Below are 132,315 nucleotides of genomic sequence, written 5' to 3'. Positions count from 1 at the left end.
ACTTGATAAGGCTCTGTTCCTTCAATAATCTCTGATTATCAAGCCATGGAGCAGAGGGGATCCGGTGTCAACAGCATGTGGGATTGATCTCTGAAACTGTCAAACACTGCAGATTAGCCGTGCTCATGCTGGGTTCAGTTCCCTAGGTTAGGCACGTAGCAGAGATAGGAAAATATACCCTGCGGAACAACAGGGACCACATGCAGCAGAGCCTGCGTAATGAGTGGACAACACCGCCACCAAGAGGTTGTAATAAGGAACAGCTCCCGTAAGAAATGTATTTAATTGTTTATATAGTTTCTCTGCAGCCATTTTGTGATGCGTTGTTTCTTTTACACTAAACCAGATCCACCTGAAATGTTTATCTCAGCCCTGAGGAAAAACAGAGTTCTAGGATGAGCCATACCAACGGCCGTGAGAGCTAGTCCTCAGGATTCAGACCTTTCAGAGCAGAGCGGAGTACCATAATGCCAGGGGGGAGTGTTTCATATCGTTAACTGTGGGGCGGAGTGGCCCTGTGGCTGCCCGCGTTTTCATAGTGGTGAAAAAAAGCACTCCCGGACGTGCTTAGGGTGAAAAAGAGCACTCCCAGATGTGCTTAGCAGAGATGGAACTAGCTAAACTTTCTTAATGCCAGAGTCAGAGGAAGCTACAGGTCAGGCTTGGGTCCATTTCACTGCACATCTTAATGTGAGTCCCACAACCCACTGTGACCAGTTACAAAGCTCCCTCTCTCTGAGGTGGTCTAATAAAAGACTGTATGACTGCAAATGTTTCCCAGAAAAGCAAATAAATGATTAAATGAACTGCTGAAATGGATCAGCACATGAAACAAGGGTAACATACTGTATGTGGTAACAGCTGAAGGGCAGGGCCTTATACATTTCAATGCCTGACGTGGAGGTAGTAAATTGCCCAGGCAAAGGGCATTCAAAATGATTAATGCCCAGCCCCATGGTCATTATCTTGTTTATACAATGGCTTGGCAACAAAAAGCTGAATTATAATCAAAACATCAAAATATGCAATTCTGTTGCAGTGGAAACATTACTTAAGTATTCGAGCAAATATCCTAAACACTACCACTTAGCAACAAATACATCTTTCTAGTCCCTCTCTTAACTAGATAGCAAGCTAAATTTATGCTAGGTTTGTCATGACTCATGTTTCCAAATAGTAAAATTCAGTTTGGTTTTCAATCAGAATGGTCACACAGTATGTTTGTAATCATGGATAGTTAGCTAGCCAGCTGTTGAATTATATTCAAAACTGAGGCTACAAATGTAATGTATTTTACAGGGCAGTTGGCAACCCTATGGATTAAATCAATATTTGTATTTATATACAAATAAATGTGTTTTTTTTCCCCTCTTGAACACAGTTGTGCAACTACATGTTGATGGGTGCTGAACACTGCACCAGCTATCGTTAGAACAGACCTGCATTCAATGTGTGACACCTTAGGCCACAGACTGAAGACGTCAATGAGAGACCTGACAGAAACTTTACATTAGTGGCACCGTTGTCATACATACCTACATGGCAATGCATTCATTTTCAGAATTCAACCAAAAATAAAAATGCAATGAACTTTCATCATATTTTTATGCTTATCTCATAGGTGAAGCACAACCCAATCGTCTGCGATGTGCTTCCGTCAAACCAAATACGAGAGACATTGTAATTTATCTATGCATGTTAGATCTACTGATATGTATATTCAAACATCTGTTTCATGAAATTAGGGCACATGCACCAATCCATGTATTTGATTTCTGGTAAGTACTGTGATCCTGAAGGTAAGACCATTTTGTTTGGCACTTTAGTGAGTGAATTTCCTTTCCTCTTCCAATATGACATGTGAATGCTAACTTGAAAATCTTCCAATAATCACAAAACTTTCCTTCAAGGCAAGGGATCATCAATAAAAATCTCTCTGACTCTCTGCTGGCATGTGTTCTGGAAGGATCAGACACAGGTTTCCCTCTGCATTATGAAGGGACCTGGCACTGAGGCAGCGTTTCCGGGGTCCTGGTCAATGTTAGTTTCCATGGGGCTGGTAATTGTCACACAACCCCATGCCCATCCCTCATAAATGCCACTGAAACTCCTGTGACAAGCCAGTGAGGCATTCCAGAAAGCTTTCGTCCGGAAACTGAGCCACTGATTACCCACAATCCTTTGGGAACATCTCACACAAGCGTACCGGCTCCATTGCTCCCACTTCACTCTCTCTGCAGGGGGATGGAGCAAAGGTGAGGTGGAGAGGTGTTACCTGGCATGGCACCAAAGAACATCTCTGGTGAGAAACAACAAGGTGCTAATGACTGCTCTTTGGCTGCCAGGGCATGAAACGCCATGCAGTGAGGTCGATAGCCCAAGAATGAGGCTGCTTCCTGCATTTCCAATGCTGCCGTCTGTCTTCCACCACACAGGAGACTGCAGAGGCCACTGGACAACAACTAAGGATTTTTACCAGCTTGTCCAGTCATGATCATGTGATTAAGATTAAGATTGTGATGTTAAATCAATATTAAATAATCTTGCATTCTTGCCTTGCTGCCTTCTTGAGTTTGAAACGCACTTGATCACATGACCATTTTACTTCTGCACCTGCTATACGCTCTAGATGCAGACTTCTGACAAATTAAAGGAAAAACCTGAATAAATGAGTGGAGAAGCATAATGAATGCATATGCTTCCACACAGGTGTACTGCATGATACAATTAAGCAATGAACATTCAATCATGCTCTATGGCATGTATAAAAATGCTGAGCTGGCCCATTTGACCTCAATTTTGGATCAAGAAGGATAAAGGAAAAGATCCAAGTGATTTTGAAAGAAGGTTCATTATTGGGGCACAGATGGCAGGAGCTTCAGTCACGAAGACTGCACAACTGGCTAGAATCTATCCCAAGGTGCATTGAAGCTGTTCTGGCATCTCCTGGTTGCCCAACACCTTACAAAGACACTTTATGTTGGTTTTTCCTTTAATTTGTCACCTGTCTGTGGAACACAAGTACAAGCTTTGGAACACAGCCAGGTTAACAGTATACTGTAGCTCCCACACCATGTAATTGCATGATTCCTTCTTTTATTGCTATTTCCCGACTTAGGCTACTCTTGTGGGCCACCTGTCCTTTCAATAAACTGTAGATGGTTCTATTGTATGGACGTTTATATGAAACATGCATTATTCAGGCTGGGGGTTGAAAAACACATCGGTTGCCCAAGGTGGCACAGAGGAGGTGTTTTGTATTGTTATGCTAAGCGTACTGTATGTGTGTGTGTGTGTGTGTGTGTGTGTGTTGGTACATGTGTTTGCTAATCCCTCTAACATTTAGTGAAATCTTATTTTAATTACCTCTGGAACGGCTTAGACAAAATGAAGAAAAAAAATACTTTTCAGCAAACTTAACAGAAATGCAGTCAAAATACAATATTGTTTACTGCTGAGCCAGGGTTTCAGGCGCAAGGCCACAAATGTTCACTCGGCTGCAAGAGGAGCTATCGGCAGATACAGGCTCTTCTGGACGGCAAAACTGCAGAGCAAACAGTTTTGTGGCAATTAGGGCCAGCCATGCAGAAAATCTGGAATTTTTCAGTCCGTGCTTTAAAATTTAGGCAGGCTCTAAATTAGCAACATGACAGTGGAGCATGCTATGGGAAATATCCTCCTCTGTTCATGAGAGGTCTAGTCTGGTATGTAATTTAACCTGAAGAAAATGAACTGGCTCGATACATTATCTTGCATCTGTAGCTCATTCTTTCTGGGGTATAGTAAAACTGAAACAGAGTATGTGAATTGGACATGCAGAAGTATAGATAAAGTTCTGCACATGTAGATATGACTGGAGCATATTTACATATAACAGACCACATTTATTCTTGTTTTTGCAGAGATAACAACACTTTATACTGACATGGCATATGGTATGGTATGACACGGCATACCACACTGTACAGCAGTTTATTTAGTTTTTATTCATTTGTTGTACTTATTTTAGACAATGCTGTGATTGTATTATTAATTGTAATAACTAAATAGCACCTTTGACTTCTGTAATTTTCTTCTCCATATGTATTGCTGTGTCCTTATATGATTGCATGTCTGTCTTAGCATCTTTAGATAAGTATCATTTTGCTGGTTCTATAACAGTACATTTGGCTATGTATGTTTATTTGATAATCTGTACCTTTATTAGACAACAAAATCATTACAGTATCAATGAGTAAACCCAAATTTCTTGAGAGACGCATTGGCATACCATTCATTAAGTTGTTTCTGCTTAGTTTTCAATTGAGGAAGCATTTTGCTGAATGCACCTTGTGATAATTTAACATTATACATCTGTTGTCCATGTTAGTTCTCTGTATATTTATCTTTTGTTTTTCAAGGCTTCATAATGAACAATCAGGTTAAAGTGACATGGGTTCTACATGCTTCAATTTGTTATCATACAGTATTCATTTAGAAACACATTTCCCTGTTGAGTAAGAACATGCTTATCATAAAAAATAGAGAAGACAATCTTAATGTGGCTTGAGAAGACAAATTGTTGCTTAGCAACAGAAACAAATTTTTACCTCTCCATCCAGCAAAACAGTCAGAAACATCAATATGTTTTTCTATATTTAAGAACTTCTACTACTTTCGGTGGCGGTGTGTTGAAATAATGCTCCCTATCCTATAGTCATTTGTCAACATGCTGCATTAAATTGAGAGAACACACACACACACACACACACACACACACACACACAAACATGCTATTCGAGGAGGAAATGAGAGAACATTTTGTCTGGGGTTTATTTTTTCAATGTCTGTTTTGTGTTGGACTTTGCACTGTGTGCTGGTTTCTCAACTAATGACCATTTGCAGTTGTATTTACATAAGAAGGGGAGTCTCTTGAATTAAACAACATCACTCTCTCAGCATAGAAAGATAATGTGAAATTATTACACCCATCAGCAGGCTACACCACATTAATGTAGTAAGTACCGCAAGCACTGTACTACTACTACTACTACTACTACTACTGCTGCTGCTGCTGCTATTACTACTAGTACTACTACTACTACTACTACTACTGCTACTATTACTACTACTACTACTACTGCAACTATTACTACTACTACTACTACTACTACTTCTACTACTACTACTAACAATAATAATAATACATGTTAGTAGCATTAGTATTATTAGTTTGTATTATTCATCCTATAATAACTGTAATTGTAGGTGGCTAGAAATTCTGGTCAGTATCACATTTTAATCTGAATTTGCTTAGCAGATGGATTGACAGATGCCGCACATACAGAAATGACTCGAAGTGGTCAAGTTATGTCAGAATTGAGTCTTTTGCTTATTTATTATTATTATTATTATTATTATTATTATTTATTTTTTTCAAAAAATAAGGTAGGCCCTATAATCTAATAATTTTCTTATAAATTTATAGTGCACTTATCCACACACAATGCCGTTTTGGCATACCAAGTAGTCCGTAATGAGTTAGTAAGGATGTGTTGTGGGTTTGTCTTCAATTCCAACAGTAAGTTTGTGGTGGTTTCAGATTTACACACCCTTATGTTTCAAAGCTTTATTCAAAGGGCTGATTTTGGCAGCCCCTAGGGAGGTTCTTTTTCAGCACAAACAATCTCATGGTACAGCTGGAACTTTGACATGAAACGTGGCTTGTTTGGGTGTTTATAAACATTCACCTGAAGCTGCTTCTGAGAACAATTGATGACAGTTGTCAATCAAATGGTAGATTTCTTATCTGTTACTTCCTAATGAATTACCAAATCTAACGATCACCAACAAGAAAAGATAGATTGAACAACAGTCCTTGAAGAAGACACCGCTTCTGGAAAGTGAATAAACTTTAAAAAGTGTGGTACCAAGAAAAAAGACCAAGGCACTCAGTCTCCAAGTGAAACAAATTGATTCAAAGCCTTTATTGAATAGGCTAGAACAAGGCAATGAAACAGACTAGTGAGTATTGACAATAGGTCTTCATCAGGGTCATAAAAACAATAGGTGACACACAACATATATATATAATTCATAGACCTAAGCAGTACTTCTTTATCTGTTGTTTGAAAAAACGATAGATACAAGATATATATATATATCTTATATATATCTATATTGAACCTTGTGGGGTAATTTTTCCTCTGCATTTGACCCATTCTGGCTACTTGGGAGCAGTGGGCAGCCACAGTGCTGCACCTGGGGACCAACTCCAGTTCTGAGGCCAGTGCCTTGGTCAAGGGAAATGGCAAGAGTATACCTACAGCAACCAGACGTGCATGTCTTTCACAACTATCCATAGATGTGTAGTAGTCAATGTTCAAATAAATTTCGTATTTTAGGTTCTTGCCAGAATAGTAGCTGGTTCTTATTGGCCCATATTTGAATTTCTTCTAGAGCTGAAACTCTGTTTGGCCAGATATGGTTTTAATGTGTGCATTGCATTCCTGGCATAGCATTCAGATTAGTTCATTATGAATTAATTGGAGTCTGCAATTGTTGTATCCTATACTGTTCTTGCTTTTTCCCCATGCATAATGGGCCTCATTTACGAAACATGTACAATCTCATTTGATTGTAAACTGCAGTAAGAACGTTTCTGAGAATATTTCGACATTCTTTCATTTTTTTAAATCTGTATTTGTTCATGGCTGTATCCTTATGCAAATCATATGAACAGGATTGTGCATAAAATTTATAAACAGTCAGCATTCATCATCTCATACACCTAGGATATGCACAAAAACAAAGGTCTGCACATGTCTCATAAATCTCATAGTTTTTTCGTGGGAACATTTTTAATAACAAAAGTAACAATAATTTTTTTTAAAAATCTTGCGAACGAGGCCCAATGACTGCTGACTTATTGGAGTCTGCAGATGGCAGCATTGCACCAACAGTAAAAATGATAACACTGACCCAGCATTTTTTAATGTTTCGTAAAAGGCGGAGACTAGGCACCTTATCTGAGAAGACTAGTTCCCCCTGGTTTTCAACCTAGGTCTGAGTAATCTTTGAGAGCTGTAAGAAAGTAACTTTAACTAAACTTTATTTATATAGCACTTTTCAAGGACAAGGGCCACAAAGTACTTCACAAAGTGCAAATAAAAACAGCAAATGTATACACACACATACACACACATCTGTAAAAACAACAGCATAAAACAATTTGGGCATCAATTAAAAGCCTGTCTGAACAAGTCTGTCTGAGTCTTTAGACACTGCTTAAAAGTGTCCACAGTGTTCGCATATCTGATATCAATGGGAAGGCTGTTCCATAACCTAGGCGCCACAGTGGCAAAAGCACGATCACCCTTCGTCTTCCGTTTAGACCGAGTGATAGCCAGCAGTCCTTGGTCCAGCAGTCCTGTAAGGTAATACAAGCTCATATGCTTGGGTATATAAAATCTCAAAATCAAATGTAGATATGATAAAATTGAAGTAATATGTGATCTAGGATTTGCTCTGGTCAGTAGTCTGGAAACAGAACCATCAAAAACAACATTGAGATGATCAGAAATAAAAAATTTCCCCATCACATTAAAACAAACCAAAAAATCAAAAACAAGTTCAAACTTTAAGATGGATGACGTGATTGTAAGTTTGGGCCAGACACCTGCTCCAATAGATTAGAGGATTTGTGAGGCTTAAAAACTCTGAGACATGAACATTTGAGGAAATGTCAATATGGAGAAGAAAATCCCCTGTAATGACTTTATTATGTTTTAGCACAATCAAGAAAAACAGTTCAGTTCTGACATGCAGCCAAGAATTGATTTTAGGGGGGTAATTAACCACACAAATATGTTATGATCAATTGACTTGAAGTTAGCAAATTTTAAAACTCAGAGATTTATCATGAATCCCATTCTCTGAGTCTACTCTGGATGCACAGGTTACTCACACTACTATTTAACCAACCTTGTTTGTTTACACTCAGGGAAATCCCACTCTTTCCACTGGATGTGTTGGCAGTATGATTAGATCAAATGTACGAGAGAGGTACTGTGGTCACAGAGGCAGGACTATTGGTTCCAGCAGTGAATGGGTAAGCCCAGATGAGCAGTTGCAGAGGGGTGAAGTTAATAGTGAAAGAAATTTAACAGCACAAAAGCACATATTAGTAGATAGAAAATGGCTTTTTGATGGAGACAATGGGACATTGATGGGTCTTTGATGACTACTAAGTCAGAGAGGTTAGTATATTAAAGGTCATAGGCAGAAAAACAAGGTCTAAAAGTTAATGTTCGGTCAACAAAAAGAGTCATTAATCTCTAATGTGTTTTTGTGCATTAGACACCACCCGCCCCATACAAATGACTTTAGTACAGGACCTGAATATCAAGCCAACTCCTGCTTTATAGCAAATATGCAAATCAGGCCCTCAAGGCCAGTATACACAGGCTTTCTTTCATACCTGATAGATAACTGATTAATTTATGCCACTGATTGGCCAGAGATTTAACTCACCTGGTATCCCAGGTTTAAATAAGTAATTCATGTGCACAATTTTAATCACAAGCTCATCCATTCCGGAAACCCCAATCAAATGACGCTCTTGGGTATGACCTCTAATCATATTTAACTGAAAAATGACCACCTTTGGTCTAACCCCAGAAAAGATACATGTTTTTGAAAGATAAAAACTCTGAAATGCCAGACCATTCTGACAACAGACATATTCTACTTACAGGAGCCAATAAAAACTGGGACTGATATAGCAAAGTGGGCATAAACTTCTCAATTATTTTATTTTGTTTTGGCCATTGAACTGCAGTTCTATGGAGTTCTCACTGTTTTGATGTGTCCTATGACCTATATTTAAATGAATTTTTCTCTATTGGAATACATGAAGATGTCAAATTTTCAACGGGATATTTAGACTTTTGGACATTTGGATTTTGGACCACAGAAACAACAGTTCACTTCCAATTTCTGCAAATTTGCTTAGCATACGTCCTTAACCCATCATGCTTGCAATTCCATATGTGCTTTCTGCAAACAGTTCATGCTGCTGGGTCTTGTTGAGCAATAGCATGTTGGTCAAGGATACTGCTGCAGAGTTCCTTTTGCCATTTGAAACCGTGGACCTCAGGTACAAGCTCCTATAGAAATGCATTTACTGCATGACATTTTTTTATAGAAATAAAATATGGAGATGCACATATAGTGGTGATACCTCAGTAGACTAATGAGCTAAAGTTTTGGTGAAGTGCATTGGTCAATAATGACAGTTTCCATTTAGTTCCATGGGACTCAAGAGCGTTGTTATCTTCCTGGGTTGCCAGAGTTCACTCACCTTTGGATGGATGCGTGGTTGAAACAGGCAAAGCACTGCATGTTTTTTTAAGCAAGAGCACACAATTGTGTGACAATTGTGACAATTGTGTCAACAACTTTAATATGAATGAGAAAATGGTACTGTTATAATGATAATTAATGTTATGATGATGATGATGGTGATGGTGATGAGGATGGCAGTGACTATTCTTATTCTTCTTCGTGTTCTTTTTATTATCCATCCATTATCTATACCTGCTTATCCGAGACAGGGTCATGGAGGTTCTGGAGCACAGTGTGCATTGAGCAAGAGGCAGGAATACACCCTGGACAGGTCGCCAATATATCGCAATATTATTATGATTATTATTATGATTATGATGATGATGATGATGATGGTGATGATGATGATGATGACGATGATGATGATGATTATTATTATTATTATTAATAATAATAATAATAATAATAATAATAATAATAATAATAATAATAATAATAATTTTGTTACAGTATTATTATTGAATTATGAATGCATTATTAGTATCAACAATATTAATATCAGTATTGATTATGATAAAAAACATTCTGCACTCATATTTTGTTTATTTGTCCATTATTGGCATCTTCATTTTGTAAAGGACAGTTTGTTTCAAAAAAAAAAAGTCTTCGCAACTGCCAAATGTGTATATCTTGAGTCACCAATCTGCTTCTGCCATCTGTGCAGGAATAGCAATATGGCTACAGCTGAGGCAAGTGTACTCGTCTACCTGCAAGCCAGTGGCTATTTCACACCCTGCAGGTCACACAGTACAACAGGGGAGCTAGTGCAGCTCAAAAGACATGAATCTCTCAATGCTGACTTTTAGTCTGTGGGCATCAGGGGGACATAGTTGAGATATATCACTGATATATCACTCATGTTCAGCAGGCCCCAGGCTGTACATGTGATGAATGGCTGGGTCAAGTAACCCACTCTGAAGTCTCAGTAGGATCGGCTCTGATAGGCACACTTAGTGAATGAGGGGTCATTTTGGGCACGTGCCAAATTCAAGCCCCGTGACCATGATACGCCTCCCCCACAAATTTTGATCCGGCCCACATATCAATCCAGATAATCAATAAAATTAGGCACGGCAAATAGAGTGGACAGCACACTATGCAGCACTGGCAAAGGGAAGGGGATAGCCTTCGCTGTTAGAGGGGAAAAATCAGTAAAGGTCCTATAGATAAAAATGATCCTTTAAACTTGTTGTACCCGTATGAGAAATTTTGTGCTTGCATCATAAAATACACAATTTCAGTCAAGATCTCATATTTGCTCCACTATAATACAGATATTGTAATATATGTGCAATTCAGCATTGTCCATATGTAGGACATGGTATGAGGAAATGGATAGAATTCACTAGAAACATTTTATTTATACAAGTTTTGCGGTATAAATCCTGTAAATACATGGATGCAATTATCCAGAATATACTGAAAATAGATTGTTTACATTTTACAGTTAAATACAGATATAATACATATATTACACTGCACCATATGTGGATAGTTATTTCAAAACAGAGGATGAACCGGACAATTATATTTACAAATTACCATATGTACATTTAGTGAAAGTCTAAACCCAGATTATGATTTAAATAATACTCATATAAATATAAAATATATAAATATGTATGTATGAGTTGTGAGTTGTGAAGCCTTCAGTCTTCAGACTCAATCACAATTAAAAAGTCACCAGTCTCTGCATAACATCACAATTACAATGTAGACCCTTTGCTATTAAGCAGGTGCTGTTATATGCCCTGTCTTACTGTAAATCAGTAATCTGCCAGGTTTGTTGTCTTGTTTGTGAATATAATACATTTTCGCCACCCCAGTGCTATACTCCCATATTACAAAATCTTTCAGATAACATGAATACCCTCTGCCCCCACCGCTTGCTTATCCCTATCAGCTGAACCCTTTTGTCCTTTTATTTTCCAGACCTATGTACAGCACATCAAACAACATCAAATATTTGATTAACATTTTCTCCCCAAAACTGACTGCCTCTGCATTTGGATGGGGTCTTCTCTTTCCCTTGCCGGTGATTGGCCAGGCCTCCTTACCCATGTCCTAGTCTGAGTCCTCACTGCTAGAGTAGGAGCTGTCGTAGCACTCCGCAGTGTAGGGGAACTTGTGGATGCTGGGGTTCAGTTTGGGCAGCCAGGTGCGTGGAACCAGGAAGGTGGCCAGGTTGAACAAATCAACAAAAACCTTGTACCGGTCACTAAAAACAAACAAGCAGAACACTGGTAAACCTCTTATGAGACATCTGTTTCCGCTGAGGACAAACATGCACATGCATTACATGACTAATCTACAGCTTGTGCAATTTAGGCTGAGTCATTTCATTCCATGGCTATTCTAGTGAATAGCTTCGCCCAGTTACAAGTGTTGCGAACAAAGAACTGCAATTAGCGTGTCAAACAAGGCCACAAGTTACCAGTTAACCATTATGTGGTGAATGATATTTGTACAGAGTAGAGAAAAAATCATATAGTAAATACTACATCATGATACCTGATAATATGAAAAAATTTACAGAAGATTTGTGGTACAGATAAATATATATATAGACATATATTTTACAGTATATATCACCAGAGAAAGTCCAGCATACCTGACTGTGGAGCGCAGATAGTGATAACCAGATGAACCACCAGTTCCAGCTTTGCTGCCAATCATTCGATGCACCATGCAAACGTGATTGTCTGGAACAGAAAAATTCAACTTTGTCCCAACACTTCTTAGCTCTTTGGCGACAGGGGCAAGATGGGGGAATCACGAGAACAGGGTTGGGGTCAATTCCATTACAGTTCAGGAAATTGAAATTTATTAAAAAATAAGGCATTATGGGTATTTTTCAAACAGTTAATGTTCTGATTTGACCGCATTGCAATGAAACGAACTCCAGACTTGCACAGGAGTACGTGTATCACATAATGTCAATTGATCTGAGGCTTACATCTCCACTTCGTCATGAGGGTGTCAATATCCATGAGGGAACTCAGGAGCTGAAATGGGACCTGGAACCGGGGCTCCTCTCTGAGGTACAAGACAAGATGGGTGTGAAACTGAGTCCACTTTCAGTTCAGGATGAAAAACAGCATGTAAACAAATAAAAATCAGACCTACCTGTAGAAGTAAATCATCAGTGCTCCTTGCAAAGCCTTGTACGAGAGCCTCCTTTCACCTGTGGAATGATTGTTATTCAAACTGTCATTCATTTTTTATTTTTAAAAAAATGATGATGGAATAAGTTGTGTGCAGTCAGGTCTATAAGTATTTGGACAGTGACACAATTTTCATCATTTTGGCTCTGTACGCCACCACAATGGATTTGATATGAAACAATCAAGATGTGATTTAAGTGTAGACTCTCAGCTTTAATTTAAGGGTCTTGTCAAAAATATTGTATGAACAATGTAGGAATGACAACCATTTTTATACATAGCCGCCCCCCCCCCCCAATTTTAGGGGCTCAAAAGTAATTGGACAAATTAACATAATCATAAATTAAATTGCCATTTTTAATACTTGGTTGCAAATCCTTTGCAGTCACTGACTGCCTGATGTCTTGAACCCATTGACATAACCAGACATGGGGTTTCTTCCCTGGTGATGCTCAGCCAGGTCGCTACTGCAGCTGTCTTCAGTTCCTGCTTGTTCTTGGGTGTTTTGCCTTCAGTTTTGCCTTCAGGAAGTGAAATGCATGCTCAATTGGATTCAGGTCAGGTGATTGACTTGGCCATTGCAGAACATTCCACTTCTTTGCCTTAAAAAAGTCTTGGGTTGCTTTTGCTGTATGCTTCGGGTCATTGTCCATCTGCACTGTGAAGCGCCGTCCAATGAGTTTATACACTTCAAAATTTATCCTGCTGCTTTTGTCAGCAGTCACATCATCAATAAATACAAGGGAACCAGTTCCAGTGGCAGCCATACATGCCCACGCCATAACACTACTTCCACCATGCTTCACAGATGAGGTGGTATGCTTTGGATAATGAGCAGTTCCTTCTCTTCACCATACTCTTCACTTCCCTTCATTCTGGTACAAATTGACTGTTGTCTCATCTGTCCATAGGATGTTGTTCCATTACTGTACAACATTTTTAGATGTTTTTTTGGCAAACTCTAATCTGGTCTTCCTGTTTTTGAGGCTTACCAATGATTTACATCCTGTGGTAAACCCTCTGTATTTACTCTGGTGAAGACTTCTCTTGATTGTTGACTTTGACACAGATACGCCTACCTCCTGGAGGGTGTTCTTGATCTGGCCAACTGTTGTGAAGGGGTTTTTCTTCACCAGGGAAAGTAGTCTTCTGTTATCCGTGGTCTTCCGGGCCTTTTGATGTTCCTGAGCTCACCAGTGCGTTCTTTCTTTTTAAGAATGTACCAAATAGTTGATTTGGCCACACCTAATGTTTTTGCTATCTCTCTGATGTGTTTTTTGTTTTTTTCAGCCCAATGATGGCTTGTTTCACCGACAGTGACAGCTCTTCGGAGTTCATATTGAGAGTTAACAGCATCAGATTCCAAATGAAAACGCCACACTTGAAATCAATTCTAGACCTTTTATCTGCTTACTTGTAAATTAAATAATGAGGGAATAACACACGCCTGGCCATGGAACAGCTGAGCAGCCAATTGTCCAATAAGGGGGGGACCACATATAAAAAGTGCTGTCCTACACCGTTCACCCGATTTGGATGTAAATATCTTCAAATTAAAGCTGAAGGCCTGCACTTTGAGCTCATATTCATTGTTTAATTTCAACTCCAATACGCTGCGGTAGACAGCTAAAATAACAATAACTTTGTCAATGTCCAAATATTTATAGTCCTGACTGTATATGTTACAGACAGTATCTGTACAGTAGTGATATTACACTTATCTTGTGTCATTTCGTTGGCTTATATGTTAGCCATTGTTGATTCACTGCATCTATAGATTAATATTTACTGGTGCAATTTTGGTATCAGGGTGCAGCCATGGCCAACCTCACATGCAAACTCACAATTTACTGGTAAATTACAAACCCCTGACCACAGTGCCACTGAATAACAATAGCAATAATAATAATAATAATAATAATAATAATAATAATAATGATAATACTAATCATCATCATCATCATCATCACTGATGAACTCATTTCTGTTTCTGCCTTGTTTAACCTGCCCTCATATTGTGACCATATGGGTATCAGACTAATGACTTGACTGCTGAGGAGATGCTCACCTTTGCTTAAGAGATGATCGTGCCGTTTTTCATCAAACAGGGATGCAAAAACCTCTTTTTGCTTATTTAGATCATCCATCATATCTTGCTTTGTCTCAGACTCTGGTTTTTGCTGTCAACAATCCCAGGTATACAGCTCATTAATTTGCAGTTCGTACTGTATGATTGAACAATCATGTAAAAAAGGATGTAATTAAGGAGTAATAAATCTGCATTGATTTGTATGACACAAAACAGTACGTACCTCAATTTTCTCTGTTTCAATCATAAATCCTGCTTCAATATTTTCTTTCAGTTTACCCCAGAAGTTGAAACCATCTGTTTCAAGTCCAGGAGTTCTCTCCAGCCATTTCTGGAATACAAAAATATGAATAAAGTGAATGTCTTAGATATGTCTAAGTAAGTTGCATAATTTGAATAACTTGAATAAAATACACTGGATCTGCTGAGTGACAAAATATTGTCATTTATGTCTTTTATCCTTCTTTTCTTTTTGCCAAAATGACACAACCATTTTTGCTGCTAAATTGCCTTTTATACTGTGTATCAGATAGGCATGTTCTGGAACCTTCTTGAAAGAGGTTAATAATTGAAAACAAATCAAAGTACTCTCAAAACTGAAAGTTCTTTGTTGTACACAGGCAATATACCTTTATGCATTCAAACAGTTCCCCTAGATTTTTCATTCTTATAGAACAGGGAAGTCAAACTGGTTCTAGAGTGATGCATCTTTTCAATCAGACAGTTTAGGCTTTGGAAACAAGAAGCATTGATTTTTGCCAATCAGTGACTTTACTCAGTCACCTAAGTGCAGAATACTAGCAGACACTTGAGCTACCATAGGTATAGCACAGAAACCGGAGGGAGGGTATCTGATTGGACACTCCAGTGGGTTAGCCTTAAAGGAGATGAGTCTAGCGGAAGAGGTGTACCTCCACCAGCTGCAGTAGAGTCGGCTCCTTCTCAGACCTCAGCAGGATCTCATTCTCATGGCCCCGGAAGTTATCCCTGTAATGTTTGCGATTGTAGGGAACCCTCAGACTGTCTGCAACCCCCAATTTGTTCTCCAGCAGGCGAAACTGAAGGCTCTGGAACCCGGAGGCCGGGGTAAGGTAACTTCTGTCCAATCACAACATGTAGGCTCCATCAAAACAGTGCCACAACCACCACATCATAGTCATTTCTGCTGAAAAGACACAGTCTAACGTCAACTCTGACAGAACATTTTTACTCAGGTATAATACATTTGGTCCCTACTGGACTTCTAAAAACCCTACAGTAGAGTTGATTTAACACTGAGAATTTGTCCATGTAATTTCTTTTACTTCACTTTCATAAAGTCTATTTTCCAGACACTGTTAACCTCACAATTACTATTCAACATGTACATGTGGTTCTACTTTGAAATATACTGTATTTAGGATACCATTTTTAAAGTTACTATTTAGTTTATGAGGCCCAGGTCCAGTCTGGTGCTAGTGTTGCCAAATCTGCTTATAATATATGATTTTAGGCTGTTTTTTTTTTTTTTTTGAAGTTGCTTGAAATAATTTTCACGCACATGTTTAACAAAGAAGGTGCTGGGCACAGATAAAGTAAGATAAAGTAAGTGGAATAGTACCTCAATTTAATATTCAAACTTTCAAGTGCCAACAATTTCCAATTTGAGGCCTGATAAGCCTTTGCCTGAAATTGGCACTTTAACTAGACATGTTAATACTCATATATGGAATTCCATAAGACTTTACCTGAAGTCAAAAAAGTCCAATGCAGACATGGTCTCAAGGACTGCAAACTGCTCAACGAGGAGCCTGAAGATCATGGTGATTCTGTGGATTCTGCTCACCACTTTGAGCATGTTTCTTTCATCTCGAACCTGAAGGGACATTATTAGCTATTTCTTGATATTTTGCTTTTGCTACTTTTGTTTTTCAGGAAAAAAAATACACTTTTCAGAAACAACACAAATAAGAACCCTCCTATAGTAAAACTCTTTTAGTATAGGATGGTTTTTCTGCATGTCAACACTATGTAAAAGGTAAGAGTTTTATGAAAATTCTTAGAACATATTTATTATAATGATCTGAAATAAGGTTGAACCTGAAATATTATTATTTGCATGTAATATTTGCAGAGCAAATTTGAAATAGTTTAGGGTACTTACTTGTTCATTTCTGAAAATGTCTCTCACTGAATCCAGTTCCCACAATATCTGCTTAAACCACAGTTCATAAGCTGAAATAAATAAAAAAAATATTCTTTATAGAACCTATAGGCATGAATCTATGTTACACACATATAACCACAAACACACACACACAAATGTACTAATATTTTCAATATAACATCATACATAGACATTTCTAGGGTCCCATAGCCCACAGAAAAAAAATTATACATTTCTTTGAATTTTACAAGTGTGCACTTGAAGTACACATGGGCCCTTGTACTATTGTAAACCAATGATTGGATCATGGTGGCATCTGACTTACCTTGATGGGTGACAATGAACAAGTGTTCATCGTGAATCTTGTCTCCCTTCAACTCACTCTGGAGTACCTGCGCGCTCATCACCTTGTCCAACTGTAGATAAAAGTGGTTTGCTTTCATCTCCATACTCAATCTCAGAACAATTCCTCATTTCCTGTGTGCATCAAAAGCTGCTACTGAGCTACAATGTTGCCAAGCAAAGAACACTGAATTCTTCACAGACCACTATGGCCTTTGTGTAACAGGCATTGATATCTTAGCTAACTGCTGTGAAATTCTTCTGGCTGTTTGTGCTGAAATAAAAAGTATTTACTTGTAGGTACTCGCCGTAGATAATGCCTCCTTTACTGGCCTTGTTGATTCCCCTCTGCGATTCATCCTCATCTTCCTTCAGAAGGAGCATGTTTTTGAACAATCTGTATTTTACAGCAAAAAATCAGACATGTCAAACCAGAATGCATAAAGCTTAATAGGACGTCAAATTGCTCTTACCCTAAAGAGTATGCAATATGGCAAATTATGTTTCACTTTACAATTGTGTGCGTAATCATCTGAAGCAAAGCTACATCCTACATAATGCCATTTTCAGGAAGTGATACGTACTTATGCTTCTGTCCAAGAAAGGGACATCCACTCATAGCTCAAATAATTTACTGCTACTGTATCAGACTGTGGTTTTTCACTGCTGTGCTTGTATGGTGACTGACGTATTTGCTGAATGCTAATTATTTAAAGGTTCCCTCATCCAATCAAATACTGTTTCATGGCCCAGCCTCCATCCGTGTGCCTAAATGCAGTGTAATGTGCTGTATGTGTACCTTTCTCTAGAAGCGGGTTTTTTTTTGGGGGGGGGGGGGGGGGGGGGGGGGGGGGGGCTGGGGGGGAGGATTGTACTTTGATCTTATCAGAGGACTGTGCACTGTAAAATTGATGTGCAAAAAATAATAATAATAATAAAACTAAAAAAAACAAGAAAGCAAGGAAATGCCAACTATTGGATGTCTCGCTTGCATGCACACCTAAGTTGTGTACGTTGCATTGTGCAGTTCCTGTCCTCAACTATGGATGCTCTTACTGAGGTTACGGTAAATACTTCCTAAGATTCACGCATATCCAAAGGTGAATACATTACAAGTGAGATTACAAATTCTCTCATGATTGTTTTTCTGGGATTTATCTATATTTCTTTTTGTACTTTCGAATGCCAGTACATTTACTTTTACTCTAGTACATGTCAAGTGCATTTACATCTAATATATCCTTCATTGCATGTAGAAAACTATCAGGGTCCATCTAAAACATGCAGTAAATTTAAACCCTGGGGATCCACATCTTTGAGTCCACAGCAGGTAAAGAACACACAGGAAGTCCCAATTCCTACACTCTTATAACAAAGGTATCTAACCATTAAGGATTCTTTACAATCAAACCCTTTCTTATTTATGGTTTTGCATGGAGTTGTTTAATCTTCTAAAGATCTTACGTAGAACTATACGTTTCTACCACGAAACCTGTTATATTCTAATATTCTATCTAGAACGATCTATAAAGGGTGTAGCCTAGAACTTTGTATGCTGTAACGGGTCGGTCTGGAGCGATGTTGTAGGTCATAGTGAGCATAGGAACAGTGGAATTAGCAACATACAGTAACTCAGATGGTACAAACCAGGCATGTCAGGCGGTCCTTAGCAGGTGACACCTTGTAACCTCCAGCAATGGAGGCACAGCAGGGAGAGATAAACATTGGTTAGCGGCAGCATGCCAAAGTCCACCCAGTTGACCAGGTGAGGTAGTCAGACCTCGTGCCATTGTGGAGGGTCCGCGTGATGAGAGTTAAATAGACTGAACGGCATCAAAACAAACAGAATTACGTCGTTGCTGCACTTCATGCCATTCCACCATAGCTATCAAAATAAAATGATGCTCCACCATTTGGACTAATTCTCCCCCACCTGAGCTTTTTTTAAACCTTTTTCCTATGATGTTTCATAACTACTGTGGTTTTTTCAATTCACCTAGTCACATTCTCCAATTTTTGACTCTTATCCCTTAACTGGCTCCTCCGTTCTCCTATTCTCCATTCCTCATGACTTTAAAACCATTGAGACTGTTGTATAGAACATAAATTCTCTCATCAGGTTTGTAATGACTCAATGCTTCTGCATGTACGAGAAGGAGTGAACAAATCTGTAATCAAGATAATCTGTATTCTGTTATCGCTGTTGACATGGCACACCTGCAGCGTGGATGGGGGAGCATAATGACCTGAATATTGTTCTCAGAAAGGTTGCCTGTCAGAGTGGATTTTTAGCTTAGCAGTTGAAATACAAACATCCGGACCTGTGCAGTTAGTCCTGGTTTGAAGTGGGGTTGGTTTGGTTTACAGTATGGTTCCATTTCAGCAACCACCCCAGGGCAGAAGAACAACACCTTTAGGAACCTGTCCTTAGTCTTTTATCCTGTCAGGTATGCCCCGCCCATTAGATAGGAGTGGCCCAGGTACATGATAGTATCGTCAGAAACCAATAGCAACTGTTTCTGTCAACGTTTTTTTAATGAGAAAATATAAAGGTTTGTTTGCGTAAGGAACTGGGTTTAACCTATCTTACAGTACCCCAGGGAAAATTTTATATAAAAGGTTAGGGTCTGCTAAATGCTCTGTCCAAATTTTCCGTTAGTGAGGCACTAGACTTCCTTTTCCTAGAAGCATCACAGGATGTGATTTCCGAGCATTTCTGGGTAAACAAGAAATGCAAATACTATCTCAGGGTCAATAGTAACATATGAGCCATTTCCCACATTCAGCTGTTTACCAACAACACACAGACATCGGTTGGCACAAAAGCGGGGTTTATTACACTGAAAAAGGACAAAAATAGTAACGATGAGGAGGTGGAGCCACAGATGTGGAAAGTTGAGTTGAGTCCCAAAACCGATGAGAGTCTTAATCACAACTTTTTCACACACTGCTGCCCATTAATACTTGGATGGAAGACCTGGTTGGAAGTAAATGGATTCTAGAGAGTGGTCTTCCATCAGGATCAAATAAACATCAGTGCCTCAGTACAATAATACCTTCCTTTGGTCCTTACTCACGAAGTCCCTAAAGATCCCATAGCCCTTCACTGTAAAGAGTACTGTAAATGGTTCCCTGGTGTCAAATTCTCAACCTGGACACCTAATCATCCCCCAGCTTAAAACTGGCTCAAAACTGCCCTCCCTCTCCACTTCAGCTGATGGGTGATGACCTTTCTGGTATGAAATGGCTTGCATGCATTTCACAGGTGCACGCACATTGGTAGCGGTTGAGGGCTTTGAGATCACAAAATAAAAAGTATTATTTTTGTGAGAATGTTTCATACATATTTGATAAGCATATATAGCATCCACCACAAGCAATTACTGCTAATTTCATGAATTTAACAGTATAGAAATATAGACACATAATAACCTGAGTTCTTGGAGACAGACAGAGGAAAGAGAAACAGGCCAGCTGATAAGAGGTCTGTAAGCTGCTCAAAACCCTACACATTCAATGCATTATCTATAAAGAACCCATTTTTATCCATGTCGACTAGTTTAGTAAATAAGTAATGCAGTATTAAACACAATTTTAACATGAAGACAATAATGTAATAATGCACGTTATGTGACATTGGTCATTGTCGAGTTTAATATTGATAAAAATGCTAGTTCCCTGTCAATTAAGTTATAGTTTTGAATGTAGTTTCCTCTAAAACAAATAAGATCTCATTTTTTTGTTTTGGTTTACACTTGTCACTACACTTGTAGTGCTGATGGAGGAGCTCAGCTAGTGTGAATTTCCTAGAAAGTTCCCTGGTTGTTGGCTTTGGGAAGAATCCAATTCCGATCCCTGCACGTCAGACTTGACTGGCTGTATTACGGTGTCAGGATGAGCGATTATGTCTTCAACAGACTCATCCGAGTCATCTGAGTCACAAATAACACCCTTTGATTCAGAATCAAATATTTAAATGCTGTCCATTTTTGTCATCTTTTAAACCAAATGCTGTCATGCGTCACAAATAAGACAAGTAATTTTCATGTGTTTTGGTCAGGAGTGATCAATTTGTCAAACTTGAAGTCATGCTAACAACGATTTCAGCTTAATTTCATGAAAACCTCGTACAAATCCAATATCTTCGGGGGATGCCGTTATATGCTTACCCTTCAAGTTAGCTTGCTAACCCCATAATCTCGCTTCGTAGTACCTCTGGGTTAACAATTAAACCTATATCCAAACACAACTGAAAACAAACTGTGTGTACTGAAATAAACTGAGAATGGCGACATTGGGCAGAAGAATTGCACTTTTGCAATCTGACCTTGACATGAGTCAGTACCTCGTGGTAGGCTATGCGTGATGTGTGCACAGTACAGTCACATTATTAAATAGCAGACGAGTGGACATGTGTGATACTGTAAAGTGTCCCTTCATATTCAGTGTTCAATTGCATTCCAATAATATTGGTTCAGCCTTTATAATTGCCCAAATCTGAAACTAAAACCAGTGAACAATAACACAAAAAAATCCACTGTATACATTTTGCTGGTAAACTGTATCAAAAATATGTGTTTTGAGCTCCTTATTTAAAGGTTTCTTTGCGTTAATGTTAAAATTGGTTACCAGCTTCTGGCAAAGACTTGCAGTGACTGTCATAGTTTTGAAGAAAATAAAACATCCTTTGATTTTGAGCGTAGTTATGTCACAAAGTTTTTAAACAAGGGTACTTTCCTCTCAATATTACAGTATTTGTGAACTCCTATTTGCTGATACTGTTGACATCAGAAAAACAGTAAAACAACTGTTTTAAATAATTTTTTTTCAACACAACTTGGGACTTATCTACCATTATTAAAGCCATAATATACTCTGCATAACAAACCATAATCATTGTTATGCGCATATTTGCATAGCACTGTGGGAGAAAATCGGAGTACCCGAAGGAAATCCACATGGACATGGAGAGAGCAAGCAACCTCCACCCAGCCACTGCTGGATGTGAGGCGTCAGTGCTGTTCACTACACCACCGTGCTGCCCCCATGTGACTTCTGCGGTTATGTAATTCCATTCTTCTTAACCTTACTCCTTATGCAAATTGTTACGTGCTGATTGTAATATTCTTTCACAAATTAATTCTTATTTGAAACAAAAAGACATTCAACTAGACAAACTAATAGAAATGGTTGATTTTAACTGTGTAATTCATGACCTGGCGAATGAAGTATGCTCCCTGCTGTTAACTGTTAAGTACTTTTTTAGGGGGAAAAAAATAAATTAAAAGTAAAAGTAGTCTACTTCTTTCAGTGTCACAAAATCTCAATGCCATTCTGAAAACATTTGTCGTGTGCACTTGAGAATAACAAGCAGGTTGACTGAACCCTCTGATTTAGCAATAACAGATTCAGTGCTTTCATTCAGCCACCAGAGAGAGACAAAACTGCACTGCGGACTTCAGCAGACATCGATGCAGAGGCAAGAACGGACTGAAAAAAGGATTTTATGCCTACAGAGAGTCATTCTTCCATGTGCAGGGAAACCAGTACTTCTTGCACGTATATTCACGGAAAATATTTAATATTAAAAAATGGAATGAACAAATAAATGACTGACATTTGAGAAGCATTATAAAACATTTCCCTTTTATTCATGATTCTCATCAACACTGTGAGTGGGAATCCGTGTTTATGGTTGCAGTACTGAGTCTTTTTTATACACAGTAGTGTAGAGTGATCCTGAAATAGACTCGCTCTGCCTTAATGATAGTGACAGCACAGCTGGCTCAGCATCACACATCTCACTGGGCGTGATGGCTCTGCCATTGAGATCCTGGGATAGGAAACACATTGTACTTCTGTGAATGGAATAAAATCTACATGTAAGCCAGAGGTATAAAGGGAAGGTCTTTCAAGGGTACTCAGAGGCCCTGGGAAACCTTAACAAGTACACTGAGTATGTAACACATTTAGATAATTACTGCATTAATGGTACCATCTCATTTCAGTTTTTAAGATACTAATGGTGTAAAGAGGGCTAAAGGGTTGTGACTCTCCAACACTTATCGTACAACCCTGTTTACACATAAGGCATCTCAAGGGAAAAGACATCTCAGTGTTTTGGAAACCTGTTTTTTTAAGAAAATTAAATATTCACCTATGTAAATTCATGCTACAGTTATCTGCCTTCAACATTAAAAGATATGCTGAGTATTTTGGCCGTATGAAAAGTTATTTTTGCCATTCTAAATATCACATAGGAATATCTGTGTAAATTGATTTAAATGAACTTTAAGCCCAGTGATTATTTTAGCACGACTGTAATTTATGTTCACCTATTAAATAAAACCGGTTTCCAGGGGTAAGGGATCCTTTTCCTGTGGACGGCTGTATCTGTTTCAGGATTTCATGCCAACATCTGCAGTTAATTAATCATACACTGATGTCGGCTCACTGTGTAGATTATACAGATTAGACCGGTTTGGCTTCTTAGTAAGCAATTATAGCATAAGTAAAATCCATATTAGAGGACAAAAGTGAGACACCAAGGGTTAAATTCTGGACTTTGTACTCGTGAGGTTAGTGACTTGTGTCCTAGATGACAAACAGCTGCTGTACATTAGAGCTAATGCCCAACTGTTTTGAGGGGTTTTTAACTTAACTAAATGAGTCGGAGTATAAGCTAAACTCGAAGAATCATACTGATGTCAAAATGAAGGTGATTTAATGGAAGTGGAGAGACAGTAGTCATCAATCTGTCGGATTCCACTGCACCCACTCTAAATGAATGAAAACCACATGCTAGACGGACCTACCAGAGTTCAATGTTTGTCTACCCCTGCTCTGTATTCAGTAGCACAAATATTCTGTTCCAAGAAATGTTCCTGTATATGGACTTTTCCCTTCTTGCTATGTTCTGCCGTAGAGTCAGTAAAGAAGATTCCAGAATGGGAACATTCTGGCACTGTCATCTTTTCTAAATCAAGCATAATTGCAGGGAAAACTTCCAGTTGTTTAATGCATTGCAATAACACACTCGACACAATCAAGCAATCTGATCTAAGATACCATTCATTTTATCTGGTGCTTTTGACAGCCAGACTGAATATTATGGCGTAGTCACCTACCAATGCGGTTTAATCATGTTGTCCTGTCCAAACATGCATTTTCTGTGTAATCAGAATTAATCTTGAAGAAAATGCCCAGGTAATGAGTCACTGAGTAAAAAAAATAAATGAATAAAAAATAAAAAATATTGATTTTGTAATCAGAGTTGGATCCTTTTCCACACCACGTCTGCAGACACTACAAGCCAGAGACATATTGTACTTAAAAACAAATCCAACAGAAATACCACGTTTGATTATGTTACAAGTGAGTTTTCGAGTGGCGGCTTAGGGCAGGGGTGAAAATAGCTGGGTGATTTCACGAATCTCCCTTTCAGCCTCACTCCATCACTGCTTTGTTTTTGGCATTGCCCAGTATCTGTGCTGTTCTGCAACTGGCTCCTGTTAGAACTCCTTTCTCAACCTTCATCTTCGACATGCATGGCCTGCAGCTCTCCTTCATCTGTCCTGAATATTAAATTGGCGATACGTTTCTTTAGCTCTGCGCAAAGTCGCCGTGGTTGTACTGCACACAGCTTCAAGCACTTGTAAAAAATTTGAATGTTAGTATTTGTTGTTGTGTATAATGTTTTCATGTGTTGAATACCATGAGTGTCTTGTGTTAAAAAAAGCACGTGCTTCTTTGCTTTGTGTGTGTGTGTATGTGCAGGAAAGAGAGAGACAGGCAGACAGACTGACAGAAAGTCAGATATTTTCATAAATACCTCCAGATGGGCAAATGATATGGAGTAGTACTTTGACATTTTGGACTAGTACATTGACACATTTTTAACTTTTGGATTTGTCTCCCAGAAGCAGTATTCAAATAAAGGGCCAACTTAGAGGAAGCAATTCTCACACAGAAAAATTAGCATACAATAATTGCATGCGATGTAGCCACGTGCAAATTTACCCTCACACAATACAGTTTCTGGGTGGTTCAAATGCAATTTAAACAGCAAAGAATTAAAGCAATTGCAAATCATAATTGAGACACCACATCATAAATTCTATTACAGGGATGAAGTATGAAACTATTTTCTCCTCTAGTTTCTCAGACTCCTCTCAATCTTAACATTTTCCTTTTTTGTCCAAAATCCCACACAGACACACTGCAGGGTTATGTGAGGATGTTTTTCAAAGCCAGATGTTTTCTTTCTGAGGATTTCTGCACTTCTGCAGGCAATGGGGGTTGAGTATATTTTAAGCCTTGAGGACACATGCGTGGTGTTTATTATTTCAAATAAACATACATTACACAATACTCTCAGACATTAAGCAAATGGTCTCATCCAGAGCAATTCAGGTTAATTACCTTGCTCAAGGGCACAATGGCAGGCCCTATCTAGCTAACAAATCCGCAACCTCTGCATTACAAGCCCAGTTCCCAAGCTATTAGGCTACAGTACATTGCCAGCAAAAAAATGACTGATTACTTGAGCTTCAAAGTCTTGCAGAGAAGCAAAAAAAAAAAAAAAAAGACTCCTGTGCCTTATGTGTTATTTTTGAGGAGTCTGTCGGCTTTTGAATACAACAATACAAAACTACATGATATTTTCCATATTTTGTAGGCACTTGTGTGCAGTGATGCTAATGATGGACTGACACTAATGACAAATGACAGCAATAAACTGTTCATCAAAGTCCATCATTATCAGTAAAGATAGTATGACAAACACACACACACACACACACACATAAATACACACATACAAACATACATACTTACATACATATATACACACATACATACTTACATACATATACACCCAACCACACAAATATAAATCATTACTGGAACTAGATACAACATGGTACATCATAAACAGTATGGACTGTATTATCCTTCACAAGTGAGATTACGGCAGCAAAAATATGGTAATAACATTGCATAATCCTCAAAAGAAATTATTTGAAAACCTAAATGCATAATATGTTGAATTACAATGTAATTGACAGTTATAGCAGTATGTTTTTTTGTGTTTGCATTTCATACAAATACAGAATACAGAAATAGACAATATAAATAGCATGAAAGTTTTTTTAATGTTTTGAGGTTTATAAAATGTAATTTATAATTATATTTCATTATAGTACTTTGCTTATGTTTCACAACAATACAACCTCCATTTTCATAGTGTACTTGCAGACATGGTGTGCTATGCGTGAATCGATTGTCCATCAGGTGAGAAGTAGTGGTTCATAAATATGGATTTATACACAACAAAAAACAGTACATACAAATTTAAATTTGACACTGTCAATATACTGCCATACTTATAAAATATGTTACATTATTTCTAATATTTTAGGTGGCTAATTCATTTATACATACAGTACAAGCCATTTAATATCTTAGTGGCAGCTCTTATATAAAACCACTTATATATAAATATGTGTGTGAGTGCATATACAGTGAATGCCACAATGTTTGGGACAAAGCCATATTTTTTTCTTGATTGGCCCTTTGCGATTACTGAGCTTCTTCTTATTGATGCTCCAAATGATCGATTTTGGTAAACCTATGACCTATGTCTCTGACAACTTGACTTTCATTGGCGCAACTCTGGTCCTTATGCTGACAGATGCCAATCAAAACTCCAAAGGCAATCAAAACTAGAAACTGAAAGCTCTCTTATACTTGCAGTAAAGAACTAAAGCCATTTGTCCCAAACATTATGGCACCCTGACATGAAGGGATGGGCTATATAAAAAGTGCAGTAATTTCTACATGAAACCAAATAGTATTAAAATATCCTTTAATACAATCTGAGAATATGCACTTTAACCATATGAATTGTTTGATTACAAATCTAAAATTATGGAGTACAGAGCTAAATCAAGAAAAAAATAGGGCTTTGTCCAAAACATTATGCTGCTCACTGTGTGTGTGTGTGTGTGTGTATATATATATATATATATATATATATATATATATATATATATATATATATATATATATATATATACACGGTGAAAGTAGTCCCTTTAAAGGGGTGATTTTTAAATATTTACTAATAGAATGTGTGTTGTCTTGCATATTTACCATAAAGTAAATGCTACTAATAAGTGCTGCAGAGCCCATGAATGGAGAACAGCTTCAAATGAACATTCACAGTTCGGACACTACTGGTCACATGTCACCTTCCGCCATTTTCCTTGACAGAAACCACACTTTCATTGGCTCCTTTTTGCCCTTCATTGCGACAGGCCCCCGGTATTCCAGGTGGAACTGTGGGTCTGCATTTTCAGCTGATTGCAAACACCTGCAAAGCAAAGGCATATTTGCACATTTTATAGCCATATGTGAGCCGCTTCGAAACTTCTATTTATTACCTATATGTGGAAATAAACTAAACTTTCCTTAAAATGACCTGCCATTGTTTCACTAAATGTTTAGGACCAAGCTTGAGATTTTCATGAATAAAAGCATAAAATAACCTCTCCTCACCTGTACGTGTATTCAGACATGTTAATCCTTCCCTTTTCTCCTGTGGTTTCTGTCCGACTCGTCAGGTTTACTGTGTTTCCAAACAGGCAGTAGCGAGGCATCCTCTGACCTATGACCCCTGTGACAACCTCTCCAGTGTGGATCCCAATGGTTATCTAGGAAAGATAAAAATTGACTTGCAAGATATTCAGAAGGCCTGTGCTTTTTATGAGAACTTGTTTTTTGAAAGATTCAAGATTCCAACTATTTGTACTTTATGATGGTTGAAGTGGTCAAAAACATGATATACAAGAATATTGGAAAAATATGTAATTATTTCAGTGATGTCTGGACAGTTTGTTTTTGTTTTCCATAAGTTTATAAACTAGATACTGAAAATGTCCTTTCAAAAATTAATTTAATTTCTGTGTTAAAGAAAAATACAGAGATGGCAACACATCTCTGAGACTACATCTCCCACAGTACTTGGGTCAGACATGCCAAGGTCAGACTCCATTGACCACAATCACGGAAATTGGCCACCTGATCATACATGACAAAGCGAAACATATAATGAACAATTTGTGAACACATCTGTGGAAAAAAAAACTGGAATAAGACTGCATATTAATTTCAAAGGACAAAAATCTATTGTTTTGCTGCCATGTCAGTACAGTTTTAAAATTAATAAAATGTTGGATAAGGACTGTATTTCTCAAGTAAAAGTGAGAAAAATGTAAAGTGCCATAGATACTGTCATGGCTACAAGACTGGCCCTGTCCAACAGCAATTGTGTGTCAATCATTTCCACTGATGGAAAAGGAATAGAAAGGGAAAATATTGTGGTCCAGGAGACATCTCTTTCTCAATCCTTCTATCTATACACTGCAGCACAGAGAAATGTCCTAACTCCCATACCTTTCTAAAGCAAAAAAGGCCAAAGCAGAAATAGAATTTTGTTGCATAAATAAGCACTTTGCAGAATCATGGGAAGCAGTTCGTTCAAGCTGGAATTTTCCATTTTAAACTCAAAATCAGGAACGTCCATACCTTTCATAGACTAGGGCCACGTGTCTATATTTAATAATTTTTCATTTAACCAAACCATCAGAATATACAAATGACCCATAGTAGCGCCAATGTACTTGGCCAAAACAACAGAGGCACAATTCCAGTTCAAAATGTTTCATTTATTTACTTCTTAAAAAAACTGGTAGATTTTATTTGCAAACTTGAAAACATTTGGATAACTATAATATATTTACATGAATAATTGATAAAATATATGTGATGAAAACATCTGTGATGGCTATATTTCAAAAAGGCATAGGTGAGTGGTCTGAATTCCAGTAAAGAGTAAACATGGAAGAAATTAACCAGTATGTTCTTCCAATAAAAAAACGGAGCAATATTTCGCTGCTGGTTTAAAATTACAGCTCAGAGTAATACTGGAGAGTGACTTTGTGATGAAATTTCTAGAAAACCAAACCTGTTTTTTTCTTGAAGCACACACTATTTCAGGGCCCCTTTGGAGTGTCCACTGGCTACCCACTGAAACTGAGCCAGGGAACATACACTGGATGAAAAATGATTAATCTACTCTGAAAGAAGTAGGTTACTCAGGTCCTGCAACAGTTCAACATGTCCGCTGCAGCCAATGAGAATTACCGACATTGCTTACAATCTCACGTAACCAGACATCCACGTGACTCCAAGTAAGAGACAGAAATGTTCTCTTTTTAAAAATAATTATCCATTAAAATTCAATATTCATTATATTATGGTACCTTCTTAATATCCATGAATTCACTCCATCAATAGGGGCTGAAATCATTTGTATCTCATTTAGTCCCAATCTGCCCTCTCAAGAATACAATTCAGCCATTTCATTCATTCATTTCACCGACTGTAAAACATTATCTTTTTCTGTTTTTCTAGAGAAAAACAGCGTGCGTGTGTGGGTGAGAGAGTGCAATACAAAGAGATACAAGATACAAAGAGAAAGAGAGTATGTGTGTGTAAGAGAAAACAGAGCGAGGGACAGAGAAATACAAAAAAAAAACAGTATATGTGTGTGTGTGGGTGAGAGAGAGAGAGAGAGAGAGAGAGAGAGAGAAAGAGAGCAAAAGTTAAATGCGGATGTATTTTTAAATGCTGGACAGTAAGATGATTTGAAGTTGCTTCCACTGCCAAGCTGTGTTCCAGTGCTGGCCATGCCATCTGCCTAATAAACACGCCTTCATTACACAGACGTGATTTTCCAAAGCTTTGTCTCCGGCAGTCTCTGACACAATAACAAACTCCTGCCTTCAGTTTAAACAAAAGCACACTGTTTAAGATCAGCTTTAAAACCGCTTATCCTCACAAGCAGGGATTCTGCATCTATTTTCAGCCAATTAAAAGGTGATGAATCACTTCTGCTTTTCACATACCGCTGGTTTATGGTGGCATACTGAAATGGCTGGATTAAAAGGACCAATCAGTAGGCAAACATTTTTACATCAATATATATATATATATATATATATATATATATATATATATAATATATATATATATGCACACTGTATATATAGAGAGTAATACCACGTATAACTCCGATAAACCAAGTAATACCCAGCCATATTACTTATATATATGCTATGCACAAATGTTTAGAATGCTGCCCTATACTGTTATCTCTTATATTGTAAAAAAATAAAAAAATAAAAAATAAATTTTAAAAAAGGCTAAGCGGTGTAATAATGTTATGTAACAACATAAAAGCATTAGTTGGTGCACAATAAAATGTTCAGTGCTAAATCAACTGTAATAGTGTACATCTGATCCCCACTGAACTCATATAAACTTTCGCAAACTCTTTGAGTTGAATTCCCACTGAACCTTTTACAGTGTAGCTTTATATATTATAGAGTATCATGTACTGCTGATAGATGAAGATGCTTGATTTCACATCAATTATCAATGGTTATGTGCAAGTATGCTTTTTATTTGCTTTTCCTCAACAGTGCGCTGTCCATAGCTTCTTAGTGACTGTTTGCAGGAAGCTGTCAGTTGTCGGAAGAAAGGAAATTACTGCAGGATTCTAATCACGGATAATAATGTTCTAATCAGCAAGTGCACAGATTGAAATTTGATTGCATTGTTGGGCTGTGTCAAAATGCAACATTTGGTTAACGGATGACCAGTAGCAAAAATGGTCTAAAAAATGGTTTCGTTCGTGTGCTTCTACATTATTTAAATTCAAATGTACCTGTCTGGCTTAATTTAATTTAGCATCATTTTGAATTAGCATGTGACATTTCGGCGAGAGATTTCTGCCCATCCTCCGAATATAGGATTCCATGCATCTGCAATGGTGGCCTGAAGACCCAAGTTAATGACATCATCATTTCCTCACCTGTACTGGCTCCTCGTCCACTTTGACTTGGCCGGCTATCTCCATCATGTCCAGAGCCAGGTGGCAGATGGACTGGGCATGGTGGGTGCAAGGCTCCGGGAGGCCGCTGACCGTCATGTACTTGTCCCCAACCGTCTCCACCTGCCAGGGGCCAAGTGCAAGGGGGTAAGGGTACTTTTCTAGTTTGAATCTAACACAGTGGCCAGGCTTCAATCAGCTTTCGTCCTTAACTCAATAAATCCAAGAGCGACTCTTCTCAGCATAAACAGCTTAGTGACTTGATTTGGGTGATCTGTGAATCCTTGCATTTAAATCAACCTTTTGATTGAATCCATGTCAATCGCTGCCAGGGATTCTTTGAGTTAGCTGGCTTGACAAATCTGGCTTAACCAGTATTATAAAGGTGGTTATCAACTTGTTAAGTGAACACTGGCTTTGCTAATCAAGCTCTGTGCGTGTTCTCATGAAACTGGAGGTGCCTGCAAAAATGAGCCAATAGCAGTATAGATGGACCGTAGATTACTGCGTATTTCTCACCCGAGGAAAAAAGACTGATATGGAAGGATATAATGGACAGATATAAAACAAAGAATATAAACCAATCATACTGGCAAAAGGTGACACCACATCTGTCAACACAGCCAGGGATGAGGGTTGACAAAAAAAAAAAAATTGCCAATAGTGTAAATATGTTAATTTAAAAAATTTAATTTCTTATTTACCTTACCCCTCCTAACAAATAAATCTACTCTCACTAATTGTCTTACAGTTTCTAATGTGTAAACTGCTCCTTCTGGAGCTCCTAATCCATAAACTTGAAAATATTTAAAATACTGCCTGAAGCAATCACACCAGATCTTATTCATGCACAAGAATTATGCACTTCTTGGTACACCTCTTTGGATTTTTGAATAGGGGGTCTGTAGGTACTGTACGGCCTCGATAGTACTCTCAGCATGAGATATATACAAATACAGTATGTATACAGTCTCGTAATTATACCCTTTAAAATGGAGATACCATTAGACTTTAGAAGGTCAGTATAATACTAGCGTTTGAAAAGGAAATGGCCTCTTTGAACCTGTGGAGAATTCTAAAGCCAGCTGATAAATTACTCCTTTGATATCACTGGGAGAAAATCCCTGATAAGCCAGTAAGTGCATAAAATGAACGGTCCAGTGGGAACATGGAAACATTTTCCTTGCTGGACCTTTCAGAGAACTAGTGCACTTGGATGATGGATTACCTTTCTTTATTTAGATAGGGATTGGCAGTGTGATTAAGGAAGAGCTATACAACCCCTGCCCTGGAGAGCTGCTGTGTCTGCAAGACAACCTAAACCTCATTATGAAGTTCAGCAGACCCAGCAAGGCAACCCAACCCTTATTCTGGAAGGCTGAAGTGCCTGGAAGTAACCCAGCCCTGGTCTTGGAGGGCCACACTATCTGCAGTGCTACTCAACCCTTTTCCTGAGAGCTGGTGTATTTCCAGCCTTTTGTTCCAGCTGGACACTTAACAATCTGAATCTTCCAATTAATTGTGATTGTGATTGTAGCTCTCTTCCTTGTTTTAGCAAGCATAGAGAGATGAAAAAATCTTCCCTGTCACAGCCCTCCAACACCCCCTCCTTTTCAGACTTTTTCATCAACGATGAAATAACTTCCAAATGACCAAAACGGTCCATCAAATTGACGCTGACACAGTCATGTACAGTAGGCGAGCAAGAAAGGACCACAAATCATGTTTTGAGCCATGCACAGCTTTCAGATGCAGACAACTTGGATCATCTGAAACACCATTCTCTTCTGATGGTTAACTGAAGATCCAGTTCACGCAGGGTCTCCTGCCCTGAGCTGCAGGGCTGTCTCACACAAACAACCAAGTCATTTCAGGGAGAGAGAGAGAGAGCTATAGACCACCCACTTGTTGGAGACATAAGATAAATTTTACCTCTGCCGTGATGCTTTGTTGAAATTCATGGGATTTAGTGAGGCGTGTCTGACTGCTTAAAAGTGCATTTCTGTTTGAAAGCCTGCTGTGTAAATCTTGCTGTAGAACCACAGTAAAACATCAACAGCGTGGAGCGCTCGGCCTGGTTATCTGCACTGAATAAACGAGCTAAAGCAAAAGCTACAAACGTGAAACCACGCAATTCACCTCTGGATCTCACTGTCATGGATCATAAATTCATGCAACCAGCACCACCCACACCCACAGATAATAAGATAGGCACGAGACAGTATTGATGTCACCTTTCTGGTAGAAAGAGGAACACAGAGGAACTTGTCACAGTAACACCAGGGCAGTGAAACATTTTTTGGATTTATGGCCCTTCATACAGTAAATTAACTGTTATGGCCCTTCATATGGAGTCAATGAACTCATGGCTCTCTATATGGATTTAAGGATTCTTCTTGATGATCTTTGTGATGATGATTTTTATAACACATATGCTCATAGTTTTGTCATAACTGTATATATTGATCTATAAAATGTGGACATAATGTGTCATCACAATTGATGTATACATACAGGTATGTGATTTTTGAGTAGACCACCCCCTGAAGTAGGCTTTGGCTGACACATTTGGTGTTTTATTGTACTGTTCCGATTATACTGAATAACGTATAAACGGAACAGTATAGTATTTTTATTTTATATAACACAGAGAGGAGCTCCCCCAGTCACATAGTACATTGCTAAAACCAAGAGAGCAATGCCGATAGTGACTACAGGATGATTTCTAGTTATACTTTGTGGATCCCTGAGTGAATTACCAGGTAGTACCCAGAGAGTATCCACCAAGCACCACTATTGTTCTATTGTTTGTAACCAAGGTACTTCATGATTGGCAGACCTCAAATGACTAATGTGATATCAGCACTGTTTCTGCCCCTGCCACCCAATCCGGGATGTCTTATAGGACAGGTCTGAGGATAGAGGTGAAAACACAGGACACAGGTGGCCTCTCTCACCTTGTACACATAGGGGTTCCTGCGGGTGTCGGTCAGGATGTCGAACCTGGTGTACACGTCGTTGAGCAGGTTGACGATCTTTATGGCGCCCTCGGCAGAGGCGTGCTTGCTGCAGAAGGCGTTGAAGCCAACGATTCCGCTGAAGAGGATGGTCACGTTGTCATAGCGCTTAGCCGGGACCGGTCGCTTGTGCCGCAGCTCGTTAGCGACGGACGGCGGAAGAACTGAGTACAGCAACCTAGAGTTTGGGGGTGGGGGGGGTAATGGAGGGAAGCAAATGGTGTGTGTTAGTTCTCAGTGCCACAGTAAAATTTTACTTCCACATATAATGTGTTTTTTTATAACACAAGGTTTGCTACACTGGCACTGTCACGCAGCTCCGATGCTGTTCAGTGACACATTCACATTTGACTTTTCTGTTTTCATGTCGTGACTGATGTCATGGCTTACGCACAACAAAGGCTATCCTCTGTGCTGACAGATAAGATATTCGGATACGCAGACAGAGCAGTCCGTCTGGAGCTGATGTGAAACAGGCTCAGCGTGGCTGTGCCTTTAGAGATTCAAGCCTCAAATGCGGAAGGTGCTGTTGTCATAGCAACAGACTTGGAAGTATGACTTTATGCCAAATGTGAAATGCTCTAAATAATGTATCGGCAGTACAGGACGAAGAGGATTTGGATTTACCCATCTTAATCTCGGCATCAATTAGTATGCAACTCAAAAAAAAGAACAAGACATCCAGAATTTTCCATCAAGCCAGTGCATTTCACAGTGTAATGCATTCAAAACAAAGATAATTTGGAGATATCTGTCAAATGTTCCAATTTCAAGGGTAGGTCGAATATGCACATATAGTATGCATGACACCAATGTCATTTATCTCACCCTGGTTTTGTAAAGTAGTTTAAACGCATATCATTCATTTCTGTAACTAGTCTTAGCATCATCATAATTACACATGCCACAATATACCAGCTATAGAATTTTGGATGGCATGCATAAAACCACCAGATTAATAACAATAAAATAGGCTTATCCTCCTGAGAAAATCCTCCAGGAAAAAAAGGTTTTAAGTATTTAAATTTGACACAATACAAGTGTCTCGGATGACAAAACCTGTTGCAGCAAAATGCAATGAAATGTGGCAGTCAAAATGTTTTCAAAAATATAATCAATTTTATTTTTATTGAATGTGCCTTATAGTGTAGATTTCAGAAAAGTAGAAAATATGGTTCTTACGGTTAAGGCAGGGGACTCATGTCCCCCACAGGGGACAACAATTAATTGCTGGGTCTTAGGAGGATACCACAGCACTTGCTTTTGTTTATTCTTCATGAAATTTTTTATAAAATGAAGCACAGGATCTAACATACTAACCAGCCTGTAGTTTAAAAATGACACTTTGAGGTTGCCTCAAACCCTTTGAAAAGGTTTATATATAATACCCTCAGGTCCTTGGCTATACCTGTCCTGTACTCTAGGATACACGACATGCATGCCTGCTGCCTTGTTTGTCCTAGACTTTTGTCAGTTACCCAGTATCTTGCATTCCTTATCTCAAAATCTACAAAAATGTCCGGGGTATTGGATGTTCTTGTGCCATATTTGGAACCTCTTCTCTGATGAAAATATTTATGTTTTAAAAAAGACTATAAAATCAGACAAACCATCACATGTTCTTTCACAAATGTAATTTATGAAGTCATGCGTCCATGGAATTTACAATACACCAGAAAAACAAACAGACAATTCTGCAGTGTGAGGGTGTTTTGCCACAGAACGAGTCATTTCTACTAGCCTAAGCACCTGCCTACACCATCTCTCACAAGGCGAGTCTTAGCAGTTTGAAGCACACTGAAGCATGCCTGCTATGGGCCCAGGCCCCTCCACTAAGAAAAACCAATTTAACCGGAGAGCTAAGCGGTAATTACACAGCTGCCTTCATGCATTGCTTGAACCTCGCTAAGGCCAGAGGGAGGAACAGCATGGTGCTGACAAACAGTTGACTGAGGGGGTGAGGGCCGGGGTGGGCAAAATCCAGCATGGTCACTTTCACTGAAACATGGAAGATTTATGGAGTTGGACGTGTGTGTGAGAGATGTCTGTTTCATGCCTTTTGCGTGAAACTTAAGGTGTAATTTTTCATCAGTCAAAAAAAAAAAAAATCTTTCAGCCTAGACTGCTGACTAGGTTTAGTAGTTGCAAGGCCCACTGGATGAATGTGAACATGCCCAAATTGGGCATGTCCAACCACATGACCACACCAAGAAAAAAGTAATTATATCTTCCAGAGACATTGAACCATAGACGTTCCAGCGTATAATACTCTGAGACTAGTGAGGGACGCACCTGTCTGTCTTCTTCTTCTCATCTTCCAGGGCGCGCAGCGTGTGCTGCAGCCGGTCGGTGAGGATCTCCAGCTCCTGCGTCAGCTTGTACTCCTCGCGAAACTGCTCTCCCAGCAGCACCAGGTCCCGCGTGGCGTCGTGCAGCGGGATGTCGCTCAGGTACAGCCCGCGCCGAGTCAGGTCATCCAGGTTCATCACACTGCCGCGCACAACACACGCAGACACGTTCGCACACACACACACACACACACACACGCACACACACACACTCACTCACACACACACACACACACACACACATGCACACACACACGCACACACACACACACACACACACACACGCAAACACACACACGCACATGCACACACACACATGCACGCGCACGCACACACACACAAGCACACAAACACACACATGCACACACACAGAGGTGAGATACAACCCCACCGTTAAACATACAGTGAGTGGCCCACTAGTGGCCTATTGTCCGCACAGCTAGTCTTCTAGTGTTTTTCAAACTGGCAGACCACAGCCCTGTCTGAGCGGGATTAGTTTCAGGTAATGTCACTGTCGCCAACATAATTAAGTAATTTTTATTAACATCCTGAATGACCATGTCAGTGATTTTTATCTGGCACGAGAATAATAATTCTGGCTGAAAAAACCTACTGTTTTTCAGCTAACTCCAAGATTACTGATAATTCTACTACCATCCGGATTAGTGTCAGTATTTGATGTGAATTACAACTATTTTCGGCAGTACATTTCTGTAATACTTCCCATTTCCGGCTTTGTATATTTGTATAGTTCATATATTTAGCTTTTTTGCCATATATTTTTTGGCATGTTGTAAAAATATAACAAAACATCTTTCTTTCAGCTGTATTACGTTACACGAGTGTTTTTTTTATTTATTTTCCGGGTAGACAGAAATGTCTGACAAATACATCCAGGAAAAGCTAAACTGACAGGCCCCCTCAGTAATTTTGGGGTACAATAAAGGAAAAAGCTTTTTCCGTTAAGATTGGCCATTGAAATCACTGATGCGCAATGTTAAAAAAAATACATTACTGATGTTGTCCTGAAATACTAATCCTATCCAGGCAGGGCTTAACAGTTACAATGATCTGCTAGAGGACAGTTGAGGCCAAACATTTGAAATGAGCATCAGCTGTAAAAAGAAGGTAAATCAGCTGGTGGACGGCCTGCTACCAGGAAGCCATCCATTAACTATCCGACCGAAAGTGGCACAATAAGTGCTCGCTTGCTAAGGAGCTACTGGTTTTAAAGCAGCAAAGACACACAGGTGAGACATGACATACTGCACAACGGAGAATGGATGACAGCAGCTATATGAAATGAAAGAATATTTAGACTCTGCTTGGTGCCAGATGTCCATTCACTAGAGGCGGGGTCACTCACCGAGTATTTTTCATTCTTGTTCCAACTGATCCTCATCTCCACTACCTCACCGCAGCTGTCTGCCAGCAAACCGCTTCGCTGCCAGTTTGCGAAACGCCGGCGGCCAACCGACTGCTGTGCCGACGCCGGGCCGCCGGCGGGCAGGGAGGGGGCGCAGTGCGCGCGCACCGCACGGGGCTGCGGGCGAAGGCGAGCGGACGCTGCGCGGCTCTCACCTGGGGGAGCAGAGGAACAGGACGTTCTCGGCCTCGGGCAGGTAGATCATCTGACCCTTCAGCCTCAGGCAGCTGATCTCGGCCCCCGTCAGCTCGTCCTCGCTCTCCAGCGTTTCCACATTCAGGAGGCCCTCCTAAACGCGGAGCCAGCCGAAGGGACACAGAAACGGGGTCACAGTACTGTGCATCTGCTGCACCACTACAGTGACGAACAAACAAGCCTAGAGGGCCATCAGGGAGGGGCCTGAGAATCATATTTTACATGACAGAAATCACCTTAGCTTTCCTGTACAAAGCTCTCCAAACCCGTTTTCACTAATAATGTATATACCAAGAAGTGGGCTTTGCCACAAGTCATGATATATAGAGCCACACTGCAAAGGTTTTAGTGTGGTTCAGGAACAATATTTTGCAGTTCAATACGCATTTAAAAAAAAAAATGTTTGCAAAATGGTTGGATAGATATTTATGAATAATAATAATAATAATAATTGGAAAGATAATGCCATAATTTGTAGTGCCATTGTGGGTAGTGCAAAGGGTCGTCGTATCAACAGTACCACAAAAGGACAATGTTTAGGGGTTGGCTTTTTTCCATTACCTTGCTCCTAAGCACAAAGACAGTGTTGATGTGCGAGAGGATTCCGTGGAAGCTAAAATCGATGTGGGGGCGCACCAGAGAGAACACCGAGGGCAAACTGCAGGCCCCAGGCTGAAGCTGAAATGGACAAGGAGCAGCAATCAGTTAACACAATGCCTTGCCTTCACTCGGATCGATACCTTCAAATTGGACTTCCCGTGCTAGAGATTTTGGATTAGTTTACAGGTTAGCTCTGTGTTCCTGTGAAATCAGTTAAGGTGAGTCACGTGTTAAAAGGAGTCTTGACTTTCAGTACAGTGAGTTTTATCTTTTGGTGGTATACAATCACAGACACTCACAGACACTCACAGACACACACACACACAAATGCACACACAGACACACACACACACACACACACACACACACACACACACACACACACACACACTTGAGGTCTGCAACCCGATCCGAGCCTGACGGGACCCAACAAAGGTTCAGGTTTGTTTTCTAGTAAGTGAAAATGAATTATTATTTTATGTTTTGTATATGTTTTTATTTGATGAAATAAACATATTGTAATCCACTTTACGCATGAACACTCCCTCTTTCTAGTGCATGTGTGTGAGCCTCTAACTTCACAGTGGTTGAAAGTAAATGACAATTTGCAAAGGGAGAACTTAAAATTCCAAATGAGTCAGGAACAGTTTCATGGGAATATTATGACCTTGTTGTGACAACAGATAAAAAGCTCACTGGTCACATACACGTAGGGCACGCAATGCTATTTTGAAATATAGCAAGAAGACAGATCCCACCGAATTTAGAGATATCGTCCAAGAAATAGCAGAAACATTGCTGGCAGTTAAGGCACAAGGAGATATGTAAAGCAAACAGGTCTGGTAAGCCAGCTGGCAAAAACTGGATGTGTACAGCGCTTGATCGCTACTAACCAGTAAGACAAGTGGTTTGTTAGCCTATCACACTGCTCTACTGATGGGCCACCATGCCTTAGTAAGCTGTGTAGCCTAGCTACTGTTTACTATCCCATATGAAAATAAAATATAGCCAATTGCAGTATGATAATTATTGCTATAACTCAAGTGCACAGCAGCCGAGCAAAGCATTGTAAAACCGTGTCTGAGAGTGATTTCAGTTTCGGGTCAGCTTCAAATTTGACCAGTCGGGCTTGGTTGGGTATCAAGGTCTCGGGTAAATTTCATGCCAGTGCAGACTTCTAATACACACACACACCTGCACATACACAGATGCGCAAGCACACACACACACACACACACACAGTGGCCTGACCTCACCTGGGGCAGAACACGGAAGATGGCGTTCCCGCACTGTGTGAGCACCAGGTCACGGTCGAACATCAGGTGAAAGGGGAAGGCCTTGCAGAAGGTGTAAGGGCTGATCCTGGTCTCCTGGGTCCCGTTCTCCTCGAACCCGTCCAGGTCCTCGTAAAACGCCTCCTCCTCCGAGTCCTTCTCCTCGATGAGAAACTTGATGTGATCGCACTCTTCACTCTTCTGCTGAATGACCTGTGGTGGCAAGAAGCCAGCAAAGAGGCGTGAGGAATCCTCAGGAGCCTTAAGGTTAACTCTGACACAATGGCACTGCCCAGTCCATTACACTTTTACAGGGGCACAGTGTTGCACTTAGTTGGTGTAAAAAAAAAAAAAGGCTAACAATAAACAAGATGTACTGCAGACTGTTTGTCATACCCTATGCACCCATTTGGGCTTCATACTTTGTTTTTATCATCACTCAAGTGATTATTGGTCTCATCTGTCCATAATACCTTCTTCCAGAACACTGCAGGCTCTTTCAGGAACATCTCAGCAAACTGTAACCTGGCCATCCTGTTTTTCTGCGGCTAACTAATGGTTTGCATCTTGCAGTGTAGCCTCTGCAGTTCTGTTTGTTAAGTCCTCTGCAGACAGTAGTCACTGAGTCATCCACACGTGCCTCCTGAAGAGTGTTTCTGATCTACCAGACAGGCATTTCTGTATTATGGTGAGAATTCTTCAGTCACAAACTGTAGAGTTCTTCTGTAGCCTACCAGGACTTTTGTGATTACTGAGCTCACCAGTTCTCTTGATCTTCTTGATGTTCCAAATGGTTGATTTTGGTAAGCAGTCTCTGATTGTTTCGTTCATATTTCGCAGCCTCATCATGACTTCTTTGACTTTCATTGGCACAACACCGGTCCTTATGCTGACAAATACCAATAATAGACTCCAAAGGCAATCAAAATTCTGGAATCAAGACTAGATACTGAAAACTTTCTTATACTAGTAATAAAGAAGCAACAGAACACACCTGGCTAATGAGAAACACCTGTAAACCATTTGTTCCAAAGATTATGGCACCCTGAAGGGGGGGGGGGGGTGGAGGGGGTGGGCTGGTATGTATAAAAAGAGCAGTTATTTCTACTCGGAGAAACCAAAATGTATTAAAATACCCTTTAATAAAAGCTGAGAATCTGCACTTTAACCGCATGTGCATTGTTTTATTGCAAATTGCGGCGTCCAGAGCCAAATCAAGAAAAAAAAATCTGTGTTCCAAACATTATGGAGCTTACTATATAGACAGATAAACAGATATACTGCATTTTATTCCTCAGACAGGCAATCAGGTTTTTCTTATAAAACAAAACTTCCCAATATAAATTCTGTTTTAAAAACGTACTACAGCAATTATTTTGTGGCAGCACACCCTCCAATCCACATACTTTACATGATGTGGTCTGCTAACATGGAATCACAACTGCTGAGCACCAAACGAGCTAAAAAAGATGCTGGACAAGAGACAGAACCGGGGAGCTGAGAAAAACAGAGATGCCCTCCTGCGAGCCAATGAGCAGGGGCCTCCCGGCACTGACGTCAAACTGCTGTCTCTTCTCACAGTCTCCATGGCAACGCTGGATACATGTGGATAAATCATGTGTCACATTTGGAAAGTCAATCCCGGCCTTTCATGTCATGCTTACTCAGAGAAACACGTCGCATTTCAAAGAGAAATGACACTTTCAGGGAGGGGCAGCCTCAGAAGCAACATGAGAAAATAATAAAAACTAAATATAGCACACAGCCTTGGGATTACACACAACATGGCTTTTTTAAAATAGCCAAATTTTGCCAAAACAGCACAGCACAACTTTTTTTTGCACTCTTTCCTTACTTATTAATACAGGTTTAAATCTAGAACACCCCTGGCTTTTCCATAATTATTCTGTCGGTCATTACATAACAAAAGCAACAAAGAAAAAACCATATTTATGTATTATTCTATAAAGGCTGACCGTATGACAGAGATGAAAATGGGGAAGAAAACACTGGATTTATCTTGGGTAGGTGGCGGCATGGAAATGCTGGCAAAGCTTCGCTTTTACTGCATGCAATTCAGGTCAGTCTGAAGTAAAAAGTAGTGCATTTGAAGCATGGCCATAAATTAGCATTGCTTTGTGCTAAAAATAGCATTAGCAAGGCATCTTTGTACAGAGAGACAGTGTTTGAGGCAACATAGCTATTAGAATGGGAAGGGGCATGGTCATACAGTGAGGCATACAATATATATAAGGAACAAGGGTACAGAATAGGGTAGGCTACTATAGCATGTTAGAAAGAAAACACCACCCCCACCCCATACAAAAGAATATTTCACTGATCTCCACGGTTCTAGGTAAGGCGTAAAACACAAGAATACATGCATTTGGAACGAAACAGAAATAAATATCTGATTAGGGAATAACAAGTTAAAATATGGCAACTTTTAGCATCAATATTTTCATCTTTTGTGTCCAGGAGTAGTAGTGAAAAATGCTATGTAGCTATTTTTTTAACCACAAAAAAAATGTAACGTAAGAATACATACAACACTGTCAACATCTATGTGTCTTAAATGGAGATGCTGTTTTTTTATTCACTAGAATGAATTACAAGATGGTAAACACCAAAAATCATCAATACTGTACTATAAAGTCTGAGAAGGTCATTAATGTGAGAAGAGTGATTTAAATACTCAATTGTGAACACCAATCATGTGAAGGCACAGACTACAAACCCTGCATGCTTAAAGATTTTTTGCAATTCATGGCAATACAACATGCCTTCATATTTTTGAAAGCCACACTTTTAACTAAACTTGTTCTTTTTTAAAATTGCAGCTTGTTCTTTGTTTTGAGAAACTTTTTTAACAGTCACAGCAAGAGTTAATCTGTGTATCAGCCATTGGACGTTAAAATGTGATGCACTAAAAAATATCTACTGTAGAGAATTCTAGCACCACACTCAAGTATTTCCTCGTCGCAGGGCACCTCAAAGGCATCTTTGCGTGGCGATTCATTTAATAACATCATTCAAGGTTCCGGTGTGCAGGCAAGAGACCCATAAATCAATCCCATGACAGGTTACGCATGTACATTACAACAACAACGACAAAAAAAAAATCTAAAGCAAGCTAAAGGAGACACACCTTCATTTCTATTTCGGTCCCATGGATCTGCTGTGCCACAGTTTTGATGATTCCGATTACGATGTCTTGCAGGCCCTCTCGCTCAGAGTAGTAGTGCAGGATGAGGTTGTTGCCCTTCTCAGCGTCCGTGCATCTGAAAGACGGCGCCCGCATGCCGGGGTAAATGGTGCCCAGGTGGTCATGCAGAGCGTCTAGGTTCTGAAAATAAAGGAAGGCCCAACCAAAAAAATGTCCCAGTGTGAACTCTGGTCATCAAATCTAAACATAAATCTCCTAAATTCAGTGAGTTGCAAACATCGGATATACTTGCAGACACTGGATATACTAAAGGTACAAGAAGTTATGCATGAACAAATAAGAAGAATACTCAGCCAAAGACACCAAAAAGATGCTAAGAGGCTCTAAGGGTTAATTTGCGTTTCTAACAGTATGTGAAGATGCTTTCTAATAATTTTCACACATGATGACAAGTTGGCCAGGTGGTCTGTCTAGGCTCTAATTAGGCAAGGAGTCCAAACCAAAAATTCTGTTCATTAAATACACCAAAGTGCCTAAATTCCTGCTCCCTTTGGAAATTTGCTTTTTATTCATTTTCCCACATTTCTGACACATTAATGTCATAAAATGTGACAAATTACAAAAATAATTTCACAAAAGAAACATGAATAAATCACTGACTAATATTTAACACCTCCCCTTAGCACCTATGTGAAAAATATTTGACGAGATGTTACCCCTGGAAAAAATATTTAAGGATGTGACCAGTGGCAAGACATACTTGCAGGAACTCTCGAACATTGGATCCAAGCACCCGCAGGATGGTATCATAGCCGGATTCCTGGCAGAACTCAAAGAACATTTTCCCAAACATTTGCAGGATGTCACCCGCATCAATCTCTGTCGACCAAATCATAAAAAATGGTTAGTCTGAAAAGCAGTCTTCAAACATTGAAGACATAGAAGGATGAATACCCAAATTTGCCATCAAATTCATGTATTTGCATACTAATTGGCAATATTATTCCATGTGAACATTAGGAACTGCTGTTTCAATACACAATGGTACAACTTGTACACAAGGGGCCTTAAACCTTGGTTGTGGAGAGCCACAGGGTCTGCTGGATATTTGGTTTCACAAATGAACATCAGCAATCGGACCCCAGAAACTATGCAAGCTGAGTCAACAGTGTAAACAACTACAGTGCTTGTGTAATCAATTAATTGATCAATGAAATGCTCACTAACAACAACATGGAACTAGGTTGAAGAGCCCTGGCGTGCACGAGAGACAGAGTTTCACAAAAGGATGCATTTATGCCTTTGATTATTTATTATACACCATAGAATTTTTTGCTTACTTAGCACTTTACTGGCAGCTGCGACAAGGTCATACGTTTTAGCATCCTCGTATATGATTCTGACGAGGAACTGGCCCTCCACATCCAGCTGAGCCTCCTTCCTGGAAACAAAAATGGCAACACTCAACTAATCATTTTCAGACCCTACTCACACTTCAACCTGTCCCTTCACAAGTTCTTATACATGAATACAGATCCCAAGTCCTGTTTTCAATGGGTAATAACCGAATATAACCAAAAAACATTTTACAATTTACAACACATGATGTTATCCATAACATGAAATAGCACAAATCTCAATGGAACAATATCCAATCTGATACATACCCTGAATGTAATTGCTTTATTTTATGCATTACCGATTAAATAGCTGTTGTATGTACAACAGGCTACAGTTGAGCATCCTGTACAGTCAGATGATTTATGAGAGAGAGCACAGGAGTATACAAGAAGGACACCTGATAAAATAAAAAAATTTTATCACATGGCTTATTTCAGATCATTATACTGCATATGTAACTATATTTAAGTGTATGTTTGATCACTGAAAAGGAATTAAGATAAGGATATATCATGCTAATGCCAACCCATCGCATTAAACTAAATGAAAGGAGAAAATGTAAATAGTGGGACACGTTTAAGTCAGTAGAATAAAATGATTGTACAACGGCAACTTGTAAATGCCAGTGGAATTATGAGAAACTTAAGTTTACAGAAGCACATGGAACTCAAATGCTCTTACAGGTGCTTGGAAACAACAACAAAAAATCAGAAAAGAATGATATACAGACAAAAGTAGCAGACTCCCATTAAGAGTTCACTAAATTCATTTCTGGGAGCTCCATACAGTTATGCTGATATCATTCTTCACTGCATTGTGGAAATACTTCTGTGGTTCCAGATTCACCTAGTTAGTTCCAAGTACATAATTAATAATAGGCTTCTGAATTACAAATCACCATGTGTGCACAGCAATGTGAATGATAAGAATCTAAAAAGAGCAGCAGAAAAAAGAGATCAAATTTTTTCCAGCTAATGAACGTCACGGTGGCCAGTGTGACGTTTGATCTGTCTGACCCAATGACTGGGTTGAACTACAAAAACAATATTGATTTTCTGGCCTGGCTAGCAACAGCATTCCACTGGCAGGGGGATAGCACCTGAGTAAATGAAACTGGCTAAAAGTAAACACGTAGTATTCATTTTTCAATTGCATGTACCCCCTCCGAGAGCCAGGAACACTGCAACTAAAAGAGAGAATGAGCTATAATGCCATTACTCACGCCGGTTACATCAGCCGAGATAACATTTAAGCACCAGTGTTTCTCACGAGGTGAGGCTGCACAGACTACTCAAAACATGTTTATGTAAAATGGGCTTGTGACTCTGGTCTTAAAAGCACTAGGTGAAGTCAAGTCTGGGACGCGAAAAGATGGAAGAAAACGTCAAATAAACTTGACTCTTGGCGAATGTCGGCACACATTTACGAGATACCGGCCTTGTTTAAACAACTCTAAAGCACAATGGCCCTCTTCTCGAATTCTGTAGCAAGACTGTCCTTTCAGCATCTCTCTCCGCGGGACATTTTTGGGTCATCAACAGAGTCAGAGCAGGGGTGTTTACAGTAGCGCTGACTCAGCTATACCTCAAAGAGGCCTGGGTTACAGGCATGTTTACATACGCGCCAGCCCCATCTCTGTTTAGCTATGGCCAGGATTAGTCTCTCTTGCCTCACTTTATCATTAAATCACACTGAATGTGTCCAAAGTAGGCATGTTTATCGTGAGGTGGAATGTGGATCTTTGAAATAATTATGAATTTGTTTATTCCTTCCATGTGCATTGCGACTAAGAAAGCCTCTTGCTTTTTTATTTTCTGCATTATTATGAGAAGCATGACAGAAGGGAAAAATGGCCAGTCGAAGTGGCCGGGTTCGTTGGGAAATGGCAGCAAGAGCAGCTGTACAATCATTATTTCTCCTTCGGTTTTCTAACTTCCCTAATTTTTACGCTAGACAGCAGATCGACTGTAAAAAGCTTTCATTTTAAACTTTAAAGCCCTATCTGCACTGCTTTATTATTACCTGACAGATTCTGATGCTGAGTGACAGGTAGTAGGCCACTGATTTTGCCGGAGGAGATAAGGCATCGGGAATATGTTCAAAAAATCAATAATAGCAAACCACCATCTTGGGTCAGCCCTAAACCACAATCCACTGCACCTACCTATCCAAATGTGACCAGTGAAAAAAAAAGTAGCCACTGGTTTGTACTGAATTGCTTTTTGAACAAAAATAAATACTTTCATTTGTTTAAGTTTTTTTTCTGCTTCAGTTGAACATGAAAACTGGTCAAATATTGAGTCATAATATCCACATTATGTCCAGATAAATGTCAGAATGTGTGATGTGTCCATCGCACCAGTGAGTATACTCCTTGAATGATCTTACATGATGCATCATACTATTTTATTTTTCTCACCTAAAACCAATCAAAACAGTAGGAAATTTTAACATTAAACAAAGCATTTTTATTTCGTTTTATTTTTTAGTGAATTAGGAAGACAAAGCTTCAAGCTGGTTATCAAGTTATCAAACCATTCCCTGAAACGTGTGCAAAGTACACCAAACTTTACAAACTGTGCAGGTTTATCATGAAGGTGTAACATTACCTGTTATTAATAAACTAATTTGTCACAAATATTACAAAAGCCCAATTATAAAAGTAATTAAAATGTTATTCTGTTTAATTTATAATATTATTACTGTACGTAGTGACTTTATACAGGGTTCTGAAACTCACTTGATGTCTTCCCAGACTTCAGGCCCATAATTTCTGAGTACCAGAAGTTCCAAGGCGTGATTGACAAAACCATACTGCAAAATTAATGACAGAAAAGAAGGATAAATATATGATAATACATTTGGGAGCTAAATCGTTTTTTTTTTTTTTTGTTTTAAATCTATGACCGTGTGTTGCCTACGTGAGAGAAGGGGGGTGATGGTGGAGGGATGCGATCGCATCCAGCCTAGTAGCCTACATGCACTATAAACATAGACATTTAATGTACCTTAAACAGAAGACACAGCTCAAACAAAGTGTTGTTTGATTAACAGTGATCTGTTTACTCATATTAATCCGTTAATATGAATCAGTAGAAACCTACGGCGAGAGGAGATTTTCAGATCAAACGGATTCGCTGATAATCTACCATTGCGGGATTGGATTGCAGAACAAACACTGGTGCGCGTTTTTGATACTAGCTAAAATTCCTAATGAGCTGTGCTGCGAAATGCAATTCGAGGATCTTACATACCATGTTTAAAACGAATTATTCTTCTGGATTCCCTTTTGCCGCAAGACGCCACAGCTTGTCCCTTCTAGGAGGGGTACCACTCTCCGTGCAAATATTTCTGTAATGATTGGCGTGCGCCGCCTACAATGGTTGCTCAAGGAAGACCATAATGCTGCTTCGGTGACCAATGAGAGATGAGGAGGAGGAGCTTGCGGCGCAAGATAACGCTGTAAACATTTCGGTCAATGTCGGCCTTTTTCACATTATATTGCTCACATGGGAAGGGAGTATACACGTCAAGGAAGTACCATAAAAGTATTAGTTCGTCAAACATTAATTTCAGAGCACAAACTATGCCGATGAACGCCAACGGCTAACACAACGTGGCTGCATGGCTGCTATCTTAGTCTTATTGAGAAATTCTATTTAATTCTACTTGCTTTTTCAGTAGTGTTTAGCCTATATTTTCTAACGTATACCTTTGGTGGTAATAAGTTGTTTTAAAATATTTACATACTAGGCTTACAAATATTTGCGCCTTAATATAATATTAGAAGGAAAACTGCCTCCACGATTACGAACTTCCTCTTTGCATTGCTGAATGTAGGCGGTGTAAAGTTGGCAGAGGGTAACTTATTAGATAAAACAGCAAAGAAAAATATTTGTGCTGTGGTCATGTGCCTCAGAGGGAACACAGCTCAGATCAGTTACAGGTGAGAGTGTTCTTTGATTTATCTTTGATTTCCTTTTGGAAATACAAAGAGCAGTCACAGTGTGCTGTTGTTCCAGTTCAACTTTTTTTCACAGGAAGTTTGGCTGAACGACTTTCATATACACTCACCGGCCACTTCATTAGGTGGCAGGAGTGGCACCCAGTGTGGTCTTCTGCTGCTGTAGCCCATCTGCTTGTAGGTTTGACGTGGTTTGCGTTCAGAGATGCTCTTCTGCATACCTCGGTTGTAACGAGTGGTTATTTGAGTTACTGTTGCCCTTCTATCAGCTCGAACCAGTCTGGCCATTCCCCTCTGACCTCTGCCATCAACAAGGCATTTTCGCCCAGAGAACTGCCACTCACTGGATATTTTCTCTTTTTCGGACTATTCTCTGTAAACCCTAGGATGGTTTGCGTGAAAATCCCAGTAGATCAGCTGTTTCTGAAATACTCAAACAAGCCTGTCTGGTACCAACAGCCATGCCACGTTCAAAGTCACTTAAATCACCTTTCTTCCCCATTCTGATGTTTGGTTTGAACAGTTTGCAGTTGAACAGGTGTACCTAATGAAGTGGCCGGTGAGTGTATGTGACGTGGTTATAAAACAATTTAAGCATGCGGTCCTGTTACGTTTGATGATATATCAACAAAATAAGTCAATCAAAAGCAACTGAAAAAAACCCGGGCCCAGTTTAAGCTTGTGAATGATACAGTACAACATGGACATCTGTGAAACTTCAACATGTACAATTATGGGTCCTAGGTAGGACAGATGAAATACTTTCTGTAATATTTTATGTAAATAAATTGTCTTTCATAAGCTGCACCCTCATCCAATTGCTGGCCTTCTTTGCATCACCTGGGATGGTCCCATTAGAGTTATTCTCATTTCCCATATTATGACTTACAAACTGAGGCTCAATGTTCTTAAAATATAGTAATTGTGAACAGGACGATTTCCAGCTCAATAAAACACAGATACAAAGGAAAGTGTTCTATTAATTTCACAGTGGTTTGTTGACGATATCCTTTCCAAATTAAAGATGAAAAGACACAGGATGAGATCAATCTCTCAAACTTAATTGTCTGGTAAAAAAAAAGTGAATACATCAGAGCATGTTTAACAATATACCTTATTCTCATAAGACACTATTGCAATTTAATGTTATTCTTTTTATTTATAAGTTCCCTGGTGACAGTCGGCAGAAACACTTACCCTGTACATCGAGCACCTTTGTGAGTTCTGAGAAATACAGCAATGGCAAACGTAACATCAATGCCTCTTAACAAAGAATCCATCTCTTTCAGTATAAACACTGGCACCAGTGCACGACTGCTTTGCACATAAGTCCCCTAAGCTCATTTTCATTCTCAGGGATTCCTCACTTCGCTAAAGCTAAATTACAAATGGTTTACTCTAAATACAGGATATTCTCGGTCTGTTTCCCTGAAGCCTGTTGCCATTGCTGTTAGGAATCACTGTCCCTTTGATGCGCTGTATGGACCCACTGCTACAAAAGCTCAATCATTTTTAAAGCGGCTCGGAGCTCTGCGATTTAAAAAAAGGAGCAAATCACCACTGGAAATGTGACAATTACAGCGTGATTATACTGTGTTTCTTCTCGTCTGTAGGAATACTATGTGGCATGGCAGTGTAGCGAAATTGTTGGGCAACCCCATGTTTGGATTCCCAGGTGGGAATGCTGTTGTGCCCTCAAGTGAAGTATTCAACCGGAATTGCTTTAGTAAATATCCAGCTGTGTAAATGGATTGAAAAGCCTCTCCTAAATGGATATATATGTATATATATATATATATATATATATATATATATATATATACACACACGCACACACACACACACACATATATGAATATTTTTATACACACACATGCACGCACACATACATAAGCCTATCAATTTTCAATTTTGTAAATCTAAGGGTGATTTTATTGTTTTTATCATACCCACACAGTTTCTCTGCAAACCTGTGGTTTCTGCTAAAGTCTGATATATCTGCTACAAATAACTGATTGCAGAGCCTCTGCAGCCTGATTACTCTGAAAATGAATAAAATATTTTCAGTGTGTGGAATCAAAGCTTGGCAGTGATATACAATGGTTTCACAACAATGTTTTCCACTGAAAACCAAGTCAGAGCATCACTATGGACTAAATTATTTGTTTTCCTAATCCCTGAATGGATTTTTGTTGGTAAAATGTTCAGAGTGACCGTATATTGTCACATTTTTCAGAAGCCTCACAGTATATGAACCATTTGACTTTAACAAATAGCCATGTCTAGTATAGACACAATAAAAAAGGATTGTGTGCCACATATAATTTAACTCACTGTCATTTTCCAAGATAATTCATGCTAAATAATTCTAGATAACAAATAAAATAAAGCAATGATATTGCAGCACATCGTCAAAGTAATGACTAGTGTCACTGTAAAGGAGCACGAAATAAGAAGTCTTTCCTCATGTAACACTCCACTGTGTTATATTGCAAATATTGTTTAATGCTGCCTTTGATATGCACATACTCCATACTGTCTATTTTCATGGGACTGATTACCAAAGTAAACACTGGTGGGTTTATTTCTGTATTCTTACCTGCTGTGAAACCAGGTAGACATTTTTAAAGGAATGAAAAGCAAGGATTAGGCACTATGCAGCCTTTTCAACTGCACTGTAAAACATAAATGCCAGTCTTACTAATTGAATTGAGCAGTCCAAAAAAGCTGTTATAATGCAACTAAAAAGTATATAAAAATGCTAGTGAACATTTGAACAGGATGAAAATTGTTCACCTTCTAGTTTTCAAATGAGTCAAGGCAATCGGGTTCCTCAAAACAACCAAAGGTTTTACAAGGTAGCTTCTGACATTTAATTTAATTTAATTTGTTGTTCCCAATATCAATGTAAAATTACAGAACAAAAGTTATTTTTTGCCTGTCCCTGAAAACTGGGATATATCTTATGAAAGAGAGAAAAGTTTATTGTTGGCGAGTGGTGAGTGGTGTGGCCTGCTGGAGCACTGGTTTCGCTGGTAGTGACGCGCTCTATGGCCTGGTGAATGCCAATGCTATCTGTGGCTGGCAGCTCCAGAGTTGGCCCTGTCTCGTGTAAAAGCAGCCCTTCTAGTTTGCCTGTCCCAGTTGTGCCTGAAGCACTACTCCAAAACAATGCCCGCGCTGGTCAGCTGGACTACATACTGTAGTGAGAAGGGGTACCTGGCAGAATGTGGCTCTGAGAAGCAGTTAGTACTTGCCTGAACAGAACACTGCGAATACATTTGTGTATTCAAACCTCAAAGAAAAAGAAAGTGATGAAAATCTAGAAAACAAGAGTATTACTTTAGATATTCTAAATGACAGTCATACCTGTTTTCCACCTCTGCATGATTCAGAAATATTCAAAAATGTTCTGCACTTGGAAATAGCTTATCAAGTGTTTAAGCTTTCACTGAACTTGCACAGGGTTGTCATTCAGGACAGGCACTTGAGTAACCCACTCACATTTAATCAAAAGTTTATTGCAGCTTTGTTATAATGCAAAAATAATAATTTTAATAATAAATGATTGCTGGGAATATTCATTCCTTGTGATCTAGCTAAGCGTTGACATCACAGTCAAAGGGCATTCTGCAAAAATCCACTGTGCGATATTAAAACTACGGCATGGGTGATCGTGTGGATTCAATAGTACGCAGCAGCAAATTAAGAATAGTTAATTTCTCATTTAGCAACTTCACATCGGCGTTATGAAGATGTCAATATCACCTCAACAGATATACATATAATTCTGTAGCCCACTGCTTTGTATGTTAACACTGTTTTTATTTGTCTCCCCTGTCGTGAAGTTAGCATCTCATTAGCGACGTCCTTCTCTTTCAGTCTTTCACAGCCTCGCTGGTCTGTTGATCAAAAGCTTCCAAGAAATAACAAACACCAGGGATGTCTGAAGGGAAGTTCGGAGGCAGATCCTGTCTGGTCCTGGGAATGAAGCTGAACTCTGGATGACCTTTCAGCAGTCTGAAATAAAATAAGTTTTTTTTAATACTTATTTCTTATTTTTTAAAAAGCATGTCTCATGGGAATTGACAGCACAATAATAACCAGCCCTGTCCTCTACTGTGGCATTTTTCACTTCATGACTAAAGCAACGGAGCAGCCATGTAAAAGCCCAGTAGCCATTTAAAAGTCACGTATTGACATACGTGTGCATTATTGGGCCTGATTATTCATTTGAAGCTCTCTCTGTACCGAGACAGATTCCTGGATGTTAAAGCCAAAGAAAACTGAACTGATAACATGGGAGAATATAACAGAACTCCAGAATAAGACAGGCAGATTCTGAAGTGTATATCCATCAAGCCTGCTAATTGAGTGCAGTATATATTGTAGAAACTGATTTTCTTTTTTTTTCAGTTTTTTATGAAAGCTTTTTTCCCAGAAGTAAACTGCTGTCTAACCTGTGCGTGGTTGGGCTAATATTGATTTTTCCTGGAATGCTGCAGGACTCAAACTTGTTAGCCAGGGTGACGTTGTTCCCAAAGAGGCAGTAACGAGGCATTTTGACCCCTACCACACCAGCAAGGACGGAGCCAGAATGGAGTCCAATTCGCATCTGAAAATAAAAGCATAAAGCCACTCATTTATGATTTGTTCTAATCATCCCAATAACTCACAGTTGGGTTTTGCTTCATGACAGTAAACATTGGAAAAATACTGCAGCACTGCCACAGCATGGACTATCACCTGCAGAATCCTGGTAATATGTTTCTTATTTAGAGCCACACACTTATACTCTCATATGCTATTGGGGTGATAATATGCTTCAGGCAATTTGACCATTCTGTTGTATGCGGTATAAGCCAAGCATTGAAGCAAGAAGTATTCAAACATAGCCACCACAACAAAATGATGCCATGGATCTTGTTGCAAACGATAGAGGCATATATTAATTTTATATTTTTACATGTGGAGAGTCATCAGCAGGAAAATGCGATTTGCTAATTCATGTTGATATATTCATAGCTTGGATATGCCCTACTCAGACCATGAGGGCTGTATGATAAGCTCCTACTGTCCCTATTATTATGACAGGGGCATTGCAAGGTGCAGTTGTAGGTGGTTTGCTCCCATGTTTGTATTGTTTGATTGTAGAAGCACAGCCACATAAAATGCCAGTTGAATAAGAGCAATTTCAGCATCAGCACCTGCCATTATTGGGCTTAACAAAAATTACCACTCCCATTGCATACAGTATAAATTAAACTCAGCGTACATTTTCAGCAAAACATTGTCAAAGCCACCTTTCTCTGTAATTGCTTAGAGAAAAATCTCAGTAAAAGCTTTCATTAAATGTTTTTCATTGTCATACACAGTAAAATGTCCAGTGGTAATTCAACTCTAACAGTGTTAATTCAACTCCACCGGATAACGTTTGGTCCCAATGGGACCAAAATGGACCAATTTTACTGTGTACTAGTGCATTACCCTGCTGTATTAAGAGCATAATGGACAATCAGGTTAGTGGTCGACGGTGGAAACAAACGCAGCAAAATAAGGATGTGTGATGCAACTGCTCATTTAAAGGGAATGTGGAAAGCATGCTGATTGGCCAGAACACAGTCAGACTACTACAATTACTGAGGTATTTCTTGCTCAATTATGATTGTCAGCATGTGTGTGAGCATCATTAAAATACCTCAATACATGCCTTTATTTTATCTGAGCATTTTTGAGTTTTCCAATCGCAATTCTATATGAAACCTTTGTCTCATATGATATAAAGTATAACAAATGATGTGCAAGATAGGGATTTAAAACAAAAAAATCAATTTGCCTCAACCGGGTCTACATTAACTAAAAATGATATTGCAACCAAAAATGGAATATGCTTCTTTGTGCTGTTATTTCATAATCTCAACAAAAAACATTTTCATTGCATAAAAACGCCTAGTTACTCAGGCATAGAAAGCGCTGTCAATAAGTAATTAATTAAATTGATTGCGAATTAACAGCAAAATCTAGACCTGCCATTAAAAGTATTGATTAAAAAAACGAGGCCACGTTACAACAAAAAAACCTAAATTATTTAATGTAACTTGTCCCTGTGTTTCTTCATCTTACCATTTGAAAAGTTAATCACCATACTTTACAATTTTCCATTCTTGGAGAACTGTTTGGGTACTGAAACCTGGTAGCACTATGGCACCGGTTCCCATTTGACCATTACTGAACGGGAATTTTGGTGGCATCTTCGCTAACGTTACACTTGCTCTGTCGACAGAACCATTAACAAGCTAGCTAAAGTTAAACTTGGTCAAAACTTGTCTGAAAGTGACAGCAGTTGGCTACTCTGATAAGATTACTTTGATCAGACGTTGTTACTGGCAGAAGATGTAGCTAAATGTCCAATGAGGAGAAGTATTGATTGTGGGATTGGAGCATTTTGTAATGATGAAATGGGCAAGAAAATGAAGGAGAAAAACACAAAATAACTGAAGTTTGGGGCTTTATTGTGTGGGCGTGTGAAGTTTTATCTGAATTCTGTGTGTTCACATTAGGTCAGAAGCTACAAAGCAATGTTCTTATGGGATAAGAGTATGTGGTCATTGTTGTTATTTCTGTAGGAAACAGAACATTTCTGTATTTTGGTGAGCATAGGACCTTTTTGAGGGTTACCATAGCTTAGATCTTTTCAAGATGTTCCATTTACACATCAAGAGTATTTATCAATATAGTACAGCTGCCCTGCTCCAGGAACACTGGAGCACAGCCACAACATAGACTTGCACCTGCAACCTTCTGGTGATACATTTCAAACAATGTACCACACTGATGTCTTGCATATGCTATTGGAGTGACAATATGCTTCAGGTAAATTATCCATTCTCTTGTCTGTGGTATAAACCAATATTTTAAGCAAGAAGAAAACATAGCCACCACTTAAATAAACCATAAATACATTAATATTCATCTTACAATGTTAAGCGAAGACTGTGGAGAATGATTGACAGGACAATATGATTTACTAATTTTTGATGATATTTTCGTAGCTCAGAGATGCTCCCGTTAGACCACGAGAATTACGCGATCAGCAGTCACAGCATGTTTGTTTCTTCTTGGTTTCCTGTCTTTGCCAGGAGCAACAAAGTGATGCCCCTCCTCTACACATCTCTAACATCAAGTGGCCAAAGTGAACAACAGTGCAATTTAACCAGCCTCAAATGAGAATTAATTCAGATCCTTGAATGCTGTTTTGCTGATAATTTGGTGCCTCCATAAATGGTAGCTGATTAATTTACAGAGCAGCTGACAGATTTATGAAAAGATATAAACATTCATATTCACTGGACATTCTGTATTATCCAATAAAAATCTAATAACGCTGTCATGTTCTGAACAACATGTGGGGGTTCAACAATAAAATCATCCTTCTGTCATTAGTCAAGTGTTGGCATTATAGAAACTCAAGGGTTGTTCTCAACCTTGCTCCTGATGGGCCACCGGTTTTTGTTTTCACCTTAAAATGACGAACCAATTCAGACCCAGGACAAGGTGAGGAGAGTTCATTGTGTATGCTGCTCTAATTGATACATTAAGTGAAAATGAGTGAAAGCAAAAACCTAGGACCAGGGCTGAAAAAACAAACAAACAAGAAAACAAGAAATATATATAAAAATACAATACTTACACTTATTTTTTTGATTAAGAAAATCATAGTCTGAGGACCTGTATACCATTTAACAACATAATGTATGGATATTTAACGAATAATGATAGCTGGTATAGTATTCCTTATTTTTCAGCACAGATTAAGTCCATTATTCATTCTTTTAAAATAAAAATTCAAGTAAAGTACAGACTTTCTAGAACCAATGCATAGGAACTACTTCCCTACCTCCCTTTCTTTGATGTGCACACTCATTATTTTTTCAAATCTAAAAATACATGGAATCTAATTTAATCCATTCCAGCTACCCTGGAGTAATGTACATTAACATTCATAAGCTGGAAAAAAAGCTCCTCTACCCCAGAATGGATCAGGGTTGGACCAAGCAGATGCTGTGCATCATTATTTTCAGGGCTAATCCTTTAACCCGCCACCTCCAGACAGTGATGCGAATGGGAGGAGTAGGCACGGCACTGACCTTGATTGGCTCCCCGGCGGGGGTCATGACCTCGTCCGAGAGCTCCATCATCTTCAGGGCCATCAGCGCGATCTGCACCGCGTGCGTCTGGCTCTCTTTGTGCAGGCCGCCGGCCACGCAGTACGCGTCCCCGATCGTCTCCACCTGGAACACGGGCACAGGGGCGTCGCATGACCCACTGGGTGCTGTGCAGAGGTCCTTGCTCTTTTTTTATACGTTTTGTCTTCTCTCACTTTCAGAAGGAGAAGAGGCCGGGGTGGCCTTACTTCTGAAGCATGCAAATAATTCACAGGGGGTTTGGAATGATTGTCAACAATCCCATAATAACTGAGACCTCCTGTATCTTAGGCCAAAATGGTTTGCACTGAAGTTCCTGTGTATCGTGCTATGTAGTCCCTAATGAAATTCAGTTGATAAATAATCATCATTAAAAACTACTCAATAAATGCCTTTACACCACCTGCCCTCGATAAACAACTCTGAAGCTGGTCATCTCGGTCCCCACATCGTGTCCCGCATTCGAGCAAAGGAATGGTGCTAACCACAGGTGCAGCGGAGCATTTCCCTTACAACTGAGAGGAAAGGCTTCGCCATATAAATATAATTCATAAACAACAGTGCAGCTGCAAGGCATCTGGCAAGGGAAGTATGAGAACCTATTTTTAGTCCCAGCTGTGAATGTTCAGTCCGGGTCCTAATCTGACCCCCTTGCACGCTCCGAATTCATCAGCACTGGCTGAAAGGCTGATCACACAAGATGGGTAAGCTCTTAATCTGTAGGGACATGCTGATTATGCCTGCGAGGCTCTAATCAGATTGGCACAGTGCACTGTGATAATGCCAGTTTAGTCAGGGCCCATGATGCAGGTACCATCTGCACATTTCTAAGATAAACTGAAATCAAAAATGGCATTTTTCAGAAATCACCAAAAGCCAGGACGGGAGTGTTCTCTTCAGCTTCAAACACCCCCCCCCCCCACCTCCAAACACCTGGACGCCCCCCCCTCCACCTCTTACTCATGTTAAGGTGCTGATAACCTGAATGAACATACTATACTACACACATGCACACACACACACTCATTGTCTGTGTCTACCCTCAGTCAGGATCAATGTAAAGTATCTCTCTCTCTCTCTCTCTCTCCCTTAATCTACACCAAAGGCAGTCTGTTTTGTACCATTGTTTTCACACTTTCAATAAATAACACTTTGGTTACAATGCAGACAATAGGGCAGATGGCTGGTTCTATTTATAATGGACATACTTATTAATCCTACAGAGCAGTCAAAAGGAAATTTATATCGGTAATGTTTGTGGTTTAAAATTAGCTCTATACAACATGCATGCTGTACCATTTTGATCTATATTGTGCTTACTTATAGAGGTATATTTTAAGTTCCACATTAAATAAACAAAAGATGCCATCTAGAAAACCTAAATCAATGACCTGCACATATGTTTAGGATATACTTCATGTACTATAAAAACCCAGTCAAATATATTAAACCTATCTTGACACTTACACATAAACTGTTTATGAAGCTTTTGTATGTTTCCAAGAAACATAAATAAATATATGTGATATGTGTGGTCAGCTCATATCACAAACACTCAACTAAGTTTGCATATTTTTCATTTTTACCAGTCGCTGTTGTTCTCCAAGCATCATGACACAACTATACGGTATGTGAACATTCATACTTTAATATGACTAAATATAAACACTAAATATTTATATTTACTAAATTATACTTTAAAACTGCACATTATAAAGTGAAATATCATTATTCAAATATTTTTGTATGCACTTTTGAAGGTCACGCCGGATAAGTCCACCTGCTAAATGCTGAAATGTAAAAATATGCAGATATTTTTATATATCGGCAGAGGAACACTGCACCTTATATATGTCCAGCTCTCCGCAGTGGTGGTCAAACCTGGTGTAGAGCTCATTCAGCATGGTCACCACCTGCATGGGGGTGCACCGGGAGCAGATGGCCGTGAAGCCCACGATGTCCGAGAACAGCATGGTCACGTGCTCAAACTTCTTGGCCCGCACCGACTGACCCTGCCAGAGCTGCCGGGCCACGGCCCCAGGGAAGATGGTGAAGAGCAGGTCCACGGTCTTCCTCTTCTCCTCCTCCAGGGCCTGGTGGGCCTGCTCCAGGGCGGCCTTGGCCTTGCCCAGCCTCTTCTTCAGCCCGTCCTGGGCCTTGGCCTGCTCGCCCACCAGGACCACGTCCCGCAGGGCGTTGTGGATGGGGATGTCCGAGAGGTACAGGCCCCGCCCGGTGAGCTCCTCCAGCTTGTCCACGCACGGCGAGCCCAGGAACAGGATACTGTTTGACTCAGAAATGAAGATCATTTGGCCTTTCAGGTCCATGAGCTTGAGAGGGAAGGGAACCACAGAACAGCAGGAGGCAGTTAAGTCAATGGAGAAACTACTCACATTCGCAGTGCTTTTCCAATATGGAAATTGAAAATACTGTAATATACTATACATATCTGGACTTTTGCAGAAATATAATAATAAAAATATTTCACAGCAGCATAAGATATTGCAAAATATCTTCGACATGCAAGAATGTCGAACTTTGATAACATTTGAAACAGTTGTAATAAGTGTTTACATTTATTACAGAAATTCTTTTCTGCCCTATACTCACCACAACCATTAAAGAGCAAGGAGGTGATGAGGATGAAATGTAAATAAAATGTATTCATAATTGCCGCACAAACGCACAGCTTGACCTGTAAATCTGTATCCCAACACAGCAATATTTTGAGAGCACTGTTTCAGCACAGGCCAACTCTCTAAATGATTAAATAAATGAGTCCTAGGCCCAGATTCAATCTAACTGCAATGTAATTGTCCGTATCTCTCAGTAACAAAATGCTATGTTTTCATTTCTTACACAATGCTACTGTCAGTCAAATTGTTGCTGACAATGTTGTATGGAAATAGCAGCACAATGTTGCTTGCATCATCACAGGTTTCCAAGAAAAACAACGTGTGAAGGAATATTTAGAATTGTTGTGTGTACCAAGGCCAACTTGAATATACATGTATGCGACACACCAGAAGTACCCATCTGCAAGAGCTGATGAAGATTTCAAGGCAGTCTACATGTTATGTAACTCACAATTAATAGGACATCTGAGCAAATGAACACATATCTTATGTAAATGTGGCATACATAACGCAACATATTTCACTCATCAAAACAATGCCATATCGTGTACCTGTTTAAAATTTGAAGGTCATATGAATAACAAATCATGAAAAAGAACTGCTCAGCTAAATTAACATAAAAAGCTGCCACATTTGTCATAATTTCGAATGTAATTGCTAGGCGAGTGACAGACCATGAGTGACAGCTGTACGAGTATCATCACATATTTGTGAGAAGCAAAATTCCTGCCATACCACGTGACACGTTTGGCAGCAAAAATTAATTTGCTGACATCTGTGGACTTTGACATAAATGTGTGCCAAATAATCTATGAGCAACCCGGGGAAGCATTGCTATGACTGATAATACTGGCACCCAATGGTCTGGTATACGCTGTGTGGGGAACTAACTATAATTTCAACCTGCATTTATAGTATAATTTATAACATAAGCACGCCCAATGTCAGGGTCCTATTCAAGAGTTAATGAGTAGCAAGGCTATATCTTAAAATGTAACGGCTGTCTTATAAAGCATGGCCTCCAGAACAAGTTACGTATACATCACCAGATCATTCCAAATATTCATATTATATTTCAAACTAATCGAGAACGGTTCTGGTAAACTTCAGTTTCTAAGAAATGAAAAAGAAAAAAAACCTTGGGAGAGCCATTGGCTTCTGCTGACCACTGCTTGGAAACCTAATACGGTGGTTAGAGCTGGACTTCAAAAGACCTTACTGTACTAAAGCATACATGACACTGTCATCAGCATGTCATTACCACACTGTAAAAGTTTCATAAACAACTGTAGTCCTACATAATTTCTGATGAGAGGAGTACAGAACGTTATGTAAAAAACATGAAAACTAATGTTTTATTTAACTCTTTTTTGGCTGTCATAAAGGACATTATGACTGCTTTAGTTATAAGGTGGTAAGCCATTTGGATTAAATGTGCCTTGCATGGTTTTTGACGCTTATAAATTTAGTGTGAGAGATCAAACCTGCTTAAGTATACAGTAAAAAGTTCAATGTCGAACTCTAGCACAGTTCTTATGATAAAATGTACTCTATCAGCGATTATTTAATATTAATAATTTTGTTGTGTGTGTTACTCAAAATTAAGGACCCAAAATATTCAGTTCTTTGAAGTATATTTTATATTTAATTAAAAAGGGAACACAAACTTCAAAGTGTGAAAACATTGGTCCTCCAACAGCTGCACTGTTTAAAGGCCTTCATTGCATTATTGTATGGGACCACTTTATTCAGCTAATCATTGGCCTAGATTCAGCCAAAACTTGTCCATAACTTTGATCCAAAATGAAATGCAATTGTTCCATTTTCTTCTTCACCGCCACAGTTTGACATGTTCATTTTGGTGATCGCTGAACTTGGCAGACTATGACCAAAGGGAAAAAAAACACTCGCATGTATTTGTGAGCCAAAGCAACGGACAGATTTTGATTGAAACCAGGCCAGCCGTCTTGATTGAACCAACGCAGTTTCCCACCCTGGTTCAGAAAGTGGATTCTGGAAACCCCGCTCTGCTACAGCGTTCCAGGACAGGAGTTGAGTGGCCCCGTGTAAGCATTTTATGGGCGAACCTTTCCCATTGTTTTGACATTCGGATCTCCTCTCATCCGGGATAATGCCGCCTTCTTCCTGCATAAGTGCGTGCTTCCAGCTGTTGGAAGTTGTGATTGATGGTGCGGTACGCAACTGTTTTAATTCAAGGTCTATTTTTAGTCAGAGCCTTGAAGCAATTTTATGCACAATTTTTTCCTGTATTGGTCTGTAATCTGAATTAAAGAAAGTTATTAAAATAAACGAAATGCTTTACCTTAGCGGCTCCATCACCAGGATTAGCTGCCTGCTTTATTCTCAAAATGAACTGAGTGTTCAGCATGGTTAGGATCCCTTGAAAGGTGCTCCTGATTTGCGGGGACACGATCAGGAAGTGCTCCTCGAACAGCGGCCGCCTCTGGACGTCTCTGCGGTTCAAGCGCCTCCTCAGCCCGTCCCCGATCTGCAGCAGGCTCATGTCCTCGTCGAAGAGGACGTGGAAGGGGAACGTCGCGTAGAAGAGAGACATGGGTATCTCCACCGCCGCGTGAGTTATCAGCGGGCTGGGGGTCAGCCTCCTGGGGTCGGCCACCTGCACCGAGTAGAGCAGGTGGGGCTGGGCTCGGGCCTGCAGGCTGCTGTCCTTGCCGCACGACGGCTCCATCACCACCTCCACGTCCGTCTTGTACAGCACCTGGGCGGCTGCTTTGATTATCCCCGGGAAGAAGAGCTCGGTGGCCGGGTGGGGGTTGAAGTAGTACACCGTCAGGAGGCCCGGGTCTTTGTCCAGGCAGAGGACCGAGGCTTTGTTTACGTAGCCGGCGCTGCTGTCGGGGATCGGAGGCGCGCTCTGCTTCAGCAGGACGTTGAAACTGTTGAGGAAGTCGTGGAGCGCTCCCCCAACTACGCCCAAAATATGCCCGTCCTCCTCGTGGCATGTTTTGAATACCTCTACCCCGAGTGACACTCTCAGGGTGTCCATCTGAATGCCTGGAATTGTTGAAAAGGTCATTAGGGAAACCATAAATTATGAAATTATTTACTAAATATATGTTTGAGACTAAACATGTCTTTACCTGATTTTTCTGAATAATTTGTCATGGTCTCCATTAAGTCTTCTGCATTTCCAAAGCTCCACTCTTGACAAAGGTCTGAGTAAACTGCCGCAGGACTGCCAACAAAAAGACCCAAAAGTATAAACCAATGTAATAATATGCAGTTATACTGTAATAATAAAATAACAACATAAATGTTCATTCAATAGAAAACATTCTTAAAGGCACAATTCATTTGGCTTCTGTTGGGTAGAGTAATAGGTACTGTATGTACCATGGCCACGGAGTTTAGCATCCAAACTTCTTTTCACCGTTTATAAAGCCCAAGTTAGTGTATAAAAAAAAGTGCAAATTTCCCCATGGACATTTTTGCTGCCAGCAGTCTAATACAATTATTGGCTTGTGAAGTGCAGTCATAAACTCACAGCTGTCGCTTGCAATCAATAAATCAGAAATTTTGCTACGAAATTTAGAAATTATAGTTTTGGTGAATAAGTTTGTAACATGGAAAGATACTTGCATTTTTAAAAGTACTGTCATCTTAAATATTGAAAGAAATTGTATAAATGCAAAAATGGGAAACAACAGATCCAAAAATTCATTAATTTCTGAAAACAATCCTGCCCAGACAAAATAACTGAGGATTTAGACGGGACCAGCTTTAAATGCACCAAATTTAAATGAAGCTTATTTACATTTCATTTTTGTTTTGAACTTATTTTTATTTGGTGGCTCCAAGCATCCTCTTTTTCTCAGAAAAAAAAACAACGAAACTGGAAGGAGACTAACACTTCCTGAAAAATGTTGCACAGTAGCTACCTTCATAATAACCTTAATAAACATAGAAAAATACTCTTTTGAACGGAAATATACTGTAACAGGTTATGCCATGCCACCATACATATACATGGTATTATCCCAATATACAGATATAGCAAATATGATAATGATAACATTTCCCTTGACATAAATAGTGGAATAGTACAACCTGTGATACACTTACTTTGCACAAGTGTACATGAATCTTACAGTGCTTATGGAGGGTTAACATAGTTTCTATGTAGGGCTCTGCATATTAAATATAGCAAAAAAGCGAGATCACATTCCAGCTCCAACTTTTGTTTACTTGTTCCTTTGTCTGGTTTCACTCACTTTTTAATGGTTTACTACATGCATCTTTTTTTTTTTTCATTTAAAGGTTGTCTGACCATGTCTTGTTTTCATGAACTACAGTAGTGCATGTTCAACATAGAATGCGTCAAATGACATTCTTAATCTGATTTTTATCAACTATCTTTCATTTGCTTCTGTCATGTAACCCTGAATATGTGCTAAATTACATAATAATGTGCATAAATTACATTAAATTTTAATAAACCAGATATGGTTCCTCAGTATATGTTCTATCATAGAAGTGCCTATTTAGCACAGTTCAAATGCTCTATGCAGTCATAAACCATATACTAAAGTTTCAGCAATTACCTCTTTGGGAGGTTAAACTTATTATTTATTCTTCTCCAAAAAAAATTTCAAATATGAATTCATATAGCACGATAATTATAATATCAAAACAATAACATCATAGCAATAATAATATTTTAAGTGGCCACACACAACCGAAAACATCTATCTTAATGCTCAATTCGTGTCCCTGGCACCTGTCTGAGCTGCAAGTGGGGGGATGGGGGAGATTTAAATTTAATTTTAAGTGTACTGCTGTAATATTCAGTACTGTATGAACCATAAAGCACAACAACCTGGAAATCTGATTTGTATTAATGCTTAAGATCATTGCAATAATTGACTGCAATCAATAGCATTTCTTTCATATTGATGTAAAGAGTTTTACCATATTCTTACCATATCATGTCTAATTTATGTTGTTTCGTCATTCTTAGGAAAGCAGTATGCAGCCGCTGAAACTGCAAATACCAAAGTATGCAAGTTAATAATAAATACTCAATTCAGATGTTCATAGCAATACTGGCCAAATATGAAACTTGGTGAAAAAACGGATTCTATTTATGTCGCCAAAGGTCCAAATATTCAAAGGCAGAGACAGGGCAGACAAAACACAGACAGGGTGCATTTTAAATTCAGACAGCGCTTTACTCTACTCATTCACAATCCTGATGATTGATACAAGTCTGATTATACATTACCTCAAAAGTGAAGCCTACGTCCATAAAAAAACGATAAGCTTTATTTACCTCTGGACACATTAACTTGCGGACGCTTTCTCCTAATGTATGCAGATTAACTTTGCTTCTGCTTGTCTTTCGCTGAGGTAATGTCCCCGGTAGAGAACCGCACACCTCATTCGATATTGGCAGTGTGTCCCCTGCTTTTGCACATTCCTTAGACTCTCCTGGTTCTTCATTTTGCAGCACCACAGAGAATGGACAGTCCCCGCTAATTTTTAGTTCCTTCAGTTTTGCGCAAAACATTCTGAGCGACCGACTTTTCTCCCTCCCAAACACAATTGACTATTTTGTCCACCACGAACTCCAGAGTCGTGTCCAACTCATGACAGACAGCATTCCCACACAAGAAGATGTCCACAGAAAGTGCAAAACACTTGCATGAATCCAGTGCGTACTTTCTCTTTCTGAAATTAAAATATTTTTCAAGAGATCAGTAGCCTATCCCCACGCCAGCAACAAAACGCAGGATTCATAGTAAATTCAAGGGCAAATGATGAGTGAAACGATGGTACCACTGTCCAATGATAGTCCACGGGAGATCCTCGATGTGGCCAATCGATGCTGAAGGAGGTTGGGCTCGCTTGAATGCGTATAAAATGCCATGTATTCTGCAAGCACTGAACCAAATAATTGCTTGAAGATAATGTGAGTGGAGAGCAGTCACGCACGAAGGCTCCGAGTACACAGTAGATTTTCACGCATTTTTAGCATGCATTTGAAATCATTAATATATATGCTGAAAATAAAAAAATATGCTGATTAAAGTGGTGCAATCGCTGAGTAATAGCATGGGTAACATTTAAGGGCAACGTGTTCGTTAATTTAGGGTTGAACTGCACACTTTTATACACGAATTTGTAAACATGGTAGCTGTTTGGACAAGCAAGGACTGTGATTTGGTTTGTTTTCATTTGGTGCCCAATGGTTCACAAATAGTCAGTGACCTAGTAGCGCTGATCGGTCTTCAGAGTCTTTTTCCTGAAGCTCCTGCGCGCTCACAGCAAGATGAAACTATTTGTAATTAGCCTATTGCACAATTTATGTCACGGTCTGATGAGCGCAATGAAATTACGTCTAATATTGTCCATCCAACCCTCCTCACATTGATGTAATGGCTAAGCTTCCGAAATATGGGCTATAATTAAAATTCAGTCTTCCCCAAAATCGATATTTCTGTTCTCTTCACAGTTGTTAGTGATCTGCATATAAATATCTCAAAACTTACAGTAAATCACATACTCATGCCACCTATTAGTGGTGAAATGATGTTCTTATGAAATAGCAATAAATCACTTCAGTGTATCACATTCAGATATAAATGATCAATCAACCGCATGGACGCTAAAAACATGGATATCCCAAATCTATACACAACTCTATTTCTAAGCAACACAATGACATATAGCATTTCCTCTGAAAATAACATGTTAGCTATAGTGATACCGACAGTAATAGTATGTAAATTATCATTAGCACCTTCAGCAAAGATAACAATTTAAATGGATATAATTTCTTTAATAATACAAAAAAAAAAATTAAAATTAAAAAGAGAAAAACATGTTGAGGTAGTGGTTCTTTAAAGACATTCTCAATTGTCCCAGATGAATCTCAATGTTACAAATTCATAAATATGAAATTATAAGTGAAACATTATTTTCCAATGCTTGTTTTTTCATCTAAAATACATCTAAAAATCTATAAATATATATGCGTGAATACTCGTGCCCAGTTACATTAAATGTTATAAATTTCTGACTGCAAGACGTACATAAATATAAACAAAGCGTAGCAAATGAATACCCCCCTTGCCATTAAAATTATAAGACCCAAGAAGGTTTGAAGGAATTGTTTTCACGTGGCACAAACAGAAATCTGGATTTTATCTAAGGGAACGAGAGCCTCAAAAACGTAACGTCAGAAGGATCCGCATGCCTTTCCGTTGATATTCATCACTCTGAGCTCCCTTTAGCAGGATGTTACAGTAAACAGACAGAGCCATCCAAGCTTGTCTCCCTGTCACCTTCACATGGTAAGCCGGGCTATATCCAATGAGTGCGCATAACTGGCAGGCTGACTGAACCGAGACTTTTCGGATTTACCACGTGATCCATCTCTCATCGTTCGCCTCATGTTAGTTTGGCTCATTCCTGCATACGAGATGCATTCCAGGCTGTGTTTAAAAACAGTTTTCTCCCTGTTGGTTTGGTTTCCATAGGATATCACATTACTCACTCTTAAGCTGGGCTCCCAGCCATTCATTTGTCTAGTATATCAGATTGCTTCTGGAGTCTACCTTTTATTACTGGATAACTAAATAGGCCCTCATGTCACTTGGGATTCATGGAGCTATGCTTATCAAGCTGAAGGAAGCATCATTTGCTTGTATCTTTTATGAAGCAAATGCCCACTGTCATCAAGAAGAAATTTAACATAAGATATTATTTAACCCACAAATGTTTACCAATGCTCTGCCAATTAAGGCCCACAACCGCAAGTCAGCAACTGTAAAAATTTAATCATGAAGCAAAACCATAATTATTTACATTTTGTATATTTTACACCATTGTTGGAGAAATGACTATCTGAATTCATAATGTTTGTTTTATAATTTGTGATGTCAGCACATAAGGTGCATATTTCACTGTTGAATGGTAAGAGTCCTGTTGGGTGTAATTCTGCAAATCTTTTAACCGCGTTCTTTATTAAAATGATAATTTGCTAGCAGCTGTGTTTTTTGAATGAGGTCATGCCCAGCGTACAGTCATCATGGCTGTGGCTGTGGTTTGTGTCATTAGCTCACCATGCAGCCTGTGATGAGACTCACCACCAGGATAATGATAACTGAGTGCATTTTCCTTCAGAGCTTACGCGCACAGTTGCACAGTTCTGGTGATGCTAGCAGGAAGCGTGGGAAGAATAATGAGCAGGAAGGGAGGAGCCTTCTACAATCGGTTATTATTTGTAATGTGCTTCATGCAAGGATGAGCATCTGGGATGACCCACCAAAACAGTTCATTAGCATGACAGCACAAGCCTACTCTCCCATTGCGCAATAAAATCCTGGCATTTGAGAACTTAATAAAAGTATTTATGTTTTTATTTTTATTTTCTGGACTTCTGTTTTTAGCTCTTTTCACGTTTGAATCGATTTTATCAGATGATATCTTTTAGATTTCTGCTGAAAAAAGCTCCAAGTAAGCATTGAAGAGATGCTTATCAAATAGTCCATCTTATTAAAGGAACATTATTATGAAATAATTCAATATTTTGTCTATTGAACCAAGAAAAGAAATGCACCTGCAATTGCTCTAATTAAGGTATAGCCATTTTATAACATTTTACATGTAATAGATGATCTAGCAAGATTGCTCAGTGAAAACATTTCATGTTCACATTGTTTATATCTGTGTCACATCATTAATTGTTCCTTGATCTCCGAGTAAATACTGAAAACTTACTGGTATAACCCTACAGCTATTATGATCCAAGTTTTCTTTACATAGGAAGGTTTCATTAAATACAAAACAAAATACATTTTGTTCTTAATGTTGTGGATGTCACACCACACTCAGCAATGTTTTTTGGAATCAATAATTATGCATAAATTCTTGTGTGTAATATAATCAAAGTGTGCATGTTCCTAACTCTGAGGTGAAAGGCATTTTTCTCAAAATCTTACATAACATGTTTTCTTAATTGTGGTGATGAGAGAGTTTATTGTGTTGTGTAAGTGTCTAAAAAAAGAACAAGATACTTGTTTCAAGTTATCTTTAAAAATGTATTCCAGTTATATTGAACCAGAGCCTACATCCACATAAAATGTTAAATTAACAAAGCAGATTGTAAGGGGGACTAAACATTCGCCAGAATTTGCTGTTGCGTAATTTGCACTTTGCCAAAGTTGTTCATTATTGAGAAAACTTGAAGCAGAAATTGAACTTGAGTCAATTTCCCCCACCCCACCCCCTCTTGTGCCAAAGTGATGAGTTGTATGTGGTGTGTATGTGTGAGGGGGGGGGGGGGGGGGGGGGGGGTATGGGGGGGGGGTATGGGAGGTGTGGGGTGTCAGAAGAAGGCCACAGCTCAGCTGGCTTGCCATAGTCAATACTGTGAGTCTTCACACCACATAATGGGAAGTGAAGTGGCTTGTTCTGAGGAGCAGGCTTTCCTCTGGTTTTACTGTAATAAACTTCTCTACTAAAACACCAAGGTTTTATTTTGAACTATAATATCCTTGCTTTTTATGAACTGAATTACTACTTTGATTTACTTAAAGCCCATAACCCAGCCACCAATATGTACTGGGTTTCAAGAACATTCCTGGAATGTTAGGGTACATGTTCTTAGCACATGTTAGTCCAGTTTCCTGGATTTCTTTTCTTTGTATTGCACGAATGATGCTTCAGGAATAAACATTATTCTAGTTTTCTTTTTTCAAAGGTATAAAAAATGTAAATGGCAAATATTGATTTGTGTGATTCATGTCAATATCAACAGCATTGGCATTAACAAATCTCCCACTTCAATATTTTAATTCAGATCATTCTGAAAATGCATTTGACAGTGATCCTCCATCAAGTTTTTGTTCATGAAGATGTGGATGTTGACGGTAATTTTGCATAAATTATGCCTGGAAAGTGTTTCCTTCTTCATTTATTTATTTTCTCTGTGACTTAATGACATAAATGACAGATCGATACAGTGAAAACTATACATAAAACAATATGTACTGTACGTTTGTGCATAATGTATAAAACCTTCACCAGCTGCACAAATTTACATCCTGTCAGACATGCACCAATAACCCATAAAAAACATTCAGAACAACAGCAAAAAGAGGATGCACAGTGTTATGAAAAAATAAATCAGTTTAAGAGATGTGATTTTTAACTTAAAAGAAATATAACACATATCAGCATTAAACATTTTTTATTAATCATTCATGACCAGAGATCAATGCACTGTAACATCATTGGCATGAACATGTGTCTGTGTGTGTGGTTGAGGGGATTACCATATTTTTCCCAGGTCTGTATATAGGTATACTCAATATCACAGCACGAGTGATGCAGTATCGGAAGAGTATGTGATTGGAATTGCTTATCGTGAAATGCCATAGCAACAGACCTGAAAACAGGCATTCCCCAGGGGAAAGCTCTCCCATTTCCTTGTCCTGAAGACTGCAGCCCTGCTTATGAATGTTGATTAAATTCATCTCATCTACCCCCCATATTTGTCATACAGTTGTTTATGTGTTTGGACATACCTGCTGCTTATTTGTAAAGGCTTCCTGGGCAACAACAAAGGTAAGAAGTTGAATTGAGAGGATTTCGTCCTCATATTTTGTTCGTATTTTCTGACCTGCTATATGTGTGTGTTTGTTTAGAGATTGATTGACAGACAGACAGACAAACAGATGGATAGATAGATAGATAGATAGATAGACAAACAGACAAAAAGACAATACAATAGAAACAGCTTTAAGTGCTAAATCGCAGTACACCCAAATAGGATGTTAATGCTGATATGCTAATACTCGATGGACAATTTTTATAAGTTATTTTTAGCCCTACCTAACAAATGAAAACAATAAAAATCTGATTTTGCTCTTAGACTTTCCCTCGACATAGTGAAAATGGGACACTTGGAAGGGAGAGTAGGAATAGACACAGCAACAACAAATTACATAAGAATGATACTATGCCTTTTATAACCGGCAGTACACAATATTTGGCCTTTCTTCTCAATCTGAAATGCGCAGCAATATTTCTGAGGGCCCGGTCCATCCGTGCAATATCTTCCAAGCTCAAAATAGCTTACGTGCTCTTTCCCAGCTCCTGCTTATTTTCACCCCACAGCCCGTCACTGCAGTAATCTGATCAGTGTACCTCTCTTCACATTCGTTCCTTAAAAAATACACTTTCAAGTTTCCGACATCCCTTAAATGAATTAACGAATAAGAATGTCTAACCTACAGAGGTCAAATGAGGAAGGCACGCCATCATTACGTGATATAAAACTCAATTAAAATGGTTAATGAAGGGGCGATTTGGGAAAATTTCCCTCCTAGCGGTAAACAATAATGTGATTAAAAAGAATGTGAATTAAATGAGGCATGAATGCTGTGCTTGACCGTGCATTTGACAAGCTGACGCAACAAGCTGTTTATGTGGTTTAAACAATCTAGAAGAAAGTAGCAAAGTCCGCTCCCTGCAGAAAATCCGGCAATGCGGTCCCTTATTCATGTTTCTGAACTTCATATAAATGAGCCACTAAAGGAACTGTGTGCAACTGTTTTCCCCTTTCTTTATTTAGACACAGAACTGAACATACGCTCACCATCGTATGAATCTCAATCTGATTATGTAACTGCCAACAGTTCATGCAAAGAAACGAACTCCTTCAAACCAGGGTGCGACTGAATATTTGAATGTTTTTTAAAAAAAATGTGCAGTGGTTAAAATTACTATCCTCAAAAATAACATTAAACTATCCATTTATAATGAATTTCATCATGTAAAGTTTCCTTGAGGAAACTCAAGACATTTCGAAAGGGCAATATATAGACACAGGACTTCAGGGATGAGACCTTTGACTTGACTGGGTTGCAATCAAGGAAAAACTATTTGCAAAAACAAGGCCTTCACTTTCAACTTCTGAGATGCACATTGCGTGCTTTCTCAGCGTCCCCTCTAACTAATTGCTTCCCTCTGTTTAACCCTGGGCCAGATCCATGGGAGAACTGACACATCAGAAAAGGAGCAGGTCAGATTTCCAAACAGTCAGTGCCAAATCAATGTGAGACATCCGCTCTTCGCAACGTCAGCTGGCATCGCCAACCTGCACTTCCAGCCCATTCTTCCCCAGCAAGCCACAACCCCTGAAGCTGCTCCTTTTCCATGGTTTATTCATGTGCTCCTGCGTAACGTCTACAAGTGGAATGTTAACTCATCAGTTACCTTCAGATTCAAGGCTGGGTCTATATATTTCAATGCTTTCATATTCTAGTTTCATATGAACCTGAGATCTGGTGCTGCCAAATAGAAGTAGTCATAAGTACAGTCCATAAGCATTTGGTCAGTGACACCATTTTTGTTGTTTTGGCTCTATTCTCCAGCACATTAGAATTGAAATGAAACAATGAATATTAAAGTGCAGACTGCCAGCATTAATTAATAAGAGCATTTACAGCCATGCCAGGTGATCCGTTCAGGAATTTGTGTAGCCTTTTTTATACATGGTCCCCCATTTTAGGGAAGCAGAAGCAATTATACAATTGGCTATTCAGCTGTTGGCTAACTGTGAGATGTTGCATGATTAGTTCATGCACAAGAAAGCTAACAAAAGGTTGAAAGTTGATTCTAGGTGTGGCATTTGCATTTGTTGTCTGTTGCTGTTGTGTCTCAAAGGGAAGACTATAGGAGTGTCAATGCTAGTAAAGTAGGCCATCATGAGGGTGAGAAATCAGAATAAATCGATCAGAGACATAGCCAACAGATTGGGTGCGTCAATGTCCTCAACTTGATACAGTATAAGAAACACATTGGCGAGCTCCGCAACAGTAAATTACCTGGTAGCCCTCAGAAGACAACTGGAGAGCATGACTGAAGAATACTTTCATTTCTCGCAATAAAACGGATCAAGAACACTCTCCAGGATGTAAGCATACAGTAGATGTTTCAAATACTACCATAAAGAGGACTACAAAAGCATAACCTCAGAGGGTCCACCACAAGAAGCAAACCACTGGTGAGACTCAAGAACAGAAGGGCCAGGTTATAGTTTGCTCATTAAAAAGTGCATTAAAAAACTGTAGAGTTCTGGAACAAACTCTTGTGGACAAATGAGATGAGTATTAACCTGTACCAAAGTGATGGAAAGAGGAAAGTATGGAGAAAGGAAAGATCTGCTCATGATCCAAAGCATACCACCTCATCTGTGAAACATGATGGAGGCAATGTTATGCCTTGGGCATGTATGGCTGCCACTGGACCTGGTTCACTTGTCTTTATTGATGATGTGACTGCTGACGACAGCAGGAAGATGAATTTGGAAGGGTACTGAAACATTTTAGCTGCTCAATTCCAACCAAACGCCTCAAAGCTCATTGGATGGCGCTTCATCTTGCAGCAGGAAAATGTGCCCAAACATTCTGCAAACATTTTTCAGGGACAAAAGAGGCCAAAAGAGGTTGGACCAGCCAAATGTTCTTGGCTGGTCAAACCACCCAACCTGAATCAAATTGACATGTGTTTCACATGCCAAAGCCAAGACTGAAGACAAAAAGCAACCAAAATAAACAGGAGTTTAAGATGGCTGCAGTAACCTACAGATCTGGCAAATCATTACCAGGGAAGACACCCAACATCTGGTGATGTCTATGGGTCACAGACAGACAGGCAGCTGTTGAATGCCAAAGATTTGCAATTAAGTACTAAATATTTATTTAAGATTATGTTAATTTATCCAATTACTTTTGGTCCCCTAAAATGGCAGGACTATTTATGAAAATGTAATTGCTATATACAGATCATCCGATATGTATGTAAATACCCTCAAAGCTGACAGTCAGCACTTTATGTCATATTCATTGTTTCATTTTCAATCAAATGTGCTGTAATACAGAGCCAAAACAAGAAAAATTGTGTAATTGTCCAAATACAGACTGTACTGTATGTCTGTACTCTGTTGTTAATAGGCTGAACATCAGCCCTGAGAATAGCGATGAGCTCAATAGTGATCAAAGCAGAGTGGGGTGAGGTTAGGGGAGGAAAGACTGAGTTCAGCCTACTTGATCACAGTTCCTGTATTGGCAGCATGTCTGTCTGTGTTCGCTTCACAGCCAGCCAGCCAGCCTGGCCTGCAGTGTCCCAGACAAATAACTTTCTCTCCACAGCTAGTCTGTATGAAAATACAGTGTCATCAGTGTCTTATCTGTGTCATCAATTTACCTGACCGTCCTTTCTTCATGATCAATGTGCCTCACCACTTCATCTGTGCTTTCAGGCAGTTGAAGTCGTTCTGCATGATTTGCGCTCTCTCCGAAGTCAACATACCTGACCTCCCCATAGTCAGCCTGTCTGGTCAATGACCACACAGCTCACTCCACTACACACTCATGAGAAGATATTGTCATTTCGTGACACTGTTCTGCCCCACTCCATTAACAAAATGAACGTGACACATTATGTTGCAGGACATGACCCTGCAAATAGAAATTTTAAAAAGCTTTCAATTACAGTCACGTTTATTTCTCTCTTATCTGTCCTCTCCCAGTCCAAACAGGCTTCTTTGTTTCAAATATTTTATGTGCGGCCTAAAAGGATTGTGCCAGGGACAGTAATCACTCCATAACTTTGAGAAATTGAGGGCCATCTGGCTCTTGTCTGGCTTGAAACTTCTGTCGGTATTGAAATGAGATCTGAAACGATAATGGAAATAAGATAGATCATTCTGCTTAATGAAATCTTAAAAAGGAAAATATTTCAGACCAAAGACAGTTTGAATTTTTAAAAAATGCATCCATATCTGTCCTGTAACTGAACATACTGTCTTTATTCAGCATGCCAAGTACCATTCTCAATAAGAAGCACAATTCTTCTCTGAATTCAGTGAGTGACTTATATATGGATCAGAAGAGTGCTGGATTTTTTTTTGTCAGTTTGTACTTCTCAAACATTTGATACTGAATCTATGCATTTAATTCTTGTAAATATTGAAATAATTAATATTCAGCAAGCACATGATTAGGCTTTTTACATACAATATGACAGCCAGGCATTATGTAATATGGATAAGATGACTGTAATGTCAATGTTAATGTAAAAAAAAAAATTAATAAAAGAGGAGCTTTACCAATCATGTCGTACATTCATAAATCCAGACGATGATTGGTTGATACTTCATAGCTATACTTCCAGGATCCATGAGGGAATTACCGAGTAGTAGCCACAGAGTATCAAAGAGTCACTGTCAGTGTTGCTCTATTGGTTTGCTACCAACTCGTTGCTACCAACCACATGCAGATGTCCTCCAAACTTTTACTTGTATCCATTGTACTTAACCTGAGAATGTCAGTGTTCTTAAAAGGGTATCTGGAGTAAACAATGAAATTCCCACTGAGCTTCTCCACTGGCCAGAAAGCTTTTAAAGCAGCACAATATAGTTTGTTTAAATAGAGTGTCATGGTGGCTCTTGGAAACATGACATGCCTAATGCCCAAATAGCAGCCTGGCTCCCTGACTGTAAAATACAAAAAGGCGACTGTTGGTTCATGTTGGCCTGTGTGTGCACAGCTGTCGTCAGATTCACATACAAGGAATGTTTGTCGAGCACTTTGTACCCAGCTACATGGCAAATGCCAACACCAGAGAGAATAAAAAAGAAGGTAGATTTTTCTGGGGGAACATCCTGTCTCAAGACGAAAAGGGTGATTTCCAGAACACTGCAATGGATATATAAAGGAAAATGTATCTGTCTGTTGGGGTCTTTAACACTTTAGGATGTTGGTGTACTGATCATGTTGTGCATGACTTTGCCATGTTTCACAATTTTTAAATTATCTAAATAATATTACATAATTACATAATATATTACTTTGTAATATGATATACAGAATTGTATGGGTTTTTCTCAATTACTATCAAGACTGTAGACAGACAAGGGTTACGTTGATTGTAGCAAATTTGTAGTTGTAGTTGATTTGCTAAAAACTAAGCTAAAACACCTATTTCACTCTGCCCTTAAAGAAATTATTTTTCTTGCTTCTTTATAATCAAGCTACGTGGTTCTCACTGGATATCCTTCTGTCAAGCCCTCTTAGTCCCACAAAGAATCCCAGAAAGAAACATTAAATATAAGATTGAATCCTGACAGTACATTTACATGCATTACATTATTGTGCACACGATGTCGCCAGCTGCCTCCTTCCAGACTACAGCCAAGCTAGCACAGAGCAGGGTCAGAGGAAGACCTTTCATATGCAGCTGAGAAATGCAGTCGACGGCCGCCCGATCGACCAGCAGGGGGGGTCGGTGAATAATGATGAAACGTGGACTCCTAACTGACTGAACTCTCTTATACCCTGGGCGATGCAATCACTAATTGCACATCGCGCTATCGACCTACCAGCCACAGCCGGCAGTAGCCCGGCACAAATTTGATCCTAGGCCACGAGGCTCATCCATGTGCCACAGCACAGGGTCTCAACAAGAATGAGCCATCCAGCAGCACATTACTGGATCTTTTTAATATTTCACAAAACTTTTTAACAAAAGGGATTGTTTTTCTTGTAAATGGATCCTGAAATATAGCAAAATGATCATTTGTGGAATGCAAAATAATACGGATATATTTTATTGCCTTCGAATGAACCAGTTTTACATTATGGCGCATAAAAATACCATACTGTTAAAAAAAAAATAAACAAAAATAGAATGGGTAAAAACACAAGACTTCAGATGAGTATTGATTTATTTAGTGGCATAAATAGATGAATAATGAATCTTCTTCGATTCTTGTCCTAATATATGCACAAGCTGAATTACTTGCTATGGACTATGAGCTGTCAGCATCTGGTAACTGTTGTGGAGTTGAGTCACTGTAAACTCTACCCTGTGGGAAATTATTTTAGATGCCATTACCACTGTGAAAAGTCCTGTCACAGTCTGTCAGGTAATCTATACGCAGAGGGACATAAGAATCTTATTTTTAAAGAGAATTATAATCATTCAAAATGAAAATGCATTTTGCCTGGCAGTATTGCAAATGGTTTGATGTTAGAATTCAATAAATAGCTTCGCTTTTTTATGTTTTTGGTTTTGGTTCTCAGATGTCACGATTCACCTAGTGCTGAGCCATTGCGTGCAATACTGATTCATTTTGCCTGTGTCTGGATGTTCACATGAGATCACATCGCTAGTAACGGTATTGACTCATGGGTGAAATGTATGAGCGAGCTGGATTCAAGCAAATAATACCTTAGGTATTAATAACCATATTTTCCGGGTCTATTTCGGATAAATACCATGGCTCACTCCAAATGTTTTATGCTATTTTTTGATGCCAGACCCTATGATCCCAGAAACTGCCTGTGGTAATAACTTGACTTATGGTTTATCTTTAAACCATTCCCAAAGTGATGAAAAAAGGCTATACAAAGTGCTGGGAATATTTTATTTAGTCATTCGTGGGTGGGTTTTTGAAGGATTTCTTTTTAGATCCCATGCCAGTGCTTTCAGCAAAAACAGGCAGAGGGAAAATCAAATGCTACACTTCGGTATGATGCCAAACTCATCCAGGACATTTGCATAGCTGAAATCTGCTGTGATGGCCCTGCATAGACAGACATTAGATGCACTGCCCCAAGCACATGGTCACTGAAGTGACACTCACGCTAGGAAGGACACATAACAGATGTGTGTGTGTGTGCGCATGTATGTGTGTGCATGTGTGTGACTGTGAGTGTATGTGTGTCTTTGTATTAGAATTTTTATATGCGTGTGTGTGCAGGTGTGTGACTATGTACGACTGGGTCCATGTCTGTGACTGTGTGACTGATGCCATGAGAAAAACTGATGCAGCATTCAATCAGAGCTGTTCTGGAAAATTATTGTTACTGACATCTGCTGCACCATGAGGGGTCTTGATATTTTGGTCGATCCTTTTCAATCCCCTTGCACCTGTCTCATTCCACAAGCTATGTTGGCTAACTGTCATTCAGTTGAAATAATTACTGTGGGTAAATATCAAGTCTAACACAAAATAAATATTTGGACGTATGAAAACCAGACAGGACATCACCATTGAGATCTTTTTAAAGGTTTATTTCAAAAATTGTATTTGTTCATTTCTTTCTGACATCTTTATATCAATTAATTTTCATTCATAATCAGTCATCATTAAAATTTAAATCACTCAGCTTGTTAAACAGACCTCCCGTGCATTCTTTTTCCAGCAACACAGGCTCAGTCACTGCAACAATAAAAGGCTTAAAGAGGGGCTGCTATGTGGCTCATCTGGTTAAGGCACTCGTTTGAGTGCAGGGATGAACCCAACCATCTGCAATCAAATCATGTCTGTACCAAAGTTTATTGTGGCTATTGAGATGATTGACAAGTACACTCGGCTTAACAGCAAGTTTCATTGATTTAATTTTGAATCCATTCTTTTTCAAATAAAATTATCATTTCTTTTATTTCATTGCTCAAAGGCTAAATCGGATATTGTGACATTGTTGTGACAGTGTCATTATGAAATGATAAATGTTGCCATGAAATGAAAAACGGAGAGAAAAAAGCTATTTGGAAATCTGATATTCGGAAATGTACCTTTATGATATAAAAGTAGTCTCTTGAAAAAAGCCATTTAAAAAAAACGGATATTACTAAATAAAAATGGAATTAATTGTAACAATGTTGTAGTACGATGAAGTAGTATTTTCTAATGAGTTAAGTATTATTTGATTATTCGAATTGATTAATTGAATTATTTCACTATTTATTGACCCATATAATAATTTATTCTTGTGTGTTTTGATAAAAATTGGATTTGATCTCTTACAGCATTTTGTAGTGCATCCCATTTCCATAACTGTATATCGCTGGAAAATACATAATAGGTCACAATGGGAAAACATGCCACTGCAATAGTCAGTAGCCATTGGCAAATCTATGTTTATTATATATAGCATATAGTAGTTGCATTGCACCAGTCACACAAACCCTTTGTACATATGTTGTTACATCTTTATTTGCCTAATGCAGGTTATGGAGCTGCTGTGTAGTATACATCCATAAAAACCTAAACAATAGCCATGGCGGTGTGTAGCGAGCAGATGCGCAGTGTAATGGAGATGACTCATAACACCAGATTTAGCAAGTCTGACATTAACTGGGAACGAACAAACAATGAACACGCGCCAGACTTTCTGTGTTTTTGTGCCGACTGCCAGAAAGTGAGTTTCACGCCATATAAAGGACTCGGGTTTAAAAATGTGTCTCATGCATTGTCGAGAAATGTAAAATTAAATAGCGTGCTTAACACAAATAGGTTGTCAGATTGCTTGAAAAGAAAAGAAAATTGGAGGAGGAGAGTCTAAAGAGGTCATGGATGAAACTGCCTGAAAACATAAAACAGGAGGATGCGCAGAGATGCTGTCCAAATGCACCCCTCTTGGCAGAACACCTTGTTGGTGACATAACACAGCAGAATTATCTATGCTTGCCTCAAGAGGATGCTGCATGAAGGCAGGCCTGAGCAGTTTGTAAAAACCGACATACCTCCATGATTCGCCCTGCTATTATGAGTAATTGAAATAGATTGCCCCTGGGCAAGCCACGTGGACAATGTATTAGAGCGGAATTTGTGGAGAGCCCACCATATGCAACAATCATCCTTCCCTTCGAGATGCAACATAAAAATAAAAAAAAAAACTAACTAATATTCTCCTAAAAGGATTCTTCCCACCTACACCTCTGTGTTTTAAAAGCAGGGTGGGGGGGGGGTTAACTGAAGAACCACTCAGTAGTGATTGCGTAACCTCAGCATTAGATCGGGAGACAGGGAATGTGCACTGATGCTAAAATAATTAGATAGCGTGTGTCCACATCCATCAGCATTACTTTCAGGGCCCTTGGCTACTACTAACACGCAGGATTAGCAGGCAGCAGTCAGCACGTAGCAAGGAAAGCATCAATACCTGGAACTGGTGATAAAATAAAGCCACTTCTATGGTCACTTACTGACCTAAAGGGTTCTCATCCTGTGTACACTGTCATTGGAAAAACACTGGTCTATTTCAGAAAACCAAACAAAACTTATGATGCTGACAGAAAATAAAGGTGCAGCTTTGTTTCATTTGCACAACTGTCTGCTTTGCACATAGACTAGATTATAATGCAATAAATAGCCTAATGTTTAAGTTACTGCACAAGCTAGCTTTCACAAACATTGCAGCATCAAAAAAATTTAATCAGATGTAGGCTAAACAGTGTTATGGTTTCCATAGTTTAAAAAAGTATTTTAAAAAAGATTTGAAAACAGTTAGAAATATAATTACAAATTCCAAAGCACAAATCCATCATTTAAAATAAAAAGCAGGCAAACAAGCGTTGTAGTTGACAAGCAAAATATGACCAAACGACTGAAATGAATCAGGAAATGTAATATTTAAATAGCGTAGGCCTAAAACCACCATTCAACAATATTCTTATTTCTTGGTGGGAGTGGGGAAATTTTGAAGTCTGCAGGTCTTGATGCACTTTTCTACAAATAGTTCTACAGCCGGAAACATCCAACCTAGATCCCCTTTGTTAATTCTGTATGATAGCTCATTTATCTAATTCGATTTGTGAACAAGCGAGATAATCGCTCCACTACAAATCGAACGTTAGGTCATTATTTCTCAACATGTTTCATTCCATTTCAAAGGATGAAAAAGCGCCTTTTACAACACAGCTACATGTATGTCAGCAGGCCCTTTTTAAAATGAGATCTTTTCCTCCCTCTTATGATCCATTCTGGAACTGCTAGTTCGCAGCGGCTTTTTGAATAACACGCAAACAAGCACATATGTACATGAACCTCTCGAACAAGCACACATTGCTTTTTGTGTTAAATCATTAATTGTTCCCACATTGCATATGATATTAACCATATGCATTGAACGATATATCATCCTTAGGACGTAATTCACATTTTAACGCATTATCCATATTTTTCGACGCGTGATATCCACGGAGCTATGGCGATGTCTCAAGTTAAATAAATGAGAATATTAAAATCCCGGAAATAGGTAGCTGGAAAGAGGTTCACTTCCGTTGTGTTCCGTCTCCCTAGAAACAGTCACATATGGCTGCTGCGATTAGTGGTGAAGGCAGTCCGAAGCGAGCTTGCAATTTAAGTTTTCCTGCCAGAACCAGCCGTGCATTTCGTATAAATGTATTAGCATGTATGAATTTATTGTAATACTATTACGCATTTGTATTCATTTTTGTGGAATTCAAATATAATCCAAGTTTTATTTAAAAAATATATAGGCATACGTTTATGATAGTCTAGCTAAGTAATTTCAGGTAGGTTGCTAGCAAACAAGCGAGGCATATGTAGCTGGCTGTTTTTATCACTAGGTAGCTAACAATAGTTTGTGTTGCTAACATTAATATTCACCATCAGCTATAATAACTACAGTGTCGTTGTCTGCATTGTATTGGTACCTGACAACATAAAAATGTGTATACTTTCAGTAATTATTATAAACTAGCTGCTTCTCTAGATATAAGTCCGCTAAATACCAAACGTTAGCTGCCAGCTGGCTACTTAATACCGCAAACGCCTATTTATAACTGGGATAGCTCAATTAACTCATCTGAATGGCATTAAAATGGAACGTTACCCGGGTAATTTAGCTGCGCTATACTTGTTTGCTTGCTAACGAAGTATTGGCAGTTCAAGTATTTTATTTTTACAGAGATGGAAGAAGACATTTTGAGCACAACACTTGCATACAAAAAAAGCCCCAAGACCTCAAAGAGAACATCCTTCCAGGTACACAAGCAGAATGAAGTCAGTTAGCTAGCTAACGTTGTAGCCATTTGAGTCTTTGAATACCACCAGCCTGACATTAACGATTTCCTACCTATTTCTTTTATTAGCTGACATAGTTAATTGATTAAAGACCACATCAGAAATATGCATTTCGTATTTCTGTTTTACTGTTTGTATGAAATAACATAGTCTAAATAAGAACACAATGTTTTAACAACACAAGTACATTTATCAGGATATTTTGTATTATTATTATTATTATTATAATAACAGAGTGTGAGTGTGTGTGTGTGTATATATATATATATATATATATATATATATATATATATATATATATATATATATATATATACATACATTCCATGTACATACATGTATGTGTGTATTTCTCAGGATGAACTACAAGCTGCTATCACTGCCAGAGCACGTAAGATGAACACTGAAGAGAGTTACTCTTATGCTGATGACTTTGATGATGATGGTAAATAATCTGAAATCTTGTACAAATAAAAATGAAATGCTATTTTTCTTAATCATCAACTTATTTCTGTTTGTGAGTTGATGACCGCACACATGTATTTTTCTTAGAATGCCCAGACTTACAATATGCTTCGAAATTAACGTGACACTCCTTCCATCGTTTTTTTTTTTACCCTGTAGATGCATTGGAGCAGCTTCTGAGTCTGAGGAAGAAGAAGATGGACACGTTCAGAGCGGGAAAAAAGAAAGCGGTGGAATTTAAGGTGTCCGACGAGGACCAGAAAAGCGCAAAGCCGAAGCGGGTGTCCTTCATGAAGACCAGACGGAAAGGCTCCCCCACGCCCAGCGGCTCCTCGGACCTGGGTTACACGGAGAGGGGTGAGACGGAGAGCGGGGTGAGCGGCAGCAGGAGCGGCTCCTCCCAGTCCTCCCGCTCCGACAGGTCCGGGCCCAAGTCCGTGCAGTTCCGCCTGGAGCCGAGCACCTCGGATGGGAGCCGGTCCGCCTCTCCTGGGCCCCCGTCCTCGCAGAGGAGCGAGGAGAGGCAGGAAGTAGTGACCGGCACGGAGGAGAACTGGGGAGAGGTGGGTAAAGAGAGACAGGAAACGCCGACCGATGGGGAGCGATGGGAAAAGGCGACGGGCGGAAAGGGGAAGGAAACGGAGACTGACGGACGCAGGCCGGTGGGAACACCCATTGCGGAGGACAAGGAGGGACTGACGAGAGTGGAGAAGGAAGCACCTGTCCCTCAACCCCGAGAACGAAACGTCAGGAAGAGCCCGCGCTCAGGTTATAGTGAATGCCGGCTTTTTCTTTTTTCTGCCAATGTGCTCATCTGAGGTCTTAGTATTCATATCGATGAGAGACCCACTGCGGTCAAGTCTCAATGGTCTTGACTTTTTTATAAAGGAAATAAGTTTGTTGCAGATTATAGAAATGACAAGGTGCATTATGTGGTGCACAGTGCCCTCTTGTGGTGAAAATATATAAAACCTCCTTGTAAGAGGGGGTTAGGGTTAGGTTAGACTCTTTAAGATATTCAAGAGAAATTAAATGGGGGAATATTAAACTCAGTCCTTTTTTACGGTTTGATAATTGTTTCAGATTTTCCAGGTTTTTTATCGATCCAAAAAACCCCTGATTTTATGTTTCTGGCTGAAGGACAATTTCCATAAGGCCAGTTTTCATAACACGTAATCCAGTGGTAACCAACCCTGTTCCTGGAGATCTACCATCCAGTAGGTTTTCATTTCAACCGTAATTTGGCACACCTGACTCTACTAATTAGTGGCTCAATGAGATCTCTAACTTCTGAATGAGGAGTGCTTTGTGAGGGCTGGACTGAAAACCGGCAGGACAGTAGATCTCCAGGATCAGGGTTGGTTACCACTGCCGTAATTCCTTTATACTGCAGGATAGTCACCATGCCGGATAGTCACGAGAGGAATTCAGATTAAGTTCATGGGCTCAGCAGCTGCTGCCCAGCAGGGTATCAGAGTTGGGGACCTAACGGTGACAGACTCAGCTCCTCCAGCTCTGCACAACACTGCTATCACAGTCAGATAAGGAAAAACCTACCCCCATTTCCTCCTTCCCCCACACACAGGCAGTCCCCTCAGGGAGGAACGGCCGAAGCCCAGGCCCCGGCAGCGCCCCCCCGGGGAGGGGAGCCAGGCCGAGGAGAGCGCGTTCGGAGGGGAGGTCAGCCGGCCGCCCACCTCCTCCGTCTCCATCCCCCTGTCCTCAGCCGACAGGGCCAGCAGCGCGTCCTCAGCTGGGGAGACGGAGGCCTTCAGAGATCCCAGCCCTCAGGTTAGCCTCCTTAGCGCAGCGGCCTCTGTGAGCCTCAGAGCCAAAGGGAACTACAGCACAGGAACTGTGGACAGGAAGTTAAATGTTCTCTCAGTGCATTTCAGTTTATTTTACTGTTATATCTTGTGTCAGACATGCATTATCTTATAGAAAATGATTGGTTTGTTTGGTTGGATATGGGACTTTCCTGTTTGCTTGTCTTGGCATTCCCATATTGATAGCAGAGGTTGTAGCGGTTAGAACAGCCCGTGAATACGGCTGGACTTTCATAATTTGGAGGACAGTGGGGAAGAAGTACGCTATTTAAAAAATGCTTCTGGCCCATGTGTCTGTGTTCCAGAGGACAGAGGAAGACCGGTGTATCTCCTCCCGGTTCAGTCAGTGTTCATCATCAAGAGGACAGCTGTCGGACACTTACAGCAGATCTACAGACGCGTTGGACGGTGAGGGGTACATTTTTAATAGTAAAATCTGAGACTTTCAGCATATTTAAGTGTGTCTAGGTTCTTTTCAGAACCTAGCTGTGATTTTTGTTCATCACTAAATAATCACTACTGACTCATCTTCAATTCTTCCGAATCTGCACAGTCCCCCGAAGTCACAGATCTTTTGTGCCATTGCAAGAGTCTTCATATGAAAATTCAAAGCTTGAAAAGTCAAACCTGTATTTTGTGGTTCTTTTCAGGTTTGCCGGAGCAGGACAAGCAAGGCAGCAAGGACGAATACAGTTCCACGTCCTTTGAGGTTAACCAGGTTGGAAAAACAGAGCAGCCATTGCCATTATCAGACATCCCCCACTACACAACACTGGGGTATACAATGTGCAGTAGCCGTCTCAACCGTGGACAATTGGTATTTTTTTAAAGTGTCTTTGCAGAGTCAAATGTTTTTTTTTATCAGCTAATTTAAAGAGTTCCATTTAGTGCAATAAAAGGCAGTGATTCCCTGGCTGGTCTTTTCAGACAATGATCAGACACATTAGCATCTTGATACAATTGACTATAATTGTTTGCCGTATTTCAAATATTCCCATTGTACAAGTGTCTCCAAAGGATCTGGCTTTTCGAACAATTTAAATTAATTAACACAGAAAGGGCATTTAGGATTCTGGAACATTCTTTGGTGCTGTGGGGTGCACTGCAGTCAGTATAGAGCACTGAAGTGGCCGAGGACCTGATAACATGGACGTTTGTGGTTTTCCCCAGGAGGATGATGAGAGAGACTTGAACAGCGGTAACAGCGGACAAAGTCACTCCACAGATAAATCACACGATAACAGGTGAGTGCCTCTCTTTCCGGGCCCTGTCAGTGTCTCATTTTTTCTCCCTCAGCTATTAAGTAAGCGGTTTGCACCAAAACAATGCTCTGCTGTCATATCAATGTCAGAACGTTCATACGACACTGAGTTCGCATGTTTTAATCTTTAATGATCTGCCCAGCAGAGCGGTATCAATTTTCTTTGGGTTTTTTTGTGGTGTGCCACTTAAGTGTGTAATATTACCCATTACACCACAAATGAAGAAAACATTTGCTGATTTCACGTTGCGTGATTCTGTGCATCCACCCTGTGATTCTGTGCATCCGCACTGTGTGATTCTGTGCATTCGCACTGTGTGATTCTGTGCATCCTCATTGTTTTTTTAAGCTCTCAAGGCCAGAGCAAGAAGAGGCCTAAAAGTGCCCTGGCTCAGGCTGCGGAGTCTCGATACCTGGGGGCTTTGAAGGTCCTGGATGACCTTGAATCTCAGATAAAATCCCAGCCCGATATGGCAGACTCTGTCCGGGCCACTGTCTACCAGGTAAAAGATTGCTTTTCCCACACAGCCCATATGCTGTTACTGTGTACTTTTCTATATTGTCATGTATTATTTTGCAAACGATTTAGCATACTTCATTACTTTACATTTTCTTTTTCATTTAGCAGATGCTCTTACCCAGAGAAGCAAACATAAAAACATAAAATGTATATAATTAGTTATTCTTTTTGGGTAATTAATTGTACTTCTTGGTGAAATGTACTCTACCTGTCATGTATCCATGTCATAATGAAAAATGAATTATTTCTTGTTCACATTGATTTTATATTTCAAAACAATTCACAGGAATGGTTGAAATCCAAACAGAAAGTAATAAAGGAAGCAATTAAAGTTAAAAAGCTGGAGGAACAGTTGATCGAAGAGAAGAAACAACAGGTGGGGACATTTTTTTTTTCAGATTTCAGTTGGTCTGGATCAAAGGCCCCTGTGAACCATTCATTACATGGCAGGGACAAATTTCTAAAGTGCATTTACCTCTCTCTGGATGTGTACACCCAAGAAATGACCGTATAGAAATTCCATTACCCTATATATTCATTTTTATTGCTTTAAAACAAACACTTTTGGCTACCAGCAGAGGGAGCAGTCTCTCCATTCTTCCCTGCAGTGCTGCAGTGGCCTACTCTGGAAGTGTGTGTGTTTGTTTTTTCATGGACGTTCTGGAACTGTCCCACTGTTTTCCATGCCCACGGTCGTTAATATTTCAAGGCTCCTCTCTTTAGCTGTGAGTCATTAATGATTGTGCAAAATATTGAGAGTGAGTCACTGGCCATATTACATTACATTTATTTGGCAGATGTAAGTGCATACCGAAGGTCATTGAAGCAACTGCAAAACACAGGTCCGATAAGGTACAATACTCTTTTTGTGATAGTTATTCATAGCCATGGACACATTAAGTCCAGTTCACACAGCAAACATTACTCTGACCTAACCTGTGCTCAGTCAAACTGGGAGGCACGACAAGCTACAACATCAAGGTAATGATACAAGCATATTGTCGCATATGTGAATCGCAGAGATCCAGGACAGATCAGCGGTTACAAATGGGGTAGGAGGCGGTGGCTTAGCATGCTGAATCACTATGGTTTCCGCTGGGGGAAATGGCAGGGATTGTGGGGGTGTGGAAGTACTGTGCATCTGTGGCCGCTGTCATCTGGGGAGTGAAAGTTGTGCTGAGCATTTTAATGCTGGCGACCGTCTGGTATAGAATATCTTTTAGTCAATTTGCTATCTGTCACATGGGGTTATTTTACTAGTTAATTATCTGTCATAAGGTACTATCCGTGCTCTATTTAATTTGGAGCAGTTCTTCAAAGAGTGGATTTCAGGAGTCATGTGAAAGATTAGTCAAGTTGGTAATCATGTAAATCAATCGCGTTTCCCAAGTATCCAAAGATTGCGATCCCACGATCAAATCAATCTATTTTAGTTTCATTAAAAGTGAGTTACATCCTTCATCTTAATGATAACTTTATTCATTTCCCCTGAGTGACCAGCTTCGTTGAAGAAAATTCATTGATATTATATGAGACTCTGTGCATACCCATTTTAGCATGCCATGAATAAAAAAAGTATTGAAGGTAGGGAGTCTGCTCTGTTTCTGAGCCTTTCCATATGGGTAATTCTGGGTATGGAATTATGTAAATAGGGGCAATTATGTCTCTTAATTAAATCTTCTCATGGATTGGATCAGCACACCAATACATCTTCAGGTACGTGCTTCGTTTTCCGTACTTTCTGTCCTTGGGTATTCCGTTTGAAGCCAGCACCTGCCCTCCCTTACAGGAGGAAGCTTCCAGAAAAGTGGACGCCAAGTCGTCCTTCGCCGCCTGGAACGAGAAGAAAGCGGAAACGATAAAAGCGAAGCTAAAAGAAAAGCAGGAAGTGATGAAAAAACTCCAACAAGAAATGGAAGAAAAAGCGGAGAAGAAAGAAATGGCCAAGAAGGCAAGCTTTGAATATTTGATCATAATGAATGTTTACCTCACTGTGTGGACTCCTGTTTGACTGCCTTAGTAAAGGTTCTTTTCTCTAGTGCAGACAGGGCCACATAGCCAAGATGGAGCAGGCTAGGGTTCAGGAATTGTGGGTATTTGTAGGTCACTGTCGCATTGGTCCCGCAATGTGCTACTTTCATCCCACCCACCCACACGAAACATTTCTCACTGCTTCCACATTGTTTTTTTTTTTTCACCTGTCCTGTATTTTCCCATATTTTTTATATTTTGTATGAAGGAGAAAAAAGTTCACAGAAAAATGGTAAGTGTTAAATCAGCTTATGTGAGTTTATGTGAATTTGGCAGTTAGCATTTATGAAAATAAATCTTTTGGTGGATAAATTACTATAAAACTTGATTTCAATTCTGAGCGGTTTCTAATTTTACAATCAGGCCTACAGTACATTTAATAGCATTTTTTTCTGTTCGAGTAGACGGGTATTTGAATACAATACTACAGTAGTACATTACTACATTATCTCTTTTCTTAAACAGACCAATCCCTCTACCAGCAGTGTTTGCCCAATTCATAATTACCAAGCATTCTTCTGCTCTCATCTCTGACTCCCGCCCCCATCAGATACATATTTTCCCCACTGATTTAAAAATGGTTTTTTCCCCATTCTTGTTGAAGTAACGGTTATACCTGCTGTACTGATACCTACTTGTGCGTTTCAGGCCTTTGAGAAATGGAAAACGGGGCAAGATGAGTATCTTAAAGAGAAATACAGAAAACAAAAGGAGGCAGAACAGAAGCTGAAGCAGAAGAAGGAGGAGGAGGAAGAGGAACGAAAGAGAAACTGCACGTCCACCCTTTCAGAATGGTAAATACCCAACTGATATCCGGGGCCTTATCGAGATGGTACAGAATGATGGCACTAGTATATAAAATAACAATGAAATTATAGCGAATGAGATTATATATGATGAGATTGCATTATTGATAATAAAAGTTATTGTATAAGTGTACTAAAGACATTGCAGAGGACAGGAAGCTTTCAGATGTTGGCTGTCAGTGATGTGTTATCGTTTAAATGTTTGTAGTGCTCAAAATGTATTTCAGATGTGTGCACAGGTCAGGATGTATTCTAAAGCTACAGGCATCATTTTACTTCATAATTTGCTTGGGCCTGTCAGTTAATACTTTACTGAGGGAGTAGTGGACAGTCATCTGCCAGACTAGTGGCAGAGAGCATCAGGTGTGCTAAATGTGGAAAACCAAGGGCGTGTGACGCACATTAAGCGAATTCGGAAAGAATCAATTTTTGCAGTTAGAATGGTGAAATGTGTATTCCGACTTCCTCACTTGCGCTAGCACTTGCATGCGCATTCACTGACTGCTGTTGAATGAAGCAGAGGCATTAATGAGCATAACCAAAAAGAGGCATGGGCTTGATGTTCACACAGTAATAAGTCCAGTGGTAATTCAATTAACACAATCAAGACTGATCTGGCTATAGTGGACTCATGTAAACTCTGCAAGAGTTGATTTTAAAAGCATCTTTTATCCTACGTAACAAAAGACAAATAAAAACTAAACAATTAGTAGGTGCAATGGACATACTTCATATAGGACTCTCAGAAGTTCTGTACAGCATGTACTGAGAATGTACATCATTTATGAAAAACTGTTTCACAAATGATTCAGGAGTCACGTAAAGAAGAAGGACATCCTTGTGGAAGTAAGGAGGAAACGCAGAGAAGAAAAGATAAAAGAAGAGGAGGAGAAATATATGAAAGAAGAAAAGGGTAAAATGGCTTTAGAGATGTATGAAAAATGGCTGGTAAGTACACAGAGGGTGATTCCATCCTCCCGTTTTGTGGTTTGTCCAAAAGGGGGAAAGACAACACATGGTGAAAATTTAGTAAAATAGTATTAATGTTTCCTCTGCTTTTGCAGTAAAGGATTTAGCGTTGAAAGAATGCTTTATTCTCCCAGCTAGGGTGTCGGATAGCCCCAATGACAACAGCCTGGGACAGCACCTATTCTGTCTTTGCTGATAGTGAACCACAAAACTAAGAGTGTTGTAGGCCATCTAGCTAGCCACCTATAATTGCATGAGCAGGGTAGGTGTCCTGCTTTGGTGGCAGCCTTTCAGGGGTCATGCATGGCAAAACATGGCAAATCGTCCTCAACTTGGAATAAAATGGCCTGACCAGTCCCGGAAAGTCTCATCGCTCTAAGTAGTGCACTTTCCGTTTCCACAAGTAAAGTTTGGGAAACAAGAAAGGAATGAAAGGTCTGAGTCTAAATTCCGTACTCTATAGGGCTATATGTTACTAATGATTTTTCAGTACCAGTATCTTAATGTGAATCATTGAAAACCACTGCCATATCTTAAATGAATGTTAAATGACTTTATACTGGATTGGGTAGGAATATTTGGCTGTGCAGATGAGGTGCTTGGAAGGCATTAGGATTGGGAAACAGCTCTGGCTGTGGATGAAATTGTGAAGTGACTTATATTGTATTGTGTGGTTGGTAATTCTTCCAACTGGCGAAGTTGGTTTGTCTAATGTAGACTTGTGTCTAATGTAATCTGGTCTAATCTAGATTAGACTGGTTCCCTGGCAGGGATTGCACTCAATTTCAGTCACATTGCTTTCACTGTTGTGTTCCCAGGAGGCTCCCTCTGAATGATTTGTGTATGTGCATGATTCTGTTCCAGGTAAAATAGCTGGCTAACGGAATGTTAGACACCACTGTACAGAATGAAATGTTCCAAATATAGGCTAGAATGCTAACTACCTAACTAGTGATATTTTTGGAACTAGGAATGAGTTATTTTATTGTAATGCACATTCACCATGTGTTAACTTTCCTTTAAAGATGCAATACCGGTTTAATTTGACGTCATTGGCCACACAATTTGAGCGTCGTCCTGTTCTTACATTTCTATTGATACCTGACTATTTTCACCAGATTAAAGGGACAGAACAGGCCTTAAACTGCTAATCTATTTGATATTTGGTGGTTGTCGCATGCAAACTGCTAAATGTTCTTTGATATTTGGCGGTTGTCGCATGCAAACAAATAAAAAGCCTTGATATTATTCTTGAACTAATCTTGCATACATTGCAGCCTACCGTATTGCATCGTTAATTTTAAATAACAAATTTAATAGTTAGTTTTACCATTTTGAAATTGTTCTTTCAATCACATCAAATGATTACCAAACTCAGCCTTATGTTTCTTAAATTTGTTATAGACAAACCACAGAGGGTTGATTGAATATAGCCAAAGGTTGGGCCTCTTCATGTAGCTAGAATACTGCTACCAGGCTCTGCCTAGAAGTGTCATCTGCCTGATAACAGTGGTCTCTATGGTGCTGTTGGATCTGATGTAATAAAAACATTCATTTCAGTTGTATGTGTGCAGCCCAGAGGTCCATCATGGATTATGCATTGAGGGAATAGATCCAGGTCGGAAGTTATCCCTCTTTTCTCCTCCCCCCACAGAAAAGGAAGGAGCGCCAAGAGAGAAGAGAGCGGACTCAAAGAAAGATACGCGCAATTCTCCAAGACGAGCCCCCTCCTCCGTGGAGCCCCCCCAACAAAACCGTACCTTTTGGAAGATAATCATAACCGCTTATTTTCTCCACTCAGTCGCGTCTGTGTTTTTATATCTGTTTTCTCCCTCGCACGAAAGTCGTAATTTTACACTGAATCACACAATTTAGGCTCAAATGTATTGCATGTGCTTTTGTTTTTTTATGATCTAGAGTACTGTAAATGACTGTGTTTTGCAGAAAATATATTTTTCATTGTGTACTTTTCATCATTGTTTTGTTTTATTTTACTATGCACACTGTGGGGAAGAAATATGAGCACAACCCACCATGCATTACAGCCAGGCATTCATGATTTTCTGATCATTTTCTTCCATTCTGCTTTTGATTTGTGATTAAAAAAAAAAAAGAAGAACATATTCTGGCCTAATAGGAACCGGTGCACCTGATTGTACATTGATGTCCATTGAAGGGCTTGTAATTAGCCCGTGCCTTTTCACGGTTTATTTTTAAGCAGAATTACCAAGAGGCTGCTAAACCAGACCCTGACAATTTTGCCGCCCGCACAAAGCAGCTAAAATTGTGTGGCCGTTTTCCCATGTAATTTGTGTTGTTTCTCCTGCTTCTCCGGGGGCTAATTAGCAGGATTAAAGTTATAATGGTGTCCGTCAGCCATGTTCCATTCAGAGGCAGCTTCTCATCCGTGAAGGTGTGCTTTCAGATCCTCACTTTGATAATTCGACAGAAAAGAAATGGGAAATATATATATATTTTTTTTAACTTTCATGAATAAATAGACCCTCTTTACACACCCTTTACACGGGGTGGTTGCATTCACATTGGCGATGGTTACGGCAGTCGAGCCCCCATCCCAATGCGTGCAAATAAATCACCTGGAAACCCGTAAAAAATGCTTTGAATGCAATCTGACGTTCATTAATGAGGCTCGGCATATTGGAGAGGCGCGCTGACGCACGGTCTGGTCACCGTCACGGCGGACGGGCAGGCAGCGGACCTGAAGCCCCGGAGAACTCAGGTGCGCGCGCAAAACAGTTATTTTCACGGTCTGTTTGGATGAGGCCATCTCAATTTTAAGTAACCTCTGGACTTGCCAATCTTGACTGTGTGATGACCTCAATTGACCTGTTCCACTGCGCGGTTGCGGTATCGTCTGCCATTTCCTTGATGTTTGTTTCTGTATGCATTGCAAGGTAGAAATGTACTTCACACTCTGTTCCAGAACATTCTATAAAGTCTGGAGATAGTGGAGGCCATGGAAGCCATTTCACTTCATCCCGGTATTCATGAAACTCTTGAATTTGTTTAGCAGTGCATATCTTAGATTGTGGGGATATCATAACAGTCATTTTTGAGGCTGTAATTTTGGGGTATCGAGCAATTGTCCTGTTAAGTGGCCATGTTGATCTTTGGCTTGCAAACAATGTGGCTGAAAATCAGTCACCAACTATTTGAGCTGTTTGGGACTCTTTGATACATACTGATAATTGTCTTTCAATTTAAAATGACTTGCCTGTGTAGCTGCTGTTGCAGTTATAAATGAGTTGCTTCAAAGTTGAAGTCCTTTTTCATGTGGTGATTCCAGTATTTTGTCCAACCCCTTTATAGCTTAAGGAAGCTTTTCTGGATTAACCACTTTAGGCCTGAGCGATTGTTGGACGTGACATTGTACTCGTATCTCAAAGCTAAATGTTTTGTTTTTGTGACTAATCGCTAGATCATGCCAGCTCAGAGAACATAATGGAACTTAGTTACCAAATGCAATTAGTGTACCATAATGTATAATATGAAATCATATGGAACAAAGCTCACACATGGCAACACTGTTCATGGTGTAATAGTATTCAATGCATGTTGTCATGTTGCTGTGCAATATGCTCCAGTGCTGTATATGCATCTGGTCTACACAAAAAAGATTTGATTGGGTTGTGTGGGGAATTGCCAAAGTGAGATAGAGTAGCATTGATTATTTGCATTACCATGTAAAGGACCTGTTGCCGGAGACATAAAGAAGACCAATCCCCTTGTCAGTTACAGTCTTGATTAGAATTTGTTTTTCAACAATAGGAAGCTGTGTACAGTTCTTATTGTATTATCTCAGTCAAGACCAAGCCAAGGGGGAAAATCTGCATTTATTACACATTCATTAGCGGCGAATTTGGAGAGTGCCCAATTTGAAAACCTTCCAATGCAGCCATTGTGTGCCCTAATGTACTCAGGGGAGACCACAGAAGAAGCTCTACAGCGATTTAACGTCAGAACACAGCAAGTGCGATTTGTGTAAATGTCGGTTCTTCATACTGAAATATTCAGAATGGGGAATATTTTCATTTTCTTTTCTTTTATATGTGTTATTAGTTTTCTTCCAGCAGAACCTGTCACTTCCCTGAGTATTTTCAGAAAACTTATTTTCCTAGAAAAGGAAGACATTTATTGTTTCTTTCTTTTTGTACAAGTGTTTTACAAGCCTTTTTCTACTAAAAGTGACAGCATCATAATTTTAGAGCCATTCCAACATAATCTCAATTCTCAAGGATCTTTTCAGCTTCCAGAGATATTTTTGTTGCAAAAATGGTCAGAAGTGTTCATTTAAAAAAAAAAAAATTCACACACATCACGTCTCTGCTATTGTGTATATAATAATGATACTAACACATTTTATATTGTCCCTGTGTGATTTCTTCAAGATCTGGAATTACTTCATACACTTAATTTAAAATGTTTGCATGTGGTGGAACCAACATTTACTGTCACTTTTTTTTCTCTGTTTAAAGTACAGTAATATACAGTGCAGTATTTACAGCTAACTGCTGAAATAAACGAAACACCAGCCATAGTATCCCTCTCTGTGGCATTCCCAGCAGATTGTTCTTGATGAAACTGCTCATACCCTTGATTGACATTTCTAGTCACCTGATTCAGAGCTGCCCCTTTGTTTTCCCTTTCGTCTTGAACCAATGCATGGACGGGGGTATGAGATTTCAAGCACAGCTGATGATGTTTTTCCCTCAGTCCATGCTAACATCACCTTACCCATTGTTTCTCATGAAACATTAGCTAGTTTTAGCACTTTTCATCACTGAAGCTCCTGCTGGACATTCCTCAACAACAACCCCTCTTTCAAAGTAACTGAAATTCTGTTCTTCTAACAATGTTATACTTTCCATCACTGTTATTCAGGTGTTTCCTTTATTTTAGCAGTTACATTTATCGATACCTTTTGAATGGTAATGAATGTTCTTGATATTGTGTCTTCAAGATTTGGTAAGTGTCACTGAAAATGGTGTTTAACATAAGTCTTTTACACAAAATTCTACATACAATTCAATTTTAAAGAAGGGTATTCTTTTTCAACCGGTAATAATGGTACTTATCTATATATTTATTTAATACTTATACAACTCAAGCCAACACATAACATGCATAAAAATAGTTACATTACTTTTTTTTTTTTTTTTAAACAAGCATGTTGCATAACACATGATTAGGTCACAATTGTATTTTTTTTCCAATCACCACACAAAGCAAAAAGCTACACTGTGCTGTAATATGTTCAACGTTACATCAACAATAATAGAGTACATTTTACTCTTGCACCTCTCATGTAAGAACAGTTCCATTCCATTCCCTATTCCATTTAGTGCCCCTATACAAACTCTGTCAGAGGTGTATTAACACTGCATGCCAGCAGAGAATGCTAATTGATTTGCACATATCCTTGCAGGTGATAAAAACGTGCACCACATCATTAATATCTGCTCTGTCTTTAGACACTGATGGCCTTCAAATCTAGAGACTCTTCAGCCTCCAGGGCCTTTTTGGTTCCAACTCTCCCGTGAGCTGGAGGGTGGACGTATTCGTGCCTCCGCTCACAGTTGAACACGGCCATGAACGCGTCCCTGTAGTTCTTGTTCATCCACCCGTACAGGATGGGGTTGGCGAAAGTGGAGCACATGGCGACGATGTGGAAGACGGTGTAGAGGAGCTTGAAGTCCCTCATGTCCAGCACGGTGCTGTCGGTGTCGGCGGCCAGCTGGAAGGCGTGGAAGGGCAGCCAGCTCACGGCGAACACCGCCACCATGACGACCAGCATCTTGGTGGTGTTCCGCCGTCTCCGGTGGCGATCTCGTCCTCCCGCCGGAGTGCCGCGGCTCTTCAGTTTGCTCCATATCTTCACGTAGGCGAAGGAGCTGATGGACAGGGGCAGGCCGTACTGCAGGAGGAAGGCGAAGATGCCGTAGATGGTGCCATCCCTGTGGCTGCCGGGCCACTTCTCCATGCACACGTGGATGGGCTGCGTGGGGGACAGATTGAACGTCGCGTATTCTCTGAAGATGGCCAGCGGGCTGGCTAAAATGGCGCTGATGACCCAGGTTACGGCAATGATGACAAAGCACATGTCCTTGGACATTTTGGTCTGCATGTGATAGACTATGCACCTGTGTCTGTCCAACGCAATGACGGTCAGGGTCACCGTGGAAACGTGCACCGCCAGACCCTGAGCGTACGGGAGCATGAAGCACATGACCTGCCCAAACTTCCACGAATCCTGGAGGGTGTATATCAAAGTGAACGGCAGACATAAGGTGTTCACCAGCAGGTCCGCCATTGCAAGATTTGTGATGAAAAAGTTAGTGACGGTGCGTAGCGTTTTGAATTTGTATACAACGTAGATGACGAGGGTGTTCCCAATTACTCCAAGCAAAATGATTATGCTGTAGGCAAGGATGAGTATGGCCTGCACTCCAACGAGCTTGGTGCTGTCCTCCAGACCAAGGAATGTGTTGTCATAAAGCACAGCAGAAGTTGTGCAGCAGTTGGAGGATGCAGCAGCAGACTCAGTCACATTCTCTTCCCTTCCTAAATCCATTCATAACATTGCCTCTCCAGACACCAAGATACTAGAAACAGATTAGAAACATAATGGATTGTTAACCTTCCATAATTACATTCAAAAGCATCTTTCAATCTCGAATGTGGATTTTCCTAGTCCCATAGGCCAGGGCTGTCCAACCCTGTTCCCGGAGATCTACTGTCCTGTAGGTTTTCATTTTGACCATAGGCTGGCACATCTGATTCTACTAATTAGCAGCTTGCCGAGATCTCTAGCTGTTGAATATAATGTGCTTTGTTAGGGCTGGAGTGAAAACCTACAGGGCATTACAAAAACATTTTGTAATTACAATAAAATAGTAATAGTGATAATTATTAAACACTAATTCATATTAACATATAAATTAAAGGGATAGTTCACATTTTTTTATATTTACAATACGTTTTAGCATGTTTTGCTTGAATCAGGCACTGTTGTTGTGCGTAAAGCAGGACATTTTAGATGCAACTGTGTAATAGAAATAAAGAATTGCCTTTTTCTTTCTTTGTTTAAAACGTTTGAAGAGCAAGGGGAAAAGGGGGCTGGGTTTTTGGGGCTGATGGAATTAAAAAAAACGCAAGCTTCCGTTGATTAGAATGGAAAAGGAACAGTGTGCTGAGTAGCCCTGAACCTTTTTGAGTGGCATATACCTGATTAAGTGGCCAATTAAATTAGTGTGACTTAACCTCCACACCTATGTGACAAACCATATAGATGTGCCTATACAGCCATACCGCAAATAAGTAACGTTTAGTTACTTTAGGTACGGACACAACTTTTGTAGTGGTTGAATTACTGTGTGAACCCTTTCTAGTTCATTTATGGTTCTCTTGTAAGCAATAATTTGAGTATGCCGCACTTTTGGTTGTAGCGTCCCCTCCTGGAGTGTTGTAGCGAAACGTTACTGCCTCACTTTGCCAATACCTAATACCACTTAATCTGGGTTTTCCTGTGTGCATGTAGAGTCGGCTGATTTGTTTTACCGGACCCTACCGGTTTACTAAAGGTGGTGGTAGCATGCTCCCTGTTAGTCCAATATGCCCATATTATCCGATATTTCCTGGTTTAATTGCAACATTTATAATTACAGCTGTAGGTTATGGCTTCCGGGGAGCTGTTGTCCAAAGCAAGACAATACATTTGTGAGTAATATACCAAAGCAGCTTGTAGGGGACCGCTATGTCTCTAGAGATAATTTAAAATTAGCTTACGTTCCACCGCTGCGTTCAAGGAAAGAAGTAGTTTACCACTATGGGGAGGGTCGGTATAAATTTAACACATCATAAATGTAACAATAACTTTTTGTATGCTGCTGCTACAGTAGACATTTCAGGTTTGTACACGCGCAATTCAGTCCTCAATCGAGTGCCAAAAGAATGGAGCAATTTGACAACCTTCGTGGGAAATATTTCTTTTTAAAAAAACCCTGAGCGCGGTAAGTAAAGTATTTTAGGATATATCATTTTTATTTACAATAAATCAAATCATACATCGTTTTAAGCAGTTATTTGTTCAAAAAGGTTTTAGTATGGTTTTCTGAGTTAATTTGAATTGTATGCTAGGTGACCAAAAAACATGATCTCATCTGTATTTAATGTAAAAGCGGTTAAAAATATGCCGCCTCTGAGTTGCTATAACAAACAACAAGGGATAGTACCCAGGGAGGTCATGGAGAGGGCTTCAGATTTGGAGTTTAAGGACACTAGATGGTGCTGAAAACCATCTATATGTGGTCTCATTATGGGGAGATCTTAGGCAATTTATATGGTGTTTAATACATGTTAAATACATTAATTATTTGTTCAGTGTTTAGGCCTAATGTTAGATGTGTTCAGTTAATTTCCTTGCTGCGTTGACATAGCGTAGGCTATTCTGGATGCCCACCGTGATTAATGGAAACAGCCACCTGATCACCGGCATTTATAATAAGCACACATCAGATTTGTATACTCGGCTATTTGCTTTGAAAAAGCTTACCTGGGCGTAAAGAAACAAATGAAATCAGTTTTACTTGTCGATTTGGACGCTACCACAACTCACTTCACGGTAAGTTACAAGGCTGCTTGTGCGCCACTGTTTGCGCGCAGTCTTTCTCATAAATTAAGCCCACTTCTTCATAATCAAAGGATGTGGCTGGTCTCACGTTACCATTGGAAATGTGGTTTTTTTATTTTATTTTTTCTTTCTTTTTTAACATTTTTAAATTAACAGTTTATGTGCACACTCTCCATACGCGCATTATCTGACGTTTTCATTCACTGTTGAAATTATTCCGCCCCTCTGTTATATGCAGAAATGTCTGTCACGTTAAATTAGAATTTTTTTTTTTCAGGCCACTGATAGGATGGGGCCTCATGAACCTGGTGTCAGTCTCTTCGGAATAAATTTGTTATATACATTACATTAATGTGCGATTCAATTTACTGTCCAACTATCAGCTTTCTATGGGCACACAGACGTTACAGTGGCATCCTTTTCTAAACGTCCCTCTGAGGTAGGCCTATTTGGATTGTCACTTAAAGGCAACTGATACCCGACCATTTTCCTGTAGCTCAAAACTGTCTGCTTAAAACCCTTTGCGTCTTCCCAGTTACTTTGTGTAATTGAAATGACATAACCCATGTGAAATGATTTACATGTGCCAACAAACCATGTGTCTTGGCCACGAACTACATACAGTCAAAACAGGAAACCCGTCAGGTGTACTCTGGACGGCTACGAGTTAGTTACTCCATAGGAAGTAAGTGCAGTACACACCCCCAAGATTGGCAGGACAAATGCACGCATATAATTAATTGAAATCTGTCACAGATATTTGGTCTTCTTGGGAAATGTTAATGAACGTGGATTCAGAGTTGATCTGTAAGTCCTGGCTCCACTGAAGTAAAAAAAAAAAAAATCATTTGTGATTCATGGAGTTTCACGAGAAAAACTTGTGGAGCCCCATCAGTCACACTGCAACCGGGGTATTATCATGCTCCTCACGTTTCAACGCTTTCATTTCCTACTTCAATTTGACCATAAATGAATGTGTGGAATGGTACAGTTAATTATTGCTGAGTATACTTTCAAAGATTTCCGTATTGCAGACCAGGAAAATCTGAAGCAATCATATAATTTCGCGAAAGAGACATACACACCACTGATTCCAAAACGTGTACTTTCTAAAGAGAGAATGCTAGGATATCCACATTCAGGCAGTAGTCTGTTAAATTAACGACTTAATGTAAAATGTCAATGCTCCTGTTCCTATAGTCCACGGTAATATAGCCTACCAGAACTCTTTCCTAGCCAGATTATTATTATTATTATTATTATTATTATTATTATTATTATTATTAGCTCATGTGTTTGTTTGTTTTACACAGTGTCACCAATAAAATTTGATATCATCTAACATTAGGTTAACGACATTGAGGTAACGGCATCATATTCTGAAAATACAAAGGACAGAAGTATACTCACCTGTTCAGTTATACAGTCTGCAAAGGATCCACATGGTAAATACTCACGCTCGACGTCCATGAAATATGAGGTCATGACACTGATAAAGTCATAATATATTTAGTGTTTTCTTTCTTTTTCGGTCAATAATGAATAATTCACAAACGCATTACCAATTTCAATTAGTTTCAGTGGTCTGAAGTGAGCTGTTCAACATGTATCAAACTGAAAAAAGCGTAACTTAATCTTTAATTGTGAACAGTCATAGGCTACTCAAAGAGCTCAGTGCACCCGGCGATTTCTAGTTGTTTTATGATGAAGTTACCTCACAAGAAGCGCACGCGATTTTCTTTGCCCGGTCAAGACAAGCAAGACTGCAAGAGGATTCCAGCCGATCCAATGTATGTGAAATACACGCATGTATTGACAGAAAGAGGGCGCTACCTCTCAGTTAAAACATTAATTCTGTATTTGCACTTGAAACGTGTCCTTATGAAATACAACAGTACGGTATATACAGTGTCCTTAGATATGGAAGACCTATATATTGTGTGCCCTTTTAAAGTAAAAACAGTTCATGCAAAATTAAAAAATGTGAAATTAGCTGTAATGTTCGCATGAAATGTAAGTGCAGGTTCTCCGATTCTTCAGTGGACCAAATATGTAGCCGACAATGTTTGTTTATAGGGAGAGTGCCTGTTATTGTGTGTAATACACCCGACATAAAAGTGATTTAAGTTCAATAAAACTTATTACATCCCTAATTTTCCATTTCCAGAGATGCAGCATTCAGGGATATTTTATAAATCCTTTCTCAATTAACTGTGTCTTTTTTATAGAATGCATTTTATTTATGCATCCAGGGAAATCTTTTATTATAACCTTTCCCCCCAAAGTAATGCAGTTCCAATTTATATTTCTTTCTTCGATTTGTGTTTATTTTATAGCCACTGTATATTGTTGTCATTATTGTCCATGTGTTGATTGTAATGAACCAGGAGAATTAGTACTCCAGTTAAAATGTAGATGAAGGTCTCTGATAAAGCACACAGCCAGGAAGCACTAATAACCAAACTAATTAGAGCTCCCCTCTCCAAGGGGGGAAAGAAGACTAATCCATATCAGCCTGTAATCATGATGATTGGTATATAAGCTCTCCAGCATACAGGGCAGTGCATGCTCACTTACATGCACACTTTTCTCCAATTACGGCAATGTTTACCAGCTTCCTAAAAAATGTTGATTACATCTTTAAAAAAACACGATCAATAGAGGCATAAACCAATCAATTCATAATTACCCTCAGATGATTTTCAATTGCATGATTTTGGTGGTGTTTTATGCTTTTAAAACATTTACAGACTGAATGGAATCCGCTCAGGACATTGATATCCTGCGTTAATAAGCTTTAACCTTTATACAAATGGATGTCAGTTTCAAGCACATATAGATTATTCTCTCCACTTCATTTGATCTGGCTACTGAATATAGACAGCATTTGCAAGTAATGTAGCTAATGGAATTCCCCCCCCCCCCATGCTGTTTTATGAAAGGTTAAGTCTCACTCAAGAATAAATTACATTTTAATTGCATGCTCTTTTTTTTATATTGGTTGTTTCACCTGTTTGGAATTGCCAGTGTGGAATTTTGCAGAATGGAATGTACCTCAATGTCCAGCTAAGCAAAGGCCGCTGTACTACTGCAATGAAGGAAGTTGTCGTATTAATGTAAATTCAGGATTTAGAAACGTGGTCATTTCTAAACATAATTACATAAGAATGCATATAATTCATTGTGGGGGGATAACGATACCAGACATTTTTCATTTCCGTTAACCCTTCATTGCCGTAATTGCTGGCCGCGAAATAAAGGCAGTCTTCTGCAAAAGAGGTTCTGCCACCATCAGAATGTAGAACGCTCACCATCCGCAGGCCTAGAAATGCACCTGTCACAGAGACAGATTAGCGCCATGCCCCTGAACGATGGCATGCACATTCAAGGAGACAAAACTCCTGCCATATATATATGAGGAAAACAGTCACGTAAATGCTGAATGTCCCCCCATACTTCAGATCCTCTCCTGTAAATAGCCTCCACATCAGACTGCTTTCATGTAGTGTAGATAATGTTGTGATGCATCATGTGGTTGTCATATGTCCTGTGAACATCCTCACAAGGCAGGTCATTTTTAGTAACATGACGAATGAACATATCATAGAAATTCTCTGAAAAATTCGATAAATGTAATTACAGAAAGACCTACTGGGGGGGATTAAATACTAGCAGACTATAGAATGACAGAGAGAGAGAGAGAGAGAGAGAGAGAGAGAGAGAGAAAGAGTGAGAGAGAGAGAGATTGTGTGTGTGTGGGTGTGTGTAGGTCTGTGTCTGTGTATTGTATGTTTATTCAGTTCATCAGTACCATAACGTAATGAGGACAACACAATTGCAAGTGAGAGACCACAAGGGTTAAATTCATAGTTGCACTACCTTTTCACAAAACAGTTGTGTTTTAGTTTCTATCTTGCTAAAATGTATGTGTCAACCAGGAGCAAACTACAAAGTTTCTGGAAATGAGATGAGGGGATATTACTACCAATGGTCATATCTAGCCACTGCAGAGTATATATTTTAAAGGCGCACATTACCATCAGAAGTAATATTAGAGATTCCAGTATTTAGTTAGTTTTATGAATTGTAGGTTTTCAACAGAATAAGTTCACCTTCTGACAAATGCAAAATAGTTGGTGAAAATACAAACAGATGATTATTGAACTGTTGTTTGATATCCTTTTTTTGTACTGTACTGTAGTTCAGTTCAGTTGATGAAAACGGCTGTGGCAGTTCATCCAGAAAAGTGTTACAACAAATTGCATTGTGATGTAATAATGATTGTGTATTGTAACATTGTACTGTAACATTTTTTTTTTTTTTTGCCATTTTCTCCCATTTTCTCCCCAATTTAGTCATTATACCAATTCCCCAGGTGTATCACTGTCCTGGTCGATGCGCTATCCTCTGTTGGTCTGGGGAGGGTGTAGACTACCGCATTCGATACATGGGGAGTCGCCAGCCGCTTCTTCTCCCCTGACAGCGAGGAGTTTCACTGGGTACTATAACATTTTTAACAGCATTGTAAAATCTTCAGGTAGAGGACTGAGAGTATTTCAGGAAGCTGAATGCCATGCAGTCACAGCATTGTATTCCAGAGCGGGATCAGGAAATAAAAGAGTAAAACATAATGAAAACAAGACATACCAAGTCACATGCATATGATATTGCGTGTATTTTACCATTTTTGTATTCTGTTTTTTTGTGAACCACTTGTTTCCTTTTAATGTGGTCTATTATTTTGATTATGATTATTGTTATTATTATTATTATTATTGGAACCTTAGCCTCCATGCCATGTAAATGTGTCTTTGTGTATTGTAATGTAAGTCTGTGCTTTTTTATTCTCCCTATACAATTCTCTTGGTGGTGTTTTGCAATTCTTTTACACTAAAACTGAAAATAAATCCTCTGTTTTGATCTGTTTGGTAAGGCTGTATCAAATGGCTGATGTCAGTAAATGACAGGAAACAATGTACTGTCAAAATCATGGGAGGGGGTCATTCATCAACTCTCTGTACCCTCTCAGTTCTGACTGGGACAGTAAAACCGTCCTACTGCAGATGGATTACTACAATTTCAATCCATTATTGACTCTTCCTCCCCTTGTGGATTTTAATGAAGTGCCCCTCATACCAGCTAAGGTCTGCTCCACTGCCCACTTTCAGCTCTATTAGGCTTTGTGTATAAGAGCTGCCTTAAGAAAATCGTTCTCGCCTTTTTAATGTCTCCAAATGTCAGTAATTGAAACCATGTTTAATCACGATAACAGTAGTCATTAATCATATGCTGATTAGTCACTATAAAAATATATGCATTAGTTACTTATCTTTCATGTCTGCGCATTGCTTTATCCATCCATAATGTGCTATGTTGATTATGAGCCAAATTAATGGAAATTTAATTTCACCATCCCCACCTGTGAAACATGCTGTGGAAGGCACTTTCTGCGGTTTTTCTGTCGTGCAGTTTTTGATTGGCCCAGACAGTTTTAGTGTGCGTTGAAGGAACTTCTAATTATCGAGAGATGTTTCTGATGACCCACATGCTCAAAAATGGTTGGAATAGGGACATTCTCTGGTTTTTGATATTAAGGAAAAACGAATTAAGTAAATGAAGAAATAAATGCTTCATATAACTACAACACAGTGTGTACAGTGATGCTGTGCTATTAGAGGTTATATATGTGTATATTACCTGAACACTCATACAGTAAAACTGATATAACATTTAAAATTTTAAGAAATTTCAAGACTAAAGTCTTATTTATATTATTTTACCAGACCTAAAAATGTGCTCAGCTGTTTAAAGTTAGTTTAGTTAGTTTGCTTTATTGTTTATTTAGCAGGGTCCATGCACAATTTAAATAAAATTGCATCAAGCTAATTGAAATCTGCAGTCCCTAGGTCAGGAGTGCAATCAAAGCTACCCAGAGTGACCTCAGATTTTGAGGACTGTGTCATCAGAGTTTCAATGGTTAAAAGTTTTATTTTCCAATAATTCATTCTATGACATCCATGTTTCTCTTGTATTCTTCGAAGTCACGCTATGTATCACAGTAAAATGAAACTACAGTGAATAATTAATACATGCAAAGGTTAGCAAGGCATTCCTGGCATCTGTTACTTTCTTTGCACAAGCTAACATGGAACAATCTCTATCCCAGCCTTAAAGTAATTACTCTCTATACCCTCTTCACAAACTGTCCTTCTGAAAAGGAACAAAACTGATATGCTCTCTTTGGCTCTCTCTTTAAACCCAACAACTGACAAAAATGCATGACATCTTCATCGTTCCACAGTGAGAGATTGTCATTTTAGTGAATTGTAGGCACAAGTACATTGCCTTGTAATGAAGAAATGTGTGCTGTTTCATTTTAAGTTACTGTTTACAGTTTAAGTTACTGTTCACAGTGGTGAAACATTTACTCAGGTCAGGGATTCTGAGAGTTTTATGGGGGTCTGTCCACAAAACCTCAACAACAAATTCTAAGGACAGTAGCAGCAACGTGGTCTACATTCTCCTCAATATATTGGCTTCACACTCTGTGGTGTCTCGTGACTGAGAGCAAGGTGAAGTTTATCACTGTCTTCACCCCAATTTCATATCTGTGATGTTCTGTGTAAGGACCCACACGCAGACCAGGGAAATCCAAAAAAACGTTGTCTTTAATCAGTGCGAAGTTCGAAGCCAGGTGATCAGAGAGAGTGCGGTACAGAATCGAGTTTCCAAAAGAAAAGTAAAAAGACAGGCAAAAAGTCAAAAACCAGGAGATCAGAAATAGCGAAGGTACAAAGGGGCAGGCAAAAGAGAAGTCAAAGAAAAGCGAAGGTCGAACCAGATCAAACAAAACCAAAAGGGGCAGGCAAACTCGAAGTCGGGCAAAGGGGTGTCGCAAGAATCTCAATAAACAAAGGCTTACAAATAATCGGCACAATGAATATGATCAACGTTCTGACAGGGACTAGGTGGAAAAGACTGACATTTATACACTGGGGAAGGTAACAATCAAGGAGGGGTTACGTGAGTGAGGGCGGAGTAACAAACAACATCCAGGTGAAGAACATTAGGATAACTAATTAAATGACAGGGGACTGACAAAACGCGGACTGGAATCACATAGACAACAATGATAACAGACGGCCTGGGTTTAGCAGGTAAAACACGTGCAGAGAGAGAGAGGTGTAGTTAGAGCAAGAGACAGGTGCAGGCAATTGCAGAACTCAGCGTTAGAGCAGGCTAGAAAGAAAAGGGGCGGAGCTACAGCGCAGCATGGAAAAGGGGAGACTGGTTAATGTATTAGTATAGTGATCTAAACTATCAAAAACCCAAAACTAGTGTGTGTTAGTTCATTAGTAATATTCACATGTTAGTATATTAGCGAGGTTAGTACTTTACAATCTATAAGTTAGTAGGGATTAGTAGAAATTAGTAAAAATAGAAATCAGCAGGAAGAAAGTAAAGCGAGACTGGAAAGAAGGGGGGAAACCACGAAAACCCGGAACCACCCGAATAGTGAATTCACACAAGTACAGGGGAGTGAAGCAGCTCAGGGAACACAGACACAGAGACAGTAGTGGGGAGACAAGTGACCGTGAATACAGACTACTACAATATCACAGAACCTCATCTTCTTTTCTTGGACATCTTATTCTGTCATTCATCAATACATACATCTACAGTCATGTTGTCATTTCATATTGGTTACTTGAATGAAAGAAATGGACATATAATTAAGTCTGTAACAATGAAATTATGCATGTGGTTTATGGTAAAATTAGATTACTTAATATATGATTTTCCAAACAACTATCGCAAGTGGCCAAATTACAACAGTAGACAAGCCTGGCCACATGCTTTGAACGAGAGCCAGGACGAGCAGAAAGACTGTTAAGACATTATATCTATCTCACTTTTTCCATTTTTGCTGAGAGTCATACAACTGCCAGAAATGTTGTAGCTACCCAACTACCACCCAACCACTTCAGTTCAGAGATAGTGCCACACACCCCATGCCAGAATGAGCCTTCAAGAAAATGAACAACCCTCCTGTACGGGTCTAGTGCATCCAGACTGTGTCTGGCCTGTAATGTGGCATACTTTTCCAGCAGTGGGCTGACACTGCCAGATGCCAGCCATAATCAGCCCAAAATGGCCTGCTGTCTGGGTATGGTAATTCTCTGTTTTAATCTTTTGATTGGATCAGACACATTAAGCTAACAAGCTAACATCAAGTATGAGGTGGATTACATATGAATATTGGCTATATAGCCAAACAGTTCAAAGGAACAAGATGTAGCAAGCTGCATTTTACTGTAATATATGGTATATTGAAGCAATCATATTTATGTAATATTAATGTTGTCAGCCAAATTTGTCATTTTTAAAACTGTGAGATAAACCAGTACACTTGAGTACAGTACAGTGCATTCTGACTAGGTGGAAATATTACAAGCCTAAAAAAGAAAGAAAAAAATACATTAAATTTGCGATAAAACATAGTGACTAAAAGCATATTTTTCATGTTTTTATCTGCAGAGCAAAGGTATGTATTGGTGAGATCTTATTTTTTTTAACAAACAGGGATGGAGATACTGTGCTAGTCTTATTGGGAATGGTAATGTGTTCAGCTGCAATATGTTTTCTAGGACATGAAGTCAACCTGGGTATCTCTGTCCAATGAAGCTAAAAATGAACCTTAGCTGACCTTTGAGGGGTCTTCAGGAGATCTTCAGTAATAATGCATGCACGGATGTAGTCAAGTGCATAAATTATGCAACCATTTATTTAACTGGTCTCAGCAGAATGTACACAAACTACAGAATTTCAGACAGACCTTCACAAACATCCTTCATGTTTTCACACAGAATTTCCAAATGATAAGTAAAAAATTTATATTTCATCATTTTGCCCCCTGTCTTTTATTGTTTCTCTCTTTTCTTGTTTCTCCAGTTCTCTTCCTGAATACATTATTCATCTACTGTACCTCTGCTGTGCAACGTATTTTCATATCGTGACAGCACCCAGTTTGAATGCTTATTAATATCAAGTGGGCCCGCCTTTAAGAGCTTCTTGTACTCTGTCTCCATAGTTCTAATAATCAGTTTATTTCCGCATTAGTGCACATACGCTTTGTCATGTCCACCAGTAATGAAACTTACCGTCTACCCGCCATCTCCTCCTCACCGCGATCCCAGTGCTTTAATTAAATCAGCTGCCATTAGTGCAGTGCAGTGTGTACCTGCTCTTTTAACGCAGCTACACAAAGAAGCAGCTGTTTAGCTTCACATCATGCATCAGAACTTTTGAAAATGTATTCAGTTACAGGAGAGCAAAATGCTGTTTGCCTTTATTGTATGCCAAAGGGTCTTTTCCTTTATTCATCTGTTTGTATCTTTTTCCTGATCAAATGCATTATGACTTGAAGCAAAAACAAATCATTTTCATAACTGCAACAGACAACAATAAAAAAACAAAAAAATAAGTGCTTGCCTCTCATAATTGGTCCCTTTGTGTCTGTGAAGTAGTATACACACTGTCACCATTAATACAACAGCCTAGATTAAAGGACCTTAGGGGTGTAATTTCGTACTACATTATTTTTATTGACAACAGAGTGATGTACCTGCAAGACAGCAAGCACATGAGCAGCATAACAGATGACATCACTCGCTCCAGGCTCCACCCACCATCTGCCGCCGACACAGTAACACCTGAATTCCAGCCTGGGGACCGGAGACAGAACCACTATGTGAGAATATCAATGATGCAAGGTAGAGGAAGCCTCCAGCATAAATAATCACTGATAGGCCAGGCTGAATGACAAGGAGGAAGGGAGCGCAAGGTGAAAAGAAATGAAAGAGTTGGCTTCATTCACACAAGTTGGAAAGCCTGGCAGGCGGTCAGCCACCTCTTAGCCACACCCACAATTCCCAGCAAGGCAGAGAGGGGATTTTTTCATTGATGGTAATCAATCAAACTGTAAGAAGACGCCCATTGTGTTGACCTTAGCCCGTCCCAAGAATGCACCCTGTCTGAATTCAGAACAGCAGCAGAGCAAAACTGATACTGCTGGCAGCCAATAGGGGCTAATAACATTCACCTTGACAGACAAGAGAACAGCAGAATACATAATGATGAAAACGGGTCATTTAGTCCATCAAGACTCACCATTTAATTACAAACCAGCAAATGCCCTGCACTGTGTAAAGCCTGGACTTGAATAACCCTAGGGATGTCTGCCTGCACTACATGATTACTGATTTGTATTATCATCTCTGTAGGTAAAATAAATGCTGATATGAATGCTGTATTTACCATTAGCTGATTTCCACCCATGCCCTCTGTTTATACCAACAGGACGCCTTGTCCTAGTGACAGAGACTCTTTGGGTAGTTCACTTTGTCAATTCCTTTTAAGAATTCAAAACCACAATTAGCCAGGACTGAAAGTCTATTCATCACACTGCCATAGAAGAGCAAAAGGTTTTCACCAGTGGGCGATTGCTTAACTTAACACCAAATCTGGGTGAATGTATGTGACTCAGATACATGTATTCTGGGTTAGCATTAAAAGGTTTTTTTTTTCTTTTGGCCCCACCTTCACTCCCCATCTTTGGAGGACAGCTATATCCTTATTTCAGTATTATCACTCCTTTTCTCTTTCAATCATTTCTTCCTTCTCTTTTTTCATTACATCTAAGCTAATTGCAAGGGCTTTTTGTTACGTTTTGTTAGTTCAATATGGAATGGCCAGTTGTAGCTGTAGGCTCAGTCATGCCAACTGAAATCTTCCTCTGGGCAGCACTATGATAGTGATGTGCCAGTCTGCCAGCAATGGCACTATCAAGGTACTGCACCAGACCATGTGCATCCAAATACTGGAACAATGTCAACGCCCATAAATCAGGCTAATAAATCAGATGTGCGTAAGCTCCTTGCTTTACTCTTTCTGAAATGCACTTCTAACTGCATCATTAATACAACATACTCTGGTCTGTGTCTATATGCTTCCTGGCCATTTTTTTTATTGCAGAAGATGTTCCATATCTTTCATATTGGTCGGTAATCCTCTATTACTAGCCTCACTCCTCATGTTTTGACCTGAGTCTGCATTTCCTGATTGCTCGAGGGCCCTCGGTAATGCAGTCTCTGCCTTTACTTCACACGGCAGTCATGAATCATCTGCCCCGGGCAAGCGGAGAAGAGAAGTTAGTCATGTTTTGCCTGCATATTTTGCATTCAGGGCACTGGGCCTCTCAAGCAGACACACATTCAATTACTTGCCTTGTCAGCGCTTTTCCTTTCTCAAATTCGTAGAGTTGACAGTAAATGACTGAGCCTCAGTACCCCAAGCTGGAGTGAGAAGATTTACTGCATCCATCAGATTTGTACCAAATTGTTTTACGAGGGTGACCTTTGAAACTCCACATTCATGGTACCCTTTTGTTTGGTGATTTACTGGATTGTTAAAATCAGACAGCAAACACCAGTCACTTTCTAAATAACATGGTTTGGTGGGATTGGACACATATTTCAAAGCAAATAGTAGACTATAAAAGAACAATTATGACTTCCCTTTTTAAGTGGAACTTTAATTTTGAAATCCCACCAAATTTGCAGGAGGAATTCTCGTACTTTGCCTTGCCACTAACTCTTGCAAACCAGGATAATGAATGAATTTTGTTTCTGAAAGGAATTACTGGTTAGAAATTAAATTTGTGTATCAGTACATTGAACTAGGTCTGTAATCATATTGCTGTAACTAGTGTAAATGTACTATGTGTACTTATGATTATAAGGCATTTTGTTGGTGCTGTTAAGTCATGTTAATTACTGTGGTCATGTGTTCATAGTGTTATTTTTAAATTTGTATTGTAGGTGCTGTCAGATTAGTCGATGTTCATTTGTTTCCATTGAGGATCACATTAGAGATAAATGTTTTGAGTGATACTTTCATGTGCAATCCTCTGGGCTACATTCAGGAAACGGCAGTAAACATTTCAAATTAAAATGAGGATAAAACAACAGAATATTGTCTTCATCAGTGAAATTGTGTTATATCTATCCTCTGGGCTTCAATGTACAAGCCATCTTTTTGTACCAATATGTATTTTACATTACCAATTTTGGTGATGCGAACTACTCTGACTATCAAAAGCTGCTCGAACTTTGGAGAGACTCCTGTTGCTTCAAACTCAAAATGAGGCACAAACTCCTCCCAAGATAGGGCAGTGATTTTTGAGGTGCTGTAATGTTAGGTGCTTGTAATACCATTATATGCCAAATACCCTTTACTAATCACAAACCCCAATGTCACTACCAGACAGAAGATACTGTTGCAATAATTGTTAGTGGACAATTTATTTAATCAGGCTCTAAAATATGTTGCCAATACCCAAACAGGCATCTACCTTTCACTATCAGAAACACTTTTTAGATACATTGTATAAGAAACTATTCAAGCAAATAAATACAATGGCTGTACTTTAAAGAATTAAATGATTTCACTGTAGAATATAAAAGAGAACACTAAATATTTGAGTATAAAAGAAAACATTTAAAATTTATAAAGTTGCCCATCTAAATCTGCAAAATGCATACAGATAATGCAAGTTAAAACATTTAGAAAGAATATAAAATAAAGTGCAGTTACAACAGTCATTTTCTCTGTCCCAGCTAAACAAAAAGGCCTATAGTGACATGCACACACACACACAAATACACACACACACGCACGCACGCACGCACACACGCATGCACACACATTGGAAACTTGACTCCTGAAGACTCAGGGGGCCTTGACTGCCATCTACTGGATTTATTTCCCCCCAGTCCAGTATTGTGGATAGTACCTTCCCAGGCGCCACAAGACCCAAACTTGGCACGCCCTTTCTATTGGCCCAGAGGCAGTAAGTACAGGTGTGCTGGTTAAGATGTGCTGTGTGTGAGCAGCAGTCTTTATATCAAAGCTGGCAAGGCTTCCCAGTGCTTTGGCCAAGCACAGTATAGATTTTCCTGACACACTGTGCACTGGTGTGTAAATTGTGTTTCTTGGGTAAAATTGTGTTACCTTTTTGTGGTTGACCAAAATCTGTGACCTCTCTGTTTCATCTTATCCAAGAGTGGGGGCAGAGAGACCGGCAGAGAGAGAATGTACAGCAAATTCACATTTACATTTATACCAAGAAACATACAATCATTCACGGTCCACATTAAATAAATATTGAATCTTACAAACCTATCCACACATATGTTTGCCCTTACTGTATTGTACGCTTGTACACACAGGGCCAAGCTACTTGAAACAATTTAGGAAATATTGGGTAGCATTGCTATGAAATACAGCTTGTTTAACTTGTGTGAGCTAAGATAGGCAATACTGTTTCTTGTAACTTGGCGTATCAATACTTTTAATGGCAGCCCTAGATTTTGCCAGTTTGAGTCAATGGCTTATAGACAGTGCTTTGTAATGTGTTGTTCATCAGATTCCATTAACCTCAACAAGGGCCACAGTACCCATTGATACAAAACTACACATCAAAGATCCACCACTATATTTCACAGGAACGAGGTCCGTATCAACATAAGAATCCTTTTGTTGCCAAATCCACCTACTGGTGTGTCTGGCCAAAAGAACTTAATTTAGTCTCATCTGACCATCACACCCGGTTCCAATCAATGTTCATAATTAGTTTTAACTTTGTCTGGAACAGGGTGCTGTAGTTAGATTAGACCAAATTTTTATTAATTATTTTTTACATACAATAGAGGTCATTAGCTTGTTGTTAGTTATCCGCAGTGCCAGTAATTTTTGAGGGCACTATAATTCAATCCAGTGCAATCCAAGAATGTGGAGCAGCATTGGATTTTTACAGAATTGTTTTACAGAAATGTTTTACAGAATTGGAATGTACCACATTTATACAATCTGTGAACTGAAGAAAACAAATAAAATACACCATTATATGTCTGACTGCATGTATCTAAAAATTGGTTAAAATAGGTTAAAAAAAGAAAAGATAAGACTGTTGAAAACTGACCAGTTTTATTCATGAAATACATATACAACATCGGGAAATTCAGTGGAATTTTTCAATGACAGGAACATTTTGCTGTGTATTCAAAACCATTCAGTAGCTTTACCAGATATCACCTGTGACTTGATATGACATTTAAATACACTTGTTTTTCAAAAGAGGATGAAGCCTGTGATTTATACAAGATATACAGCATAGATTCTAATTATGCTCAAGATTCAGCCCAAGAAAGCACCTTCAATTTATCTCTTTTTCATTAAAACGCCACATACTCGTCTGCAGTGGGCATTCATTACCTCAACCCCCAATATCAGATACTGTATGGGACATATCATCAGGTAATGGAGCGTGATAGATAGAATTGGTTATTGACTGGATGCAATTTTTCTCACAAATGTGTATGTGGTATGTGTCCAGCATACCTGAAAACATTAAAAAAGGGAAAAAAAAGAACACCACACCAAGCATTCTGCATCCAAGGGCACAGAAGCACGAGAATAACAACAGCAGAAAGCAGTCTTTTAGGAGTTCTTCTTTTCCGAGAGGGGCGATGCGAGCTTACGATGCCATCCAGATGGTGAATGAGACGAGCAGAGTGGGCAGCCAGGTGAGAGGGGTCACAGCGCCCAGGTAGAGCATGGTGCAGACCCCCAGCAGCGCGGTCAGAAATGCACTCTTTTTACAGCACACAATCTTCCTCACGGTTTTACAGAACTGCGCAAGGCGAGACAAAAAAGAAGAACAGAGGACGTTGTCATTAATCACCGATCGCTATTCAAATCACATGCGGGAGGGGGTGAGGGAGGTTGTCATTTGCAAAGCTCGATTGAGAATATCTAGGGCACCTGGTTTATTGCGCAAAGGCTGTTGGGTAAAGCTACTTCAGTAATCCCCGAATCTTCAACGTGGACTTTGTTAAAATGACTGAAAATCCATTTTGATTTCTCAAGAATAAAGCGCTCTCACTGACACAAAACAAGACCACAAAGCACTATTATTATAGCATGTACAGTAGTATGTATGAATCCATCACATACGAGTATCTGTAAAAAACAATTTACAGATAACTGCAGTTAGAAATGGATACTCATTCTAGGTTGTGGTTCTCTGGATCTGACTGCATATTCATAAAGCTTGTTTAAGTACTGATCTAACGTTGGGGCTACCTGGTCATACTCCAAGCTTATCTTTAGTGAACTAAAAGACTGAATTTATCCATGATCAGCACTTCAACTCTGAGACATTTTGTAGAACAGTGGTTTCTAGGTCTCTTCTCAAGTACCCCAGCAAGATCCAGGTATTTGATGGGTTCCACCTCAAGCACACCAGAGATGGAACAACAAATCCCTGGATCTGGCTGGGTGTACCCAAGGAGAGAATTGGGAACCACTGTTGCAGTATACGGATCCTGATACGCTGAGGTGGCTAACTGCACACTTCCCAGGTCTGCACCCAATTAAAACACTAGATGGGGCTGCTTATCTATGAAGGAACTTTATGTTTAGCATTGGTGTCTTCTAATGTTGCATTCATTTTCCTCAATAATTATGCTAATTTTGGGGGGAAATTGGGAGTAGCAAACACATTACATCCTCAATAAAGTTGGGTAAGTGACACATGAAGGGCTATTAGATTACACTGAATTAATTTAAGCTACATTCTAATCCAGAGCAAAACTACACACCTCCACCTCTCACAGGCCCTTGGGGCTTTTGCGTCTGTGTGATGCTGATAAGACAGCATGACTTATTTCCTTTTTCTTATTAGTCACATCAGTTTGTCTCAGGTTCAGAGCAGGACTGTATGAAATTGCAATGCAAAATTCTATATTGGCCCCTCTGTCAGCGTACAATATTTAAGTAACACAGCACAAGCTACAGAGACATTTGCAATGTGTTGGCAACTCCCTGTAGCCATGACTGTATTCACAATAACAAAAAGGTTGCAACATATAGAAATAACATATATTATTTGCAAGTAACAGTGTGCGTGTTGTGATACTGTTTGCCAGCCAATCAGCCAATCAGCATCCAAAATTGTAAGCTAGCATACTGTAAACTAGCATATTGCAATTTACATAATTTCATCATTTATTATTAGAATACTTTTGGTATGTCTACTTTTCATCCAAATGTGTGTGTGTGTGTGTGTGAGAGAGAGAGACCTCACATTGATCCAGATTGAGGGTAGATGCACTCTGTGTCTGTCTGTGTGAGTGTGTGTAGTATTTTCGTTCAGTTTATCAGCACCTTAACAAGTAATAAAGACATTTTGATGCCCAAGACATTAGAAGATCATGGCTTTCTACAGGAGAATTGTGTAAAATCATGAAAAATCCCCCCATTGAATTTGTATGACTTTGTGACTTAGTGAATCCAAGCAGTTTAACTTTCTTTTTTTCAAAAAATCCTCAGACTGTTAGGAACGAATAAAATAATTAACAAAATTGAATTTGATAGGAGCTGAGATGGAAATGTGGCCTACCTGGTAGGTCTGAAAGCTTATGCAAGTGCCATATCTGCAGTACATGACATAGTGCTCACAGTTGTACCAGAGGAGACTGTACGTTATGGACCCCAGCAGCTTCTCGGCCCTCCTTGCCACCTCTTCGCCACAAAATGGTGGCCGACTGCAGGCCTTGTCCATGTGGTTGACCAGAATCTCGGCCCCGTAGGCAAAGTCCTCCACGGTGTCCACTCTCACGCTGGCCATTTTGGCCAGCACGCCCAGGACCAGCCGGTTGTTGGTCACCATCTCCTTGATGACATCTTGGTTCTTGGTGATGGCGGGCAGGATGTCGGGGATGAGATGCGCGACCCTGTTGTCTCCCAGATAGATGCCGAAATGCGTGAAAAGAGTCCGGGGCACCTCCAGCAGGTCCCCCCGTTTGTAAAGGGAGAGGTCATACTTGCGTTTCGACTTCTCCTCCTCTTCCACTGCTTTTGTGGCAAAGAATAGCAGGCTCAGAAACTGTAGGGGAAACATGGTGCAGTCTGCGGTCTAAATAAGTTGGGCATCCAACTTTTTATTCTCACATGGGGTAGGAGGAGCCAAGGGATTATAAATTGAGGGACCCATGGGAATTTAGAATAACGTAAGGAGCTTTTCAATGTCACATGATTATGTAACAAGAGGATTTTACAAGAAGGATGTATGCAGTCCTGTTCCCTCGGTTTTATTAAAGGAAATCTCTATATTCATAGATTTTAATTTAACTTAAAACTGTAAATGCTGTTTGCAACAGTTTGACTAAAGATTTAGTGGCATTTATATAATGCTTACTGGCAATTAAAAGCCTCTGGAGTACACTTTCTCAATGAGCTGTTCCCAGGTATTATAATATTTCCTCATGTTCTAACTCTGTAAACACTGTACAAGAAGGCTGGGCAAATGAAAAATGATGCAAATGTAATGCCAGCTGTGGCAAAGTCATTGATGGTTTAGACAGTCAAAGGTGGCTTATCTAAACATGAGTATCCACCAAGACCAGTTGACGTGTTTAAAATCTGTCATTTATTAAGTCTACTAACAGTAATAATTACATGCAAGATGATGGTTTCTATTTGTAAATCCTCACAAAAACAGGGTTCCGCCTTCTACACATACATTTTTGCAAAGCAAATGCCACTAATACTGGAAACCAGGGACAGACTCAAAGGGCAACATTTGAGAATGTTGGGCACTTTGTCAAAGTGTTGAACTGTAAGGGAGTTTGAAGGAACTCCACAATTCACAAGAGAAGTGTTTGACAGCCTCAAGACTGATGAACTTCACCTGAGTCAGTAGAGCAAGCTCACAACTGTGAAAAATGTATTTCTCTACAAGTCCTGAACCTGTTGTCTACCTGTGTGTATGTGTGTGCACATGTGTATAACTGTCAAGAAACAGTCAAGTAAATTTTGTGCGTTGCATATTTGGCATGTGGAAGTACATAAACAATTGAACACCAGAATGTATAGACTGAAAGGAGTTTTTTTGTTGTTGTCAAGAACAGAGTGGCATGGATTCAAACATATGTCCTTAATATGTACTTCCAAGTAAATGCAAGTTTTATTTTGTGTTCTTCACAAACACATTGGTGAGTTCACAGGACACCAAAATGAACTTCGCAAAATGTTTGAAAATAAATATAAATTTATTTGCAAGTCAGAGTTAAGGACAAATGTTGGTTAAATCCCAGTCAATGTGTGTAAAGAGCAAACAAATTTTCCCCATTAAAAAAAATGAATGCAATACATTAATTTACAAATGCAGTCTTTAAATATTGTCTTTCCCCAACCCTTATACATACAGTATCAATACAGTTGTGATCAGACTGGCATCAAGACAGTTATTACAAAAAAAATTATATATTCCATATCTCAATGTTTGACATTAAATGTATAATAGATTAATCACTTTGATACATTAAAATGTCATAAAGCACTTCTACTGACTGCTACCCCTTATGAAAAAATGTGCTACAGTGACTACTAATTCTTCAAACCAGGGATTCCCATCTTCGGCATGAGGCAAACATGCTCAAGTCATCAACTCAACTCACACTTAAAGAACAGTGAACACATGAACAGATTAACTTTCTATACTTCCACACATAGTTTAAGGCAGTCAGTTTCATAAAACCATCAGAGTAAACTGAACACTTAGTTTTCACAATGCATGGACAGTGCTTGTTTGGATACACCACAATTTAATGGCCCTTTTCATTGATGAAATATTACTATGCCCAATCAAGCATATTTCCAGAGTTTTCTTCTGAAACCCTTTGGTGCTCCAAGTCGTTATGAAAACTCAAACCTCTTTTTCTCTCTTTATTAACCCTCATTCCTTCCACACGCATTCATTTTCAGCATTGACGGAATCTTGAAGGTACAGCTGACTGCAATATCCATTATTTTCTCATATTTGGAGAGAAATTATTGCACCAGTGTGCGAGTTACACCTCTTCCAGAAACAACTGTTATAATTGTAAAAAAAAGTTCTATACAATCTTCTCCAAGGTATGAACAGCACACAATATCACAAAGAATGTAATCATATTTGAGACAAAATGAATTGGTGACAGAAAATACAGACTTACACAGTAAGTGGTGCATTAAAAAACTTGTGCAATACAAACGAACAAACAAAAAACAAACAAACACCATTTCCCTTCCTCTTAGAGTTACAGATGTGATGTACCAGTGCAGTTGCAGTGTCTGATCTCAGGTCAGTTAGCCAGCCATCCAAAGAATGAATGGGATTAGAAGAGTGGGTAGCGCAGTGGAGGGCGCCATACCAAAGCAAACGATGGATATGAGACCTAGACCAGCGGTAAATAGGACGCTCCTCTGGTCCCGGACCACAGACTTCAGGAATTCAAGGAACTGCAAGCCAGATATGTAATTAATCACTAAATATTGCACATAATATCATAATCAATTCAGGGACAAAAAGACGCATTATTACATTGGCGAGAAATCTTTTAAAGAATCTGAAAAGTAATTATGGTTTGTAGTTAACAGGCTAAAACATATAGCTAAGTGTTCTCAGTGCAATCAAGTCTTGCTCTAAGGTGGATACACAAAGACTGTTTTGCAGAACTTCCGTGTCAATGCAGATTCACATAGGCTACTTCTAGAAACAGGTTCTCAAACTCTGAGGGTCCCCTGTTTATCATGTTTTTTTGTTCCAAACACAGTTGCAAGTCCCGAATTGTAATAATATAGGGCATGTTAAACGCAGACTAAAGACTCATCTCTTCAGGCTGCACCTCTCCCCACCCCTCCCTAGCCTATAGTTTAGCTCAATGTACCTAGTTAGGGTAATATGATTACGTTAGTTTGGCAGGATTGTTTTTGTCCGATTAGGCAAATGTGATTCCAGTGCTAGTTTGTACTTAGTAGGATTGTTGTTTGCTGAACAAGTTACTCTACAGGGTTGGAGTCCTGATCTGTGGTCACTTCTGGCACTACGATCTTTACTTAACTCTAGTGTGTTTCTTTTGCACCTCTGCACTTTGAACTAATGCACTTGTTGTACGTCGCTCTGGATAAGAGCGTCTGCTAAATGCCTGTAATGTAATGTAATGTAATTGTTTTTTAAATTGTTTTTAACACTTTTAATGGCCTTCGAACTATACCGTGCATTCTATGAATAATAATGTTCCATGTTCATGTTCCAGGATTTTATCAACCAAGATTGGTTTGATTTTCTGAAATGTGACAATTGATTCTTTTAGAAAGAGGCGCTGACACCCGTCACTAAAACTACATTTATGAGCCAACCCTGCATTCAATTAAATTAAGTTCATTAGGGAAAACAGAACTTGAACACCTGTTTTCAACAACGTTTAGGCTACTGCATATATTGGTTGTAACAAGAACCACCATCAGGATCGGAAAAGTTTAGCTCTAGCTGATTTCCGAACAAACTGCCTGCTCAAACGTGTGCATGTGGATTTAATTTAGAGTCAATTTTCACTAAGGAATTAAGATCATTTACGTTTATTTATCGTCACACTTTGCTAAAGAGAACATAGCTCTGGTGTCTGGAAATAAACGTCACTGAACTCAATAGTATAAGAACGCTAAAACTAAACTGAAACACACAACAACAAAAAAACTCAAACACCTATGTGCATCAAACGAAAGCTATAGCCGACTACCGATGATGAAGAAGACCTTCACAATATGTAAAAACCCACTACCTGTCCACTGGGGAGAACGCAAAACGGTTTACCTGGTCGGTTTGCATACTTGCAGCAGAGCCGTATCTGCAGTAGGTAACAAAGTGCTCACAATTATTCCACATCAAGCTGTAAGATATGACCCCAATCAATGCTTCGGCTCTTTTGACGATGTCCTCGTTGGGCAATGGCTGCTTTTTGCATGCATGATCCATGCTGTTGACTAAAATATTGGATCCGAATGCAAAATCTTCAACTGTATCAACCCGTATACTAGCAGTCTTGGACAGAACGCCCAAAAGCAATCTTTTATTAGTGACGACTTCATTAATTTGATTCTTGTCGCTTGTGAGGTTAGGCAGGATGTCCGGAATAAGATGCGCCACTTTGTTTTCACCCAGGTAAATACCAGAGTGGATGAACAAGGTGCGAGGGACCTCTAAGAGATCACCCCTCTGGAAAGAAGTCGCATGACTGTGTTTCCTGCACTTGTCGTCGTCAGACCAAGTGCATTTAAAGAGATTAAAAATGGAAAAGAGACACAGTTTCTCAAGAAGAAACGTTACTGAGTCAAACATTTTGGAAGTTTCTGAATCATCTCTTATCGGACCTTTTATCCTGAAGTGTACAAGGAGGGGACCGGATTACATCATGCATTACCGATGATGCTATTGGCTGCAATGATGGCTTCAGTTCAGTGCCACGTCGAGCGAACAGCATTAATATTTGTAAACTCATAACCCAGTACAAAGCTCTCAAACTTCGTTTGCACGTTTTCAGAAGTTACATTTTCAGCATCAGCATTTCTGCTGTATTGAGGTGTTCATGTTTTTTTTAATTTTTATTTTTATTTCACACAGGTCTTTTAACCAAGTGTATCTGGTTCAAAATGGATGATGCTAAACATATAAAGTTACAAAATTAAATGTTGGCCATCCAAAATTGGTTTTCGGCAGGTAACTTTGTATTTACTTGCCTCATTCACAAATTAAACCTTTTGAACAAATTCCACCAGTTCCATTCCCCAAAGATTCCTGAAAGACTGACTGTTCCTGAAAAATGTGTATGTAACTCAAACGGCTTCTATGTTGTCCTTATAATTATTATAATGTCACCAGTATATGGTCCTGAGCTACATGCACTGATTTCCCAAAGGGATGCAGCATGCAAACTCTGGCTCTCGCTTTACAACAGTTATACACAACCATGTGTGTGTGTTTTTTGTTTGTTTGTTTTTTTCGTTGGAGGGGGTGGTGATGTTAATGGCAAAATCAAAAGGGAAATGCAAAATCAGATGGAGTGGTGCTTTAGTGACAAGAAGAAATATGTTGGAATATGGCAGTAATTAACTTTCTGGATGCAATGCACAACAACCCCTTTCTTGTAATGACCCCAGGAGAATTAACTAATAGAAGGAGAGTTATGCAGTAAAAAATACTAAAATATAGTTTTATCTTCTTTATTTAATTGGAGGACCAAAGATAAAATCGTAAGAAATTTGCTTGTAAAAATCTGCTTGTGCAAATCTTTCTTTATGATCACAAACTCCCAAAAATATACCAATTTCTGCAGGATAGTAGACAGTAGACATTGGATAGTAGACATTGGAAACGAGAGCTCTGTACAACTGTGACACTTAGCCAGTGGACTGAGTGTCTGTCAGTCACTGACCTCGGCCCACAGGGGTCATTCTGGGAGAAGCCAATGCTGAGGCATTTGTCTTGTTTTTTTTTTTTTTGCAATTCTTCCTCCACATCATGCTGTACAAAGAACCTGCATGGGAATCTCCATGACAACACCTTTGAATAAATTAACCCTCTGTGGCTTACACTGTGGATCCAGATAATGAGACATCCGTCTTTCCCACCGAATGTCACGGTGTTGATTTATTGTGAAACTGTGACTCTGACAGCACAAATTGATGAGCCCCGGACATCTTCTCTTTAGAGAATGCTAAGCGGCTTTTTAACAGGTTCTTAGTTCAACAAAAAAAAAGGAAAAAGCCAAAGGGCTGTATTAACAATGATAAATTGATTCATATAAACTTTTGTGTGTGTTGAATAAGACATGCTCACAGCACTTTTCACTCTATTTCCTTATTTTCCTTTATTTTTCTATCATTCTGGCGTTTTAGTATCCTTATTTCTCTACAGTTTGCACCCTTGGAACAAATAAATTGCCACATGCCGTTTAGCACAGATCTATAATAACAAAGAAAACGGCAGAAGCACCTAGGCTGTTTAAAAATAATTCTATAACAGCAGATTTTAATGGCACACATATTTCACAGTTAGAACAAGTGTCAGGGGTGATATTTAGCAATAGGGCCATTTTAAATATTAACTAGGTGGCCATTTTGCAAAAATGAATCAATGAGTTCACTGGCCATAACCTAATACAATATTGGTTAATTGGGGAAGTAAGAAATATGTTGGGTTCTCTCTCTCTCTCTCTCTCTCTTTCTCTCTCTCTCTCTCTCTCTCTATATATATATATATATATATAAAGAGAGAGAGAGAGTATATATACAAATTCATGTAAAAATATTTTAAACTTGCTGTTAGAGCACACATAAACTCTGCTTTTTGATTGAGGAGTGAAGCAGTACCCCTCTGCCCCACCTCATCCCACTACTGAGAGAGCCCCCCACCTCAGGATGTCTCCTGCAAGACCAAATCCTAGCTCTGAATCTGGATGTGGTGTGCCTCGCACACAAACAGTGTTCCACTGAAATGAACCTACAGACTAAAGCATAAAAACCACCACAAATCAACACACCAGGAACTGGATAAGCTGTTCACAGACAGCTCTCTGTGGTGGATACAAAGACTTAACTTTTAAGAGCCCATGTATTTACATGTACTGTGATGTTCCTCCCTCCCCTTTTATTATTGACATAAAAGTAGTACCATAAGAAACAAGTAATATTATTGTTAGTTGCTAATATATTTGTCAGCAAACTTCTTCATTTCAGTCGTTATGGTTTACAATCATGTCGATCCTTCATTTTCTGAAAACGCTGCTTAACTTGTAATGAAAGGAAGGGTGGGTCCCCTTCTTTTATGATGTATTTAGCCAATGTTTATCATAACACATACTGTGTTTTGCTTAACAAAAGTGGCTTCATGCTTGGTCTACATTTAGAAAACAGAATGATTTCTTAAAACTGAAACACACATACAAGTGGTGCAACAAAATGTTTTAAAATATTGCTTTATGCATTAATTTGACCAGTGTAATCTGTATACATTATTAACAACCTTTTAACTGCCAAAAATAGAAATAGATAAATGTAAATTATACAAGAATACATGTTTTCTGACAGTTTTCCAATCTTACTGAAAAGGGCTAGTGTAGGTGGAAGGTTTTGTTCAGGCATTAAAATATCGAATTCAAATAATTAACTAATCTTTTTTTAATTCCCCTATAGCCATCTAACTCATATGAATTCATAGTTTAATAAGAGCTTCTGACAAGCCCTGTGAGAATTTTATTTTGAACCTTAATTATTTCTGTAAAAAAAATGAAGGTTTATCAAAAAATACTTTTCAAGCCAAATGTTATTAGTTCCATAAAATGTTCCATCCAGATCATGAAACCATTCAGAACATGCAATGATTATGAATGGTCAGTTCCCTCTTTCTGTGTGTCAGTGCATTTAAATCTCAGGTTTATATGCTGTCCAAACTGAATTGATATGTAGCACAAATGAACATTAGCATTGTACCAGGATGCAGCTGAGTGTTAAGCTTTATGAACTGAACACTACAACAAAGCCTGATGTATTACTGAAGTTAAAAAAAATCAGTGTCAAAAGTTAAACGAGATGCTGAGGCTACTAAGTATTGATGTTGACAATTGAAGGCAAACCTTTAATGGCATTCTCTGTTAAGCTGTTGTGAACCCCCATTTGAAGACAGAAGAGAAGTTGCAGTGGTTTTTCAGGGAAAACCTAAGTGTTGCAGATTGGTGTTCTGACCTGAAAATGACTGGAAAATGACCTGAGTTTGACTCCCGGCTTCCAGCTGGCTAGTGTTGATGCTGTCACCAGCGACTGCATCTCAAAAAATCTTCATAGAAATCGAAAGGTTGTAAGTTCATATTTGTTTGGCTCTGTGCTGTCCATCCTCATCTTTGTGAGTTGAAAAATCTCCATTGTGCTCAATGTGATTGTAAATGCCATATATGTATAGGTGAAAATGTGAATAGGATTGACCTTAAGGTCTGAATATTTTTTCAGTTTTAAAATTGTGTTTGGCAGATGTTTAGCACCAAATTATTCAACTAATACTGGTGCCCCAGTAATCCAATTAATGAACATTTTATTAGAAATCATACATTAACAGTCACTTTCATTTTGTGAATGGAAGACCTAATTCTATGGGCAAGCAACCAATTTAAATGAGTCCTTTATCACCTGTTAGTATTATGTTACTATGCATTCGTGAAATTTGATTGGTGTGCATGAATGATACTACCAATTAGCTTTACGCATCATATGGGAATACAACAGATCATTTTATATGATCGCTTTACCATATAGGAGTAAAGAAGATTGTATAATATTTAATATAGCTCATGATTTGCCAAAACTCCTGTACTATTCTCTGAAAAAGAGTCAACTTATCTTAGCAAAGTCCACATGCAGCCATGTCTTAAAAATGAATTTAGGTAAAATTAAGCCATGTTTTAAAAACTACTGGTCAATCCATTCAAAATGGCATACAGTATCAGAGCATTAGATTGTAATGATCCTTAGGCATACAGACACAAAAACTCATTTATACCTCATGCAACAACCTTACAACATTTTCACAATGCTTAGTTAGCACTTTGCTTAGCTGTTGTCAGTCTCCTACCTCCACACCACTATGTCAAATGTTAAGCACTGTATTTGTGTATATTTCCATTTTTCTCATTATACTGTGAGTCTTCTATGTCGTTGATTAGTTGTTTTTCAATTGGTGCCGTAAGACAAGTTTCCCTAGAAAAAGCAAGGTGGAAAATACATCCATTACAATATTGTGAGCCACCACATCTTCAAAGAAAATTTAAAATACTTTTTTTGTTGGTTGGGGTGAATTTGAACTCCTTGTTGTTTACTTGGTGTGCTACACAAACTGTGGGCTTCATTAACAAATGCAAATTCTTGGTGCAAACACAGTGTAGGGGGGTGTAACCTAAGGGGTATCGAGGTTCTCTGTGCAGGGGTCAGTGTCAGTCTGTGGCACAAAGCAATGTCCACAGTTTAAATCAAGGTTTTAATTTGCAATTGTAGGAGAACAGCCAAATACATTTGCATTCCAAATTCCTCAAGGCCAGAAATATAATGCTGCTCATTGTCATATGCAATATCCCTACATCTCAAAACTTTCATGCAAACAGAGCTGAATGTGCATAATAAGGACACAACTTGCTTATTTCAGGAACATTATAACTGCAGAGAAAACTGAAAGAACAAAACAGAAAAAGAACAAAAGTAAATTCAAATGTTTAGAGTGTGGGATCAGATTGTTCTGTCACACTCAGGCAAAGCTCCTTAATCTCTGGAACAGCCTTACCAGAGATAAAAATTACTGCTTCTGTGACCCCTTTAAAAGCAATTAATGTTAAACTTTCTTGTATCTTGGTCTGTTTGACCTCATCTGTTATTGTCTAGATTTGCTTTAACTCTTTCTGCTATTTTATGAATACATGAAGACCATATCCTGTTCTTCTATAAAGGTTTTATACAAATAAATTATTTATTTACTTATTTTAGCAGAAAGGCAGCAATGCACAGTGAACATGTGAACAGGGTAATGAGTGAAAGTAATGAGTAATGAGTGAAAGATGAATAATTGTGACTGTGCAAAAATATTTCTGCACATTATGGACTAATGCTCTTAGCTGTTAGGGAGGTTAATGATGTGGCAATATCCCCCATTTCTGCAGGTCAGAGACGGCTCAGCTGAAAGCGATTAAGCTCTGGCCAGGGCATGAACCGCTTGAAAAGTGTGACATAGAAACAATAAGCGCTTGAAAAACTTGCTTTTTTATAGCTTACTGACCTCTCATTAGACCTTGGGAGGGTTACATTCTCAAAGTAGCATCTGGAAAAAGATACAAAGACTTAGATATATACAGAGGTAGCCAATTTAGCTTGTGAAAATATCAGTGCTCTTGGTTGAAGTAAAAAATAATTTTAAAAAGTGATGGGAATAAGAAAAAATATTACATGCATGATAAGCCTCGTTGGGCTTCGTGAAAATACATCATTTAAAAAAATGTTATAATACAGAAACTGATTTTATGCATTTCTAAACACCATGTTAATACACTGAAAATATAATATTGTATGAAGCCTTGTTCGTGTTAACAAGGTGTGCCAGACCCTGGTGCACATGGTGTAGCATTGAAACACCATTATATTCTGGCCATAACTGAGATTCTGGTTCAGCTCATTAAGCTCAGAATGTTTGGAATGCTGGGTTCTAATTGAATCTACATCGAAAGCAATATACACCCCAGTCTAGCAGACATATATTCCCCTTATTTTTCTCACCAATTTGGAATGCCTAAATGTTCAAGTCAGGTCATCAACGAACATCCTCTGTGAGTACTGTATGGCTAGGGATAGCAAGTAAGCCGGAAGTGTCCTCTGATGTCTGTGTGGGGGTGGTCAACATACGCTTTTTCACTCTGTAAGCGTGCAGCTGAAACACCACAGCTATTGGATCAGAGGTCTGCGCAGTGGATGTGATGCAGCATGCAGGTGCCTGCTCCACCAGAGTAGAGTGCGCAATGAGGTGGTGGCTTACCCTGTCAGCATTACTGGGCAATGCCTGCCAATGGCTAATCATGCTTCACTCCATATGCCCACCTGCCCAATCAGCACTGACAAGGTGCAATTTCAATCTGGATCATGGGACAATCATTTTTATTTTTTTAATCTTTATTTTACCTTTATTTCACTAGGTCGACTATGGTGCAACTAACCCCCCTCCCCAGAAAAAAATAAAAACCTGTTAATGCATCTTATTTGCACAAATACTAGAAAGCTGTCAAAGAATGCGGCTTTAGTTCTTTATGAATCGTCTGAGAAGGTGCTAAGCTGAACAAGCTAACTCATTGTATGATGTCAGTGGCACAACCCAGAATTTCACAATAACCAAGAAGAATACTTCTTAACATCAGGAAAAAATGGGATTAAAACCAGATCATAGCTTTATTTCAGAAAAAAAAACCTATGATTATTGATAAATGTGCCTAAATGTTCTCTCTGTGGAGCATGTTGACCAGTCTGACAGTTGTCATGTGGGATCTTTGATTTACAATAAAAATGAAGCAGTTGCTCCTTCCTTTGACTTTGACAGCCCTTTTGTAACATGGGAAGGACAAAAAGCATATTTTAGATGCATTTGTGATATAAATGTTATTGATATACAGTGCCCTCCAAAAGTATAGGAATGGTAGAGTGCTGTATTTGTGTTGAGTCCTCCATATTCAGAGGTGCAAAAGTAAGTAAATGGATTAACTTAAAAGTAAATTAAAAGCAATAAAGTCTAATTCTTGGTTATGCAGCCCTTAAATGCAATAACTGCATCAAGTCTACAACCCATTGAAATCAGACATTGATTCTATGTCTGATTTAATGTGAACTATGTTTGACTAGGTTAAACTTTTGCTTAAATACTATAGGTTTAGAATGTGTAACTGTACCATATATTGTGGTCACTGGTCACACAGTACACAAGCAATATTGTAGTTTTATTTCATTTTTTCTGAGACATTTGGTAAAATGAAAGTCATTACATTAGTCATGTGTCATGTCTGTTGACACCCATCCACACTGCTGTTGTGATTCTGAAATTTGTAATGATCCCAGAATTAATTTTGTACCCCACTGATACACACTGATCCATAAACCAAACGGTACAAGATACGCTGTAAGGCACTGGGCATACAAAAATGCAGCGGCCAATTTTCACCACAAACAAACCTCACCCTCCCCCATAATCCTACAGTAGGATTGTTCTTTGTGACTTCTTCCAACAGTACAGAGTGATACGCTTGAACAGGTCACACTGTACCCAATGAGATGCTGGGTTTATTGGACAGTGCGCAATACCCAGCAGCTCCTGTTTGCTTCACTTCCCCAAACAACGGTTCACAGCGAGTTCAGTTCTGTTCAGGTTCATCGCCGTGGCACGGTTCACCTTTAGGTCAGCTTTTTATCAGTTATTTCCCAGTCATGTGCTTATGAGTAAATACTAGGTGACCACCAGCACCTGGAGCAAGACTTTATAAGTGATGCTAAGGGAGTGGTCACAGAGACCGTAAATCATAATACATACATGCATACTATTTTTGGTAAATGTTGGAACAGACCAGACTTGGCTAATGTGCGTATACGTATACACAGTGTATTGGTGTACTGTAAGATAGGAAACTGAACCATATTCACTTTTGGTTCAGGTGAGGTTGACAGCAAGGCTCCACAAGGCAAGATATGCCACTGTGAGCAGTTTGCCAGAGATTTATTATTGATCATTGATCTTGCGCTAGCCAGCAGGGTTTCGCTGTGTAGTCCTATACAATGCTCTGTATTTTAATCTATTTTCTCCTTGTCCTTTTCCCCTCCCATTTTTGCTGCTACGTTTGCCTTTTTGACTGTGTTTGTTATTTTTATAATGAATTAAGTCTAAGGACCAAACTTGGCTGTTTAATGAGCCACTAGCTCCGTTTATGGACTACACCTCCCAGTATTCTCTCTGCTAAATGTTCCATCATGCTCTGCCAATTGAATTCATCCCATTTTTGGCATTTGACCTGTGAATAGCTAACAGTGATTGCTTTTAGCAGTCCCTGGTTGTTTCAACATTCTAACAGAAACTAGGTTAGAATTATTGAGTAAGACTGTGATTTGAAATTAATTTAAAATAGTCATATGCCACATACACATCTCACCTTGCCTTTCCTTTATATCTAAGTGAGATAAGACCATTTTCTTCAGACTAATACATCACACTGCTATGGTGACCCACAGCCAGCCATTATAAGACAGACATGTTTACTCAGTGACCTTGATTTGAATTTGATTAGATTTTATTTTAATTTTTTTTGTAAGAACCTTCCATTGAGACACTTACTGTAGCACACAGAAAATGAACACACACACACACACACACTCACAAACAAACACAAACACAATTGTCAGCACTGCACACTGAAAAGCCGATGAAAGTCCACAATGGAACTAGATCTCAAATGACTGCAATCCACTATAAGCACTAAAAGCAATGTCTTTGACATTTGGGTCAAATCAAGTGATAATTTTAGTCTATATCTAATATAATTATCTCACGGGTCACGGTTGACACAGTTAAAACGGAACATTTCTGTTATTGTCTAGTCATGGGAGAATGCAGCAGTCTCGCAGTATGAATGAGAGGTAATTCAGGAGAATGCTGTAGCCCTGTGCTTTTCCTTGCAAAGCTCCGAGAAGAGTTTCTGTGTTCGTAGTCTTTTATTTTCACTTGAATGGGGATAGTTTTGTTTTCTGTTCCATGCTGCTTTTTTTCGTGGGATTCCCATCTAAACATGGGAACCTGGCACGGATTCAAACTGCAACACTCTAAGCCCTGAATAACAGATTCAAAGAGTGTTCAAGAATTCACAAAAGATGTTTACGAAGATTTGTTTTCTCTCTCTAACTGGTAACAGTATCTGAAACTTCGTTCCATGATGCAAAACTCCACAGGGAGTTCTATAGAAATTAAAACACTGCTAAGAAGAAAAAAAAAAAAAAGTATCCAATGAGGAAAAAGAACACATTTGTTGTTAACACACACACTCAAATTGTCTTTATGTTCACATTAAAATTCTGAATTTTAAAAATGTGATTGTTTGTTCTGGCTCTAAATATGCACACTGTGAAAGCTATTCAGGAGGCAGGTTCTTATTTTCACAGTTTGTTTGTCTACAAACCCTTGGAACCTTGGCAAGAGTACCTATAATCCTTGGGTACTTGGGAAGTTTCCAGTGTCTACTTCAGATCCATTCCTCAAGCCAAATTAATTTAAGTATGTTGTAATGCACTTTAGAAATATACATAAAATGTATTGCTTTTTATGGGATGACAATTTTGTTGGTTCAAACTTCCATATCAGTTTGGCTGTTGCATCAGTTAAAAAAAACCAAACAAACAAAATCTATGCATTATGCCTTCACAGTAATTTGTAGATACCTTCATGGCTGTTCTCAAAAAACAAAAACAAAGGTTACAAGTGTAACCATGGCAATGTAAGCTAATTGGATCACCACAGCATGGAATCCCCACAATATATCTTCCGCACGGGAGGATGTATTCCACCATAGAATTTCAGAGCAGTCGATGTATGTGCATAGCTTTTCGGCTGCAATCCCTCTGTATATAGCAATCGCAGCACTATGTCTTCCTCCTGTCCTGCCCTATAGGTGCTTTAGGTCATTGGAAAGGAAGCCTGATGCAGTCAATTAGCTCACGAAACCATGATTACTATAGTAGCCTTTGTTATGTAGCATTACTTTGGATCTAGCATTATATCACAATGCTAGATCACGGAATGAACTGGACACGGCCAGTTAGCAAGTGAAACTTAGCGCAACAGTGCTTTGTGATAAGCTCCTGGGAAGGTAAAACTGGTGGTGGTATAACACATAGCTTCCTATCAGAGGGAGCCACATTGACTCAATACTATCTTTACATTGCATTACAGGCATTTAGCAGACAGTCTTGTTTAGAGTGACTCCACAGCCTTTTCATTTTTACACAGCATCCATTTAAACAGCTATATATATACTGAAGCAATTCAGGTTAAGTACCTTGCTGAAGCAACATCCTCCTGGGAATTGAACCCGTAACCTTTCAGTTCCAAGCAGTTCCATAACTGCTACACTACTCTGACGTCCTCACACAAAGGCTGAAGTTGTCTCACGAAGGCACTGTGCAATGGCCAACTGGCCGAGGCAAAGAGCAGAACATATGCCATCGCATCTACCGTAATATGACTCCATGGTAGAGGAGGCTCGGGCACTCTACAGTATGCACATGGCATCACCTAGGAGACTTTGGGCAGGTCACTTGTACCTCTTAAAGGTCCATCCCACAGCTGGAGACGATGGGGGGACCAGGTGCCACAGGGCCCCCGGGGCTTTGACAGCAGGGCTGGGCTTCCTGGCAGCTTCCACAGTGTCCGTGAGAAGAGGCGGCAGCAGTGATCCGATGATGTCTTATCCAGGACCGACTAACAGGAGCATCTGATGACTCACTATCTCAACCCTGCCCGGGACTGAATTGGCTAAATTGCAATGATAATTGTCAGTAGTCCTGATAATCACCGATGTCTTTCGTGGGAATGTCTTCAAACCACAGTGCACTTATCATTTGTGGCTGCACATTGTACCAATACACTCCTTAATGTGCTGTTTGTTTAGATATGTGCTATCTGATCATCACCATGGAGATCCCAAAGGCCAGGTTAAATTACTGTGTATGATCAAGATAGCGAGTACAATTACCAGGATTGGTCATATATCAGCAGCTAAGCTCTACACTGAACTGATTTTAAATAAGGCCGATCAAATTCATAACTGTTTGACACATCCTCTACGCTCCAAATTTCAATAAAGCATCCTGTCAATGGGGCAGAATTTGAAAAAAGCAAAACAACTGCAACACTGCAATTAGTCCCCTCAACTATAAGGCTATTTAATGCATGACTGTATTTGTGTTTTCTTTTCGATTTTATAGGGCCAACATAGGCCATTTTGTGGGGGGGGGAGGGGGTAATGCTGTTTCTTTGAATGTGCTATGAAATTGTTTGCAAAGATGATTGCCATGTATGCATGTCTGGTTTTATTGCACTTGATCAATTGAATTTCCTCATGGGGATAATAAAGTTCACTTTGACATTGACTTTGGCCCAGGTGAGCTTTCAGAATCTCATTTAATAACCTTGCCAGCACTCAACACTACACACAGAGTAAACCACGATTACCACCAATTCAGAGTAAACATATATTCTCAACAAGCTGACCATCTTTGACAATTTCCTCCCAAGAGAATTTACTTTGATTTGTATTTATCCTTAACAGCGCGTGACAAATTAACTAAAAACTAAAATTCATGTCATATCCATTTTTTTAAGTTACACTGGTCGTTTACCTCCCACTAGTGGCTACTTTGAAAAGTGCAGTGTAATAATGAGAGGGTTAAAAAATAAACATTTCAGCGCTGGATGGAGAGCAGTTCCATTGAACGTAATACAAACCAAAAATTCCAAACTTCCTCATGGTGCTAAATCACAAGAAAAATCAAATAAAAAATGGCTGTGACCTACAGACATAGAGATAATGAGTGCAAGCCCGCATGGGAAAAATGTGTGCTAGTTAATATGTAAGCTAGAACTGAAGGAGAAATATATGATAAAAAAGCATTTAGCGTCATATTTTCTTGTATAAATGGCATCATGTTGTCTTCATAAATGGCATCTTCTGCTAACTATCAAGTGTCCACTGCATTCAAGCGCATATAAGAGTAGTACTATAAACCATAAGCTCAGTCTTGGGTCAGTTTACTTTTGAGTGTAAAGTATCTGAGTATCAAGAACATTCACACAGTTAAATTCCTCATAATTTGATAAACACTTGATTTTAAAGGTAGTTTTTAATCAACTCAACTAAATGGATATAAAAGATTGGATATCACAAAATACCCTTCAGTTAAACAAAAATAATATTGAAGTCATTTTTACTGTTTCAAAAAAGCAAAGGACATTTTTTTCATGGATCCAGTTTCTAAAATCCCATTTAGCACATCACCAAATTCTCTTTTACTCACCTCAAGAAATAACGCCTTCACCCCTGTCTGATGCTGAGAAAGCTACTCGTGCCTCATATAATCTAGACCGGAATATTGCAATACCTTTTTCTCTGGCCTTCCAAATTTCGTCATAGGGAAATTACAGATTAGCCAGAATTGAACAAGCACTAACAAGGGCAAAGTAGGAACATATTAGTCATTAGTACATACACCCCCACCCTGGGTCTCTGTTACTCCAAGTAAAAAAAATAATAAATAAATACTGAGTACTCTCAAAAACTCTCTTATAGTCTATTATTTACCCTCAGTTCCAGTTCCTTAAATCACAGCTTAAATCATATATACATATTTTAGGATGGAAATTAATTTATTTTTTTACTTTTTTCATTAGTGAACAAACTATTACCAAAAACGCAAACTAAAAACTATTATGTATCTAGCCATTTAAAAAAAAAGCCTTTATTTTCGCACTCTGTGCTACTTCATTGCATGAAAAGTGCTACAGTATATCATTTATTTATTATTAACTCATTATTAACTATTAAGTCAAAAGGACTCAAAATTAATGGTTTGGCTCATAGAACCAATAATAATAATAATAATAATAACAATTATTATTATTATTATTATTATTATTTCAAGTATGTCTTAGAAGAAACATTTTAAATACTAAATTTTCAAGTACAAAGTGTTTGATTTAATGGATTTAGTTGAAAATGCTTTCACAACATAATTATAGCCAGTGGTGCAACATGCTTGCTTGCTTGGTTGAAAGACTTGAAAAGCACTGGATATGTGGGAACCTATCAGCTCTGAAAGTTGAGCATTTTGTCTAATTAGAGGACAGTATTTTGATGAGAACACGTCAAGGGACTACAGATGGCCCTAGTTTTGTACCAATTCGCATTGTTAATTGATAGTGAATATGCACAGCACAATTCTATTTTATTGGTGTCTAACCTTACAAAATGTAAAAGATGGAACTGTACATGTGGCTATTGAACACTCTGACAACAGAAAAAAGAGGAAATACAGTAAA

General features: G+C 39.1%; 7 protein-coding genes and 1 long non-coding RNA gene across 11 annotated transcripts; 1 reads left to right on the top strand and 7 right to left on the bottom strand.

Annotated features, from left to right (window-relative positions):
* Positions 1-10,720: 10,720 nt before the first annotated feature.
* LOC118227143 (tryptophan 2,3-dioxygenase B-like) lies at positions 10,721-17,828 on the bottom strand. Its single transcript, XM_035417307.1, has 12 exons — positions 17,710-17,828; positions 17,420-17,522; positions 17,109-17,199; positions 16,781-16,851; positions 16,365-16,492; positions 15,549-15,735; positions 14,861-14,968; positions 14,617-14,728; positions 12,511-12,568; positions 12,341-12,420; positions 11,996-12,086; positions 10,721-11,602 (listed from the first exon to the last, which is right to left on the bottom strand). Exons 1-12 carry the CDS (start codon positions 17,742-17,744, stop codon positions 11,449-11,451), a joined length of 1,218 nt encoding a protein of 405 aa, XP_035273198.1. The 5' UTR covers positions 17,745-17,828; the 3' UTR covers positions 10,721-11,448.
* Positions 17,829-27,180: 9,352 nt separating this feature from the next.
* Positions 27,181-47,886, bottom strand: gucy1b1 (guanylate cyclase 1 soluble subunit beta 1). Its single transcript, XM_035416626.1, has 13 exons — positions 47,761-47,886; positions 47,247-47,320; positions 44,446-44,546; positions 43,866-43,984; positions 43,088-43,285; positions 39,922-40,152; positions 38,627-38,743; positions 38,026-38,159; positions 36,389-36,586; positions 34,037-34,274; positions 31,062-31,202; positions 27,683-27,837; positions 27,181-27,497 (listed from the first exon to the last, which is right to left on the bottom strand). Exons 1-13 carry the CDS (start codon positions 47,761-47,763, stop codon positions 27,365-27,367), a joined length of 1,842 nt encoding a protein of 613 aa, XP_035272517.1. The 5' UTR covers positions 47,764-47,886; the 3' UTR covers positions 27,181-27,364.
* A 4,076-nt stretch (positions 47,887-51,962) lies between these two features.
* Positions 51,963-65,157, bottom strand: gucy1a1 (guanylate cyclase 1 soluble subunit alpha 1). Its single transcript, XM_035417120.1, has 8 exons — positions 64,622-65,157; positions 64,272-64,333; positions 62,433-62,527; positions 61,634-62,346; positions 58,519-59,004; positions 56,618-56,761; positions 52,931-53,085; positions 51,963-52,490 (listed from the first exon to the last, which is right to left on the bottom strand). The coding sequence occupies exons 1-8, from the start codon at positions 64,856-64,858 to the stop codon at positions 52,349-52,351; spliced, it is 2,034 nt and encodes a 677-aa protein (XP_035273011.1). The 5' UTR covers positions 64,859-65,157; the 3' UTR covers positions 51,963-52,348.
* Positions 65,158-80,463: 15,306 nt separating this feature from the next.
* On the top strand, positions 80,464-91,048 carry map9 (microtubule-associated protein 9). Of its 4 annotated transcripts, none has more exons than XM_035416597.1 (14): positions 80,464-80,564; positions 81,084-81,160; positions 81,557-81,644; positions 81,824-82,432; positions 83,250-83,455; positions 83,796-83,898; positions 84,141-84,208; positions 84,661-84,734; positions 85,101-85,254; positions 85,558-85,647; positions 87,061-87,222; positions 87,951-88,096; positions 88,921-89,021; positions 90,732-91,048. In XM_035416597.1, the coding sequence occupies exons 2-14, from the start codon at positions 81,086-81,088 to the stop codon at positions 90,950-90,952; spliced, it is 2,097 nt and encodes a 698-aa protein (XP_035272488.1). In that variant the 5' UTR covers positions 80,464-80,564; positions 81,084-81,085; the 3' UTR covers positions 90,953-91,048. The 4 variants fall into 4 exon arrangements, with proteins under 4 accessions (XP_035272488.1, XP_035272485.1, XP_035272484.1 ...); XM_035416594.1 differs by having other exon boundaries at positions 80,464-80,688; XM_035416593.1 differs by lacking the exon at positions 80,464-80,564 and adding an exon at positions 80,716-81,012.
* Positions 91,049-94,476: 3,428 nt separating this feature from the next.
* On the bottom strand, positions 94,477-99,456 carry LOC118228260 (neuropeptide Y receptor type 2-like). The gene is made up of 2 exons (XM_035419646.1): positions 99,138-99,456; positions 94,477-95,700 (listed from the first exon to the last, which is right to left on the bottom strand). The coding sequence occupies exon 2, from the start codon at positions 95,667-95,669 to the stop codon at positions 94,566-94,568; it is 1,104 nt and encodes a 367-aa protein (XP_035275537.1). The 5' UTR covers positions 95,670-95,700; positions 99,138-99,456; the 3' UTR covers positions 94,477-94,565.
* Positions 99,457-111,793: 12,337 nt separating this feature from the next.
* si:dkey-30k22.5 (lecithin retinol acyltransferase family protein) lies at positions 111,794-114,750 on the bottom strand. Its single transcript, XM_035419797.1, has 2 exons — positions 114,250-114,750; positions 111,794-112,479 (listed from the first exon to the last, which is right to left on the bottom strand). Exons 1-2 carry the CDS (start codon positions 114,748-114,750, stop codon positions 112,324-112,326), a joined length of 657 nt encoding a protein of 218 aa, XP_035275688.1. The 3' UTR covers positions 111,794-112,323.
* A 515-nt stretch (positions 114,751-115,265) lies between these two features.
* On the bottom strand, positions 115,266-120,860 carry lrata (lecithin retinol acyltransferase a). Its single transcript, XM_035416769.1, has 2 exons — positions 118,486-120,860; positions 115,266-117,131 (listed from the first exon to the last, which is right to left on the bottom strand). Exons 1-2 carry the CDS (start codon positions 119,008-119,010, stop codon positions 116,979-116,981), a joined length of 678 nt encoding a protein of 225 aa, XP_035272660.1. The 5' UTR covers positions 119,011-120,860; the 3' UTR covers positions 115,266-116,978.
* A 1,880-nt stretch (positions 120,861-122,740) lies between these two features.
* LOC118226831 lies at positions 122,741-131,352 on the bottom strand. The gene is made up of 3 exons (XR_004765105.1): positions 131,295-131,352; positions 124,483-124,524; positions 122,741-123,416 (listed from the first exon to the last, which is right to left on the bottom strand). It is a non-coding gene; the product is annotated as an uncharacterized LOC118226831 (long non-coding RNA).
* Between the last annotated feature and the right edge of the window lie 963 nt (positions 131,353-132,315).

This window comes from Anguilla anguilla, chromosome 5 (genome assembly GCF_013347855.1).
Source record: "Anguilla anguilla isolate fAngAng1 chromosome 5, fAngAng1.pri, whole genome shotgun sequence".
NCBI classification, from domain to species: domain Eukaryota; kingdom Metazoa; phylum Chordata; class Actinopteri; order Anguilliformes; family Anguillidae; genus Anguilla; species Anguilla anguilla.
Note: the sequence above shows the minus strand (reverse complement) of the source record. Positions and strands in the feature narration are given on the sequence as shown.

Excerpts from the sequence above, each read along its gene's own strand:
- gucy1a1 (XM_035417120.1), bottom strand. The coding sequence starts at position 64,858 with ATGTTTTGCGCAAAACTGAAGGAACTAAAAATTAGCGGGGACTGTCCA. Across the intron at positions 56,762-58,518 it reads GAGAGCTGGACATATATAAG|GTGGAGACGATCGGGGACGC; the intron begins GTGCAGTGTTCC and ends CCCGTGTTCCAG. Across the intron at positions 52,491-52,930 it reads ATTAGCCCAACCACGCACAG|ACTGCTGAAAGGTCATCCAG; the intron begins GTTAGACAGCAG and ends ATTTTATTTCAG.
- gucy1b1 (XM_035416626.1), bottom strand. Across the intron at positions 44,547-47,246 it reads GAAGTCTGGGAAGACATCAA|GAAGGAGGCTCAGCTGGATG; the intron begins GTGAGTTTCAGA and ends TTTTGTTTCCAG. Across the intron at positions 31,203-34,036 it reads GGAACCCCTATGTGTACAAG|GTGGAGACGGTTGGGGACAA; the intron begins GTGAGAGAGGCC and ends GGCCCCTGGCAG.
- lrata (XM_035416769.1), bottom strand. The coding sequence starts at position 119,010 with ATGTTTGACTCAGTAACGTTTCTTCTTGAGAAACTGTGTCTCTTTTCC. Across the intron at positions 117,132-118,485 it reads CAAGTATGCAAACCGACCAG|TTCCTTGAATTCCTGAAGTC; the intron begins GTAAACCGTTTT and ends TCTGGCTTGCAG.
- LOC118228260 (XM_035419646.1), bottom strand. The coding sequence starts at position 95,669 with ATGGATTTAGGAAGGGAAGAGAATGTGACTGAGTCTGCTGCTGCATCC.
- map9 (XM_035416593.1), top strand. Across the intron at positions 87,223-87,950 it reads AGAAAGAAATGGCCAAGAAG|GCCTTTGAGAAATGGAAAAC; the intron begins GCAAGCTTTGAA and ends TGTGCGTTTCAG. Across the intron at positions 88,097-88,920 it reads ACGTCCACCCTTTCAGAATG|GAGTCACGTAAAGAAGAAGG; the intron begins GTAAATACCCAA and ends CAAATGATTCAG.
- LOC118227143 (XM_035417307.1), bottom strand. The coding sequence starts at position 17,744 with ATGAGTGGATGTCCCTTTCTTGGACAGAAGCATAA. Across the intron at positions 14,729-14,860 it reads TTGAAACAGAGAAAATTGAG|CAAAAACCAGAGTCTGAGAC; the intron begins GTACGTACTGTT and ends GATTGTTGACAG. Across the intron at positions 11,603-11,995 it reads TATCTGCGCTCCACAGTCAG|TGACCGGTACAAGGTTTTTG; the intron begins GTATGCTGGACT and ends GTTTGTTTTTAG.
- si:dkey-30k22.5 (XM_035419797.1), bottom strand. The coding sequence starts at position 114,750 with ATGTTTCCCCTACAGTTTCTGAGCCTGCTATTCTTTGCCACAAAAGCA. Across the intron at positions 112,480-114,249 it reads TAAGCTTTCAGACCTACCAG|TTCTGTAAAACCGTGAGGAA; the intron begins GTAGGCCACATT and ends CGCCTTGCGCAG.